This window comes from Syzygium oleosum, unplaced genomic scaffold, assembly GCF_021117445.2.
Source record: "Syzygium oleosum isolate NSW1041296 unplaced genomic scaffold, Sole_v2.1 Sole_v2.01, whole genome shotgun sequence".
Classification (NCBI taxonomy): Eukaryota; Viridiplantae; Streptophyta; class Magnoliopsida; order Myrtales; family Myrtaceae; genus Syzygium; species Syzygium oleosum.
In genome coordinates this window covers 7,252,966-7,359,420 of record NW_026607485.1, presented here as the reverse complement: position 1 = coordinate 7,359,420, position 106,455 = coordinate 7,252,966, and the positions used below count along the sequence as shown (strand labels likewise).

Here is a 106,455-nt window from a genome sequence, read left to right as displayed (position 1 = left end):
TATTCACGTCGTCTCCTTTCACCCCGATAGATTTAACCTCTTGGGTTGATTTCTAGCAAAAACACTCCGTTGTTCAGAAGTCGGCAAACCGAGGAGACAACTGTCGAAACATGCGCTACACAATTTTTAAATGTACCCTTGCCCAAAAAGATAATAATTCATCGTTTGTTCCAAGGGAGGAGACAGCGAGGAAGCGAAGGGAGGTGGCATTTTTCTTGTTTCTCCACCCTTCTCGTCAACATTACTATTCCGTACCTTGTTGTGCTACGAAACTTCAATGCTGGGAAACCTTCTCGAATCTCTAAGCAATAAACAATTGCATTCATCTTGGATGAAATCATGATGTGTGTGTGCGCCTGCGATTGCTTATCATTCTCACCTTTTCCTTGCGGATGCCATTCCAATTGAAGATGATGTACTTACATTTAGAAAGATCCCTGACTGATTAACTTTGTCGAAAATATGCCGTTAGAAAGTTTGATCTAAGCAAAAGTTGGCTCCGACATCGTGATAGTAAAATACTATCCAAAAATTTAAGCCAATAGGCTGAGGGGGAATCACGTGTATTTAAACAGCATACAAATCCTATAACACAAGCGACGTGAGAGATATTTCGATACATATCGCGTCAGATGTGCATATGCATCTTCATACATTACTACACATTACATGCAAAATATTGTCTCCAAAATTATTCGCCATGAAAAATGTAATGCACACGTTCGACGCAATTTTAATCAAATCATGGGTTTGAAAACATTTGTTTCTAAGGCTCCGTTTATTTCGCGTAAAACGAATGATTTTGAAAACATTTTCCTAACAATGACTTTTTGTATCGCTTACAAAAATAAATAAATAGAAAATATTTTCGCTGTTTACGAAAATGTTTCCACGTAAATTGCTGTCGATAATGAAAATATTTTCCATCAACTAATTATTTCAAGCGGCGCGGGCGGTCATTTTCCAAAAAAACATTTTCCGAACCATCCATTCTCCGCAAAACAAACCGACCAAGAAAATATGTAGACATAAATTGTTGTCAATAATGAAAATATTTTCCATCAACTAATTATTTCAAGCGACACGACTGATCATTTTCTACCCAAAACCTAGCTCCTCGTCATCTCGCCAAGAAACTCATCTTCTGTGATCGAGTGGATCGCGATGCATGATCAAGAAGAAGCTGTCATCTTGGGGGAAAACCACTGTATTTCTGTCCATATAAGTCGATTTAAGCGTGTTTTGGAGAGTGCAATTGTCAGGTTATTTTGCGTGTAGGTGCTGCTGACATTGCATGTGCCCGCCATTAATAAAAACTTCGCGTCGACCGAGATCGTAAACATCCATCGATCGCCTTCAAGGACTGCTGAATCGAGGAGTCAGAGATCTAACCCCGATTACAATAAAGGGATCAATGACCCTAAATCTTTGGCAGATCTCCCACTGATGATGACCTGCTCCTGAACAGTTTATCAGGACGATGATGATTGATTACGGTTACTTTTATGCAACGCGAGCGAGCGTTTTTCCAATTCTATCTTGAGCTGCGTAGGTAATCATGAACCTTAAAAATGCTCGGATTTGAGGGATGCAACAGCTGTGGTTCTGGTCCCGGAATCGTGCCCAACATGGGTGAAGATCGAATGGTTTTTTGCATAAAGAAGGTCCGGGCACTGACTAGTCACAGCTCTCGACCCCCCCCCCCCCCCCTTTTTCTAATAGATCCATCACATGTTTTACTAATTAGGGCAACATTGATGTAATTATAGGCGCGGTAATTTCGCGGAGATGCCCGGGAAAATTTCCCCCCGGGCCTCCGCGGAACGAAAATGCATTTTCTCACATCGGCTGTAGCAAGTGTCGAGGGATGCGTTATGCACGTAAGCGCGATCGCAAGTGGATAATAGATGCAGAGACACGAATCGTTTTTTAGATGGAATTGAGCGGGCGTGTAGTGCGAACTAATCACACGGGTGTGTGTTCGGTGATTACTTGGAAAGGAGAGAGCCATTTTGGATAGAGAGAGACAAAATGATGTTTTGGCTCGATAAGATAGAGGAGTATCGATTTCTAATTGACGATCAATTTCTTTCCCTGAAATTTTGTTATTTTCCGTATCACGATCCCTTCATTCTTTTTCGTAATCAACTTTCTTTTCGAGATTCATTATTGCCTGTCTCGCGCAATCACTTTTTTTTTTCCTCGATACACAATCAGCGTCGTGTGCTGGTCTATAGCCCTGAACGCCGCAAAGAGGGGGGTGCTTTAAAAGCGCCGCCAGATTCCAACCCCGGACCACGAGCGATAATGATGGAACGGCGATGGACTCGTGTCGCCGTTCGGGAGCGAGAGGATGGAAGACAAGCACGCCCGAATCGATCCGGACTTACTCGCACCGTTTAGCACGGACCGTAACATGGGATGGCCCGTTTCTCCGTCCGACCGACCCACGATCCCCATCCATCCCCCCACATTTCTCGTCAGAGGCACGTGACTCGCAAGTGCGCAAGATGGAGAGATTCGAGAGCTTTGGATTTCCATGTGACCCCCCTGGAATTTCCCCCCAGTTCCGCCCCCAGCTTAAAGAAAGAACGACGTACGGAGCACGAACCGTCCGTCTTCGCAGTTCCTTGCTTGTCTTTTACTTGCGGAAAGGAACGTCCTTTCGCTCCTTCCGTCCCACCCATTTTTTCTCTCCATTTCCTCCTTTTTCTTTCATCGTCTCTCCAACGTATGGCTAACGGCCAAATCGAATATTTCTGACATAGCAAAATCCCCCGTTTCTATTTTTTCTCTCCCCCCCCCCCCCCCCTTTTTCGGATTTCCAGCTCGTGATGATTATGCGGAACAAATTTCCCTTTTCTTTTCGCTAATTAAATGGAGGTTCGATCTCTCCGCACACCATGTCTGGATTCGAATTCCGCTATACCTTTTGGTTGGCGATGTATAAATCGCACTGTAAGGCTTTCTAGACCGGTGGTGTGCCCCCGGTCCTCCTCAACTTCTATATATCAAATAACAATTAGGAGGCAAAAGCCATCAAAAACCCTGAATTATGCCTAATGAAAATCTCAAATTTGTACTTGTGTAACATATTTACCATCGGTCAAAATTCTATAATTGAGAACCATTTAAAATCTGTCTACATGGACGCACGCTTGAAAACAAACACTGATGCCATAGCACCTACACGGCTTAAATGAAATCAAAACGACGTCGTTCTGGCTAAAGAATCGTCTAAACCTTAACTGAGGGTAAACATGTCATATGGGTACAAGTTTGATGCTTTTATATCACAATAAAAAGCTTATGATAAATGTGCCACAATAGATATAGTTTCGGGTTTTTGAAGTCACGAAAGAAAATTTAGGATAAAAATGTCACAGTGGGTATAATTTGAGGTCTTTTTTTTGTGGCCTTTTCCCTTAAATGAAAGATATATTGAAAAGGAAAAGTCCATCAAATTAAACCGACTATACCCAGGTGCCCTTAGGACAAAAAAGAAATACCCAGGTGCCCTTCTTTATTTTTATTCTCATTAATTCGCAATAAGTTTCTCAATAAAAACGATATTTTCCTACGCCAAATAACTAATGTTTCTTTTAAATGAAACCAATACCTTTGCTGCTTATTAGACTTGAGCAAATTCTAGACATAGAAAGACAAACAAAAATTCCAAAGGCTTTTTTACAAGAGTGGGGCAATTATCGCCAATAGGCATGCAGTCCTGCTAGAAAATGGATTGGGGGATGGGGATGCTGGTATCACAAGTGCGGAGTTCAACTCTCGTAATCTACAATAGGCAGAGCAAAAGTCAGAAAAAGAGGAGAGCTAGACAAACAAAAGAAAAGGGCAATTATCGATGATAAATCCTATACAGCTGTCATTAAAGTCGGAATTTATTCCGCCACGGAAAAACTTTCGAAAGCACTAATAGCTCTTCTAATCAATCTAGCCGTGGCGGAGGATAAGAAATCGTAGGTTCTTAAATAAAATAGCCTTTCCACGTCAAAGTTTGCTCACATTAACCTAAAATAAGAGATAACCAAAATCCCATTTTTTATCACGAAAAACCAAAACATTCTACCATGGAATTATGGATCATGTTAGTTTCTATTTTTTTTTTAAATTACTCATTTCACCCATGATCATAGGAATGGTGTTTTTTTTATGGTAAGTTGTTTTTTGCTTCGACAATTAAAATTAAAAGAAGCTATTCCTGTAAACGTATTCACGGTCTCTCCACATAATGGAAACGCGAATTTATAGTAGCTTGAATTATTCCCCCTTTTTTCCTAGAAAATAATCGGGCGATAGTGAAAAATAGTGAAAATCTCGAATTTTCTAAATCGAGAGCGGATCTCCGTGTGTATGGAGTAGGGGTACGATATAAGCCCAATTCTTCGTACTATGTAGATAATTTAATGATTTGGCTGCTCATTAGAATTTCAACTTGTGTATTATCCAGTCCATTATATATTTGAACTTTTGGCATATATAGACGGGAAAGAAAAACACTATTCCTATGATCATGGGTGAAATGAGTCATTTTAAAAAACCAGAAAATGGCATATATATTTCTATGGTAAGTTGTTTGTTTTTAAACTTCAGCCTTTTTTTTTTTTTCCTTTTTTGAGTTTGCTTTTTATGGAAAGAGAAAAACAAAAAAAGGCAAAAAAAAAAAGAAAAAAAGGAAAATTAATAAAAATAAGTAAAAGACGAAAATTCCCTTGACCCGGTGAGGTTAGGCCCTTTTTTGAGACTGACATAGTTACTTCAGATCCTTATTTGAATAAAGATTCACTTCAAGTCATTATTTGAAAAAATGAGAGCACTTCGGGCCCTTATTTGGAATTTTCCCTATATAGATCGTTCGACTTGCCCATGCTATTAGAGAGTTATTTCATGGATTTTTCTTTGATGGGTTTTCGCTGAAAAGGAAATACGAATACATTATGCAAAGTTTGACTGCCGAATAAATTCAATAAATTAAAGCCCCCCGCGGCGGCCGAAATAGAGCAATTGATTCGAACCAATACCTTTGCTGCTTATTAGACATGAGCAAATTCTAGACATACAAAGACAAACAGAAATTTCAAAGGCTTTCTTATGATCATGGGTGAAATGAGTAATTTAAAATTTAAAAAAAAAACAGAAAACGGCATGTATATTTTTTAGGTAAGTTGTTTTTTTAAACTTTAGCTTATTTTTTTTCTTTTTTGAGTTTGTTTTTTTATGAAAAGAAAAACAAAAAAGGAAAAAAGAAAGAAAAAAACCAAAAAAATTAAAAGACGAAAGTGCCATTGACCTCAACGAGGCTAAGCCCTTTTTTGAGACCGACACTTCATATCCTTATTCAAAACAAAATTCACTTCAAGTGCTCACTTGAAATAAGGTCAATTTCAAATTTTTATTTAAAAAAATGAGAGTATTTCGAGCTCTTACTATGAATTTTTCCCTATATAGACCGATTGACTTGCCCCTTGCCCCGCTATTAGAGACTAATTTCGCGGATTTTTCTTCGATGGTTTCTCGCTGAAAAGGGAAATACGAATAAATTACGCCAAGTTTGACCGCCGGAAAAAAAAAAAAAAAACTCAATGAATTAACACCCCCCCCCCCCCCCCGCCCGCGGCGGAGGAGGAGCGTGCGGACGACGCTCCTGTCCGAGCGCGTGAGGTCAAAACACGACACCCCCCCTCCCCTCCCCTCCCTCGTCTCAGCTCCCACGCAGAAGAATCATAAAACTCGTACCTTTCGTCTCCTCACTCAAATCTCTCCTCTCTCTCTCTCTCTCTCTCTCCTGCGAGAACGCTCTTCGCCTACCATTTCGCTCTGGAAATGTAGGAGGAGGAGGCGAACCCAAAGGCAAGCACCGTCGTCTCCGGCGAAGCACCGTCGTCGCCATGGGGAAGAGGAGGGGCAAGGCCCTGATCCCGCACTCCCACACCCTCCCTTCCTCGCCGTCCCACTCCTTCTCTTCTTCTTCCTCCTCCTCCTCCTCCTCCGACTTCGAGTTCACCATCTCCGTCTCCCCGCTCAACAAGTCCTCCTCCGCCCTCTGCGTCGCCGACGAGCTCTTCTACAAGGGCCAGCTCCTCCCCCTCCAGCTCTCCCCCCGCCTCTCCATGGTCCGCACCCTCCTCGCCTCCTCCTCCTCCGCATCCGCCACGTCCGACTCCGCCACCACCTCCTCCCGCGACTCCTCCGGCAGCTCCACCGACTCCCAGTACTCCTCCTTCTCCTCCTCCTCCGCCGCCGCCGCCGCCGCCGCCTGCGACTGCGACTCCTCCCGCCCCAGCTCCGTCACCGAGGACGACGAGTTCCGCCGCCTCCACTGCGGACCGGGCGGGGGCGGGGGCGGCAATCCGGGGGCGCAGATCAGGAAGGGCAAGTACTTCCTCGCGAGGTTCTCGTCGGTGTTCAGGAAGGAGCACGGCAAGGGCCGCGAGGCTCACTACGGCGTGTCCGCACCGTCGTCGTCTTCATCCTCGTCGGTGAAGAAGCGAGTGAGCGCGACGGCGAAGGAGGTGATACGGAAGTACTTGAAGAAGGTGAAGCCGCTGTACGAGAAGCTCTCGCAGAAGCAGCAGCAGCAAAGCCAGCAGAAATCGGAGATCTCTCCGCCTCCAGCGAAGACGAGCCCGAGAAGCAGCTTTTCTCAGCCGTTGAAGACGGAGAGGACGGTGCGGGAGATCATGCTCTCCTCGGGTAAGAGCGCGAGGAAGGACGGCAACGGCGGCGCGTTCTCGAACTCCTTCTCCGGCAACCTGAGGTACCCGAGGAGGAGGACCTGCGCGTCCAGCTGCCCCTCGTCGATGCGGTCGTCGCCAAGCCACTCCGGCGTGCTCCGCCGGAGCGGAGGCGGAGGCGGCGGCGGCGGCAGCAGCAGCAGCTCGGAGGCCTCGTCAATGGAGGAGCTGCAGAGCGCGATCCAGGGCGCGATCGCTCACTGCAAGAGCTCCATGCTGCAGAACAACTACAAGGTCATGATCAGCAACGAAATCTGAACCCACACCCCCCCAAAGAACCCGAAAGACGAAGAAGAAGACGGGGTCCATCACGAAGCCGCTCCAATGGCGGTTGCTGCTTCATCTTTTTCATGTGGGTGCCGCTCTTTCTTCCCTCTCTTTCTCTCTCTCTCTCTCTCTCTAGGATGCTGACTTGGAAGTTGTTAACGGAAAGTGCTGCAACTTTCTCTCTTTTCTCTTTCGGGTTTTTTCTTCGCTTTGTAGCCGAGAGAGAGAGAGAGAGAGGCTGTGCATGTGACGATGATGAGAAGAATGCTGCGCGATCCAGAAAGGAAAAAAATCATTAACTTTCATTTTCTCGGGAAGGTCTTGCCAGCAGGAGGCGGGGCTCGGAAATGGGAAACCCGAAATCAAATGGAGGCAGGAGGTGACGTGGCCTTCGGGAATCGAGATTTCGCCAGGCCCCTTTTCGATTCCCCCTCCTTTGTTTTTTTTCCTCCTTCTGACCGCCCCTCGTTTCTATCTAATCTGATTCGCCACCTTTAACGGTCCGTTGATTTCATTTCATCCCCCTGTTTGGAATCTTTCGGATAAAGAAGAAAGTCGTTTTCCTTTCCTTTCCATTCAACATGTTAAATTCGTGAAATTCGTCGAATCATCGTCATCATCAGGCAAGGCAAATCTTCGTTGTAATTTGCTAGCTGCACCATCTTGGGGGTTCGCTTCGAAGTTCTTGGCATTCCATCAGGAACATGCACACGATAGATCTCGAGCGCTGACTGTCGAATCGAGCCCGTGTAGCTTTTCCTCTTAAACCCAATTCACATCCATTACGGCGGACTCGAGCGAAATCCGTCTTCCTAGCAAATCGCGCATCCATACGATGGATTTGGACGTTCATTTCGAGCACCAGACCGAAGATTCCCGCCGTCCGGTCCCCGTACAATCGCATGTTTCTCCGAATCTACCGCGGCCCAGAGAAACGGAACGAGGAGATGAAGTGGGGGGCGGGTGGGGGTGGCTTTTGAATATTGAAAACGAAAGGTGGTCAAGATCTGAAAGGAACACAACGAAGATGGGGAGCAGGTACACGCGAATCTGGTCCGGGCCATTTCGAAGCGGCCATGTGCGCGAAATTAATGGAGATCCAGCTTTTCCCCCCCAAGCTTTAAGATAACGACGGTGGGCACGAACGACGCTGCCAAGTTTCATTCAATGTCCCCCCCCACCACCCTCCCCCCCGCCGTATATTCTCTCTTATCGAATTGCTATCTTGAAACATCACGGAAGCATAGCATATGGCCCTGAAGTGGTTAGGTGATGCGTTTCTGTGACGACCCGATTCCCATCCTGTGTCCTGGCCTTGTCGCCTCCTCGGAAGAAGAAGACGTTGGTTTTTTCTTTCTGATTGCCGACCGAATAATGCAACAAAGGAGGAGGGATCGGCTTGCATTAGTTTGGGCATTCTGTGCTAGCTGAAGCAGCATCCGACCCTAAGGGTTCATCGGGGCAAGCCTCGAAGTGCTTCGGGGTCGCGAGATGTCCGGTGGCTCTTCAGGCACTCGGTTGATCTCGTTTGCAAAAGAATGGGTCCGGTCGTTTCGTACGTGTATCGAGCAATTGTCGGGTGTTTCGAGATATCACGCGTAAGCGAGGTGCGTATCGGTACCCGACGTCCCTTTTACCCGCAAGGAGCAATCTTATTCAGGAGAACGGCACCGTTGCATCCAAAAAAATAACCTGTATGTCAACGGCGTCCAGGATGGAGTTTTATCTTGAAAACTTCGAATTCGCGGTCAAAGTAGTGCATTAACGAGCAATTATTCGATTTAGAATGCATTAATTACATACAAATTTACAAATATAACATATAAATCATGTACAAATTGTCAATACATCACAAAATGTTAAATTATTCGTGATTAGTTTGCTCAATAAGTACGTGCAACTTTTTGGCAAGATTTGCATTTGAGCGTACCCTCTTCTTCCCCGGAGGGGGGGAAAAAACACCTTAACTTACGCAAAATCTAATGAAGCGCAATAAAGTGAATCCTCCGCGAGTACATCGATAACTTTCTGGGCGATCGGCCCTGCAATTTGCTGCTAGGTCGACTGTAGACGATGATATAATTCAGACATTATTAAATTAATTTTTTAATGTTTCGGCTCGACAGCGGCACGATCTTATAATTCACGAATTTCTTTTGAAAAAATCCGGTCAGACCATCATAAATTGGGGGGCTCGCAAGTACCCGACATTGTATCATCACTGAGAAAAGTCTGAATCGATATGATCGAGTACGGAATTCGGCCCCCCCCTCCAACTCTTTATGATTGAGCAGAAAGTTTCAAGGAATTTTTTGAATGCGTCCGCCCGCTATTAAAATAAATATATCCTTTTCTTTTTTCTTTTTTTGCTATAACTATTTTTTCCGTCACTTATCGATAGTTGACGGTCCACTTATTTTGGAGCGGATCTTAGTCTCGAATCCGTCCTCGTAATATTTCTATCGTCTCCTAAACATTCGATCGAAAATCGCGATATTAGACCTGTCCCATTTAAGTGCTCGGACATCGGTCATGTTTCATTTAGTTTTAACAACCCTTTATTTCTTTTTTATTTTCCTTCTGCGATTCAATCGAAAGGTTATCTTACGCGAAAAGAAGAAATGACCCGCGATGGATGGTCTCGACATCGACCGATACAAGTCGCGGGAGACTACATGCTCCGAAGGTTACTATCGATTGTCTCGCGATATTCTCAATTTAAACCACATCGAAAAATCCACGACTTAGAAGACAGACCCAGAAAAAAAAAATTGATAGTAACCAAAAAAAAAAAAAGAGAAGGCAGACCCAAAAATGAAAACATTCAAATAGGCCGTGAAAACTCAAGTGCAATTAGGACCGTACACCTGTCACTTGGCAATTGTGGGGCCCGTTTAGCTCCTGTCGGTCCAGAAAATCAGAACGCATCCAAATACAGGAGTTATGCGTGATTTTCCAAATCTAACTGAGCAAAATCACCAGAACGAAGGAAAAAAAAAACAAGAAACAAAAAAAATTTGCAAGATCCAACGGAGCTGGTTCGACCACTCATGCGAGGGGGAGCCTGCGGGAACGAATCTGAGCCGTCCAATGCACGACGCCGCTTGGGTACGGCGAGTACTTGGCCACCAATGCGATCCGAAGGAAATTATTTTTCGAAAGGGGAATTCGGGCCCCACTTTCGCCCGGTGGACCGTCCGATCCAGAAAACGGGTCCCACTTCATTTTGAATTATTAATTTCCCCGAAAGATTTTGCATAATTCGTGCTTATCCTCATTTTCATTTTGGAATATTTTTCCCCATATCTATTTAGGGTAGAGAAAATGACACAAGCAGTCTTTAAACTTTTACCCAATATGTAATATGATTCTTGAACTTTTAATTTGTTCAATATAGTCCCTGAACTTTAACCCAATGTTCAATATGGTTTATGAAGTTTTAATATGTTTATTATGATTCCTGGACTTTTGGTGCATGTTCAATGTAGTCCTCAAATTATATGAAAATGTTCAATGTAATCCCTGAACTTGCATATTTCGTGCTTATCCTCATTTTCCAATGAGGGCGCGTCTGTATAAAAACAACATTTTCCTGATAATAATTATTTGTGGCGCTTTAATAATTCTATCGTCCTCGAATAAGTTAAGATATGATTCGGGTAAGGACCAGGACCGGCACGGTCCTTCACGACCAAAGATAAATATCGATAAGGATTGCAAAGACAAAGATTGCATGATTCGGGTTAGGACCGGCACAATCACGTCACGTCCCACTGATCGTATCCGTGTTTGCCATAATCAAAAAGCTTTCGAATTGACTACGATCATTCCTTATCAACAATGGATCAGGGCGCGTCGTGTCAATTCTAATTTAGCGCGATGGTGGTACCGTTCCGTGTTACGTTGGAACTACCCTCGCATTCACAAGAATTGTCGTCTCCGGTTCCACGAATAACCCCAAGGTTCGTACTCGAATCTACTTTCGTCTGTCGTCCTGTTGCCGCAGGCTGATGGAGACGCGAGAGAGCGCACGGCAAAAGGAGAATTCCGAATGGCCAAATAAGGGAGAGTCCACGTGTCAGAAGCCGGGAGGGTCCACGTGGGCGGGCGAGGCGGGGGCCATGGGACAGGTCACGTGCGAATTCCTCACCCCCGCCCCCATCATCATCGTCATCATCATCCTATCCCCTGCGATGCGATTTGCGTCCCAGTCACGTGATGATGACCGCATGATGAAGACACGTCAGCCTCTCCAACTTCTCTTGTTGACGTGATATGTGATTGGGTGTTCCAAATCCCAGAGGATGATATCGATATTAGCCGTCGGATCAATCTGACTTAATCGGACAGCCGAGAAATTTCTGGCTCGAGAATCGAGGACTACCTATTTAAATATTGCTTCGAATCAGTGTCCGCATAGTTCGATGATCTAGACTTAATCGGTTAACGAGTTTATCTATTGGAATGTCACTAATTGCATATGAGACGCGTAAGTAAAGGAGCAGGGTTTCGAAACTTGCACACAACACGCAGTACACACGGTAACTTATAATTTAGAAATAAAAATATGATAGAACCAGACCCCAAAAAATAAAAATAAAAACCCTCTTTTCTGTTCAATTTAACCTACTCCACGGCGCAATTTTGCTTTAACTCCATCTTTGACTTATTTTTCTTTTAATGTAAAATCGGGAGTTCATGCGATATCTCGATTAAATGTAACTCACAATTACGTTAACCACTCATTTGCTAAGTCGAAGGCTGAATCAAGATAAGACACCACTTGAATATAAGTACCAACATTTATATCGGACATGTCTTAAAACGAGATGTTGCAAATCTAGGTGCTAAAGTTGTGCACGTCTTGAATGGTTCCTAACATTTTGCGCATCACCCGTGCACTGCCCAATATTGTATCCTCTCAAATCGATCTCCCTCTCTTACAGGTGAATTTCCTCTTAAAACGACGTGGTAAAAATGGGGTACTAACAAAGTGTAAGCCATCCAGTGGAGAGGGATTACGAGTATATTAAGATCATGAACGACGGCATCTTGAATTGAGGAGCTGCATGTATACATGAAATAAACTTCAAGGGGGAAAGAAAGATGCGGATCTAGATTATAATATTATGTTTGAAATCGAAAAGTCCAACCAAAAAACGGGTAACCGATTAGATGGATGGAGATTGTATCCGCATCGAAACCCTATAGAATTGTTGCATTTCGATAGTAGATCAAATCTTCGACCAATGATATAAAACATTTACGTAGGGCGCGTTTGTTTCACGGAAAATGTAACGTTTTTGGAAAATATTTTCCGGAAAGTTAGTTTTCCTTTATTTGGTGATATGTGATCGAAAATATTTTCCGATGTTTGGATCTCATTTGGAAAATGTCTGGAAAATGATTTCAATCCCATGATTTTATCTCAGGCAAATTTTTTTTTTGATTTTTTAAATATTTTTATTTTTAAAAATAAAAAGAAAGAAAAAGAAAGAAAGAAAGGAAAGTAAAGAATAAAATATTAAAAAAGTAAAGGAAAGTTATTTTCGGAGAGTGTTTTCACCTTTTTAGATTAGGGAATTCACTTTCTTAATTTTATACACGAATGTTTTCCTTGATCGGAAAGTGTTTTCGGTTGATTAATCATTTTCGGTGACCAAAGCCGTTTGATCAACCTTCTGGTCAACATAATCAAGGCGGGCTTGGACAGTTGCCCAAAATTCCGGAAAACGGATTCCTAAAAAACATAAACAAACGCACCCTTAATTGGATAATTATTCGTCCATCAATATGCAAATCGCCTCGTGATTTAGGCATATCTCATTGCCAAAGTTCAATGTTTGGCCGTCAATCATGTTCCCCATGGGAGCATTTTGGCAACAATTGTGGAAGCCAGGTAATTGAGTTGATTTGGTTCAATCAAGTTACCAAAAAAGTCCAAAATCGATTGTACAATGGTCAATTTAGTTCTAAACATTTTAATTATGTCAATTTAATTTTAAAATTTTTAACAATTTGTCAATGTAGTCTTTCAGGCCAATTTTTGCTAAAACCTACGGACGTGAATGTCAGCTGTTTGTGACACTGTTGATGCTGATATAGACAATTTTGTAACTTTTTGTAATTTTCTTTCTTTTTTTTTCCCAACTCTAAGCTGCGTGAGAGCCAGCGACCCCCGCCTAGATCTAGGCAAGGGCCATGACGCCCTTGTCTAGACCAGGTGAGGGTCTTTGGCCCTCGCCAGCCCAGAGTTGGAAAAAGAAAAAAAAACAATAAAAAAACTTTTGAAAAATTTAAAAATTTGTAAAAATTGTCAACGTCACTGCCAATCGTGCCACCCAGGATGCCCGGCGTCCACTCTAGCAATTTCTGACAAAAATTGGCTGTTACGATTATTAGCAAATCGCCAAAAAAATTTTAGAACTGAATTAGCCGCCACGTAATAGATTTACGACTTTTTTGATAATTTTTTCAATTAGTGCCCTAGAGTTCTATAGGCACCCCTCCTGAATCCAGACTACCCGTCCTAACATCTTTTATCATGCAAGTGTACGTATGACCCTTCTATTTTGTCCCATTTGTCGGCCCAAAAGAAAGAAAGGGAGAACACAAAACGATATTATTGTAAGGACTCCACCATTGTTTGATAAAGTCGATAAGTCAAATCCAAAGTACTGACCAATGGCCAAATTATGTTTGAAGTTCGAATTCTACTAACGAAATCCTTTGAAATCGACGTCGCCGTGGTGCAATCTGAGATCGAGAGAGAGAGAGATCAAATCAATTTCCCCCCTCCTTTCGATTCTCATTTTTACCCTGTGAAAGGAAGTTTTTCCCCTTGCCCTCCCAATTGAGCTCCACTCATTGAAGAAGGCCTGGTCCAATTTGGCTTTGTTTTCTTTGCCCATGTGTGGTCAGCAGACATGGCTTCACCTGATCCATTGGCTTTTTGAGTCCTGCCTTCTGCATTGAGCATATACAGACAAAGCAAAAGACCTGCTGAGGCTTTTAGATCTTTCTGTGTCTCTCAGGAATCTTCATGTTATCTTCTCAGATTTTGGGCCCACATTCAGCCCAATTTTGGGCTTGGGCCCCATTGAAATGGTTGGATCTCAATCAATCCACCTTTTTTTTCTTGGATGATTTTTGTTTTTGGCCGACACATTTGATAAATTTGAGCTATCGATTTGATCAATACCATCCAGAAAAATGTGGTAGCTTTTCCATACACTAATTCTTTAGATAAGGTTAAAAAAAGGGCAAATCCCTAAAAAAATAACAAGCTTTTTTATATATGTTGATACCATTAGCCATTGTTGTGTTTCACATCAGCATGTGTGGACGGAAAACTTAATCGCGGGGGCTTCTTTCTATCGGGTAAAAGTACATTATTCTTTTTGTTCGGTTTGGAAAAGTCACGATATCTTTGTCCATCGGTTCATGGGTTTTTCGGAGATTTGCCCCCGATAGCCAATAAACGCGTAACTATACCGGTAGAGATAGGTTTCGAAGTTCATGAAAATTACCCTAAACTCCATATTTGGTTCATGACTACTCATTACATTACAGGACTACTCCAAGCTTAAACGTATCTAGTTTTTATCATAATCGTGCATGTTAGAAGGCCACGTTCAATTTCCCCTTGTTTCAAGGGCCAGAAGTTGGAAAAGAAATGAGCCAATGAATCGATCTTATCCGCCAGGTGAGTTCAACGTCCTTGGTACGCAATCCGAGGACGAGGACAGTGACCTTCCCTACACCTCCCAACCTTCATTCAAAGCTCCAATCAATCTCTCTCCTGTCACAGTCAAAGTCAACACTCTCTCTCTCTTCTCTCTGGTGCAGTGACTGTCTGTACATGGAAGCAGGACCATTTAAAAAACGACCTGAAGGGCCTCACGTTTAACAGCTACCTAACGGGCATGGAAGCAGACCGAGGTTTTTATTCTATGGAACGGGGGCGATGGTCCCCCTCCACGAACAGTTTGCTGTCTTGGCATCGGGAGTCTTTCGCGGGTCAATAGGCGAGCATCTCTCCTTTGACATGGGCGCAGGTTCTTGCAGACACAGCCTCGTTGTCCATTGCTGCAGCTGCTGATTGAAGTGGGTCTGATGCAGAATCCACCACGTTACAGAATTTATGTTGGTCCTATGTGCTGTGCTTTCTTTTTCTCTGAGCTTTCGCACGAATTCTCGCTGTACAGTATGGCTGGCTTAACTTTGTTTAAGAATAAGACTTGGTTCTGTACAGTATGGTTGGCTTAACTTTGTTTAATTGAGACTTGGTTTCCAATTGTCGGAATTCGCCGTTTGTACGTTGCAGTTCACTTCTACGCGAGTCTAGACAGCACTTATCTATTTGGCGGATCTATAATCTACTAAGGTCCGACTCCATTTGTTTTGCGAAAAATGAATGTTTTGGAAGTTTTTCAAAGATTTTCGTTTATATCGCTTTAAAAAAATGAATAGACGAAAAATATTTTCATCGTCCGTGAAAATGTTTAGACATGAATTGATGTCGATGATCAAAGCATTTTCCATTAGCTAATCATTTCAACAATATGAGCGATCGATTTTAGGAAAATATTTTCCAAACCTTTCACTTTCCGCAAAATAAACGGAACCTAAATGTTAAACTAATGTACCATTTTATAATCGATCTTAGGTGTCACTAAAATTATAGTGATTCTATCGATCATAGTATATGATATTTTTGTTGGAAAAATATTAGATGATAAGAAAAATAAGAAATTGATGAAATATGTTGAAAAAGATGAAAAAATAATTTCAAAATATCTAAGGCGTGCAAACACTGTCTTTAAGCAAAATTCCGCCCCTCAAGGTACAAAACTCGGTGCGATAAGCTCTAGCGGTTCTCCTCTCGAAATACAGCAGACCTTCTTTATTCCGCACAAAATAATAGAAGGAACAACAACAACTTTATGTGTAAACCTAGCAAAGAAAGGAAATATAGGAATATTCTTGTTGTGATATATCTATATCACTTTTCAACTATGTTCAGAGTAACAATTTGTAAGTAAAAAGAAAAAAGAGAGTCGTTTTCCATCATAAATTCTTGCATTTACTTGAAAAACGCTATAAGAAGTAAATTAATAGCATTCAAGTTTGTTACAAAACCATTATAAAACGTTACAAAACCGTTATACATTAATGGTAGACAAACACTGTTATAAATTGATAACGGTAAAAAACGGTTACCTAAGCAATAGCTTTCAATATTTTAAAACTTATTGAAATATACAACAATTTTTACCTATCAAATGACTTAGTTTTGTTACGCTTGCTTGCGTAATTCTGCAACTCAGTTATAACTAAAGTGGCACATCAAGATTTGGAAATGTAGTTCTTGTGTTGGTAAGTAACGTGTCGCGGTATCTTCTTCTTGTGTTGGAGTCAAGATATTTTGTCATATAGGTCACGACTCACACTCAAAATCTTAACAACTCAAACTATTATTGGGCACTTTTTAGTTTTCATAAAAAAAAAATTTAAACTTTCGCTCTAGTCACGGATCCGCCTAAGAGTCCAAAAATTGCCATCGATTTCTTCAAAATTATCAACATCGAGAGGCTGTTACTATTCTTTACGAAGGTAAAGATGTTAATAAAGACGCATATTCTAATGATGAATCTCTAACTGGGTTTAGTGTTGATGATTCTAAAAAAAGTAGTATTGGATGTGTGGGCGGATTTGTGACTAGAACGAAAGTTGTGATTTTTTTTGACAAAAATAAGCTTTGGGGAGTAGATTTGAAATTAAACCTAAAGTTAAGGTATTTTTAGGAAATTAGGCTCTCTTACGAACAAGCCAAGACCCTAGTAGGGTTAACAGAGTCCACACGCAATGTTTCTATCCATTTTCATAAAATAGAAACTGCGCATGAATTGGATATTATAGTGCAATGTATCTGCACCTCTCGACTCGATTGAGTTTCTGATTTATACGCAAACCACCTCGCTCCATCCTCAAGTAAGGCGGTGCGCGTGGCTCTGAGATTACTTTAAGAAAGTCGTGCCGTGAATTGAACACGAGATCTGTCACATCCAAATCAAACAGTTTGTCTTTCTTAGCTTTTGCTTTTACAAAGCTCATATGTCGCCTCCTTTGATTCGAGATTTTGGCGTCTGCGTAGCCTTCGAGACTTCTACTGTTCGGGGTCTATCATCTTCCATCGTTCCATTATTGTTTTTGCCAAAAGGCAACATCAAGAACACTATATCCATGGCGCCCACCAGACCCCAACATCAAATGGCGGGTTTTGACAGAATCGGAAAAAGGTCCCATGTTGTTGTCTCTTGATTCATTACGCTCGTCTCCAAGATTTATAGTCACTGGCCCTCGCGTTCAATGTTGAATGCCACAAATAATCTTCCAACATGCATGCAAGTTGCTGGAATATAAGGACCTATTTAGTAACGTTTCTGTTCCTAAAAACAATTTTTGTTCAGAAATAATTTTTTCTATTTCTATTCCTTAGATGAGTTTCTGAAAAAAAAAACGTGTTTAGTAACTGCACAAAATTTCTATTCCCGGAGTAGAAAAATAACAGAAATGCGTTTGATAGGACACTAAAAATTTCTACTCCAAATTTTTTCATTTAGTTATAAAATTATCGATGGAGACTTAATAATTCATGTTTGGATAAAGTTGGATTAGAAATAGAATAAGAATATATTATGATATAGAATTGGATGACCTTAATACAATTATAAAGAAAATTACTCCTTATAGACAAAGCAAATACCTGGTGGTGGTCGAGAAAATTGCAGTTTAGGGGACTTAACAATTCATGTTTGGATAAAATTGGACTAGAAATAGAATAATAATATATTATGATATATAATTGGATGACCTTAATACAATCATAAAGAAAATTACTCCTTATCGACAAAGTAAATACCAGGTGGTGGTCGAGGAAATTGCAGTTCAGAATGTAGGGTTTTAGGATTTGGGGTTAGGGGTTAAGGATTTCGGTTTTGAGGTTTAGGGTTTGGGTTTTTAGGTTTTGGATTTTAGGGTTAAGGGTTTGGGGTTTAGGTTTTCGAGTTTCGGGTTTGGGGTTTTGGGTTTAGTGTTTCGGGTTTGGGTTTTGGGTATTAGGGTTTGGAATTTAGGGTATAGGGTTTACAGTTTAGGGTTTATGATTTATGGTTTAGAATTCGGGGTTTTCCATTTAGCGTTTTAGGATTTAGGGTTTGGAATTACGATTTTAGGGTTTCCGATTTAGGGTTTAGTGTTTCGGGTTTGGGATTTTAGGGTTTGGGTTTAGAATTTGGGGTTTAGAATATTTAGGGTTTTGGGGTTTTAGGGTTTATGGTTTTTTATTTTAGTGCTATGGGTTTTAGGGTTTGGGTATTGAGATTTAAGGTTTTGGGGTTTGAGGTTAAGGTTTAGGGTTTTAGGGTTTAAGGTTTAGTATAAGAATATCTTGTGAAAGAAAGAGAGCTAATCTTGTTTCTCCTTTTGTTCCAGAAACAGAAAAATAGATTTTTTTTACTTCTTATTTCTGTTACAAATCTATTCTCTGACCACTTTTTTGTTCCGGCGAACAAAAAAACTAACTGATGTTACTAAACGGATTTAAGTTCTTTTTCTGTTCCGAAGAACAAAAGAACAGAAAAACAGAGAAATAGAAGCGTTACTAAACAAATCCAAAGTTCAATGTATTGCTTTGGATAAGAAAGTTCATGCACGGATTTCTCGCGTGCTCGGAGAATTTGTGTTAGGAGTGATTGACCTCATGGGAGATCCAGCAGTCGAGACTCGTCGTTTGTATTAGAATTTTTTTTATTTTGCAGCATAGTTTGTAATTATTGAACCTATGCTGTGTATCACATGTTCTTTACTTGTACAACATCAAACTGGAGCAACAGACATAGAGAGATTGGCACGAGAGGGATCTAAGATTAATTTCATCGGGCGTCGAAATCGAGAGAGAGGGAGATCTTCTTTAAGAAGATGCAAGTCGGTCCAAGTTGGTTCCGGCTGACTTGTAATTGATACATCAATCGGGGACTCAAACCGGTGGTGGTCGGTTCTCAAATTTCTTACCTATGGGTGTGAATCAATCTTGAATCGGTTGAGATCCCTAATTAAGCCGGGACCAATTCTAGCCCTAACTGCATACCACAAAGTAAAAGAAGCCTCTTGCGCATGGCCTCGGGAAGTGCCTTCGATATATAACTAGACCCAGGCTGAACTTTTTGGAGGTTGCGACCTTTCGTGGGGTTGACGCCCATGTAGACTGAGCACTTGCTGACCATGTTAGTGGTGTTCAAGACCGTGTTTGGAAATGAAAATTTTCGACTACAAGAGTACATGGATCGGTGACGTTTTATAAGCGAGATATCGCACGCGCTTCCGATACTCTCACACAAGTTTTTTTCTTCCCTCGAAGAAATTGAAATCGAATGACAAATGTTTTAAGCTGTTGGAAGGAAAATTTCTTGTTCTCTCTCTCTCATTTCTTGCAACCTTCTCTCAGACATAGCATGACCTACAATTTAATGTATCTTTATCTTGAGTCTTGATGTGCTGGAAAGTACATGGAGCTATGGATCCTATCCTCAAGTGGAATTCCGCATATTCAAGGTACAGGGCATGTTATTTTTCATGAATATTTGTTTTCATATAAGTGGAGAGCGATATGTGTGACAATAACCGATCGGACGAGATGTATTGACTTATGTGAGTGACAACAACATGAACCCAATCTTCCAACCAAAATCACGTCGCGAGAACTTAAAGACAAACACTTCTTTGTTTGCTATCGTTATGGTTTGGGGATAATTGTACAAAAAGTCCTAAATCTATTGTATGATGGTCAATTCAGTCATAAACTTTTCGACTTTTTCAATTTAATCCGAAACATTTTGATAATTTTTCAATATAATCATTCCGAGCAATTTTGGCCTGAAATCGCTGACATGACGGTCCACGTCAACGCCGGCCGGTCATACCACATAGAACGGTTAGTGTCCACGTTTATGACTATATTGGCAAATCGTCAAAAAGTTTATGACTAAATTGGTAAAATTGAAAAGTTTAGTACTGAATTGATCACCGTATAATAGGTTTATGATTTTTTGAACCGTTTTCACTCATGATTTGAGTCCGGCATGTGATGTCAATTGTGGATCATCCCTGTCTATAAAATTAGAGGGGCAGATGTGAAGCGTGCATGTGAGTAGAGTACAACCAATTCAAACCACAACAAAAACTTCTAGATAGTGTAGGGAGATCATGGTCCATCAGACCCTCCGTTTGTGTCACATGTTAAGCTCACTAGTTTAATCAGTGTCTCAAAGTTAATCTCAACTTTATTGTCCCCTCAATCATAGACCAGAGGGCCAGACAGAGAGCCCAAGAAAGGTTCCATGTTTAACTGCAACATGATCAAATCACAGTCCCACTTCGAAATGATCATGAGAAAAGCTTTTATTAATTTTCCATTTGTTTATTGGCTGTCTGGATCTACATAGAGCCGGCCAAATCCCTCTTCAAGCCATCCTAGGAGCAGAACATGATGATATCCAGCCCACTTTGCAAACAAAGAGGACTTCAAGAAAAATATCAAAGAGGGTCATGTCCCAGATGGGGCAAAAGGACCAGATTGGCCAGGGTTTAATGCAATCCTGACAAAGGGCAACTTGGTAATGTGGGTGTGTGTGTGTATGAAAAAGCTGTTCTTGCAAGTTTTGGACAGGCCTTCACATGGCAAGTGAAGTACCCTCATGTGGGCACATGCATGGGGACTCCTATCATTCATGTTGTACTCACTCCAAGCAAAAGAGACTCATAAAACTTCAAAGAGGAAATCTCCTTTGACTGATTCTGTGCTTAATTGACAATTTGTTTGTCTAGTTTGAAGTGCACCCCACATATTTCTCCTCCTTACATATGACTCCTCTCCTAATCAAAACATGTCCCCCCCCCCCCCCCGCCCTCCCCCCCCTTTTTTTTTTTTTAAATCGGTAAAATCCGATTCCATCATTAATTTCTTGACCCACGGAATCTCGATCCTTAATGAAAATCTAAATTTTCTATAAATGATACATGTCTGTGAGGACATTTAAATGAGTTTGTGTTTTCAAGAATGGAATGAATCGGATGCTAATGAACCGTTTCGCCTGCGTGTACATGCTCATTAATGAGTAAGAGGAAAATGGGGATAAAAATTTCTTTCATTTGGAGATTTATTTCTGGATCAATCGAAACACCTATGTTTATTTCAATGACTTGATATGGCGATGGAACTTCTTGGGAGTCCTATTGTTTAGGCACTCATGATGTCCATGTGCTGTTCCAGCATTCTAACACAATCATAGCTCCCTCGTCTAATGAGAAAAAGTAAAAAAGGGTTAGCCCCTCGGTTCCTCACCTTCCAAAACATGCATCTGCCAAACAAAAACAAGACAAAAGGTTAAACAGTGAGAACACAAGAGAAAGCATCATCTCCTCCCCCTTATATATCACCTGGACTCTCTCGTGCACTTACTTCCTAGAACATCATCATCGCTTGCCAGCTCTCTCTCTCTCTCTCTCTCTCTCTCTCCGTCTCTCTCTCTTTCTCCAACAGCTATGGTGTCCGTAGAATCTGGTCATCCACCTCCCCGGGCCAGCGATGCACCCTCGAGTCCCAGGATCTCATTCTCTGCTGAATTCCTGGATGACAAGAACTTCATCTCCATCAGCCCGAAAGCACACCACGAGAAAGAGCGCGAGATGGACATCGACAAAGCCGAGTTCGAGTTCCTGTCGACCAACGTGAGCCTCGACTCGATGCTGTCCGCCGACGAGCTCTTCTGCGAGGGAAAGCTGCTGCCCTTCTGGCAAATGCAGCAGTCCGAGAGGCTGAACAAGATCAGCCTCGGTCCCAAGGACGACGGCGACGAGGAAGGCCGCGAGGAGGCCAAGGATAACAAGGAACAGAGCAAGCCGAATTGGTTCTTGGACGACGACCCGTCCCCGAGGCCGCCCAAGTGCACCGTCCTGTGGAAGGAGCTGCTGAGGTTGAAGAAGCAGCGCCCCAACTCGTCGCTGTCGCCGTCGTCCTCCTCTTCGTCGACGTCGTCCTCTTCCAACTCGATGGCCGACGTGGCCGCGAAGGACGAGAAGAAAGGGTCGGCGGCCGCCCGGAGCGGAGAGAAGCAGGTGAAGAGGATAAAGAAAGGGCTGGAGAGGACGAGGTCCGCGAGCATCCGGATCAGGCCGATGGTCAACGTGCCGATCTGCACGCCGGCGGCGAAGAGCAGCGCATTGCCGCCTTTGTTCCCCGTAAAGAAGAAAGGGAGATTAGATAGGTGAAGAGGAGACTGATGAGGGATGACGACGAGGAACTCGGTATTGTCAAATGTAGAGAAAAGCTTAATGTCAATAAGTTTTATTATTCAACTTTCTTCTCTTTTTTCTAGTCCTATCCTTTCTGAAGCCGTTTGTTTTTTCAAGTCTTTTTCTATGTTGTTATCCTCGGATCCGATGATTTTGAGTTTAGATGCTGACTTTCTGCTCAACGAACCGGTTGCATCCTTTTCCTTCTCATCTCGTGACAAGATTCAATGGAAAATGATGGAAATCCGGGTGAAAAAAATTACATGGAAATACTGAAAATACAACATTCACAGATTGCATTGCAGCATGTGGCTTCAGAGTCGTCAGATATAAAGTCTTTCATGATGCAGATGCAAAAATGATTTTGTGCAAATCATGTAATTAAGTCCACACAGTTGCCCGGTGCAGTAGAAAGGGATTGCAAGCCTTGACCCGTACACCACGTGGACCAAGCAAGGCACGTATAATTGAATCAGGTGAACCATCCACGTTCCATGGGTCCGCTCGATCCGAACGTTACTATTCAGTGAGCCCACCCCGCCAGGGAAGACTCTACCGGGAAGAATTTGCGACTCGAAAATCTGCGGAATGCTATTTGGAACGACACAAAAAAACGCTTGATTAGTCACCGGATTCTACTAAGAACAAGGGCATGCTGTCGTACCTGGACCGATCGATAAACTCGAGTTAGTTCCTCTTTACCAAAACAGGAATGTAGAAGGTGAGATCGTACGATATGAGCAATCCAAGAAGTCTGTTACCATGTTCTGGGTTAGAAAAGAGAGAACTCATTAGCTTGTAGAGAGGTAAACGAACCTGAAGATGAATTTGATGGGTGGGAACCTAAAGTGATGAGGAATATGCAGTAGTTCTTTGAAGGAAGAAGTCTCGCGACTTCAGATAAGTACCGCGACAGAAGAAAGTTAGCCACATCGCCTTACTCAAACAAGTTTTCTTTTTCGTGAGTAACAAGATTAGATGGGAACATTCAACGAACCGGAAGTTAGGCAAAAGAAGATTTCAATCTGCATCATAACGCCACATATACCAAGAGAGACTGAGATCGAATCTGGTTAGAAATTCTTGCGTGCTAGCTATGACTCCTTTATCTTTTCTCAGATCGGATGGTAGCTACAGAATTGGCCCTTTCACTTGTTGATTAAAAAGGGATGCGACGGCTACGCAGCACAACGGAATGAGCAATGGCACAACCCAATTAGTAAGCAAAACCTGAATTAAGGGCAAATGTTGATAGTGTATTCAATCCAGAAACAAGCAAGAAGTTCCCTCCCAGGATGCCAAGTTCATACCAAAGACCGAATTACAATTGACCTGAGAAATGGCACTGAACTGCTAAAGCATCATTTAGTGAAAAACATTTAGACACGGGTGTTGCTGCCTTGTAAAAGTAGAATTTCATCCAACAAACTTAGCTGAATTGCAATTGTGTTATCCGGCAAGATCAAGACTGTTGTAGGAAGGTTGGTATTACACGTTAATGCTCATAATACAGACACATGGATGAAAAACAAAAAGACGTATCATTTTCAGAATATTTGCCTTTACATAACATACAGTATGAGAGCCTTACACAACAAGACCAAGTTAATAAAAGAATACAGTGAGTATGAACCAACTATGTTCAGTTTACAAAGAGAGTGGCGCTTCAAATGCTAGAAGAGTGCATACAGCTCTAGACCCAAATGATGCAACTTTTCCATTCTGCGACTCGTGGCTGAGCTGGCAAAACTTCAAGTAAAGATCCCATGAATAACGTGACCGACTTATCCAATAACACTGACCATCTTGCTTCCACTTTTGGGTATTCAGCTACAGTCTTGTCATTATCGTGGGGGTGGTGCAGACAGCAAACTGTTGCCATAAAACCTAAAAAGCAACAGAACATTAGACCTAATAGGACATTGAATTATAGCACAACAAACATTCACAGAGAACGCCCACTTACTTGAGATTCAATCCAGGCTTATTAAGGAGGCTGCTTGGAACTTGACCAGTCAAATTATTGTTTTGCAAGAAACTGAAAGACAGCAAGCACAAGACATAAGAATCATACCCTGCTAGTTACATCAATAGCTTGATAGAATAGGATACAGATGTGATTGATTAAACCAATTCCATTATGTCTCCAAGTGTTTTTTCATTTAATGGCTTCGCCTAGGTACTCAGAAAAGTCTTGAAAATTCATTGAAAACAGTACTCCAAGCAAATTACTATCGGGAAACAGTCCAAAGCCCTCATGTTTTGCATGTTGAAGCACTCATCACAAGCAAACTCATAACATGGAAGTAGGCAATTGCAAATTCCACTAGATTACCAAAAATGGGATAGAAAATCCAAGAATCAAGCAAGAATAGGTTAGACAAATATCTGCTACGTGTCCAGAAACTGTTGTTCTGATGTTAAGGGAACATCTATCTGGCACCACGTGCTTGTGAGAAGAAAGAGAGGGATCATCCAGATGAATCACTATTGCTCCTTCAGCAACAATCAAATACCATTCTTGTAATAAAGAATTGTCTAAGTACTAATAAAAACAGTGTAGTGTTATTGGACTATATTGGTCTTCCATATGTATGCCATTCGAGAGACTTATTGAATAGCCCCGGGTGGCATGATATTGGCTTTGAAGGATATTCTTTTAACCAATAATTTGATCTAACCATAAAGGTAATTGCCCAAATTTTCAATGGGGATTGCTGAGCACGAAAAGTACAATAACCTCCAATGAAGTAGGGATTGGGTAATTAGTTGTTCTAAAATAGTCACAGGATGCTAAGAATTATGATAGTGAAAGGAACAAAAGAAAACAGAGCAAAATTTCAAAAAGAAAGTGGAGGGGATTGACTGCAGAAACGCATGCATTTACTTGATAGTTGATAGGAGACAGAACTTACAGTTCTTTCAAGCCACTTATGGCTCCAAGTGATGAGGGAATTGGCCCATTCAACTCATTGTCATTTAAATGCCTACAAGTAAAAATTATTAGATTAGATAGAGGTAAAAAGACCATCAAAATCACATATAACATGTAGGTCATTGTGCCATCAAAGAGTTGCAACTAACAGGAAAACTCCGTAACTTACAATATTTCAAGGTTCCTTAGTGCACTGAGATTAGGGATAGGTCCATATAAGTGATTGTTTCCGAGCCAGCTGTTATCAGGGCAAGGTTGTCAGTCAAGGAACTCTTTATTAGCTGACTGAAAGTCTAAATAAAAAGGTTGATCACATCACACTGCATTACATACATGCCAGTCAATGCAGTCATATTAGCAAGATAAGGTGACAGGGATCCATAGAGACCAATACCAGTCAGGTTTCTGCAACCAAAGTATAATCAGACATAAGTACTACGTAATAAAGGCAGTTTTGGAAAACATAAACGAACCATGACTTCGCAATAGAATTAGACTCACAAAGCGACCACACGGATCCGGCGGCCGCCCTGAGAGCACGTAACTCCAGTCCAGGAGTACTGCTGAGGTAAACAAGGATCACCACTCCAATCAATAGGATGATTGTGCAAGCTGAGTTTCAATTTTTCCAAAGCAATCACTGAAACAAGAAAGACGCTTTTCAGATGGTGTCAAGAGAAAAAATAAAGTAGGAAGAATTGTATCACTTTATAATATGACATTTCTATCTATGAAAGGCCAAATAACAAAGTAGAAATGCTTGCTTATGCAAAAATACTGCCATAAACCAGTCAGGGACTTGGTGAAAAAGGTTCTGATCATTATGTGGCAGCATCCTTTGAGAGAAGCACAGAACCTGACCCAGTTGTTAAAGTAAACTGGACATTTTTCCCACTGCATGTCACCTAACCATTAGTTGTTCTGGATCTTTTACTTTAACAGAAAAAGGTGGCTTTGACATAAGAATAATCATGGAGGCAGTGAAGGATTTGCCTACGCTGGCCAAACAGGTGAGCAAAGAATTAATATGAAAGTTACACCCAACAAATGGGAAAGAATCTAAAAACTATACCATCTCTTGTGTGAGTTACTCTTCCAAGAGGCAGCACCTGAAAAGCTTCCCCAGCATTGATTAAAGGACCTAAAGTTGAACCGCTAGTAGGCACCAGATTTATCTTTGTAAGGCCAACGAGAGGCCAATTCGAAGTAAAAACGGCAACGCCATCTGAAGTAACATTCAAGTTGCTGTAAAATGGAAAACCATTTACTGTTATGTCCTGGATTCTTGAGCCTCCAGCTACCGAATCATGATCATTTGCAAAATATAGAGCAATATAGTACGATCCATTTTGTAGAGAACCCAGAGGCCATTGCAACTCCAGTGGCTGTGATGCGGTCGCAGTCAGCTCTGTTTCAAATACTTTCAAGGGAGGAAGATTCCAAAATCCAGAAACAGTTAAATTGTTGCTTGTTTTGGAAGAACCATTTCCTCCAAATGGCACCCAGAGACGGTCAAATTGATCATCGGGAAATCTGGCAGTTGAAAAATCGGTACGTTAGGCAAAAGTCAAGGAAAAGCCAAAGTATATATACTAGAGCATCGACTTCGTGTCTCGAATCAAGGACAAAACAGATGCTGTTGCATTTATTCAGGAATCCCTCGACGATCTTTTAGTCTCCAAAAAGTTATTTTCATGCAGGGAATGCAAATGCAGAGTAAAGTAAGCCGCAAAAACCATGTCCAACCATACCGTGGCATTACAAAGCATAAGTGAAGATATGATCGGAGTAAATATATTAATCTTAGCTCTGTAGACATGTGCAGAATGAATTAACACATTACATGTATGATTAATTCGGCCAACAAACATGCAAATTAAGAGACTGAGACCCCATTTGTACTCATAAACACTCCATCTAAGCCCGCCGCTTTTCGAGACTGTATCAGCAATTTTTACCCCACACGCCACGGACTCGATGAAAACCATCAACGGGAAGCCATCGATAGCCAGGCATTTCACACATTTGAATAGACTCTACATCTATAAGGATTTAAAGAGCCAAGTGCTGATCATACCTAATGGGATCTCCGCTGTCCCCGAAGCTGTTCCTGGCGACCAAACTGAGCGCTGAACTCCCGAAATCCGTCGAATTGTACACCGAATCGCCCAATGGAACAAACTCCAGAGCCGAAATGAACGGGTCCGATTCCGTATAAACATTAGCCCCGACGCAGAAGCTCATGGTCTTGCCCTGAGCCATGAACACCCCTTCGTAATAAGTCGAATCGTCATTGCGATAATCTCCCGTGGTGTTGACCACGGCCCAGAGGGTCCCGTCCACGATCTGGTCGAACACCGGCGGGTCGGGGACGCCGTTGACCCCTCCGTAGAAGTAGGTGCTCCGCACCATGTACCTGGCGCCGCGGACGACGTCGACCACGTAGCAGAACTTGCGGCCGGGGAGGTTGGGGAACGACCGGACGGTGGCGAGCGTGGGGTCCGCGGTGTCCACCGCGAGGTTCCTCGGGGCGCCGGAGGAGACGAACGGCGCGTCCGCCTGCCACGGGAGGCCGTACGCGGCGGTCGGCGCGGCGGCGCCGCAGTCGATCAGGATGGAGGACGGCGGCGGCGGCGGCTGGGGCTGGGGGAGGGAGGGAGGGAGGAGCGACAGGGCGAGGAGGAGGGAGAGGCGGAGGAGCGATCGTGGCGGCGGAGACATCGGGGAGGCCGGCGAGAGGTCGACGCGCAGAGATTGGAGAGAGAGGAAGGACTTGCTTCTTCTTCTTCTTCTTCTTCTTCTTGTGGTGGTTCTTCTTCTTCAATGGAGGAGGATGATGATGATGATGAGGATGGTGGTGGTGGTGTTGATCGAGTAGTAGTGGAGCTGAACTGGTCATTGCTGTTGGTGAGACGCGCACGAAAGGAATGCGACCAGTAGAGAGAGAAAGTTAGAGAGAGAGAGAGAGAGAGAGAGAGGGGACGGAGTTGGGGAAGAGGAAGGAATAAGAAATTAAATTAATCGATTAATTAATTTATTTTTTATTATTTTTTTTAAAAAAGAAAGGAGATTTCGTTTGACGCGGGAAAACACGAGGCCAGGTCAGCGGGCGGCAGTTGGGTGTTTGTTGGGGATGCACTACTCCTCACCGATGTTGATGATGACTCGAGGGTTAACGCCTAAAATCACGTTTCGACTCTTCTCCAACTTCTACACAACCATTGACTATGTCGCCAAGCAGGAAGGCGACTCAACTATACATACATATATATATATATTAGACCCATTATATAGGATGGATTGGATCGAGTTTGGGACGGGTGGAACATGATCCGACCCATGTTAACCCATTTTTATATATTATAATTACAATGAATCATACCCAATTCAATTCATGCACGATCCACGTATTTTCCTTCTTCTATTTCTATTTTCCGATTCATCTTCTTCTCGCCTACTCTCTCCACATGTAACCATAACGCACACTCTCTCTGCACCAAAAGGCCGGAATTTGAGGAGCAGCTGCCCGTACAAAGATTTGTCCCTCGGAATTTGCCAATCTTTCGAGATTGGTGAGCTCCCGGTAGCTGCGGAGCTTGAGCGGCGTGAGGCTTCGACACTTGAGGGAGATTAGGATCAGCGCGCCGTCGGCCGGGCTTATCGACTTCCGGTTGCATCGGAGTGCGAGCTTCGTGACGGCGTCGGAGCGCGAGAAGATGGACGGGAGGGATGATAGCAGCTCGGCCTGGGCATTGAGTGACAATCGATGCTGATTCTCCTCGTTGACGCGAAGCCACCGCCAGCACACGGCAGAGTATCGCATCCTCCATGCCGAGTAAGTGGAAAACGTGGGCCAAGCACTCGTTGGGCAGGTTGCCGGTGTAGTCGTAGCCGCCGCTGCCGCCGCCGCTTTCGCCGCCGTCCTCTTCTTCCTCAAATGAGGAAACAAACTCTAGTGACGGGAGGGAGTCGAGGCGCTAGTTCGATGATATATGTAGCTAGGGAGTCTACAAATTTCATTATAAACCCATTTCAACCTCGTATTAAAGCTTCAACTAACCTATTTTCTACCAGATCGATTAAATGTGAGTTAAAATATGGGTCATTGACCCATTTTGCTACCCCTAAATGGACGATGAAAATTATATTTCATTATTTCTCATTTTCTGGCATGCGGCGATAAACGTCAAATTTCAGCTTTGCTGGCGAGCGAATTTAAAGAAATTACAAAATCTTAGTCTAGATAGGACTAGATAAAGAAATTTGACTTACGAGTTTTTTGACGAGTGTCCAGTTTTTTACATAAAAGTAGCTGGCGATGAGGCAATCGAAGATGGTCGTTATATTCCAGGTATTGCCCGTGTTGAGAGCTATGCCCGAGCACAATCGCGAATTTTTTGCAACTTTTTGTTTAAAGTGGAAGAAGGAAAAAAATCTATGAATCACTTGAGTCCATGGGGATTAATTTATCAACGTTTTTCAATGCCTCGATGAAATTATGATAGCAATGGCATGAGACGGACCGCGAGCTGATGGGTGAAATTAGTCATAACACGGTGGGACTGGCGACGGAACTTGTACGATGGCGTTGTCCATGGTAAGGCAGTGCGATAATGGCGGTGGCGATAGTGAAGTCCGCGCGGTGACGCTGTAAATGAGGCGGTGGTGGCGAAAGAGGGGTGGTAGAGCAACGTCGACAAGGCGGTAATGGGCCAAAGATAGATCGTGTGGAGTCTTGAACAAGATTAGTGATGGGAGGTGAAGGCGGTCGATCACGTCGGCATTGCAACCGTGATGGAAGGACAAGAGAACGAGCATTCATTGTCGTGTGTACTCGTGAATTGACATAAACATGGCAGTTTTGCAATCCTACATTGATTTCCTATGTGATGAATTGATGAGCATTCTATCTTCAAGTAAGTTATTTCTTGTTTCGCACATTTCAGCTATGTCTTGAGAGTTTTGACTTACTGCTATCATCCGCGTTATGGTTAACACCGGTTCGTCACATTGCTCTGATGAAAATCCGTAGACACACTCCATGCGGGCTGATTGACTTTTGTATCAACCCAAATAAAAAAACCGTGATTTTCCCCACTTTTGTATATGGGGCAGCCATAATACCTTTTTCCCCGATCCTCCTTGTAGAGGAGATTTCAAGCCATAATAGTAAAACATAGACGTATCATTGTCGATTGAGGGATCGATGTTGTCGATTTAGGGACCGATGTCATCGATTGTAATCAATTCGCTGATCTTTTTGTGATTTAGCCGATATCTTCTCGCGATCACACTTACGTACCATAATAGCAAAAAACGAGATACACGTGAAAATGAAAAGGATGACACCTACATATCGTTGTTGGCATTGTTGGCCACGACACGACATAAGGACGAAAGAACGAGCGTTCATTGCTGTGTTTACTTATGAATTAATGCAAACATGGCAATTTCGCAATACTACATTGATTACTTACGTGATAGAAATTTAGATGATCTAAAGACAGATCGAGATCGCTCCGTGATTTCACATTCGAGCACGGATGTCTTTTTTTTTAGTTACTTTGTACTACAGAACTTGTTCTGTGATGGTATTGTTTTAGTTTCTTTTTTTTTTTCAGTTACATTGTACTACAAAACTTGTTCTGTGATGGTACTCACGCAGTGAGAGTGGGAAGAAAAGAGACTCTGGCGTAGTATTGGAAATCGTCTCTATTATCATTTTTCCGTCTTGTGCATATGAAAAGAAAAAACAAGAGAACAGAACCAACCTAACCTGGTTAGTTTTGTATTTGCGGCGGGTTCACAATTCCAATCTATCTGCGCAAAAAAAAAAAAGAAGAAAAAAAATTGGCCCGACCCGACCCGGCCCTTGAGGTGTACGGTGAACAGGGTCTCGGGTTTGTCTGGACGGGTTAAGCATGATTCTGTAGGTTTCGAGTCCGGTTAGATATTAAGAAAGCCCGATCCAACTCATCGACACCCCTACTTTGGATGGCCCAGAACCAGAACCAAGTCATTGGGTTAGCCCAGTTCCCTCCTATCGGACTCCCCCAACTTGGGGAATCATCCTCGGATTCCCCTGTCCTCTCTCGTGATGCTTTGACCATCTACGCTAGTTGACCACGCAATCCCATGTCTATAGTCCAAACCTATCGCGGTGATTGGTTTGAATTGTGTTAAAGAAATGGGGAAAGAAAAAAAAGGGATAATGAAACACGTGGTCCTAAAATTTAACTCAATATATAACGATGCGGTCTATGAACTTTTAATTTGTTTTGAATTTTAACTCAATGTGTAGTGGATTTTCGAATTTTAACTACATCGAACAAATTAAAAGTTCATGGATCACATTATATATTAGGCCAAAGCTTATGAACCATTTGCGTTATTTTCTCAAAAAAGAACAATTGGGTTTGATAATAATAATGATAATCGCGACTTTCGCAAAAATTAATATTGGATAGTTGACGGACGGAGAAGTTTTTGCTCTCGAAACGTCAAAATTGAAACGTCACGTTATCAAATGGGAGGAGATCTCATGCATATAATTTTCGGCACATTCGCTTTGCTTTCCGAAAAAAAAGTATTACTTTTTTTCGTCCTTATAATCCTACTCGTTTCAAACCAAGTTCCTATACTTTTGATTCGTCTAAATCGAGTCTTTCTACTTTCACGGTTTCTCTAATCGAATTCGCTCCGACATCAAATCCGGCAAGAATCCAACCGACGCGGCCATCGGATAATGCCGCGGCGCAGCGCGGATAGAATTCCTCTGGTCGGACATCCGCGGTAGAGAAACCTTCATCCACGTCGTGCTCCGACGCCGTCCGCACGCATCGATCAAACTTTCGGCGTCGTCTGACGACCACGTCGGCCGAATACAATCGGATCAGATGCTAGGGGAGGGGCTCGATTAGAGAATTTGTAAAAGTACAGGGACTTAGATTAGACAGACTGAAGGTATATAAAAAGGCTTAATTAAGGGAAGAAAGCACGAAAGCCGAATGAATCAAAAGTGGGGGTCGTGGAATCAGAAGAGCACGCATGTAAAGCAAAAGCCCTCCGAATTCATTTTGCTTCACTGTTACTCCACCCGATCACCCCTTCCTTTTCCTCGCTCGGCAAGTGAAAATCCTCGCACGTTAAATCGTGTTGACATGACGTCCGTGTGGCTTAAGTAAAACAAGAAAAAGAGAAAATCACGTGACCGATCTTTGATGGAGGGTAAATGCGTTACGCCGTTATAAGTTTGGGGTTTTCGATGTTACAAGAAAAAGTTTGGAGTAAATATGTCACGATAGATTTAGTTCGAGGTTTTTTTTTACGTCGCAAAAGAAGGTTTGGATAAACGTGCCGTGGTGAACATTGTTCGGAGTTTTTGATGGTTTTTTCCCCTTATTTTTTTTTTCTTTTTCATTCCACGGTATTCTCTGGAGGAAGAACTATTTCGTTCGAACCAAATTAGAAAACACGGTCGAGTTCGCGGCGAAGCGCGTGGTTCTTTCGAGCGAGACGTCTCGCCTCGACGCACTCTCGTCGCGACACGCGAGATCACCGGCGGCGAGGGTTTACACTCCGTTTTCTCGTCAATTGAACTCGGACATGTCGGATCGGATCGTCACACGCTCCCTGCTCATTAGACCTGTCAAAATAGGTCATAAACCCATTTTTAACCCATATATTAGTAAGTGGGTCATAAATGGATTAGTTATATTTAGTAAATGGGTCATAAATGGTTAGAAGTCTTCTTATATTAGTGTTAAATGGGTCGTAAATGGATCATAAATGGGTTTACAACTGATTTAAATTCAACGCATCTCTCTCGCCCTCACTCATTTTTGCACTCACTCACTCCGCACTCTCATTTCAGCTTGGGTATGAATTTTTCTATATTTAATTAAATATGAAAGTGTTTTAGCAATATGGGTCTGATCGGGTATGAGTCGGGTATGGGTCAAGAAAATTGCATTGCGCATAAAATGTGTCATAAATGGGTTAATGGGTCAATTTGGGTTGGACCATTTATGACCCGACCCAAACCCCATCCGATCCACCCATTTGACAGGTCTACTGCTCATTGGGAAGAAATTATTTCCCGCCTACTTACTCGATCGGATCTCCCATTCGTCCCGTCGCACTAACGTGCGGGAACTTTCATTAAAACCCAACCAATCACAGCAACAAGACCCGACCGGAGAAAGCTACGGTCCGATCAAAGGCGGGAACGTTGGCGCTGCGTTCAGCACGAATCGCGCCCGACGTTTTGGTACAGGGCTTCTTCAGCCCCGCGCGGGAAGTGATTGGAGGTGCTCCTCGCGAAACGACGTCACTCCATGGCCACGTGGCGCCCGTGGGTTGGGGGGGGGGCCCCCGCCGCACTCCATTTTCGCTCCCCCCTTTCCTTCTTTTTCACCCGGGGTTTTCCTTCTCCTTCTCTCCCGCTTTATTTAATTTACTTTCCCGCCTAATACATTTTCCAAACCCCCGGGAATTACAGGAAATAATCAGGAAATTAAAATAAAATCCACCGTAATTATTTTCCGGAGCGCTATCAATTTAATTCCATAAGTTCATAATCCTCTCTCTCAATGCCGAAAACAGCAAAAAAAAAATTCAAATGATAAATAGTTAGCATTTTCGTCGCCGCTGCGGGAAAACGACGTCGCGCGAGTGCGGAATTTGACGTCGGTGCTCGCCGTTAAATACCGACGCGTCGCCCCGAATCGCCCCCCTTCCCCACACCGTGCGTCCCCGGAGGCAACACGGAAAGCGGAAAGCGAGCGACGCCTTCCCCCCCCCCGGAGGGGAAATCCCCAAACTGCCCCCCCCCCCCCACCGTCCGTCGCCACCGTCGCGTTTCAAAAATCCGATTCCCCCATTTCTCAACCCCCCTCCCCCACCCCTCCGTCTCTCTCTCTCTCTCTCTATCTCTCTGAACTTCCCTGAATTTTTTCCTTTCCCCGCATCGATGGACTTCAACCGGAGCCAGGATCCGCAGCAGGACATCCAGGAGAAGAAGGGCCAGAAGAGGAAGCTGGAGGACGAGGCGGCCGCGGCGGCGGCCGCCTCCGGCGACGGCGAGATCTCCGCCTCCGCCGGGGACGGCGGCCGGCAGTCGCTGCTCCGGGAGGTGGCCGCGCAGGTGAAGGTCCTCGAGTCCGCCTTCTCCTGGGCCGAGGCCGATCGAGCCGCCGCCAAGCGCGCCACGCACGTCCTCGCCGAGCTCGCCAAAAACGGTGCGGCTCCCCGGGGTTGGGGGTAGGGGGGGAGGGGGGGGGGGGGGAGATGATTAGGATTCCGCGATCTCGGCTTTAGTGACTCGTCCGGGGTTGATTTTTCGCTGCTGATTGTGTGCGTGCGTGCGTGTTGACGCGTGTTTGTGGGTGGATGCAGAGGAGCTGGGGAGCTTGCTTGTTGACGGCGGCGTGGTTCCGGCCCTGGTGAAGCATCTACAGGCGCCGCCGTCGGCGGAAGGCGACCGGAGCGCGAGGCCGTACGAGCATGAAGTTGAGAAGGGATGTGCTTTTGCGCTGGGTCATCTGGCTGTTAAGGTAGAGTTGATTGTGACTCTGATCGCTCTATTAGCCTTGGTGTATTGGCTATAGCTAGCGATTGGCGTTGTGAAGTCGATTATCTTTGAAGAGATGATCGAAGTCCTGATTATCCTAGTTCAAGTATGCATATCTGTGAGGCACACTGTAGTCTGGTCATTAATAGGTTAGACTGTGTGGTATGAATGCTCAAGAGTGGTTTGTTATGGCAAGTAGAACAATCGCAAAGGGATTTGGAGGAGGAGCTTGAAGATATCTTACGATGTAAATTACTTTCTCGTTGCGCAAAGAAGAGTGAAAAGAAAGTGTTGCGATTTTATTCATCGAATTGTCTTGTTTAGCTTTCTCAGCAGGCTTTGCATTTACACCTCAAATTAGTTTTCACCGTTATATCGTTAGGTTATATACGTAGCTCGGTGTTTAACGTATTGACTCTGCTTGATTTAATGAAATGCAGATTCAACTTGAGTGAAAAAGAAAGTGTCATGATTTCATTCATTGAATTGTCTTGTGTAGCTTTCTCAGCAGGCTTTGCATTTACACCTCAAATTAGTTTTCACCGTTATATCGTTAGGTTATATACGTAGCTCGGTGTTTGACAGATTGACTCTACTTGATTTACTGAAATGCAGATTCTTCTCGAGGGTGTCAATGTTATACTTCCATTTGCGTCGTGTCACCTCTTTTAATATGGTATCCTCCGTTGATAAGGGAATAAATTTATTTGGACGAGTCGTTGAAGCTCATCATGTTGAAAGATGACGTTTCGAGTATTAAATGCGGCAAATTACACGTGCTTTACAAAAGAAAGCGGAATAGGAAAAAATCGGCAGTGAAATTGATCTTTAGAGCCTTTTTCATGCTTGCCAGACATTTTGGCATTTGACATGTTGATGAGATATCTATGTGGATGTCATCAAGTGTCATTGTGATTCTTAGAAGAATGTTGCTAAGGCATTGTACTTTGGGTTTTTGTTATACCTGTCATTATCTGTCGACGGCACTCGTCAATACTATCCGTTTCAGTACTGTTTTCTTTTAAGCCGAGGCGGTACTGGTACTACAGAAAATGTCTCACCTTTCCCCTTGTTATCTCCTCTTGGAACAGCCAGAGCTTCAACAACTTATAGTCGACTGTGGTGCCTTACCACATCTAATAGATCTGTTGAAGAGGCATGAAGATGGTTCAACCACACGAGCTGTCAACAGTTTAATTAGGAGAGCGGCCGATGCTATCACTAACCTCGCTCACGAGAATAGCAGCATCAAGATTCGTGTCAGGTGTGCTCCCGTATAGTTTAGAATCAAACAATGCCTTAGCTCCATTTTCCTTAATAGTATTGGGACTGAGGTGCAGGATGGAAGGTGGGATTCAACCTCTAGTAGAATTGCTAGATTTTAGGGATACCAAAGTGCAAAGAGCTGCTGCTGGTGCATTGCGTACCCTGGCTTTCAAAAATGATGAAAACAAGAATCAGGTGATTATTTTTCTTAGAAAGATGTTTTCTTGTTTGTTATATCAAGAGTAGGAATTATGTGAACTCATTGCCTTTTCAGATTGTGGAGTGCAATGCTCTTCCAACGCTCATTTTGATGCTCCGTTCTGAGGACGCTGCAATACATTATGAGGCGGTAAGGCCATAGGGAAAGTATAATTGATCAGAACGAGAGTTGCTGCTTTGTGCGATTCTTTGAATTTACTTTGTTTATTGCATTCTGTTTGTGGCTTTCAGGTTGGTGTCATTGGCAATCTGGTACACTCATCTCCGAACATTAAAAAAGAAGTTCTTACTGCCGGGGCTTTACAGCCTGTTATAGGACTGCTAAGGTATGTTGGGAATCTAGGACTGATGTGGAGCTCGTGCCACTTACAGTCTGGCAAACGGTCTGACGAACTTCTTGCTCTTTCATGATTGTTTGTACCGATCAAGTTTCAATTGAACATTTTCTTCTTCAAACATGTTGATTTACAGTTCTTGCTGTCCTGAGAGCCAAAGGGAGGCAGCCTTGCTCCTAGGGCAGTTTGCTGCTGCTGATTCAGACTGTAAGGTGAATGATGGCAGTTTTTTTTGTCTTGCCTCTTTTTTTGTCTGTATCCTGTTCTGCCAAGATTTGTATGATTTCTTCTCTCTTATGATTCAAAATTCATGAAACAAACTAACTTTAATTTTTGCTTTTTTGGGTCAGTCAATGTTATTAAGTGGTCTCAGTTTTTTCCTATCCTTCTAGTAGATAAGTGGTGCATTCTTGTTGTCTTCTCTATCAATTGAGCCTGGTCATCTTCTCAACCTTACCTTTCGCCTTTTTATCTTGGAAAGTGTACTTTTGACTTTCTCGATCTACGTTCTCATTTACATTGCAACGAGGATGCAAAAATGCAGGTTCACATTGTCCAGAGGGGAGCTGTTCGTCCTTTAATCGATATGCTTCAGTCCGACGACTTTCAGCTGAGGGAAATGTCAGCATTTGCATTAGGGAGATTGGCTCAGGTCTCTCTCTCTCTCCCCGCGCCAACTTGATTTCCAAAATGCTGGCTGACGGACAGTATTCAGATAGAGAGCCTATTCCCTTTTTTCCTTAAACCTTGGCACTTGTCTACGGTGCGGCCCTTTAGAAAGGTCCACTGAAAATGAAGGACAAAAGAGTGATTTTTGCTTTTCTAACGATACGGAAATCAAGCACCCACGCACCAACACTCAAACATAGCTTAACAAGTACTCTATTGGCATTTATTGAAATTTCCTTATTTAAGAGATATGCTTCATACAATGAATTTTTGCCAGATGCAATTATATGGTGAACCATATGATCTTTTCGGCATGTTATGTGTATTTTATGAGCTATTGTGTCCAGTGAAGTTCAGAAATTAAAGACGCCCTGAACATTTCTTTTTATCAATTCAGGACTCTCATAATCAAGCTGGTATAGCTTATAATGGTGGCTTGATTCCATTATTGAAGCTTCTTGATTCAAAAAATGGGTCCTTGCAGCATAATGCTGCCTTTGCGCTTTATGGACTTGCAGACAATGAGGTAATACCTTGGAATTTTAATCAAGCCAAAATTTAAGAATGCTTCCCACCCAAACTATCCAAAAAAAATGGCAATGTTGAAGTTTTCTTGTTCAGTAGGATTTCATTCAAGCTAGTTGTTGTAACCGCTATGCATCTTCTCTATAGGACAATGTCTCCGATTTTATTAGGGTAGGAGGTGTTCAAAAGCTGCAAGATGGAGAATTTATTGTCCAGGTGAGTAGGGAAAGTTTTAAGTCGCATAGTGTTTAGAATTATTTTTAAACACAAAGCATAATATGAGTGAAATTGACAACATCTTTGCAGGCTACGAAAGATTGTGTTGCCAAAACTTTGAAAAGAATTGAGGAGAAGATTCATGGCCGAGTGAGTAGCTTAATTTTTTAGTCTCATACTTTGAACTGAACTCCGTATTGTTCTCAATGATTTTATGTTTCTCTTTTTGTTGGGTACATAAATGAAAGGAGTTCTTTCTTTTCCTTTCTTGACCTGCCGGGCTTTAATATGTTGGTTTCTTTGTGCAGGTTTTGAATCATTTACTATATTTGATGCGTGTAGCAGAGAAGACTGTTCAAAGACGTGTTGCTTTGGCTCTTGCTCATCTCTGTTCTCCAGATGACCAGCAAACAATTTTTGTTGATAACAATGGTATGTGATGCTCTCTCTGTCTCTCTGTCTCTCTCTCAATACTTCTATACTTAAGAGTACTTTGTTCTCTTTTTACTTTGAAGTTGTCAGAGTATCTGATTAGTCTGTATTCTCTGAAGGGTTGGAGCTGCTTGTTAGCCTGCTTATTTGTTCAAGCCCTCGGCAGCAACTTGATGGTGCTGTGGCATTGTTCAAGTTAGCTAACAAAGCAATGTCTCTTTCTCCTGTTGATGCAGCTCCTCCCTCTCCAACGCCACAGGTCACTGGCCATCCAATTGGTGCTTGATTTTCTTTTAATTATTTGAACTGTCAATTCTGGTCAGATAATGTGATCCAGAAGAATGTAAGGTTTTGTGTGTGCAAAAGATCTTTGTCAGCAGCATTGTTTGATTATTAGCTTGCCAGTTTCTCATAAATTGCCTTTTGTTTCATTACGTGGTCCAGGAGGATTCACCCGTTCTATTTATTTTTCTCTTTTAAAGTTTCAAAAATATATTTGTTATTATTTGCTTAGGAAGGAGTCTTTTGTGCATATGAGTATTTCTAGATCTGATCTGGGAAATAAAATTTGATCTGGTACTCAAAAACTTTCTTATTGCAGGTTTATCTAGGGGAGCAGTATGTGAACAACTCTACCCTGTCTGATGTAACATTTCTAGTTGAAGGTTCCTGAAAATTTTCATGCTCTGTTTCGTTGGTGACTCTCATACATGGATCATTCATATACAAGTTGTGCATGATGATCAATTTGAAAGAATTCTTGCCTTGTATATGTTTTGCAGGAAGACGGTTCTATGCACACAGAATTTGCTTGCTTGCTTCTTCTGACGCATTTCGTGCAATGTTTGACGGTGGATATCGGGTGAGTGTCCTTTAATTCTGGGTTTCAGGTTTTTTTTTTTGAGTTTTCATTTTTGTGTCAACATGAAATTGGACTATGCTGAGCTTTGTGATGTTGTTATGTTTAAAAGCTGAGTGCAGCACCTTATGCTTTGTGATCTCTTGATTTTAGGAAGCAAAATCTTTGCTCAGACTTATGGAATAAAGTTTTTGTGACATTTATTACAGGAGAAAGACGCTAGGGACATAGAAATTCCAAATATCAGATGGGAGGTTTTTGAGTTGATGATGAGGTTAGTTGAAACTTTTAAGTCTAAATTCACATAATATAGTTTGTGTGATATTCTTCAAATGACTTTTTTCAATGACACTACAGATTTATATACACTGGTTCAATTGATGTTACGCTGGAAATTGCTCAAGATCTCCTCAGAGCTTCTGATCAGTATCTCTTGGAGGGACTCAAGCGACTTTGTGAATATTCCATTGCACAGGTTAGCTGATGAGTGATTGAATGAGTTTACCTATTGATGTTTGGTATATTCCTTGACAATGAGTGTACCTTAATTATTGCAGGATATTTCGTTGGAAAATGTCTCCAGCATGTATGAACTTTCAGAAGCCTTCAATGCTATTTCCTTGAGGCACTCATGCATATTGTTCATTCTGGAGCATTTTGACAAATTGAGACCTGGGTAAACACTTCCAGCTAAGCTCCTCTTGTTTGGCGAAACTCTGTTTGAATTCTATTTATCAATCCCTTCTTCTAAGTATACTTCAGTAATATATCAGATTACATCATGGAAATTATTTCCTTCGACCCACAAGTTGCATGCTCCCCAGGTTTAGGGAGAATGTGGGGGAATTTGATTATACAACCAAGTTGCCTTCTGAAAGTTGAAATGCATCTCTGTCATTTTCTCTCATGTAGAATCATTTTCATCCCCTCCATTTCCTTAATCCAAATATCTGAAAATAATTAAATTATCTTGTCCATGATTTCCATATTACTGCCTTTCAATTCCATAGTTTTCATCTCCCTTCTATATTTTTTTGCCCACTCAAGAAAAAGATAAAACACCTAACTTTAAACAGACTTTTCAGCCTTTTTAATTTGTAATAAATACCATAAACATTATTCATCAGACAAATGAAATGATACTTGTAACGTTTCAAAGTGAATATCTTCAGTTTTCGCTCCCTTTATCTAGTAAAAATACCAAAAGTATACTTCACCAGAATACCTTTTTTATACTTTCTGTTTTTGCAAAATATCAGTTTGCTACCTCTAGACAAAACTCATTCTCTGAAAACACCAAATTCCCCCCTCTGCAGATCCCCAAGCCTCCAAACTCTCCACAACTCTGGCCAACATCAGCCACAAGCCACAAATCCCATGTCCCCTCCACCACTGACCACTGTCCGTTGTCACTGTCAACCCCGCGGCCATCGCTGCCGTCAACTCTTCCCCACCGGCATTGTCGTCCCTTTCCCTTGCCAATCAATCTACATCTGGTAGCAATGGGCGCGAGCTCAAACTTTGAGCTCTAGCAGCCATGGGCGCGAGCCCATAGCTCGAGGCGGTGAGCTTGAGAGATAGAGAGATGGGTGTCATGTAGGTGATAGGAGGGTGTGGGTGTTTTTGGAAAGAGAAATACATACGTAAATAGGTGGACAAGGACAGCTTTGTTTAAGTGAGGGTGTGAACATGTATTTTCAAAAATAAAGTTGTTCGAGTAGTAACTAGGTAAAAAGCATAGTACTTTTTGGTATTGTTCTTAAGCTACTAGGTCCTTTGGTTTTGATTTGTTGAACTTCTCCTGATCTCTTGGCAACTGTTCTGCTCTTGAACTTTTGCAGGATTTTCCATCTCATCCACCGGATACTACCAGAGGTCCAACAGTACTTTGTGAAAGCACTTACTAAGTCTAACCAGCGCAGTACCTTGCGGCTTTAAGACCCCGTGGTTTCGCTCTCCCTACTCTAACCGATTGTTGTACAGGAAGTGGTAGATTTATGAGCAGTTGGTAGCAGGTGGATGGCTCTAACTGTTTGATAATTGGAAGACTCGCATTCTTTTCCGGACGCAAGATGTGGACTCCCTGTAAGTCTCCACACATTTTTGTTGTAAGGTGTAACTGGGATGATGCTCTTCCCATTGTTTCCGAAATCCAAGCATGTAGCCATGGATTATAAAAACTCCAATCCTTAAACGGCAGTGTTAGCGTTTTGAGTTAGCTTTTGCCGACGTGCGTTCCATGAATTGAAATGGGATGCTTAAGTGAACGTAAGAAAAGGGATGGACTCTGTTGACTGTTTTCTCGAAACGAATGAAGACGATATATATCATGTCATCTTCAGAGGCTCTTATTAAGGGAACAGATCTGCTTGGTTCCAATATTCATTTTGACATATTTGCCTGTGGTTCAAAGTTTTCGGGACTTCTGGATTGTTGGGTGTGGTTGTGAAAGAGTGTCGTTTTCTTCTGGGGAAACGGCTGTAATTCATGGAACGAAAGGATCGCTTTGCTTGTGTGGCATCTTCTTCAATGAAGAGTGATTTTTCAACGCAGCTAGCTCTACTATTCCTTGGAGGCTCGCGGCTGAATATTATTCTCTGGCCTAGTCGGTGACAGTGAGATCTCACTTTGCACGAATCGGGAATGCTTTGTATCCGTAGCACCACCCGTGCATTTCTGTGAATCCAAGGCTGGTCGATCCTTTTGACCGAAGCACGACTCAGCATGGGAAGGAGGGTCCTAGAAGAACGATTTGAACAAGGGTCAGCAAATTTGTCTTACCATATCTCAGGTTTTGGCAAATTTTGAATGCCTTCTGAAGATAGAAATCCTAGGTATAGGATGGTTTCGGATGGGCACAATTCGGAAGAATTTTAAAAAAAGTAAAATTTTTTTTATCTATATTAGCATCGGTTACGTCATGTTGGATGGCCAACGGCTAACTAAATTGCCATGTTAGTGAATTCAGGTCAAAATTAGCTTGGAAGGAATACATTAGTAATTCGTTAAAAGGTTTAGGGTTAAATTTGGACAAATGAAAGATTTAGGACTGAATTGATCGCTATACAATAAGTTTAGGATATTTTGGACAATTTTCTCCTTTGATTAGTGTCCAATGTTGCTCGACCTTAAGCCTAGAAGAGATTGGTCCAAAAGATCTCAAGCTCGAACATTAACAATTTTGGGAAAGGATATTAGGAATGTCAAAAGTTGTGTACGGCGATCATTTTAGTGCCAAAAGTTTTCGCCGGCTTACTTAGGGTCTGTTTAGTAACGTTTCTGTTTCTTTATTTTTTTGTTCTTTTGTTTCCCGGAACAGAAAAAGAACAGAAATTCGTTTAGTAAAAAAAATCTACTTTTTTATTTCTGGAACAAAAAAGTGATCATCGAATAGATTTAGAACAGAAACAAAAAGTAAAAAAAATTTACTTCTTTGTTTCTGGAACAAAAACAAGAAATGATTTTTTCTAGATACCTCCAAAAACAAGAAACAATCCGCCGGCCGCAACCTGCCCACCATCGCCTCTTGCCGTCCTTTGCCGCCACCTACCGGCCGCCTTTTGCCACCGCCCGCCGGCCGTCTCCCGCCCGCTGGCCGTCGTCCACTGCCAGTCGCCTCTTGCGGTTGACCTCTGTCCTCCGCCGCCCGACACCTGCCGCCACCCGCCACCGGCCGCCGTCCTCTGCTGCCGGCGGCTGTGCTCCACCGCCCGACGCTCGGCCGCCACCACCGGGGCCGACCGCCTCCCGCCGCCGGCCACCCGATGCCGGCAGTTACCCACCATCGGCCGCCGTCCTCCGCCACCGGCGGCCACCCACCACCGGCCGCCGTCCTCTGCTACCGGTCGTCGTGCTCCACTGTCGGACGCCGGCCGTGTCCTCTGCTATCGGCCGTCGTGCTTCAGCGTCGGACGCCGGCCGCCACCCGGCGCGGCCGGCCGCCACCGCCCCGGCCGCCCTTGGCCGCCGGCCGCCACGGGATGTTGGCGGTCACCCATCACGGGCCGCCGTCCTTTGCTGCCGACCGCCGTGCTCCACCGATTGACGCTGGCCACCCTTCATCGCCAGCCACCTCCCGCTGCCGGTCACCGCCGCCCAATGTCGCAGCGATCCGCCGCCGTGCTCCGCCACCGCTCGACGCCAATCGCCTCCCTCCGCCAACTGCCATCCTTCGCCGCCGCCGGCCGGCCACCTCCCACCGCCGACCACCGTCCTCCGCCCCCCACCCCCACTTGCCGTCCTCCGCTGGCAGCCCAGAAGGGAGAAACTCGTTTATGGAATAGAAATAGATCATTCGCGCCCTAAACGCGTTTCTATTTTTTTTCTATTTCAGGAATAGAAATTTTGTGCAGTTACTAAATGCTATTTTTTGCTCAGAAACTGTTTCAAGAAATAAAAATAGAAAAAACTATTTCTGATTAGAAATTGTTTCTGAGAACAGAAACGTTGCTATGCAGATCCTTTAAGTGCCAAATCGGAGAAAAAACGATGACTTAAGTACCAATGGCAAGAAATTCCGACCAAATTGATTACGTGGCTTTTATAATTAAAATTTTAATCTAAGTTGCTTTTTTAAAGAAAAATCAATCCACGTGGCATTTCCACGTGTATATTTCTCCCTCCACATCATTTTTTTCATTTTTTTTCCCTTTTTTTCTTCTCTTTTCTCCCTTATGCGTCCTGTTGCTCCACACTTCATGAGACGGGCTATTCTCACTGGCACTCACCATCACCACCCAGACCCACGAGTTCCGCCACAACCTCCGACAACCCCTCCACGACCTCAGCTCATCGTCATCGTGAGGGTGTCGCGAGGCTCGGGCGACCCAGGATCTAGGGTCATCTGAAAACAAGGTTAGATTTGGGCTCAAGGATGTTGAATTTGGTGTCCCGAGCAACTCAGTCTTCTTCGTCGGCTCTCTTCGCATCGACTCGATCCTATGCCGGCTCTCTCCGCACTACTCCCAGGCGAAAAACGCTGACGTTCGATTCTTAACGTCACCGTCGCTCCCTCGCCACCGAAAGACACCGCCATCCGCCGTTCGCTACCCGCCATCCATCACCCCCTCCACAGAAAAAAAACTCTCAACCACAGCCAACCTACACATAGCAATTGTCGTCCCATGCATGGCCACCATCAATCATCACACCACCTCAGCCATTTTCTCCAAGGCATCACCCAACCGAGCACCAGCAGAGACATGGGCGGCCACTGGCCATAGATCGAAGCCGCATGCCATTCACAGCCCTCGCTCGTCGCCGGCGAAGCCGCAGTCAGTTTGTCCCTTTTCTGCTCTGTTTTTTGGCAAAAAAGGCTTGAAGAGTTTGGGGATCGCTCGAAGCTCGTTCACTGTGTCAACCACCAGTGACAACTTAAAAGAGATTTTATTTGAAATCTATAACGAGAAGATTTCCGATATTTGAGGAGGCAAAATTGTGAAAGAGATCATGGCTAGCCAAGAGGAGAAATCAACGGGATATTTTTACTCGAAAATATGGTAGGCAAGAGGCAAGATCTTCAAGTGATTGAGCGGGGTTGGAAAGAGAGAAATTAAGGGAAAGAATCAAGAATTTAATGCTCATGGAATGAGCTGGCTATGAAATCGTGGAGGTGATGAGTGAACTTGAGATGTATCTTATAATTATGGCAGCACAATAAATATCTTGTTCTTCCTTATTATGGAGACCTTAGCGGTTGCTCCATCCAAGGAAGAGAATATATCAATCCACTGCATGGATCGGATTTCCTTTTCCGACTAATTATCGAGAACCACTCTGAATGCTGTTGAGTGTCCCTGATACCAAATTGATTTCTTGGTTTCAACCGAATTCTGACGGTCAATGCTCCAACAGGAGCAAAGAATATAGCCACAAAGCCACCGACAGATTTATATGTACGCAAAAACACTTGTGTTAGAGCTACGGAGCATAAAAAAAACCAGTATCTGAATGCTACCATCATGGCATCCGCAATGCAATTTTCCTTGCACAAGAGACAAGCACTTAATGTAATTGTTTTGATTCAATAATTTTGAACTCCCGTTCCATGAATGAACCTGATAGAGAAAAAATGAAAAGACACAATTACAAGCTAGGGTGACGGATCAAGAGTGAGGAGACATTATGTGATATTTGAACTGATCTTCTTTCAATCCTCTTCTGCCAGCTCTCTGTGTTGACTCTGTCGCTTGCACCAGCACAAGTGCCGGTGCGCGCTTGGCACTGAAATGAACACTTTTTAATAACGACCGGCACTGGAGTGATTCCTTTTAACAACAACTAGCACTGAAGTGATTGCTTTAAAAAAAAATTTGGCACTCAAATGATCACTATATACAACTTTTAGATGACGTCGTTTAGGGGTTATATGTTGACTAGGATGCTGGCGAACCACGTAAGACTGAGAAATTAATAAAATATGGTCGCGTCAGATTTCCGACGACCCAAATCGGAGTTGGCACTTAAGTGATCCGAAAAAAATATTTGGCACTAAAATGAGCGCCGTACACAACTTTTAGCACTTCTAGTGTCCTTCTTCCACAATTTTGGCAAATGAGGGAACTCTTTGGGCCAAGACAGGTAGAACCAATTAGGATTCTTGATGGTGAGGGCAAATACTAGATTTTATCATGCCTGCACCATTGCTAGGAGTTCCAGAACTGGCATTAAGGCTCTGAAAGATACCATGGGAAATGGGGTGCATGATGAGAGGGCTATAGCTGGCATGGTTACTTTACTATTCATTTCAGAAAATTTGTTCTGTACTGGAGAGAACTCGTTGTCTTAATGAACCCGGGCTTCCCGTGGCGCGGAGTAATGTTTTATCTGAAGAAGATGCACAGCGTCTCGATGTTCCGGTGGCGGAAGAGGAAGTTAAGAACGCGCTTTGAAATCCGAAACCTCGCAAAGCACTCGGACTGGACCGGACCGGACGGGCGCCATGCTGTTTTCTATCGGAAGTTGACGGAGTTTGGTGAGGGACTCTCTTTCGGAAATCGTTAAGAGCGATTTTTCGAAGCGGTGTCATCCCTAATTACATCAACGGACGGTTTGCTTACTCTTATTCCTAAGAAATAAGGGTCCCGTTTGGTTCAGCATTTGAAATGAGCATTTGGGCTCTAAAGTCTCTTGGCCAAATGCAAATGCGTTTGGCAATTTTTTTGGAGCACTTTGGGGAAATGCAATTGCATTTCCAAATGACTCTAAAGGCCTTTAGCCCAAGGCAGGTTCAGAGGTATTTTGGCAAGTTGCACTTTCGGAATGCAAGTTCAAGCACTACTGTTCATCTTCTCCAATCAGCAGGTCCGGCGGCCGGCGATCGCCGCTTGAGGGGTAGTGTGACCCCCAGGCGACCGCCGCCTGAGGTCGCTGGACCTCAGGCGTCGCTTGGGTTGCGCGTCCCAAGCGAAGCTTGAGGTCGCACGACTTCAGGCAGTCACGCCTGAGGTCGCGCGATCTCAAGCCGCCTCGCCTGAGGTCAGGCGGCGGTGCCCAGCGATTAGATCTGGCTGGCGGCGGTGGCCGGTGGTTGAGCTCAACTGGAAACTTTTTTTTAAAAAAAAAAAAATTAGCAAAAGTTCTTTATAAAATATAATTTTTACCAAATGATATTTAGGCCGAAGTTGCTTTCAAATTTAATTTTAAAAAACGCTTACCAAACACTACTTGCATTTTGGAAAACCCCTTTAGCCCAAAGGTCTTTGCATTTTGCCAAAGACATTCCCCCAAAGTCGAACCAAACGGGCTCAAGATCCCGAAGATCTCAATCACTCCGGACCTTTCTTCTTATGCTACGCATCTTACATAATGGTGGAAAGATCCTTGTTCGAAGACGCAGACCTATTCCGGACGGAAAAAGTCCTTATAGGGCAGAATTGAATGGTAGGAAGACTTAAGAGTAAAAAAGAGTCTTAATGGCAATGAAGATTCGATATAACAAAAGCTTATAATAGAACGGAAATGGGACATCGCTACGAGGGCCGCAGCAGGTTCGGACGGCACACTGTGTTCTGGGAAGCCAACAGGATCGCGGATGCTATGGCAAAGCGAGGCCGACATCGATAGAGATGAACCGCAGTTTTCTAATGATTCCTCGCGTAGAAGCGGATAGGATAGGAGCCGGGGACATTGGCTAAGCCGTGGTCGTGAAGTTTTTCCTTATGTTCTGCCTAAAGAAACGGAGAAAATTCAAAGAAGCCCGCGCTTGCAAATGTTATATACTTGGAAAAAGGCCCCACTTTTATGAAGCGTATCTCTTTTTGGTCGTCCTCTGTTTTTCTTGTAAAAGCATCTCTCTTCGGCGTTTTCGGGCAAAGAGAGGCTGATGCACCGGAGCCCGCCTGAATGGAAACTATCCCCCTTTACCCCTTGAAATTTCGTCGGTCGCGCATCGTTTTCGTCTCGTTGCGAAGGACGAAGACGTGGGAAAATGACGCTGCATCTTCCCAGAGACCTGGACTTTGGTTGGCCTCCTAGGACCTCTACGTAGTTTCCAGCGCAAACAGCTTCTCCCCTCTGTCCTTTAGCTTCATTTCTTATCCGCCAACCTATGTCTCGACACTTTCCGCGTGCTTTCTAAGGATTTTGTCCACAATAAACTTCAGCTTTCTTTCTCGAATCCGATCCGGGCCAACTGCTACATTGTTCTTTCGCCTTTTCGGCTAATCCTCCGTCCAGTTTTGTTGAAAATCGCAGTTGGAATGTCCGAGTTAAAAAGTTTTGAGCCATTAGGAAACACGTGAATGATCCGTTTATAAGGACATCCAATTGAACGTAAGACAGATGATTATTGGTCTGAGTCGGACCTTGCACAATGAACCAAATGTGAACCACATCGATGCCAAATTTGACGGAATCGCTGAAGAGACGGATAGGGGAGACCGAAAAGTCAATATGTTTCTCTTCCTCAAGCAATGAGTTTGAGAGGGGAGTGCCGGCATCTGAAATTTTGAACCGTGCCTCGATACCGTATTGGAATGTCCAGCTTAATAGCTTAAACTTTTAGGAAGGAGACCGGCAATACATTTATAGCAGATTACTTTACAATCACATAATAATCAGCAATAGAAATCCTTTCATTTGTTTCAAATTTATAAGGGTTTGTCACGCTATCTACCAAACTTTCAATGGAAATCGTCCCGGCTTTTCTTGCCACATGGGAGGATCAAACGAAAGGTCGGTAGCATCGACTAAAATTCAAAAGCCAACAGAGACAAGACCGGAAGGGAAAGTCTTTCTATAAGTATTCCTCATCTGATCTCCTCGCATTATGCCTCTGTAACCACTCCAACTCTCTCTCCTCTTGTCCATTCAATAATATCACACGCACACAGAAGAACAAAGAAAATTATGGGCAGCATCTGCACTTCCAAAGAGGTTGAAAGAGAGCTCCCTACACTTCTGAGGGTTTACAAGGACGGCACGGTCGAGCGCCTCTCTGGTAATGTCTGGTTCTGCTCCGTCTTAGCACTGAAGTCTAGTGTTTGGACGGTGGATGAACCCTTTTCTGGAAAGAATAAGGTTTCATTGTAACACTCTGTCGAGAAAAGAACTCCAATTTTCCCCCTAATACGGCGATATGCGCGAATTGAGTCTTTTTATTAGCTTGTTACTCGTAATTTCGGTAGATTTTGTCTACATGACATGATTCAAGTCGCGTGAATCGTCGAACTTTGCTCCATTTTCAGGCACTCCATATGTCCCGCCTTGCTTGGAGGACCCCAAGACCGGCGTCGCGTCGAAAGACATCACCATTCGCGAGGACCCTCTCATCCGAGCAAGACTCCATCTCCCAAAACTCGAACCTGTTGATGAACAGCCTCAGAAGCTCCCTGTCTTGGTCTACTACCACGGCGGCGGCTTCTGCTTCGAATCCGCCTTCTCTCTGGTCGAGCATCAGTATCTCACCACCCTTGTCGCGGAAGCCAAGATACTCGCCGTCTCCATTGAGTACAGGTTTCTTCTAATTTATACACACAGAAACTTCAAGAAAAGGACTTTTTTCTTCTAAGAAGACGACATGTATGCGTATATATAAAGTTTAGTTTTTGATAATCTCATTTTAAATTAAGCCTTTATCAAACTTGACTAGTTTTTGGGGAAACTCACGTTCTCGTATACACATCTCACGTTCTCACAGGTTAGCTCCCGAATGCCCTATACCCTCCATTTACGATGACTGCTGGGAAGCCCTCCAGTGGGTGGCTTCACACTCGGTCGAAGGTGGAGCCGCCGTGAAAGAGCCGTGGCTGGCTGACCACGGCGACTTCCGCCGTGTCTTCATTGCCGGCGACAGCGCTGGAGCCAACATCGCCCACAACGTCCTCATGAGGGCCGGCCGCGACACTATAGTTGGTGGCATAAAGATATCCGGCGCTTACCTGACCCACCCCTACTTCTGGGGCTCTGAACCTATCGGGTCGGAGCCTAAGACAGATCACGACAAGGATCTTCCGCACTTGGTCTGGACTTTCTTGTACCCGACGGTGAAGGACGGGATCGATAGCCCGATGATCAACCCGCTTGCGACCGGGGCCCCTAGCCTGGCGGGCCTCGGGTGCGGGAGGTTGTTGGTGAGCGTGGCGGAGAAGGACCTGCTGAGAGATAGAGGGTTGAAGTACTGCGAGGCAGTGAAGGAGAGTGGGTTCAAGGGAGAATTGGAGGTGGTGGAGGTCGAAGGAGAAGATCACGCTTTCCATATCGTGACTTATGAGAAGGAGAGCGCCCTGGTCCTGATCAAACGGCTGGCTGCTTTTCTCAACAAAAGTTGCTAGCTTGTTTGCTCCATTTTCGTTTGACCTTTTACAAGGTTGTTCATGTGTGCCTTGTCAACATCAGTTCCTGGAAAAATGGAAACGTAAGCGTTGATTTCGCTGTTCTATGTATCGTATGGACTGTTGCGATGTTTGTTACAGTTTCAAAGACCAAGTTGCATCCCGAGATAACTTTTAGGGATCGGAATCATCTCAGCACGTAAGGCAGTGAATCTGTGTTCTTAATACGTCCATGGTAAAATTGTCACATCTGTCTTTCGAAGAATTCGAATAGATCAGGGTCATTGGAAGTTACTCTATGGGCCTATTTATTCTCGGTCGGGTCTCCACCACTCCCCCCTCCACCTCAATTCCCTCGCCACCCGGTCGAACCGTTTCTCAGAATTCTTCTTATCGAACCAACATTTCACTGTAGTTATTATTGGATGTGATAAGTACGTACGAACTAGATGCACACGAGGGCAGCCTTCACGGTTGCTTTTGTCCCTTCTCCATGTAGGAGGAAATTACAAAAAAGAGTTATAAAGTTACTGTACTTGTGTCAATTCAGTCCTAAACTTTTTAGTTGTGTCTATTGAGTTCTAAACATTTTCATATTTTGTTGATTGAATCTATCCGACCATCTTAACTAGAAATCGTTGACGTGGACGTTGGAATGCCACGTAGGATGACCGGCGCTGATGTATACAATTTTTTTTATAATTTATTTATTTATTTTTTCTACCAAGTTTGTGAGGGTTTCGCTTCGGATACCAGAGTCTCACTTCGCACCAGCTTCCTCTTATTTACATCCTTACGCGAACTGTGAGAAGATAATTGAATCTCTTCATCGCTTAGAGAAGAAACTGTTGAGTCAAGTGAACAGGCAACTCCGTTGTTCATTGCCCTTCTTTTGCAGACCAGTTGGTGAAGCCAGAACGACAGTTCAACAATGTAGGGGTCAGTTTTCTCCTTATCAGCGTGATATAGAGTATTGATTCTGATGAAGTCACCCTTGCCAGTGGGTCTCTGGTTAACTCTGGACCTATAAAGAAATATTATTTAGTAATCTTGATGATGTTGAAAGGCAAGAAAACATCGAAGGTGGGCACATGAAGGTCTAAGCTTAAGTACCTCATATTTGCCCATTCTCCCAGTCTCGCAAAGCCATAGTGTGTTCTAGTTCAAACAAATTAAAAACGGAGTTACGCAATATGTGTTAATCATGCATCGAAACTTCGGAAAGCAAACAGTATGAGAGGCAGAATTATTCGCATCAGAAGTACAACCCAAGCGCTAAAATTGTTCGATGGAGGAAGACTACATGCATACAAACCCATGACAAACCTTATAAACAAGCTCTGCGAGAAGACAATCTAAAATTCAAACATAACCAATGGTAAAGACATGTCATTGCTCAAGTTTATATCCCAATTTGTCATAAACCTGCAGATGCTTTTGCAACTTCCTTGATTGTGCTAGCAGCAATCGGAGCAAGCCACGACAATGTCTTCTCCATTTTAGCTTTAATAATTGGAATTGTAGGATGCACAGACACCACACATGATGGATACCCCAGATGAGGAAATCATATTCTGTTGAGAACTGGTCCCCGGCAATATATGCATAAATATATCTAGGTACATTCTGTAAAAAACGATTACATAAGATACATCAACTACCTCTTCCTGAATCTGAACTTGCCGGAGCCAAAAGCGCAGAGCTGACTTTATACCTGGGGGCAGACTTTGGTACAATGCATTTGTCATTGTTGGAGTTACAGAGCCCGAATGAGCCGTCTAATTGGAATCGAAGTTATATGGGTCAAAAAGGATGATACGGAGTCCATCTTTAGCTCTGACCAAAAACGAAAAAAGTCCATCTTTAGCACCAAAGGAAATCAGTAATGGATTCCTCAAGCACTTATCTTGCTATTTCAGCCTGGCCGAACGTGAAAATGTTTAGAATTTAATTGGCACAATTGAAAAGTTTATGACTTAATTGGCATAAGTGCAATGGGTTTAGGACTTTTTTGGTAATTTTACCCTCCACGTAGCCTCTAAAGTGAAGTATATGTCACATATTGATTTTGATAATGAGGCCTCGCCCCTTACAATATCTTGTACAGAACAATTCGTTAATCATGTCCACGACTAGAGGCTACACAGATTGGGATGGTGTCCCCACTTTGGTCTTTGAAAGTTTGGTAGCGTCTAGCTTTAGAAGAGATTGAAATGAGAATCGTCGTTACTAATTCTCTATTATAACCGAACCCTAGGAGAAGGGGAAACGTGGGTGGCTCCGTAGATATCTAGTACTTATAAAATGAATTTCTATATGACTCCTTCTAGATATCTAGTACTTACAAAATGAATCAGACTCATGGTTGTTGAGCAACGAAAAGAGGTAGTTGTCATTGTCCTCGTTTTCTCGAAGCCGGTCAAAACGGGTAAGTAAAGTTGCAGGGTCGTACGTAGGAGTTCGACTCTTGGGTGACATTGTGGTTACAACTGGAGTAAAGAAATGCTTGACGTACAAAGATGTATCGCCAGGAGCTTGAAAGGCGAACAGGCTAAGGAAGACAAAAATGTCATCTCGGGCTCGACTAACGATCAACTTGAAAAGGGGCAGCCACCCTGAAAATCAGTTCACAGACTGACAGCCGATAAAGGTAATGCGCAAATCCCATTAATCGCGTGACGCGTCCAATTAAGACGGGTTCGAACGAACCGTCAAGGGAACCACGAAGCATGACCGGCATTTCGTATGAGATTTTACAGAGAAACAATTGATATTCTTACGTAATTAAAACAATAAAAATATTTTAATTTTTTAAAAATGGGGCATATGTTGACACCCAAATATAACCCAAACTGTGATGGATCGATAGAAGTTCATATTGAGTCGTTGATAGGGCAATCGGTAAGTATGATCACAAATTCATGACTAATGCAGATCAGTGTTACGTGGTCGATAATGTTAACAATGAAAACTAGTCGAGTAAGGTTAGTTATGGACATAAGATGACGTCATGAGGTCGACATTGTTATCAATGAAAGTCGATCAGCGAAGACTAGTTATCGACATACGGTGACTAATATGGCCGATTATGTTATCGATGAAAGGTGATTGAGTAGAGCAGTTATCGGTATACAGTGGCAAAGGGCCGATCGCAGCAACATAAAGGAACACTACAAAGTGAAAACTGAATGGGAAGATGTTCTGTGAACTGTAACCATTTATGGATAAGAACGTGTGGTTGGGGGAAGTCAAGTTGAGGCCTAGAATCTCGGGAGTACTTCGAATTAAAAATTTGAAAAATAACTGCTCTGTGACAGTTATATTTTGTACAAGTCTATACAAGGCCAAGCCAAATCAGATGTAGAGGATCTGAAATCAACAACATATATTCAAATTTCTGCAATTCAGTTCAGTTTTCCAATTTATCATTCTTATTCGCAATTCTTTGTTCTTTCAATTTTGTTAGCATTAGTAATTGTTCCACATGCATTATTTCCTATCCGAATCACCTCAGAACCCAATTCACTCAAAAAACCGAAGATCCAACCTTTGGTCAAAGGTCTTTCGTCGATAATTATTTTCGGCAAAACAGGAGCCTTACTAGCAGTCTACTGTATCTCACTGCTACATGGCTATACCGAAGATCCGCTCGATCCCGCCTGACTGGAAACTATTCTTTTCCCCTTGAATTTTCATCGGTCGTGTGCCATTTTCGCCTCTTTTTGCCAAAAGAAGACGTAGACTTTCGATGGCCTTGGACCTTTACGTGGTTTCCAGCGCAAACAGCTCCCCCTATCTGTCCTTTAGCTTAATTTCTTTTACACCAAGCCATCTCTTGACATTTTCCGTGTGTTTTCTAAGGATTTTGTCCACGATAAAAATCAATTTTCTTTCTCGAAGAAGTTATTAGCCAGCGAGCTAATGCGCGGGCCAACTGTTATAATATTCTTTCGCCTTTTCAGCTAATCGTCCCTCTAGTATGGTTGAAAATCGCAGTTCGAATGTCCAACTTAAGAGTTTTAAGCCGTAATGAAACATGCCAATGATCAATTCATAAGGACATCTAATCGAATGTAAGATGATAATTATCGTGTGGGTCGGATCTTACACGACAAATTGAATGTAAACCACATCAATGCCGAATTTGACATAAGTGTTTAAGAGACAGATCAAGCCGAAAAGTCGATACATTTCTCTTCCTCGAACAATGAGATTGAGAGGGGAGTGCTGGCATTTGAACTCTTGATCCGTGCTTTAGTATCATGTTATAATGTCCAACTTAACACAGCTTTAGTCCGTTGAGGAATGGGCCACCGATATATTTACATTACTTCAAAATCACAAAATAATCAGCCTAAAAGTCTATTCATTCTTTTTTAGTTCATTAGGGTTTGTCACGCTTTCTTACAAACTTTAAATGTAAACCGTCCCGGCTTTTGTTGCCATATGGGAGGACCAAAATTCAAAGGGAAAATACCACAAAAAACTTTAAACTATGCCACTTTTGATAAATTTACCTTGAACTTTTTTTTGTGACATAAAAAACCCCAAATTATGCCACATGTGATAAATTTATCTTAAACCTTTTTTTGTGACACGAAAAACCCTAAATTATGCCACTTGTGACACATTTACCCCACAATACTTTGGCCCATGGGCATTTTCGTCTTTTTCCTTTTTCTTTTTTTTTTTCCTTTTTTTTTTCTTCTCTCTCTTCCCTCCGCCGGCCATGGCGGAGGAAAGTCGATGAGGGCTGCCTTCACCGGATCTAGCGTCGAGCGACTCTCGCCCAACGTCGGCGAGGGTTGCCCTCGCCTGACGTCGGCAAGGCCGACAGAGGGAAGAGAGAGAAAAAAAGAAAACAAGATAAAGGAAAAAAATAGAAAAAGGAAAAAGACGAAAATGACCATGGGCCAAAGTATTGTGGGGTAAATGTATTACAAGTGGCATAGTTTGGAGTTTTTCGTGTCACAAAAAAGTTCAGGGTAAATTTGTCACAAGTGGCATAGTTTGGGGTATTTCGTGTCATAAAAAAAAGTTTAGGGTAAATTTGTTACAAGTGGCATAGTTTGGGGTTTTTGATGGTATTTTCCCAAATTCAAATGCCAACAAGGACAAGACCGGAAGAGAAGACTTTCTGTAAGTACTACTCATCTACTCTCCTCACATTAAGCCTCTATAACCACTCACTCCAACTATTTCTCCTCTTGTCCATTCAATACGCCTTCTTTTCCTTCTGAAAAAGCAAAACTCACACACTGTATCACACACAAAAAGAAAATTATGGGCAGCACCTGCACTTCCAAAGAGGTTGAAAGAGAGCTCCCCACATTTGTTAGGGTTTACAAGGACGGCACGGTCGAGCGCCTCTCCGGTAATGTCTGTTTCTGCTTCATCTTACGACTGAAGTATCGTGTTTCGACGATGGACGAACCCTTTTCCGGAAACAACAAGGTTTCATCGTAATACTCTGTGGTGAAAAGGGAGTCCAATTTTCCCCTTAATACGGAATGCGCGAATTAGGTCTTTTTATTAGCTTGTTACTCGTAATTACTGGAGATTTTGTCTACATGACATGATTCAAGTTGCGTAAAATCGTCAAACTTTGCTTCATTTTCAGGCACTCCATATGTCCGGCCTTGCTTGGAGGACCCCAAGACCGGCGGCGCATCCAAAGACATTACCATTCGCGAGGACCCTCTCATCCGAGCAAGACTCTTTCTCCCGAAACTCGAACCTGTGAATGAACAGCCTGAGAAGCTGCCCATCTTGGTCTACTACCATGGTGGCTTCTGCGTCGACTCCGCCTTCTCTCTGGTCGAGCATCAGTATCTCACCACCCTTGTCGCGGAAGCCAAGATACTCGCCGTCTCCATTGAGCACAGGTTTGTTCTTAATTTATACACAGAGAAACTTCAAGAAACAGACCTTTTTCCTCATTTGCAGAAAAACGAGCAACTTTATTTACACAATTATTTAATAGAGTTGAAGGGATTATGTAGTTATAGTATCACTTTCAATGCTAAAAAGACGACATGTATGCGTATATATAAAGTTTAGTTATTGATAATCTCTTTTTAAACTAAGCCTTTATCATTAGAACCCTTTCAAGATAATAATATTATCTTGTGTCCATTGTCATGTCGTACCGAGGATGGTTGAACATGAGATGTGGACATGAGAACAAGCTAAAAAGTTCTCAACTATTCAACATTGTTCATGTAAATTTCTTTGTGTTCCTACACCTCAACAATAAGTCCGATTGATAAGTTTCCCCAAAAACTAGTTAAGTTTGATAGAATGATAATGGTGTTTATCCAAGTGTGATAAAGAATAGTAATCATGCTTACTCATTTTCTCACAGGTTAGCTCCCGAATGCCCTATACCCACCATTTACGACGATTGCTGGGAAGCCCTCCAGTGGGTGGCTTCACACTCGGTTGATGGTGGAGCCGCCGCGAAAGAGCCATGGCTGGCTGACCATGGTGACTTCCACCGTTTCTTCGTCGGCGGTGACAGCTCTGGAGCCAACATCGCTCACAACGTCCTCATGAGGGCCGGCCGCAACCCTATAGTTGGCGGCATAAAGATATCTAGCGCTTACCTGACCCACCCCTACTTCTGGGGTTCTGAACCTATCGGGTCAGAGCCTAAGACGGATCGCGACAAGGGGATTCCGCACTTATTCTGGACTTTCTTGTACCCGACGGCGAAGGACGGGATCGATAGCCCGATGGTCAACCCGCTCGCGACTGGGGCCCCGAGCCTGGCAGGCCTCGGGTGCGAGAGGTTGTTGGTGAGCGTGGCGGAGAAGGACCCGATGAGAGATAGAGGGTTGAAGTACTTCGAGGCAGTGAAGGGGAGTGGGTTTAAAGGAGAAGTGGAGCTGGTGGAGGTTGAAGGAGAAGATCACGCTTTCCATATCTTGACTTACGAGAAGGAGAGTGCGCTGGTCCTGATCAAACGTTTGGCTGCTTTTCTTAACAAAAGTTGCTAGTTTGTTTGCTTCAATTTCGTTTGATTTGTGAAAAGGTTGTTCTTGTGTACTTTGTGATCATCATTTCTTGAAAATGGAAACGCAGGCGTTGATTTCGCTTTTCTATGTATTATATAGATTGCTCTCCTAGTTTGGATTATCTGCCTAGACTGTTGTTACATTTGTTAAATTTTCAAAGACCAAATTGCATCCCGAGATACTTAGGCATCAGAATCATCTTACCTCGTAATGTAGTGAATATTTATTCTTAATACATCCATGGGAAAACTGTCACGTCATCTTTCGAAGAATTCAAATAGGTCCCGGTCATCGGAAGTCACTCTGTGGGCCTCGTCGGATGATGCGGTTGTTGGGGTGGGCGAGTGCTGTTTTGAGTGATGTCGATGGGTATATGCAAATGAATGATAGATTACGATCGAAACCAAGGCGTACAAGATGCACCATCAATCAAGGGTCAAGATCAGGATTGACGAAGTTCGCTACTAAGGCCTACAGAAATCACCATCCGATGATACAGGATTTCGGGATAGAAGAAACTCACCACCAAAGCTTACAAAATTTCATCAGCCAAGGATACAATGTTTCTTTGGCTCACCACCAAGGAAGAATCCACCTTCTAAGGATATAGATGTCAAGATAGATATTTGCTCACATAGAGACAAATCTCAAATATTCTCAATATTCAAAATCAACTTGCTTATATTTGAGAATTCGCCTATTTATATAGAGGGACTAATGCATAGAAAATAGACAAACATTAAAGACATCAGAACTACTCAACATTAATGACATAGAAACTAGAAAGCAATTAAAAACCTAGGAACTAGAAAATGCATTAAATCATCTAGAGACTTGAACTTTGACTCTTGAAACCTACAACACACTTAAGACTCACTAATGACACTTGACTATATGCAAAGTAATTAAAATTACACTCTAAATTTGATCGACAGCTTTGGAAGCCCAAAAGACATCTTGAAAGTTGAACAAACGGCGAAGGAAATTGATGTGAATAGCCTCTAATTGCTAAGAGCGCGAATGATAACTATTATGTTTCAAAAATAGATTTATGGCCTCTTTCTGTTTCTATTCCCTAGCTTCTAAATAGAGATATGCGTTTGATAATGACAAAAAATTTCTCTTCCTAGAACAAAAATTCGTTTGAGAACAACACAAAATTTCTCCCTTTTACGCTCTTTTCCATTCATCGACGGGTAACGACGGGAGGCGGTGGCCAGTTGGGGACGGGTGGGGGGGGGGGGGGGGCAGCGGGAGGTGAGGGTGATTGATGAGAGGAATTTTTATTTCTATTTTTGTTCAAGAAATAGAAAAGTAAAAATTTTTTACTTCTCATTTCTGTTCCAAACTTATTCCTGGACTAAAACTTTGTTCCAGAAATAGAAAAATCATATTGCATTACCAAATGAATTTCTGTCTCAAACCTGTTCCTGGGAACAGAAAATAAGAAAAATAAAGAAATAGAATGGTTATCATGCGCACCCTAAGTAGTCGATTGGGAGTCTTGAAGTCGATAATACACTTGTATATCGATATCTTGATAGTCGATTGGCAATCATGAAATCAACAACTTGTCCACCGAATCGATAATTTTTCTGCATAATCGACATCTTCAACTTGAATCAATCGACAAAGCCCAATGCTCCCGCATTAGTGAACGATGCCATGCTGGGATCTGATCTGAGTCGCGTCTCCCCCAGTCCCTCCTCCATCTCAATTCCCTCGCCACTAGGTAGCACCGTTTCTCAGGGTTCTTCTGATTGTTCCAACTTTTCATGATAGTCATTGTTGGACATGATAAGTACGCATGAAATCGACGCATGCACATGAAGGCAGCCTTCGCGATGGCTTACAGTCCCTTCTCCATGTCGCCTCCAAAGTACATGTCACATATTGATTTGGACAATGAGGACTCGCCTCTTACGAGATCTTGTAGAGAACAATTCATCAATTATGTCCATGACTAGAGGTTACACAGATTGGGATCGTGTCCCCACTTTGGTCTTTGAAAGTTTCGTGGCGGCTGGCTGTAGAGAGATTGAAATGAGAATGGTTGTTACTAATTCTCTATTAGAACCGAAATCCTTGGAGAAGAGGAAACATGTGTGGCTCCGATCATCTCCTCGAAGTGTAAAAGAAACTTCATGCTATGACTATTCAATAGAGGCCCCAAATGAAAAGAGGACTACCCCTACTTTGAACGTGTGAAATAGACCTGGTCAAAGGACAGGCTTCCCAACGGTTTTATCACTAAAACTGAAAATCATTATCGATGGCGAACGATGATTTAAAAGTATCTTTTGCACTTATTGATCAAGTATGAATTAATCGATATGGACTGATGGGACTCGAAAAAAAAAAGTTGTTTTCTTACCATGATCACATATACCACGAAGGTGACAACAATGGTACCTTCGTAATCGCTGAAAGGACCTCTCCAACATTAGTGGTTTTAGAATAGGAACTTTCCATCTGCAGTGGATACTGCACACTAAATAAACTTTGTTTCCATTATCGATAGGTACATTAGTCGAAAATATTAGTTAAGAAAGATAGTTGCGACCATGCCCAATTCGACTTGATATTGTTTGTATATACACAAGCGGATATAAGCTAATTCATCGATATGCGAAGAGATAATTTATTTCTAATATAGCGATTTCCTCCTAATAACATTTTCGGTCATTGTGCAATTTCTTTTCTTTTAAATTGGCTTGGCAAGTCACAAAAAAAGAAAATAGAAAAAGAGAGTTACCATACCATCCCAAGTTGCAAATCCAAATGCCAAAATGTCAAAAATCCAACTTTTGGGGTTCTTTAAATATTTTCTTTCACCGGAGGAAAGGGGCCAAGCGACTCCCCATCTTCCTTCGCGCTCCCCGTCTCGGGCCGCACAACCCTGATGGCCATTTTTAGTGCACACAGATTTTGGTATAGTGTTTTCCATGGACAAGCTCGTTGACTTGTGGCGAGGCTTGAGTTCACCCGACTAGCCTGTGGCCTTGCCCAGCTTGCCAGATCTGGCAAGCTCGACCTCACCACAAGCCCAACTAGCTCATTGACTTGTGGTGAAGCTTGAGCTCGCCTGCGGTTGAAGAAGAAGTAAAAGGAGAAAAAAGAAAAAAAGAAAAAGAGAAAATAAAATAATTAAAAATTTGTTTAAATAAATAAAAAAAGAAAAATAAAATTATTGAAAGGAGTGCACGGAGGAAAGTCAAATCCGATTTTCATACCGAACAGCGAAAAATATTTTCCAGTTCATTTTCAGGTTTCAATTGAATATTGGAAAATATTATTATTTTCCTAAAAAATAAATTAATGAAAAACATTTCCAGAAACATCATATTTTTCGCGTAACGAATAAAGCCTAAAACTCTCTCTATCTTCACGCCATTTCTCCTTTCTTCCCTCCATACAATTTTCCCTCTTAGTCTCACTCGCCTTTTATTCTACATTCGACACTCTCTTTCACTGAACATTTGAAGAAGCGCCACGTTTTCAAGGTACCATTGCGTGTTTCTCACTCCTTTAAAGTTTCGGCCTTTTTGGGTTTTGTCCATTTTCAGGAAATTCAAGTACCATGTCCGAAAATCAAAGCGGTTTCTGCATCAAGGTTCTAAAGAGCAATAGAGGCACTGAATTAACTCTAACGAGTTCAACAAGTTCTTTCAAGACAAAGGCATTCATCATCAACTAACCCTGGAGCGAAACCATGGAGATGGTGAGATCTATGCTAGAGGACAAATGACTTCTTAACACATTTTGGGCCGAAGCAGTTTACACGACAGTATACCTGTTAAATAGGTGCTTGATTAAAGCAATCTAAAATAAAACTCTGGTCAAAACATGGAGCGGATGAAAGCCTTTGACAAAGCATTTGAAGGTGTTAAGGTGTATTAGCTACATCTACATTCTCGCTAAAAAAAAGAGCAAGCTCGATGAGAAGATAGAAAAGGAAATATTTATCGGCAACAACAACCAATCGAAAGGCTATCGAGTCTATAATATAATAAATTGGAAACTGATAATTTGTCAAGACATCGAGTTGCTGCTTGGATTTGGGAGAAAGAGAAGATCGAGAAGAATTATGTTACCTCGCCAGACATATCACTAGCGTGTGAGGAGTCAACAATACAAGGAGAAGGTGGACTACTAGATTCCTCCATTCCATATGTAACGCTACCATCCTCTCCAAGCGCAACACAAGAAGAGTCTACCTCAGAGTCTTGTATACTAAGGGGTTATTTGGTAACCGGCCAAACAGTATTCGTGTCTATTCTTTTGTTCTCGGGAACAAAAAAGAACAACAATTCGTTTGGTAAATTTTTTGTTCCCGGACACAAATTTGTTCCCAGAATCAGTTTTGGAACAAAATGAAGAATAAAAAAAAAAGTTAATTCTTGATTCTAGGAACAAGAATTAGAAATGGAAAGGAAAATTTTCTTTTCCTTTTCTTCTTTGTCGACGGATTGGGCGAGGGCTGGACCCTCACGGCTTGGGCGAGGGCGGCGGCGGCGGCGGCGAGGGTCTGTTGACACATGATTTTTTGCCAATCCGATAAATCGGTGCTTAAAATGTGAATGGGTTAAATTAGTGCAAAAGAGAGATAATAAGATAATATCATTAGAGGATATTAAAAATAAAATAAAAGACAAAATTGGGCCGGTGGGATCCGGCCCGGCGGAGCTAGGCCCTCCTATTCTTCCTACTTGTGCTTGAGCCCAAATTTTGCCCTTTTCGGCCCAGTCCCCTTTGCTCCTATTCCTCTCAGCCCAGCCCCTCTTCTTTCTCTCCCTCTCCCTCACGTTCGCTTACGTTGCAGAAGCGACGAAGATGAACAAGCGACCAGGAAAGAAGCGACAAATCACGGAAGGTACAGAGGACGGAACGACCAGCGACAGGGGAATGCACCGCAACATCGAGCGGATATGCCAGGCCGGTACAGTGCTTTGGACGAGGACAAAAGAGGAGCTCGGTCTTAAAACGATGGGGAACCGAGAGAGACAGGGGCTGGATCCAAAAGAGAGAGAAGGGGAAGGGGTCTAGGGAGAAGAGAGCGCTCCGGTTCCTCCACCTGCGAGGATCACCGGAAAATCTCTTCCCCCTCCCAGTGAGCCGGTCATCGTTGCCGGACGTCCATCGCTTCCGGCCACCGTGCCGCGCCCCGGTCAGCCGTGAACCCGGGGGTCATTTCGTGGAACCGAGGGAGAGAGACCGAGAGATAGTTTGGGAGGGAATCGGAAAAGGGAGAGCTTTCCGCGTTCGCCAGTCGTCCGTCTGAGTTGCCATCGGCCCCCGTCGAGCCTCCAGCCACCGTGCTTCGTCCCAGTCAGCCCCGAACCAGGTGGGTCTTCTTCGTCTTCCCCTGTTTTGCTCCCCCTCCCCTGCCTCTCGGGTGCCGGGCACACCGAGCCTATTCGGTGGTCGTCCTGCTCCACCAAAGGAGGATAACGCTTGTTTTACATTCAAAGAAGTATTTTTGAACGTTTTATGTCGAAGAAAACCCATGAATCTTGTCAAAATCAGCCCAGAAGCTCCATCTCTCAGTCGCCTCCCACGTATTTGTTAAAATGCTTCAATGAAGCCCTTTAAGCTTAAAACGCTGAATCTATGTGTGTTGTTCTTTAACGTTTTATTGCAAACCGACACCATTTTATTGCAAAAAATGACTGTTTAAAGCTTCACACATCACGTTCGAGCCATAAACCGCTTTGAATCTTAGCCTAAAGCTCACGTTAAATCATGCCTATCACATGTTTGATGAAATGTCTAAATGGAAGTCTGAATGATTTTTTGTGGGATCGATGCCTAGAACTCGGTTTTTGTGCTTGTTTAGTTCTCATAGTTGTCGAATAGTGTCTGAATTTGTGTTTTCTTCGTGATTTATTTGGGTTTTGTGGCATATCTCTCTTCGTTCGAGTCGGCCGAGACCTTCGCCGGAGATCTATTCCCCACGCCGGCGTTGCCTGCGGTCTGATGCTGCTACCGTAGGCTCACTATCTCCGTTTCTTATGTGTGTATGGCTGTTTTTTTGCGTTTTAGCACGTATTGTTGCCGCAGGTAATCGGTTAATCGAAAAATGAAAAACGGTCATCAAAGTTGGCGTTTTGGTGGCTGCTGGTGCTGGATTAAGGATGGTGGTTCGGTGATGGTGGTGTCGTGATTCTGGTCGGAGCAGATTCGGCGTCGGCGCCAGTCGAGGAGGCCAGTGTTGGTTCGGTGTGGTGGTCGCCGGTGAACCACTGAGAAGAAGACGTTCTCAGTGGGAGCTCTCGGGAAGAAGACGTCAATGACGCCTGGGAAGGAGAGGACCAGGAAAGGAAAAGAAAAATTAGAAAAAAACAAAAACAAAAAGAAAGAAAAAAAAGAAAAGAGGGAAAATAGAAAAAATCAAAAAAAATCAAAAAATAAATAGAAAATGGGGTCCCGGGCGGGTCGGAGGATGAGTCAGGTAGCCGGGCGGATCGGGTCAGGGGACCCGGTCCGGAATTCTTATTTTATTAATACAAATATTAACAATTAAAAATTTAAAAAAATTCCAAAAAAATTTCGAAAATGTTTAAAAATCCAAAAAATATTAAAAAGTTAGAAAAACATCAAAAAACATTAAAAAATTCAGAAAATTAATAAAAAAAATTAATTTTTTTTAAAAATCATCAGAAAAATTCAAAAAAATCCAGAAAATTGAGAAATGTCCGGAAATCAGTTTGTGGCTTAATTTCACTAGATCTTAGTGTTTAATTTCATTCTAGATTTAGTTTAAAACTTGTAAATTGAGAAAATCCTTTGAAAAAAATTTCCCAAAAATCGGATAAGCCTAAGGGCTTTACTTTAGGGCTTTTGATTACCTTTTCTTTTTTAGAGACGATGCTAGGTCGTTAGTTGTTTATTTTCTTTATGATTATCTGGTTGCACACCTTTAATACATTGGTTGTTTTTCCATTTCTAGCATGGTTAGGTGGAATTTTAAGCTTTTTCGATAGGCTGCCCCGTACGTTGGTTTGCAAACGTTAAAGTTTAGGTATCGAAATGGCACTAGTTAGATCGCTAGTGTAATCAAGTCCTTGATTTTTAGAATCTCTGATTTTCGCCCATTTTGAGACGATACTCTCACGTCTTGATTAAGGTTTCTAGCCAACCCTTGATTATGATTAGTGGCAACTCTAATCAAATGCTTAGTTTAGACAATTCTCGTCGCATGAGGTATGAGGCTTGGGAGCCCCTCGGTCCTTGGATTAATGAATCATTTGGTCTGTCTTTCAAACGAATCAATCAATGTTCATATCCATTGACAAATACCTCTTGATCTATTTAATCAGTTTGGATCCCTGATATCGAGACGGGGGATAGATTGCGACAGGGTCTAGCCCTTGCCAGATCCGATGAGGGCAGCCCTCGTCTAGGCCACGAGCCGCCCTCGCTGGCCCTGGCCTGTGGTCGGTCGCCAGTGCCAGCGACCTGGCCATGGGCCAAGGAAGGAGAAGAAGAAAAAAAGAAAAGAAAAAAAAGGAAAAAAAAGAGAAAGAAATATTAAAAAATTCAAAATATTATTAATAAAAAGAAATTTTGTATAGTTACCAAACGCATTTCTGTTCTTTTTTTATTCCAGGAATAGAAATTTTGAGCAGTTATCAAGCGTCTTCAAATGTTTAGAAATTGTTTTCGGGAATGGAATAAAAAAAATCATTTTTGAGCATAAATTGTTTCCAGGAATAGAATGATTACCAAATGCACTCTAAAAGTAAAATCTCTTAGAAAAGTTTATGAAACATGCAATTTCATTGCCGTGGAACCGGAAAGCTATGAATATCTTTCCAAATAAGAAGTTTGGATAAAAGTTATGAGAAAGAAATCAAGATGTTTGAGGAAAATAAAACTTGGGAGCTCGTCGATCGACTCGAAAACAAAGACATCATTGGCGTCAAGCAGGTCTACAAGACGAAACTCAATGTAGATGGAACAATTTAGAAGCGTAAGGCAAAACTTGTGGTGAAAGGATACTTGCAACAACTAGGTAATGGCTCTACTAAGACTTTTGCTACCGTCGCTCATCTCGATACAATTTGTGCTATCATAACCTTAGCAGCACAAAAGAAACGGAAAATCTATCAACTAGATGTAAAACTTGCATTCCTAAATGGATATCTTCAAAAAAAATCTACGTATAACAACCACTAGGCTTTATGCCTATGCACAAGAAGGAAAAGGTTTTCAAGCTCAAGAAGGTGCTATACGGGCTAAAACAAGCACCACAAGCGTGGTATATTAGAATTGACGAATTCTTCTTCACAAATGGATTCATAAGGAGCATGAACGAGCCAACGCTCTATATCAAGATCATAGATAAGTTTGACACTCTTATTGTCTCTTTGTATGTAGATGATTTCATACATACAGGGAACAATGAGAAAATGATTCAAGAATTCTAGTAAGATGATGACAGACTTGGGCTTGATGCACTACTTTCTTGGTATCGAGATCGACCAAAACACAAGAGTTTTCATTTCACAAAAGAAAGATGCAGAGAACCTCCCGAAGAAATTCAACATGAATTATTGCAAAACAACTGCCACAATGCTCGTGACAAATCAGAAGCTACTAAAAGAAGATGACGTAGAAAAAGTAGACGCTTCCATCTATAGAAGCCTTACTGGTAGTAAACTATATCTCATTGCGACATGGGTAGACATCATGTATGCAACAAGTCTACTATCATGTCTCGTGCATAGCCCAAGCCAAATTCATTTTGGAGATGTCAAAAGTATTCTCAAATATCTATGATGAATAACAAACTATGGCATTTGGTATTGGCCAAGTGCAAGCGCCAAGCTCCTTGGTTGCACACAGTGACTAGGGAGACTCAGCTGACGATAGGAGGAGCACTACCAACCGTATATTCACATTGGATTCTGGAATGTTCACTTGGCATCCAAAAAACAAGACTCATAGCACAATCTACTGCAGAAGCCAAGTACGTCGCAACCGCTACCACCACTAGTCAAGCATTATGGCTTCGACGAGTATTAGAGGACATCGGAGAAGTGCAGACAAAACCTACTCCAATATTTAGCGACAACATGTCCATGATCTTATCTAAAAAAATCCAGCCTTTCACGGAAGAACCAAACATATCGCCATTAATTATCACTTCACACAAGGAATGTAAAATAATGGAGAGATTGAGCTCAAATATTGCCAAACAGATCGCCTACATATTTACTAAAACTCTACCGTTAGATTAGTTCGAGACGCTACGAAGCATGCTCGGAGTATTACGAAAACGAATCTAGAATGAGTGTTGATCTATTAAACCTATTTTCTAGAATTTCCTAGATTTTTGTAAACTAGAATCTAGAAACTCCCAGCATGCATGAAGCAAATATCTCTAAACAAGTCAAGAGATATTTGGTTGAGGATGGCGGTGGACATTGTTAAAGCAAACGTAAAGTATCTCTGACAGAAGTAGAGATTTTTCCCAAATATAGGTTCTCATGTGCTGTGTTGCGCATGGAAAATAACTGAAGCCTCTTCCCATGTCCTATATCAGTTTCGATTATCCTACTCCCTCAACTCCTTCCCAACTGTTCCACCGAAATGTCCTTTTACAAAACCAGTCTTATTCATCCAAACTCCACACATAAATGATAAAAACCTAACAAGATCCGAAGAGTTAAGCCGAGTACGTTCAAGCTCAAACTCCAGCTCGTTGTACTCGTGCGTCATTAGTGGCGGTCATCTGTGTAGACCTGAGCAAAAGGCCATGCGCAATGAGAGGCATACGACCGTGGAAGAGCGTGGTGAAGGTCCCGCTAATGAGTTGCCAGGCGGATAGAATGAGACCGTGGCCACAAGTGGCTCGCCTCACCTCAAGACGGGCCAATGACAACAAACATGTTTCAGTCGGCTTCTCGGCGAGACGAGCAAGGTGTCCAAGAAAGTGGATGAAACGGGAAGGAAACCCTAGACTTCTACGACTCACGATGGTGGAGGCTCGAGCAAAGCTCCTGGCAAGAGTTCTGCGCCGGCGGCGCCACGTAGGTTGGCCGGCCTCCACATCACCAAAATCCGGCCAAAATTAGCTGGAAGGACTGAATTAACACAAAAACAAAAGGTTTACGACTAAATTGGCACTAATTCAAAATGTTTATGACTTTTTTGATACTTTTCCCCTTGGAATTTTGATGTTTCAGTCCATTGGTGCGGATCAAAAAATAGAAACTTCAACTTATCGGGATATTATTGTTGAATCCTTAATCCAACATTGGGCTTATATGTAAAATAATTATGTGTTGCAGACTGTCATGTGAACTTAAGCCAATTAAAAGTGATCTAATAAGGTAATTGGGTTTTAATGTATCTGATAGGGTGTGGGCCTTTAATGTGTAGAGACTCTAGGGTAATTTCTATTTTTATGATGGGCTAAAATAGAAATAACAAAAAGAAGGGATAACAGAGAAGTTATCTATAAAAAGCAGTTATGGTCCCCAGATCACAATATCACATAATACATAACGTATTCTTTCTCTGGCGTCCATCACCAGAGAAAGAGAGATCCTAGAGAAATAATAAAGGACTCTCTAGGAGAATGCATAGATCTGGAAGGCCGTCCGCACGACTCTACAGATCAATCCCGCTATGGATTCAGGTACGCTTCCGCTAATAAATCTTACAATTCTTAATGGTTCAGCATGTACGATCTATTTAGGTTGTGATGATGTACAACATAATTAGGTTTTCTATTCTTTACAATTGGTATCAAAGCATTTCCCATGTTGGATCATTAGGAATTAAGTTAATTGTAAATTAGGCAAATCTGACTATGAGAAAAATCGTCGATTCTAGCCAAATTCCGATGACCCATAATCCAATTTTGGACTGAGACGGTCACACCGCCATAGGTAACAATAGCCCTAAGGTAATTCGGCATTTGGGTGTTCGCCGGAGGCTAATTGGGCGGTGGAAGTTTCGGTGGTTAGGGTTTGCGCCGGGAAAGAAATCTCCAAAATTAAGGCCAATTTGTGGGTCGTTTTTTGCCGATTTTAGGACCTATATGGTCGTGCCGGCGAGGAGAATAGGACCCATGGGTTAATTTGTCTAGAAAATGGCCGCATGGAGGAGAATAGGCGGCGGTTCATGGTGGAACGGCGGTTCTCGGGCGTAGGTTTTATTTTTTGCCCAAAAGGCGCGTGGGATCCAAGCGCCAATGCTACAGTCCGGCGCGTGCTCCGCACGCGTTGTGCGTGGGTGTCACTCGCCCGGCACTAAGCGCCCACGTGCGCTACACGTGTGCATAGGGAACCTTGCAGTTAAATAAATAAATAAATAAATAAAATAAGGGGTCAAAATTTTAAGTCCAATCAAATTCAAATTTGGGTATGTTTATGTATATATATATTTTGAGATGAATTAATTAAAGCAAGATGTCACCAAAGTGACCTCTTTTGTGGAAATTAATTTGTCTTCGAATATAAACAGTTGCGTATTATGTGGATATTGATCGGCCCAAAGGAAGGTTGATATTCAACAAAATTTTACATACACCTGTTGTAATAAATGCGTGATGATTATTCGGTTTTCGCATGTGAACAATAAATCGACCCAAAGGAAGGTTTGTTGTTTGACATGTCCTTATCCTCAATGTTTGATTACTACACCAAGATATCACTTACAAGTTAATATTGTTGTCCAAAGATAAGATATTAATGGAGTGCCCAGTATCTTGAGATGGGATTTACCTTAATTTGAATTCAATTTTCTCATGAAACTTATGTGAGTTTGTTTTGTTTGTTTGTTGTTTTCTGATATAGCTATCACTCCTGCTAATATTATTGCCAACACCAATTCTATTCCTATGCTGAATGGCACTAACTTCAAATCATGGCAAGAGAACCTTTCAATAGTTCTCGGAGTCATGGATCTCGACCTTGCGTTAAGGACCGATTCTCCTCCACCCCTCACTGACAAGAGTACCTGTAATGAAATAAGGGATGTGGAAAGGTGGGAGAGATCGAATTGCATGTGTATGATGATCATGAAGAAGGCCATTCCAAAAGCATTCAGGGGCACAATGTCTGAAAAGATCACCACAGCTAAGGAGTTCCTCGCTGACATTGAAAAGAGATTTGTCAAGAACGAAAAGGCTGAAATTGGTACGATTTTGACAAATCTAATTTCAATGCGCTATAAGGGGAAAGGCAACATCAAGGAGTACATCATGGAATTGTCTCACCTTGCTTCTAAATTAAAAGCACTTAAGTTAGACCTCTCTGAGGATTTGCTGGTGCATCTAGTTTTAATATCTCTTCCAACACAGTTCAATCAGTTTAAGGTGAGCTACAACTGTCAGAAAGAGACTTGGTCTCTGAATGAGCTCATCTCACACTGTGTTCAGGAGGAGGAAAGGCTGAAGCAAGATAAGGCAGAATATGCTTACCTGGCCTCACCCTCTAAGGACAAGGGACACAAAAGGAAAAGGGATAAGGAAGCTGCGAATAAAGCACCTAATAAGAAACAACAAAAGAAAACGGATAATCCGGAAGGTACTGGTTGTTTCTTCTGCGGAGGTGAAGGACATAGGAAGAAGCAATGCACAAATTATCACGCATGGCATGCTAAGAAAGGTGTGTTTTTTAATTTGGTTTGTTCTGAGGTTAATTTAACTTCGGTACCTAGACACACATGGTGGATAGATTCTGGTGCAACAACTCACATCAGTGTGTCTATGCAGGGTTGCCTGAGTTGTCGAAAGCCAAGTGATGATGAAAGATACATCTATGTAGGCGACGGCAAGACAGTTGAAGTTAAAGCAATAGGGAAATTTAGATTATTATTAAGGACTGGATCATATTTGGATCTTAATGAGACTTTTATTGTACCGTCTTTTAGACGAAATTTGATTTCTATTTCTGTTTTGGACAAATCTGATTATTCTTGTTCATTTGGGAATGGAAAATTCAGTTTGTTTCATGATTCAAATTTAGTTGGTTCTGGTTCTTTATCGAATTACAATAATCTTTAATTACTTGATACAATTGCTTCATTTAATGAAACCTTGCATTTAAGTACTCAAGGTGTAAAAAGGAAATTAACCAATGAGAATTCAGCTACGTTATGGCACAAGAGATTAGGTCATATCTCCAAACGGAGAATAGAGAGACTTGTGTCAGACAAAATTCTAGATTCCTTAGATTTCACAGACTTTAATAACTGTGTTAATTGTATAAAACGCAAACAAACCAATAAAAGGAGATTTGAAGCCAACAGGTCTTTAAACGTCTTAGAAGTTATATATACGGACATTTGTGGGCCTTTTCCTACAACTGCTTGGAATGGTCAACAATATTTCATAACGTTCATAGACGACTTTTCAAGATATGGCTACATATATCTCATCAAAGAAAAAGCACAATCACTGGATGTGTTCAAATCTTATAAGGCTGAAGTTGAAAACCAACTCAGCAAAAGGATCAAAAGCGTCAGATCTGATTGTGGTGGTGAGTACTATGGCAAATATGACGGTTCAGGTGAACAACGTCCAGGACTATTTGCCAAATTCCTAGAGGAATGTGGTATCGTCCCACAGTACACCATGCCGGGTTCACCCACTATGAATGGTGTTGCTGAAAGACGAAATAGAACGCTTAAAGATATGGTAAGGAGTATGATTTGTCATTCTTCCTTACCAGAATCACTCTGGGGAGAGGCTATTAAGACTGCAGCATATATCCTTAACAGGGTTCCAACTAAAGCGACTACCAAAACCCCTTATGAACTTTGGACAAGCAAAAAACCCAGTCTAAAGCACCTACACATTTGGGGATGTCCAGCTGAGGCAAGGCCTTATAAGCCTAATGAAAGGAAACTGGACTCAAGGACGGTAAGTAGTTATTTTATTGGATACTCTGAAAGATCAAGGGGGTCCAAGTTTTACGATCCCACAACTAAGTCGATTTTTGAGTCGGGAAACGCTCGGTTCTTTGAAGATGTTGAGTTTGCGGGGGGAGATACAGTTAGGGACTTTGGTTTTGAAGAGGAATATGTTAATATTCCCATAGTTACTATCAACATTGATCCCACAAGTGCCATTGGCATTGATTAGGATCCCATTCCTGATCTTGCTCAAGACACAATAGTTCAGGACAATGCGAGAGAACCTTCCCTTCAAGAAACTACTCCAGAAGAACAAACTCTACCACCTCAAGAACCCATGCCATTAAGGAAGTCCACAAGAGAAAGGAGAAGTGCGGTGCCAGACGATTACATCGTACTTCTTCAAGAACATGAGGTCGACATTGGAATCATGGAAGATGATCCAATCAACTTCCATCAAGCCATGGAAAGTTCTAACTCTCAAAAGTGGATCGATGCCATGAATGAGGAGATTAAGTCCATAAAGGACAATGACGTGTGGGACCTCGTCTCATTGCCAAAGGAGTGAAACCCGTTGGTTGCAAATGGATATTTAAGACCAAAAGGGATTCAAAAGGCGATGTGGAAAGGTACAAAGCTCGTCTTGTCGCAAAGGGCTTTACACAGAAAGAAGGCATCGACTATAAAGAGACTTTCTCTCCGGTTTCTTCGAAAGACTCTTTCAGGACTATAATGGCACTAGTGGCACATTTCGACCTTGAGTTGCATCAGATGGATGTAAAGACAGCGTTTCTCAATGGTAACATTGATGAGACAATCTATTTGGTGCAGCCAGAAAACTTTGTGTCGAGAGACTCAAAGAATATGGTTTGCAAACTTAAGAAATCCATCTATGGGCTCAAGCAAGCATCTCGACAATGGTATTACAAATTTCATCAAGTTATCATCTCGTTTGGTTTTGAGGTGAATTTGGCCGATGCTTCTATATACCATAAGTTCTGTGGGAGCAAGTATATTTTTTTGGTATTGTATGTCGATGACATCTTGCTTGCCAGCAACGATATAGGCATATTGCACGAAACCAAGAGATTTCTATTTAAGAATTTTGAGATGAAGGATCTTGGTGACGCCTCTTTTGTATTAGGCATACAAATACACCAGGATCGTTCTCGGGGTATTCTTGGATTATCACAAAAGAGCTATATCGAAAAGGTTCTTAAAAGGTATGGCATGCAAGATTGCAAACCAGGTGACACCCCTATATCTAAGGGAGGCAAGTTTAGTGTCAGCCAGTGCCCTAAGATTGACTTTGAGAAAAGAGAAATGTAGAAGATTCCTTATGCATCAGCAGTAGGGAGTCTAATGTATGCTCAGGTTTGTACGCGACTAGATATTGTGTACATTACCGGAATATTGGGCAGATATTTGAGCAATCCAGGAGTAGACCATTGGAAAGCAGCTAAACGAGTCTTGCGGTACTTACAAAAAACAAAAGGCTACATGCTCACATATCGGAGGTCAGATCAGCTTGAGATCGTTGGGTATACTGACTCTGATTTTGCTGGATGCCAAGATAGTATGAAATCTACATCGGACTATATCTACCTGCTAGCTAGGGGTGCCATCTCATGGAAGAGTGCTAAACAGTCACTTATAGCCTCTTCAACCATGGCAGCAGAATTTATAGCATGTTATGAGGCATCCAATCATGGAATATGGCTGCGGAATTTTGTCACGGGGCTACGCATAGTGGATGGTATTGAAAGACCACTCAAGTTACTATGTGACAATAAATCAGCAGTTCTATATTCCAACAACAATAGGAGCTCGTCCAAGTCAAAGCATACAGATATCAAGTTCTTAGTTGTTAAAGAAAGAGTTCAAAGTGGACAGCTATCTATAGAGCACATCGGTACAAACTCCTTGGTTGCGGATCCACTTACTAAGGGATTACCACCCAAGGTATTTCATGAGCACACTACTCGCATGGGTGTCATGTCGATTGAGGATGCTCAGTTTTAGTGGGAGTTTGTACATTTAGATGCTTTTGATATAGATAATTTTTCTTATTTCAGTTTATGGATATTGGAAAGTTATTTTCTGCAGAAATAAAGTTTTGATCAATTCACACTCTGTTCTTGTTATAGTTTGATCTCATTAAGGTTTAAGGAGGACCAGTTGGAAATAGGCATGTTAAGATCACATTACATGAAATTACCATGCTACACATCCATATCATAATCTGTGCCATTTATTTGTATCAACATATGTGACCATTGAAGGGTCGAGTTACGATAGTTGTAACAAAGGCCGCTTTGATCCTATGTTGATATGATTATTGGACCGGATTGGTTATAGATACACAACAGTCATGACAGAAAGTTGAGCTCATACAGTTATTTTGGAAAAGCATAATTATAAGGTATTACACATAGCCCAAGTGGGAGATTGTTGGATCCTTAATCCAACATTGGGCTTATATGTAAAATAATTATGTGTTGCAGACTGTGATGTGAACTAAGCCAATTAAAAGTGATCTAATAAGGTAATTGGGTTTTAATGTATCTGATAGGGTGTGGGCCTTTAATGTGTAGAGACTCTAGGGTAATTTCTATTTTTATGATGGGCTAAAATAGAAATACCAAAAAGAAGGGATAATAGAGAAGTTATCTATAAAAAACGGTTATGGTCCCCAGATCACAATATCACAGAATACATAACGTATTCTTTCTCTGGCGTCCATCACCAGAGAAAGAGAGATCCCAGAGAAACAATAAAGGACTCTCTAGGAGAATGCGTAGATCTGGAAGGCCGTCCGCACGACTCTACAGATCAATCCCGCTATGGATTTAGGTATGCTTCCGCTAATAAATCTTACAATTCTTAATGGTTCAGCATGTACGATCTATTTAGGTTGTGATGATGTACAACATAATTAGGTTTTCTGTTCTTTACAATTACTCCTCATCTGCCTTGGACAAGAAGATGAAGGAGAAATGACCATTGAATGCACGTGACCAACGACCCTGATTTTTCTGTTCATTTTAATTTCTGGGAATCTTCATCTTACAAAGCGTAGAGAACGATCCTTTTTCTACATTACCCATTTTGCAGAACTCATGATAGAAGTATAGCAACTTCAGACAATGTAACCGCAGAAATCTGAAGTTTCGAGTTGCTATCTTTTAAAATTGGGAAATACCACAAAAAACCCCAAATTATGTCACTTGTGATAAATTGACCCTTAATTTTTTTTTGTGACACGAAAAACCCCAAACTATGCCACTTGTGACAAATTGACCATAAACTTTTTTTGTGACACGAAAAACCCCAAACTATGTCACTTGTGTCACATTTACCCCACAATACTTTTGCCCATGGGAATTTTTTTTTTTTTTCTGTTTTTTGTCATTTCTTCTCTTTTCCCTCTGTCGTGTTGAGGTTGATGTCTTGTATTCTGTTATCCAAGAGATTATGAGGCGGTTCCGAAAGGCCCCCTGACGACTGGACAGCACGAGGGTCCCGCTCCCCGGTGAGCGGGCGGGGGTCCGGGGGGGCCGCCCCTGCGAGGATCGCAGGGGCAGCGCCCCCGGGCCGCCATAGGCGTTTTATGTTCAGTCATAGAAGGATTTATATGGGAAAGTTAAATATTTTAGGCTATGTGGGCAACTTTGTAATTTGTACCATGTAGGGTTTCGTTATATATATTTAGGGCGAAACAGGTCTCTAAAAATAGAGAGTAGGGTGTGAGAAAGAGTGGCTGTACACTTTTTTACGTTATTAGTGAAATGGATCTCATCTCCCCGTGGACGTAGGTAGGCGGAACATCTCCCCTGCTGAACCACGTAAATTCTTATGTTGTGTGAATTTCCATTACTTTCTTGCATCGTTGATAGGATCGAATTTAGATATTTGACATGCCGCCCATGGCGGAGGGAAGCCGGCAAGGGCGGCCCTCGCCGGCGCTGGGTTGGGCTAGGGCGATCCTTGCCGGCGTCGGGCGAGGTTGCCCTTGCCCGCCCAGGCGAGGGCGACCCTCACCGGCGCTGGGTTGGGCTAGGGCAACCCTTGCCGGCATTGGGCGAGGCTGCCCTCGCTCGTCCAGGTGAGGGCGACCCTCGCCGGCGTTTGACGAGAGTCGCCCTCGCCTGGGCAGGCAAGGGCAGCCTCACCCGACGCCGGCAAGGGTCGCTCTTGCCAGATCTGGCAAGGGCAGCCCTCACCTGCGTCGGGCGAGGGTCGCCCTCGCCCAACCCAGCGCCGGCAAGGGCCGCCCTCGTCGACTTTCCTCCGCCATGGGCGGCGGAGGGAAAAGAGAAGAAAAGAAAAAAAACAGAAAAAGGAAAAAGACGAAAATTCCCATGGGCAAAAGTATTGTGGGGTAAATATGTCATAAGTGGCATAATTTGGGGTTTTTCGTGTTACACAAAAAAGTTTAGGATAAATTTATCACAAGTGGCATAGTTTGAGATTTTTCATATCACAAAAAAAAGTTCTGAGTAAATTTATCACAAATGGCATAGTTTGGGATTTTTCGTATCACAAAAAAAAGTTCAGGGTAAATTTGTCATAAGTGACATAGTTTGAGATTTTTTGTGGTATTTTCCCTTTAAAATTTTGTGTGTAGAACCCAAGTTTATGGCTTATTAGCTATGAATGTCACTGCAGATTCTAAACTTTCGCCTTTATTTTCTACTTTGACAAGATATTCATTGGCATATCACCCGTTCTAAGATGGCGAATCCCAATTGTGGGAATCCTGCAATTACTTAATTATCTCTTTGTACTTGGGAAACCTATTATGTGGGTAAAAATACCGACATCTATCTTCTTTCTTGTTTTTGCCTGTTCTGGTTTTCTCTTGCCCTTACCGTTATTCAGAGAGGAGGAAGACACGCATGAACTGAGCGTGGTAGCCCAGTGGTGCGAGGTTACAAGTTTGAGTCACTTTGGAAAGCAAATCTCTAATCAACTTGTGCTTGGGCATTTGCCACCTCATGAGGAGAGACTTCCCATCTCGTGACACACCAGTGGAGCTATAATGACATACTCTACGGATGGACTGAACATTTATGGCTCAAGAAAGCATTCTCTGGTGCGTATTGAACCCTTATGATAACTCCCATAAGATAGTTGCGTTGGTTGCCCTTCTCCACGTGAAGTGAACGCCATGAATATTAGTTGAACAAATCGGAAGAAGATATCATGGAATAATCAAATTGACGCTGAACACTTCCCGAAAATTATCTTTATCATAGTTATTTCTCCATTACAGTGCAAAAGTTTCAGCCAAATCACTACCTTTAATATACATGCATCCTAAACAAAACATCAAACACAAAATTATTTGATGGATCACATTTGTCTTGTCCTTTTCAATCAAAGTTCCAACTAATGTAGGTTCTTAATTAAATTCTTTTTTTTCTTGCTAGGATTTGGTGGGTAAAGAAAATGAATAGAAAACAATAAGGATTTTTATTAGGTACACAAATTCTTTTTTGGGCCAGTTTGGAAACTAGAAATACGACGTTGCTTAAGCCGTTTGCAATGAAATGAGTCAATACGAATTGAACGTGTCAATTTAGATCAAACCCATATTTGATTAATTTACATCCGATTCGATCAGTCGGTCGTTCATAGTACATGGACTTGGTAAAGTATCTATAACACCGTCCATATCAATTCGATATAGGAAATTAGCTATTCAGAAAAACGAAAAGTTAATTTTCTTAATCGACAAGTAAACCCGAGGAGTTGCAACTTATCAGATGTCCATATCAGTTGTAAGAAAATCGCTCTTTATCTTTGAATAAGGTTCTGCCTTGTAGAATGCAAGCAGACCACTCTCTCTCTCTCTCTCTCTCTATATAAACAGGTGCACAATTTCAAAATCAATCTCTCTCTAAAGCCCTCTCTCTCTCTCTCTCTCTCTCTGTCTCTGTTCAAAGCCATTTCTCCTTTTTGCCTTCCAATCGCCTTTGCCCCTCGCAGTCTCTCACCCACTCGCCTTCTCGTTCGACGTCCGTTGCTCTGTTTCCCTGAACATTTGAAGGAAAAAGCGACGGTTTTTCAGGTACCTTTTCGTTCCTCGCTCCTTAAAGTTTCGGCCTTTCTGGGTTTCGTTTCCTGCTGCGCGTCCCTGAGCTTTCCCTCTTCGTTCTGCGCTTTTGGGTATGTCGCATCGAAGGTCATTGGGTCCTGGCGGTGGATTAGGTTTCGGGTTTTGTTTTCCTCTTTTGTCCTTCTTTGGGTACTTTGCTGTAACTTGCCCTAGTGTCCAGATCTGCAACTGGGTATGGTCGAATGTTTTGTGCCTTTTTTAGGGCGCGGAAACCTTAATCTGTGCCGAACGATTTGACATTACGTAATGGGTGTTTGAATTCGACATTTCTCTGTGTTGCTGCTCTTGGGTTTGTTCATTTGCTGCCCATTGTTGTGAGAAATGCTGACCATACGCGTAGCTAGAGACTGCTGCTGTGTCGTCTCGTTTTCAGGAGAGTTTGTGATGGATGTGTTTTGGTAGTTCGTGCATCGTGGACTGTACAGGCTTCCATGATGCTTTCGCTTCGTGCGCGAGGGAGTGAACAAAAAGTTGCGGTTTGGGAAAAGGTGCTGCTTTTTGGGTGGATGGCTTGTGTAGCGTGGTGTATTGTGGACGTAAATTTCGGCAACTAAGAGGTGCCATGTTAATAAAACAGTCTAACTTCAGTCAGAAGAGCCAGCATTTGTCACAAAGGAAGAGATTTGATGGATGGATTGGCTTAGTCTTGGTTAAGGGATATTAATTATTAGGAAATGGAAATAGTGAAGGTATATGATGGATCTACATTTGCGAAGTAACTTGGAATAAGAAGAGCCAATCTGTGTGGAAAGATTTTGTGGAGCCAACCTCAGACTATGAAGGCTTGCCGAGTTGAGTTTATTTTAGCGATAAAAACGTTAGTCCTTTGGCCAAAAAGAGAGATAAACTAGTACTCTATGCGATAGTTTTATAAGATTACATAAATCACAGTAAAATGCGACAGTCGAAACCTTTTCCAATAGTTTTGCACTCGATGAGTTAAATGGGAGGTAAAATAGTTCTGGTTAAGCTTTTGTAAGGTTCTTGTGTTTGAAGGTAGGAAAGAATGTTGCACAAAGGAATGTAAGTTGAATATGTCGATCATGTGTTTCAAGACATAAGGGGCGGAGATTTTGCATTTGCTGCACTTTTATAATGTACTCCTAGCTGCATCCAACATTGTCAAAGGACCATTTCTTCTCGTTAGGTGCTTGAGTGGTTTTTCGGTGAGGATCTGTGGCTGAAGGGCACGGTGGAAGTAAGTGCAAGTACTCAAGTGCCTTTTTTGCCTACTTGTTAGGCATTTGGTGCCAAGTAATGAGCCCCAATCACCTTTATTACATTTGTTTGAAAAATAAATGAGGTCTGAATAATTATGTATTCCCTTTAAATGTTATACCCAATATGGTTACCTCTCTGTACTTGATTGTGCATCTTTCTTAGACTTTTTGTAAAGTTAGTACTTCGATAGCAATGGTTGTATCATGAGGACTTATACTGAATTTGCAAGTTGATATTTTACCTTTATTCTGGAAATTGCATCTCGATAGGATAAGCTTTATTCCATTCTCCCATACAAAATTCCAATTTGCTGGGGCATCTTGTAAAGTAGGTCCAACTTGCTAGTGGTCTAACTCCATTTTGTTGCTTGTTATTCCACTCCTGGTCTGTGGAAGGAATTATTGCAGGAAAATATGTTATACAAGAACTGTGTCATACATTTCTGCGTTCTTTCTTTCAATTTAAATAGGCATAATACATTTCTGTCATGGTTACTTTATTTTGCCAATCTATTTCTCTTCAAGATCTATTGACTTTCCCTTTTTTATTTTTTGGTATAAAAGGAAATTTGGAGATATCGACCTCTGAGATTACAAGTGTCGGTAGCCTTTCTTTGCTTACATAAAAATATGAGTACTTGAAATATTTGATTTTGATGAAATGCGACCAACTCGTAGTATTTGCTAGTTTGATTTGTTGTTTTTTTCCCCTTGTCCCTCTCTTCAATATTAAGCTATTTACCATGAAAACCTTCCTTTGATTGTATGACTCTTTAATCTGTTTCTGTGTCATCTCATATGGTTTTTATCCAATAAGAAATGTTTTTGTGAGATACTAAAATGCATAAATTGTTGAAGGCTGTGGACTTGTGCTTGGTCATGTTTATTTCTTGTTAGTCTCTTATGGGTATCCTCCTGCTGGATATATCAAGAGGTCAAGTAGGTTTTGCCCCATAGAAACATGTATGATCATGGTTTAAGGCCATAAATTCTCTTGTCATGTTTACATGCGTTTCTAATAGCTTGTTATTAGCTTCTCTCCTGACTCGATGTGAGAGAAAAGGGAGTTGGCCGCGAAGTCAGTCTAAATTGGCAATGCCTACTTAAAGGCCCACATTGTAATACTGAGAATTTTGAAGAAAAAATTCTTCTAACCAGTCAACGTTAATGTTGCAGTTGTTTCCGTGTTTTCATACTGGTTTAATTTTTTAAATCTTCCTGAAGTTGTTTGCAATCGGATTTTACATCAGCTTGTCTACAGGGCATCTGTTTGCAGTCAACATCAGCTGGATCACTTAAGACTCATGTGAATTTCTTATATGCAGGTTCTGTTGTGATGGATGCCCCACCATTGACTTCTCAGCGCCGACCATTTTCAGTGAAACTATGGCCCCCGAGCAAAAATACTCGTGAAACACTTGTGGAACGGATGATGAGGAATCTCACTAGTGAATCCATTTTCACTAGGAAGTATGGAAGTTTGAGCCCGGAAGAAGCTGAGGAAAATGCAAAAAGAATTGAAGATGAAGCTTTTATGACTGCTAATCAACATTATGAAAAAGAGCCTGATGGTGATGGAGGGTCTGCAGTGCAGCTTTATGCTAAGGAATGCAGTAAACTTATACTGGAAGTCCTCAAAAAAGGCCCAAAAGGCAAGGATGAAAAGCTGCCAACTTCAGACAGTGCTAAGGCCTCTAGAGGGACATTCTTTGATATTTCCAAGGGCCAACGGGCCTTCATTGAAGCAGAGGAGGCAGAAGAACTTCTAAGACCATTGAAGGATCCTGAAAATTCTTTCACCAAAATATGCTTTAGCAATAGAAGCTTTGGATTAGGAGCTGCTCGTGTTGCTGAACCCATTCTGATTTCCCTGAAGCACCAATTGAAGGACGTAGATTTATCTGATTTCATTGCAGGAAGGCCAGAAACAGAAGCTCTTGAAGTCATGAGCATCTTTTCAGCTGCCTTGGAGGGTAGTGTTTTGAATTCTCTAAATCTTTCCGATAACGCTTTGGGTGAAAAAGGCGTCAGAGCATTTGGCGCACTCCTGAAAACACAGAGTCAATTGGAGGAGCTCTATTTAATGAATGATGGAATTTCTGAAGAAGCTGCTTGTGCAGTTTGTGAGTTGATTCCTTCCACAGAAAAACTTAGAGTTCTTCATTTTCACAATAACATGACAGGAGATGAAGGAGCAATTGCTATCGCTGAGGTTGTGAAATGCTCTTCGTTGTTGGAGGACTTCCGCTGCTCCTCCACAAGGATTGGCTCTGATGGAGGTGTTGCCTTATCGGAAGCACTTGAAAATTGCATTCACCTTACGAAACTTGATTTGAGGGACAATATGTTTGGTGTAGAAGCTGGAGTTTCTTTGAGTAAAGCTCTTTCCAAGCACGCTAATTTGACTGAGGTTTACCTGAGTTACCTGAATTTGGAAGATGAGGGGGCAATCGCAATAGCCAATATTCTTAAAGAGACAGCCCTGTCTCTTACAGTTCTAGAGATGGCTGGCAACGACATAACAGCGGAAGCAGCTCCAGCTTTATCTGCTTGTATAGCTGCAAAGAGCCTTCTCACCAAATTGAACTTGGCTGAGAATGAGCTCAAGGATGAAGGTGCTATTCAGATTGGCAAAGCATTGCAAAAAGGCCATGAGCAGTTGACAGAAGTTGATTTGAGCACCAACTCGATCAGAAGGGCTGGAGCTCGATTCTTGGCCCAGGTTGTGGTGCAGAAGCCTGGGTTCAAGTTACTCAACATCGATGGAAATTTCATTTCGGAAGACGGGATTGATGAGGTGAAGAGTGTATTCAAGAAATCCCCTGAAATGCTGGCTTCCCTCGATGAGAACGACCCTGAAGGAGGTGATGAAGATGAAGAGGACGAGGAAGGCGAAGGGGAAGGTGAAGCTGATGAAGGTGAGCTGGAGTCGAAGTTGAAGAAACTTGAAGTAGGTGAAGAGTAGGATATGTTCTTTCTAGATTAAGGTAATTTGAATTGGCTCTCCGCGGTAGTTCAGGAATGGCTTCAATAGCCAGGAACATTTACTGGATTTTTAGCTCAGTACATCGTCGAGGCTCATGAACCATGAGCAGGATAATCGTAGCTCCTACAGATGAGCCTTTTTTTTTTATTGAGGACGGCCTTGTAGGAGCTGTTTTTCATGTATTTGACCTACTTATTCCGTAGGATGATCTATCGTAGAAAGAGCTTACCAGAATTTATGTTCTAGTTACCAGCTACTAGCTAGCGAATTGTTTTAATGCGCTTTCTTCTCTCCTGCCTGGTTTTATTCTCTAATCCTTGATTATGTTACTTTTCTTCTCCATACTGGGGACGAGGGGGAAGCGAGACCAACTCGACTACCTTATGAAGGAGAAGAATATGTAGATATTTATTTGCAAGCCTGGGATGCGTGTGTAATCAATGTCCGTGAACGCCTGACTCGAGTGAATCGGAACACTTGATGCAAACTGTTTGGGTGGGCGCGCGTAACTTTGCCAGTGCAACCTGCCATTACTGAGTGAGCAGAAAATGCTAGCAAGTGCAATAATCAGCAGCATGGCTTCCGTCAGTTTCCTAGTTATGGTAGATTGAATGGACGAGGATGACTAATATAAAATCTGATAAAGCTCAACATTTTTCTCTTCAACAAGGATAGTCTAGATGTGATATTCAGCCAATAGACAAGACTGTTAAACCCTGTTTGCATTATTGCTAATTGTATTAACATGTTCATCTGAACTGCAACTAGTTGCATTTTCTTAAGCAGGTAAAGATATCCAGCTTACATGTTAAGGAGTTCACAAAGCATGGTTAAAATGACCAACCTCGGAAGATAAAGCCATAGTCAGACACTTAAAAGGGCCTACCCAGAAGCATCACTGGCTAACTGAATAGATAGAAGTTTCAAGGGTCCTATATCCCAAGAATGCAAAATAACAAGAGAATATGATTACAAAAGTGAATCAACCAGTACTGGATTTGCCAAAATTCTCTAATCGTCACCAACAGGCTTCCAACTAATTTGATTGTCCAACTTCTAGCGCTCTGCTTATCGGTTCTTGAAAGTATTGAAGAGATATTAGGATTGCTTCCTGTTCACGAGATGCACCTTGATCAACGATTTGTGCTGTCAAAGATAAGCAGATTAATATAGTGAATGAAAGTACCTCAGTGCGTATTGTTCGGCTTCCTTGATGAGGACAAGTGTTTAGATATCTATCAAAAAGATGCTGCACACTTTTTCCCTGAGAAAAAAAGGAAAAATAAGGTGAAAACAGACCAGTCAACAATCTAAGTGCTCGCTCAATATTAACGTCCTGTCTCCGGCTTTAGCTAGCAACTATTAGTTCCATCAGTGATAAAATGCATATTACTCCTGCATTCAGGCTAGCAGCAAGATTTGATAGCCAGAACATGCTTTATTTGAAGTTCCAGCACACTCTAGATGTTAAAAAGCAAAAATTAATATCACAGAACTTGAGGAAAGCACTTAAGCATTTAAATTTATTGAAATGGGTAGAAGAATTCAGTGGGACGAGGACTAATATTGCGTTCTCATCCTCAACATTCACTCTCCACAAAACACCGCCAAGCTACTCTGTTCCCTAGGAAAATATAAGCTGAGAACATCATGAAGTTATGCCTTTTAAAAAGCCTAACTCAATGCTCCTCTCAGAGTAGGGGGCACATAACGATACCTTGAGGCTATTGTCCTCCTCCACACTTTCTTCTAATCCAGCAAGTCCACCGAAGGCAATCAATAAATGCCTGCATAAGATGCAACAGCTAGTCAGCGAATGAAAATGGTGAAAACTTCCACCTTTTTTTTCCTTCGATAGGTAAGAGAGGGTAAGGGGAAGACTGGAATTGAAACAAGATCTCTTAGACCTTGGTAAGGGTAACCACCATGCTAAGCCCTTGTTCTTGCAACACATGCTTTCACCAAAACGGGAAAAGCAACCAAACTCAAATGAAAACGAAAACGCTGAAAACTAATTGTATGGCAAAGGAACATACCTAGCCCCCATTTTAATGGTATTGCAAATAGAGCAGAAAGAGAAACATATCAATAAAGATAATGATCCAATGTCAAGATTCCCGAAAAACCAGAGAGCACTTCTCTTGGCATCATGATCCATAATAACATTTATTCTCTGTTCAGTCCTCACAATCTTGTCATTAAAGCTATCACAAATGGACTCACACAACATTGTCAAGTATAAGCAACGGGCTGAGGGCTCAACCATTGAACTAATCAATTTTGAAAAACTTTTATCTTCTACTGTGCCGCATTCAAATGTATGGTTCCACACCATCAGACAGTCAAGAGATTGGGAATAGCAAGTACTACCACATCTTATACACTAAACAATACAGAATAGACAGTAATGACTCTAAGACTAGGGTAGAAACAGGGATAATTCTGGACATTAAAAAGCAGATGTCAGCAGTAAGTCAGAATAACAATCCAACATAAGCCATTCTATTTCCAAGTCAATGATGATGAATACTAACCTGGATGTAGGTATGATAAGCTCCGATGACCTAACAATCTCACCATGCTCTGAGGTTCCTATTGCATAATCATACCCACCCTGTAATGGGATAAGAAAGGAAGAAGCTGAAAAAACAGATGCACTGCAAGTAACAAGGTAAGGATAAATAGAGATATCAGTAAATATTAGCCTGCCATGAAGAAGAATGTACCTTGTAGGGGCATTCTTTGATCACAGAACTAAGATTAGAAGCATATCGCACTTTATATCCCCAATAGGTCCCCACATCTTCCCTTGGCTTGGAGGATGAGACAACCTGGCGTGGCAAGTCTAGATAATTATAGTATCAGATGAGTTTTTAATCAACAAGAAACTCTTCATAAGGTTTTGTGAAGCATCTACGACCATCATGTTTCATACAAATCTGTTTGCTTTAACAACCCATCAAAGATGTCTCAGCTATACATAACACCAAATAAAAAGATTTTTTATACATTAAACTTCAAAATGAAAGGACTAGCTCACTATGCACATGCATCATATCTTTACAAAAATAAGTTTAATTTTTTATCTACATGATGACATACAAAGACAAATCTTGTAGTAGATTATCACCACCCACATGATTGATAATAGAAAAGAACTATGTTTATTGCAAAGTGATCAAACACAAAATATACAGCCTATCACTGGGCTGCATTAACAAGATGGAGTTAGGTAGCAACGATGAAAGTTATCGTTATCATTCTGACATAACCCAGTCATTTATTTTCATTGTCACATTTGCAAAAACACCAACACCATAAGTGATGCAACTTGTGCAGGCAACTTCAATTATTTACCTGCATCCAAATCACGTTCCGCCCCCATAGCTACAGTGACTCTAATACCGGGTTTGAGTGCTTGATTGATGACAACATCCTGCATCGGTGTAGTTTAATTTTAATCACTGCAAAAATCTCAGAGCATTCATTTCGAGTTATTTGGTCCAATTAATCTCCATATCAAAATTGTAAAGGAAAAGATTTCCATGGTCACAAGAAACAAAATAGATGACTGTATGCAAGTGCATATAATCACACAGAAAGGAAACTTGTGCGAGCTAACCAATTTTCTTTCTGTCATATGAGCTCGCTTAGGGTTGGTGTTGGACCTTGAGTCAGACTCAGAGAGAAAGAGAGAGATGACTCCAGCTTTAATAATTAATGAATATAAAGAACATTCTTTTCAGTAACTTTGGCTGTGAACGACCATCTGAACAAGTAGGGTCAGTAATAAGGCAGTAGGGAGGCCCTAATGCTGATATAATTAAATCTAGTAAGCCTTTATCCAGCTCACCAGACCTGGCTACATGAATTCTCAGGTCCTTTGGCTCATGGTCAGCCTGTATAGGTTGCAACATTAATCCACTGGAATACATGATTCACATGGCCTCTATAGTTGGTATTGTTAAGTAAATTAATGATTGAGAACATTGTATTCTTATCACCAAGTAGATAGACAGGCGTCCTAGGGGAAAAGGGTAGATAAACACATAAATATGATGCTAAAATGGGCAGGTATTCATGGGTTAAAATCTTATTTAAGTGAACTCCCACAAAACTCTACCTTATTTAGGCCCACGTCAACAAGCGTTTGAGAAGAATTTGGAGCTCTTGCCTTTAGTGTGACACCTAGAAAGTCACAATAATATGTGAATCAATTAGATGGTGTATAAGTGGATGAGAAAGCATTATTGAAGATACTCCTTAGAATAGCTACAAGAAACTTCTCAAGCAAACACCAAGTGGTAGCTGTCTCTGAGCAAGAATTTTCTACCCTGCATCCGTCTGTGTTGCCTAGAGAGTAAACAACATTTATGCAAACATCTTCAGTACAATTGCGCCAAAATAACAAGTACATCCAGTTGCACAATATTCTCTCCTATGTTTCAGAAGCTAACATATGGAGGTACCCCTTTTTCCCTCTCATGACATATACCGATTCCACGTATTATAATTGATATCTCAGTTTCTAACTACATTTTTTCAAACTTCATCGCCGTGCAGAATTGAGTGAAGATGATAATGAAAAACTTTTCTCTTGTGACACTTCTAGACTCCACTCGCGAAAACTGCTGCAGCTTCATTTAACTGGAAGGAAAACCTTTAGAAAAGCCATAAATTTCATGCACAAATTCATATCAACAACATAAGAGTATGTTTCATGATGGTAAAAGCATTGGTAAAAGGGGCACCTTCTCGATATGGAGCCCATTCATGCCTGCGCAAATGGTGTGGAGCATCAAGTGGAGGCAACAAGCCCTGTTGAAATTTGAGGCAACAACCATGATTGCTTAGACCACCCCAACTTACCATCAAATAACAACCACAATATATGCAGAGACCGGTAAGATAAATAGCTAATTTAAGTACAACTCTCACCACAAAACGCAAGCTGTTATGCTTAGGAAACAAAGTTTTCCTCAAATACTGCGGTGTCTCCAAGTACCGCAGTATCCTAATAAGAAAAGCCGCCCCGCTCTCGTCCTCATCGGTACAATCCACTGTTCTCTCTGTTGGGTCCTCTCCCGGGGTATTCTTGTTATCAAACACCACCACCTGATGAACAAGCAGAAGCAAAAAAGAACCGACGACTGAAGCAAGTGGCAACAAATGCTCATGATAGCAGCTAAAAGTAGCACCTTTGCAAGCAATACAACATACCCAACCCACCCTCAGGCCTTACTAACATAACAGAGGACATCATACACAATCTCTAGAGAGAGAGAGAGAGAGAGAGAGAGAGAGAGAGACCTCGTCGATCCTGAAAATCGTCGCCGCACGAGCAATCTGACCAGCCAACTGTGAAGGTGGGAAAACGGAAAGAGAACAAAACAGAGGACGATAAGAAAATCATCATAACAACTCAACCGCGACAGAAGCGACAATGCAAGCGAGGCGAAGCACCAGTTCGAGCTATTCTGGAGTTCAAGCAGCAATCCACGCGAAAACTCAGAGCAGAGAGAGAGAGATAGAGAGAGAGTGTGTACGCGGGTGGCGAGCTCGTAAGACTGAGCGTTGTCGATGATGGAACCGGCCACGGCGACGCTGACGGTGGGGATCTCCCTGGGCTCGCCGCCGCCGCCGCCGCCCCCTCTCCTCTTCTGCTTGCCGCTCGTTTCTGTCGGCTCGCCGCGAGGACCGCCGCCGTTGAGGAGATCGTTCCGAGGCGGCTCGACGTCGCTCGCCGTCACCGCTCCGGCTTCGGCTTCGAGTCTCCTCTTCTTCTTCGCCATTCCCGTCCTCTCGATAGAGGTCAACTGGTCAAGGGTATAGGCGTCGTCGATCTCTGCGTGGGGTTTTAGCAGGCAGGAGTACTTATGATATGACGGAGCTCCGGAACTCCACGGTGCCCACTGTCCAAACACAGGTTGTTTTTTTTTTTTTTTTTTTGGGATAATGAAATAAATGATTTATGAACTATTACCCAATATGCAACGTGATCCCTGAATTTTTAATTTTTTCAACGTGGTTCATGAACTTCAATTCAATGTACAGTGTGGTCTCCAAACTTTTCAGTTTGTTCAATTTGGTCCTTGGATTTTTTGCGCATGTTCAATATAATCTCTAAACTATATGGAATTATTCAATATTTTCATTTCATTAATCCAAGTTCAGAGACAGTATTATATATTTTCATATGATTCAAAGACTAAATTGAACATGTATCGAAAGTCCAAGGACAATATTGAACAATTTACAAGTTCTTGAACCACATTATACATTTGGTTAAAGTTGAGAGACCATATGTGTCATTTTCCTCTAAAGAAACACATGTACAAAATTAAAAATTAGTTGTTGACAATTTTTTACCATTTTATACATAGTCAATCTACTAATATATTACAAAGAAATAAGAGTTCATAGAAATGCTCTATCTTTCCCATGTTTGATGGGGTTTTAAATCAAATAAAGATGCTTTTAATCCTAACGAATAATCCATTTGAACGTTGAAGTTTAAAATCGAATGCAAGACATTTGGTGATCACGTCATCTCGCGAATCGACATAACTTCGACATGAACAGCATTGATGTAACGACGTTGCACTCGCTTGTTCTCGTTGTCGACAATGCCACGTCGAAACTAGCCATTCCTACGTAGGTATGAAGTGCACGTTCTTTTCAGAACACGAACATAATATACGTAGATTGTAATTTGACTTGCGCATCCAAGGCATGTTTCCGCATTGCCCTTTTGTCATACTATCCACCGCCCAGTACATCTCGCAGAAGTTTCGGTGCTTAGATGCTATCTAATTTTTCCACCCCTTTTCCCACCTCACAAAAGTCGGTAACTTTAGCCTCCATCGGATTTCATTGGAGTATAGAGATCTCGGTGAAATGAGATGTACCGGCATGGCTGACCAAGCCGATACAAAACCATGCGGAATACGAAACCGGAACTATTGGAATTATATACAAAAAGGGGCGGATATATATTCTCTTACATAACCCAAAACTCAACTCATGGTGCAGAGTTTCCGAAAATCTAATGGTCAGTTTGTTCCATGTTAGTGTGTGGGTCTGTGTATATGTGCCTGAGCTAACCTGATAAATCATGTACCGAACCGCAATGCAGAAGGTGCAGTTTCTCCGCATTATCGACCTAAAAATCTTTGGCATGGAGGTCGAAAACGACTTGCTCTACATTGGAATGGCTTTTGCTTCTTTTTCTCGCTTTCTACGAAATCCGATGATTCACTAACTGGCAAAGCTAGATGCACTCAAAGTCCATGGATGCAATTATCTTCGGCAGCAAACAGTTCATGATCCTCACTAGTCCCCGGAAGAACAAGTGCTCGGTCGTTACTCTCTTTGTCCATGCCACTCAAGGGCAGAATCTTGGAACTTGTAGAAAGCCAAAGTATAACTGAAACTGCACCATCATCAAATCAAGAAGCAACTCTGCAGGAAGAAGCTCCAGATGAGTTGCTGAAGTCCAAAAGTATTATTGATGTGTTGTCCTTTGTTCGGAGATTTCTAGCTTCGGTCAGCAAAGAATTGGCTATCTTGTCTGCCACATTCTCCCTCTCTGCAGAGTATCTCTCCATGGTCTATGAAATGCAATATTCCACGACATTTAGAATAGATCTGCAAAGCATATTGCCCATGCACAAGGCAAGCAAAAGAGTAGAGCATAGATGAAAGGGGAAACCTGGAGGACTAGCTGAACTGACTTCTTCATACTAATAACGTCCCATAAGCCATCACTGCAGATATTGAAAAATCCGGGCTCATCGGAGAAGTTATAGGAACAATTGAGAAATAAAAGGAAAGATCACTAAGGCTGTGTTCGTTTCCGGAAAAATATTCTCCCGGAAAATTTTTTCCGGTGTTCGGGGGGCCGAAAACGTTTTCCGTGGGAAAACATTTTCCTTCCCCCCTCACAAAATAGCCTAAGTCTATGGAAAATGACTTCCGCTTCTTCAAAAGCGGAAATCATTTTCCGTAGCTGCTGCTTCTTCTTCTTCTTCTTCACTATTTTTTTTTTTCATTTTTTTCGTTCTTCTCTTTCCTCAGCGCTGTGGCCGGCGACCGGCCAGTGGCGAGGCCCGAGCTCGCCGGCCTCAGGCGACCTCGGCCTCGCCGCCGTCTGGCGACGTCGGGCGAGTCTCAAGCCTCGCCCAGGTCGGCAGATCCGGCGAGGCCGAGCTCGCCCGAGGTCGGCGAGCTCCAACCTCACCAGATCCGGCGACCTCGGGCGAGGCTCGAGGTCGCCGGATCTGCTGATGCTTTGATTGTTTTGTTTTCTGGTGTTGCTGTTTGTGGGTTCTTCTTCTTCTTGTTCGTGGGCGAGGCTCCTCGGGCTGCTTGATCGCCAGCGGCGACTTGGGCCTCGCTAGATCCGGCGACCTCGAGCCTCGCCCGAGGTTGCCAGACATCGGCGAGGCTCCGGCGACCTCGGGTGAGGCTCGAGCCTCGCCCAGGTTGCCGGATCTGGCGAGGTCGGGTTCGCCGGCCTCGCCGGATCAAGCAAGGCGGAGCCTCGCCGGAATCTGGCGAGCTCGAGCCTCACCGGCCTGGGGCGATGCTCGAGCTCGCCTCCGGCCAGTCGCCGGCCGCCGGCCGCAGCCGTTGCCGGCGACCTACAGGAGAAGAAGCAAAAGAAAAAGAAAAAAAAAAGAAAATATTAAAAATATTAAAAGTATTGCAAGAAGGAAAATCATTTCTATACCGAACAACGGAAAATATTTTCCGAGACTTTTTCAGATTTTAGCCGAACACCAGAAAATTGTGTTCCAGGAAAACATTTTTCAGGAAAATGACTTCCGGGAAGATATTTTTCAAAAGGAGAATATTTTCCGCCAAACGAACGGAGCCTAAGTTGATCTATTTTCCAATGGACAGCCAAGAGGTGTTTTCCAAGATCTCAATGATGAAGCTATGTACTAAACGATATTTAATAATATATCAACTGAATTAAAATGCATGAATCTCTGACAAAACTGTTGTATTCAGGGATGTATTTGTCAAGCAATTCGAGGGAGATCCAATAAACTAAAAGATAACAAACTAAAGCAGCTTTTCAGTTAGAAGCAAAACCTTGCCATTAGCGCAAAGGCCCTGTTTGCTTTGTCAATAAGTACAACTTGACTTATGTGAGGCTCTGAGCTGAATCGTCCATCCTGTTGTTTAAGAAATTTGTCCCCAAGCATTCTAGCAAGGTTTAATCCTGGCAAGTCAAGCAGAAAGGCAGGGAGTAATGTCATGAGCACCTATCCAGAAATACACAATCATGCACAACTCAGATGCAGTGACTAATTACCACAGAGACGCGTTTCCCCATCCTTCAGTGCTTCTCCTATCTCTTTAATACGAAGTCTTTCAGAATAACTAGTGACTCTATGATCTTCTGTCATCTTAATCAGATTCCCATCAATACTGTAAAGATAAAAACAATTATCATATGAATGAGGAACCTATATGAAGAAACTACTTGCATACCCATGCTATGCACGGATTTAAATTCATGCACCCATGTTCTCTTTTTCCTATTTGTTAAAACAATTATGAGAGAATCTAAAAGAATTATTATAAGGACTATACAAATTACTCTTTTCTAAATTCTATGAATTGCAAGAGCTCAGTAAGAACTAAGAACACAAAGGTTTTCTCCAAAATAGCCCTTTTACACCTTTTAAATACTTCTCTCATTAAGGAGATGAATAATCATTCTTTTAACTAATAAAAAAATTAAAGGACTTATTAAAGAAAAAGGTCTACGAATTTTCTTCAATATCATTTATAAATTACTTTAGAAGGCTACACTTAATAAGAAATCTCATTACATGGACACGCATTATCCATAGATCTCTCCCGTAAGGAGCATCGCCCAAAAGTCATGGCAACACAAGTGCACGTTGAAATGATAATATCACTTCACCATCTCATGATCATTACGTAATTATCAACAATGCTCAAAGATCCCAGATAGCTTCCACCATCACAGGCTAAACTCTTGATCACAACATAAGAAGCTTTAAATTACATGGCAAGAAAATGGAAGGGAAACTCGTGATAGGCAAATTGCCAAATAATTGTTATTCAGTGTGCTTCACAAGATGAGAGGCCGGTGTGCCATCCCTCTTCCATTAGAGGACAAGGCCAAGACTATGTCCATGCAAAGTTGCATAAAAATGGAAGCAAAGGACCTTATGAAATGAACTACAAGATCTAATATGCCCCAGAACCACTATAGGAGAGTGAGGACATACTCTATGAGACAAGCTGAGTCTCCAACATTTGCACACTGAGCATAAAAACTTCCTTCACCATCAGCCCAAATGAGAAGCAAAGTTGCTGTACAACCCTGTAAGATATAAATAATAAATAACACTATGAGGCTAGCAGAAACAGGTACCCAAGTAAGAGATAAGTGACAACTATCGTCGGAAAAAATCCTTCTCTTTCTACTATTCAGAGGGGTGGTTCTAGTCAGGAGTACCACGCTTTATCATGAAAAGTGCGAGACACAACCAATAAGTAAAATCAGATACAAATTGATAATTTATATGCAACAGAAGAAAACAAAATATAAACAGTACAATGAAACAGAAGGCAATAAACTATGAAAAGAAAGGGGGAGGAAACCTCATAGGAGTGATTCATGCATGCCTCAGTTTGATAAAATGCATTACGAAGAACATGTGATGCATCATTGAGTGATAACACCCTTTCTCTGTTCAGTGAATCCGATAATAGAGTAGCAACCATCTCCGGCAACAATCTGCAGGTTGTAACTAATATGATTACAGTAACATTTGATGGTGCATGCAATGCTAAATCAAAACTGAAAATAATTGCGAGTAGCTTCACTGTTAGAAAGTCCAAAATGCTCAGCAAAGCAATAAATATGCACTATGAGCAGATTCTGAGTGGCATTACACATAAGCAATGGATTCTATAAAGACCTCTTTTTTAATTGATTCATCCTGTAACACAGTTGCTAACTGCTTTTGTCAGGAACAAGTCAAGTGCTATCTTCTAGACAAGTCACAGCAGAAAAAAGAGACGGATACTAACTAATCTAAGAAAGGATGAGAACATAGAACATCAAAGGGCAAAGGTGAGAAGGCATCCCATCGATGTAGTTACTTCAGTCATTTTAATTGGTTCAGTGCGAAAACGTATTAAGGTGTTGAAGTGATAAATTATAGAGATTCGGCAGATGAATTGCCTAATAAATTGAAACCGCCGCTCAATGTGGTATTTAATTCATTTTGTCCCAAAAGTTTAACTTTCAATGTCATTCTACCTACTTTTAACATATCCAGGTCAACGGCATCAAATGTTTCCATTTGATTCAGTTAAAATATCAAGAAAACCTACATTCAAGACTCAAATTTTGATTCAACAACAAAAAATTGTTTCTGGGTGAAAATAACTATCATCCAACATGGGCACACTGTCTAACATCAACAAGGAAACAATATTCATCTGTGTATTGACACAGCATTTCCTTTTGAGTGTTTCATAAGCATGTTTTAGAAATATCATGCCAGTTCAAGAAACAAAGCAAAGTAACAAAATGGAGTTGACAGAGAATAACTACTGACTTGCTAGCAGATTCTGCAGCCCCAGCTCCACCATGTCCATCGCAGATACCAAAAAGTCCAAACTGCAAGTTGACCAATATAACAATGACCAGGCTTCAGATAACGTTCAGTCAGGCTTTTCCATGCTAAACTGTACCATCTGCAAACCTGATCAAGTCCAGGAAGAGGCCACTGGTAATAACAGACATCCTCCATGGGAAGCTTCTTTGCTCCACGACGCAAAGACATTGGATCAGATGCCATACCAACTCCAAAAGGGACACGAGACTCAGCTTGGGATGTTATTCGGACCTGTCAATGAAACAGGTAGTAAGTAAAAAAGAAGCTGCGGATGTAACACCAGTCAAGTTCTTAACAACAAAGATACAAATTTAAACCCTCCAATGGTTCCCAGAATAATCTTGTCATCATCAGAGCTTAACAAAAATCAACAGAATCACATGATCAAGCTTGTAGCTGATTAACGACGTCAAATTAGTTTCTTTGAGAGAGAGGCTGACTTTATTCTTCATAAGAGGTACCTCAAGTTTAGAATCTTATTTAGCTAATGCAAGTATCCAGGCAGAGATATTTAACAGAAACCATAAATTGCTAATAAGGAAAAAAGAGTAAAACAAAGTGACGAACATATTAAGTAGTAGTTAACTGATAATGCGAATGAATATGCTAAGACATCTCATGTAAATAATTCTTCCTCCAAGAAGACTGAGTTCTTAGGATGATGATTAGGCAGGTGCAATCAATATAACTCGGGCAAAAGAAGAATATAGACTTACATATACATTGGACGTTGTACCCAAGGTAATTATGTCGCCACTAGCTAGTTCAGTAGGATCACCTCTGAGTCTACTTCCAGTATCAGGATGGTTGATAGGCTGAGAATTCAACAGTGTGCCATTTAAGCTACCCAAGTCTATCAACTCCCATTTCAGATTCTGAAACCACAATTTGGAGCCATAAATGCATTGTGCACATGAGCAACTGGATACTTGACTAACAAGAAAAAAAGGGCAGCGATTAGGTTTCTTACATTCAAATTCCAGTTTATCATTGCATGTCTTCCTGACACCTCGGAATCTTTCAGCAGTAAATCACATGGGGTAACCCTCCCTAGGGTTAAAGGGAGCTTAGAAGTATCAGTTGATCGTATAGAGAAGCACGTCCCTTGAGAAGGGCCCGAGATAACCTCCAAGGTAAGGCAGCTTCCTGCACTTCTAAAAGAGAAATATGATGATTTGTTTTACACTTTCAGCCACATGGATCAGAAAATAGCAACAAGCCTTCTTGAAGAGAAGAAGATTTATTACTTTGTTGGCTGCAATCCTTGCTCGCATGCTCAAAAGCCCCATCTCCACCCAAAGTGATTTTTGAGACGGAGCTTAACTCTTCCTTTCTACCGCGCTTTTGCTCTTCAAAAGACAGGTTAGATCCCAATGAACGCTTAAGTGTCTGACCAAGATAAGCATCTTCCAGTGGCTCAGTAACAACATCTAAAACCACAGTAGACCCTACCAAAAATGGAAGTGAAAATTTCACTGAGCAAACAGAACCACTTCTCTGTAGAATTCAAAGGGGAAAAAAGCACGGCAAGCAAAGATGACAGAATGAGATATGGAACCTTGATCAAAGCCGGGAGATGAGGAGGGAAGCCTCTGTTTGTGAACAAGTCCTTCATTTCGAGGCGAAGACATATATCCTTCCCATTGAAGACGTGATCCTTCGAGGTCAGTTCTTGTTGGTTCATAGCTCTGACCTTGACCTATATTGGCATCTTCTGATACAAGGGGCGTCTCTAGATCATCAACCTACAAAATCACTTTTCAGTACATAAAAAGCATAAAAATGAAATTCCACATCAATCAGCCATTCAGTGTGCACAACTTCAAGCTCGCGTTGGAAGTTATATTCCGCCTACCCACAAGAAAGTCCATATGAAGATAAGTAAAAAACTACCAATCAATGGTAGATAAGGAAATTAATAACTAGACAGACCTCATAAAATAACAATTTTGTTTTCCATATGACGACATTATCCAATGCATGCCCTAAAAAGGGAAGTTCTGGAATTTATTTGTCGACACGATACGGAATACCTCCAGGAATGTGGGCATTAATAGAAAGAACAACCCTAATTAGGCATGACGATCTTTTGAGCAGACGCTTCCATCAAAACGGAATGGCTTTTTCCGGTAAGTTGATTCATAAGTTGGATTCATAAACCTACGTCCGCATCATGGTTTAAGCTATTTCACATCAAGATACTTCCGAGCTCCTTAAAAGAGAAGCTAAAGCTGGAGCTTTTAGCAATAAAATCCATACAAGCAGAATACTTGGAGCCCGGGGGCGATACACTGAATAGAACAGTAGATGCAAAGCGAGAGGATCCGCCAACGTAACAACCGAAAACACGCCGATCAATCAAAAAGCCAAACATTTCGCCATCATAACTTCACCAGCAGCTCGAAAACTCCACCAAGACCAAAACTTTAGAACACCCAAAATGCTAAAACTAATCTTCACACACACAACAACAACAAGCTGCATAATCCCAAGATACGACACGAAAAACCACAAACCCAAAACCCTAGCCACCAATGCAAACGAAGATCTAAGCACAATGCCACGAGCGAACAGCACGATCGAACAAAACAGAACAAAACAAAAAAAAGGAAAAACCCGACATCGAATCGTCGATCGCCGCGTCGCATTCCGAATTCGGGCAGCGACCTCGCGCAAGCTCATATGCCAGAACCGAAGGGGAAAGGAAATCGAAACCGATCGAGAGAGATGGGGGCGGGGACCTTGAGGGCGGAGCGGGGGCGGAGGCGGCGGAGGAAACGCCACGGCTTGCAGGCGAGGACGACGGCGAGGAGGATGAGGAGGAGCATGAGGATGAGGAGGAGACCCACGCACAAACCCGCCACGTCCGCGCTCAGAATGCTCATCGCCATCATCGTCATCGGCCCTCTCTCCATCTCTTCTCCTGCGAGAACTGACTGCTCGACGACGCGGATTTGCGAGAACTTCGCTTTGAAATGGTCGCATTCATTTTCACGTCTTTCGAATTTTTTCCCCTTTCCCCTCTTTTTCTTATTTTCCCCCATACTATTACACAATATATATTTATATACACACGCGAACGTTCCGAAACTTATCACAATAACGCAATTAGATCCTAAAACTTAAACGGGTAACTTGCTATTAATCATACCGTACAAACAAAGAGAAGATACATGATGCTATATAACACTAGACTGAGAGAAAGAGAGAAACCTGATCGGGAGCAACATCGAGAGGTTGAAACCCGCCGCGGGGCGTGGGCTGGGGGGACACATTCGAGGGGGAGGCGGCGGCGGCCCGTCGGCTAGCCCTCATGTCGTGCCTGCTGAAGTAACCGGTGCCTCCGAAAAAGATGATCTTGCCCTTACTGTCGCGACCGTCGCCCCGCGTTCGTCACATATCTCTCTCTCTCTGGGTCGATGATTGAACAGGACAAACGTGCACATACCACTCTCCTGTGCTCCTCTTATGCTGTTGCTTATATTATACATAAGATGGGATGCCGGAATCGCCGGTCTTCTAGCCATTTGACACTGCCACTGCATGTGTCCGCCCCGGAGGAATATAGTAACACGACTTCCCTCGTGCTCGATGCGATGGACTTTCACATCGAGCGGTGCGAGAGGAACATTCGCCCCGTCGCGTTGCCACTCCCAAACGAGCTTTTGCATAGGAGAAGCCTTCTCCTTCGGGGTCGGCCCGATCCGTAAGGGCCGAACATCTGAACACCACCTAACCCGCGATGGCGTGGGCGACGGGCGGCACTGGTTCGCAATTTTTTCTTTTTCAAATTTAACTTGTTTTTTTTAGTCCAATTTAAATAAAACTTGTATAGAAAAAAATGGATTAATACCACGAAAAAAATCCTAAATTAGTACATCTGTGACAAATTTACCCCGAATTAATTTTTTGACCATCAAAAACCCCAAACTGGTACACTTGTAATAAATTTACCCTCCGTTAAATTGGATTAATATCACGAAAAATCATAAATTGGAAAACCTGTAATGAACAGAGGGGTAAAACCCCAAGCTGGTACACCCGTCAATCAATCTGATGACAGAATGTAACGGAAACTAACGGAGGGTAAATTTATCATAAGTTTACTAGTTTGGGATTTTTAATGGTCAAAAAATTAATTTATGGTAAATTTGTTATAAGTGTACCAATTTAAGGTTTTTCATGATATTAACAAAAAAAATAGATTTGGACCAAAACGACGACGTTTTAGTTCTCACGTGAGATGGAGAGGATATTTAAGAAAGCCACCTCAGCTATTTTCCGTCAGTCAAATTGAATGGAGTTAACGAAATGGCTGGATCGTATCAATTTGACGAATTTTAGAACTCGATTACATTTTTTGCAAGTTTGAGGATTCAATTGATATCATCTGTATTTATTTATTTATTTTGGTGTTGGGAGGATGGAGAGTGACATATGACAAGTGTGGTGTAGATCTGAGTATAGTTAAAGGTGGAGGATTGCATGCACGAACATTTTTTTTGGTGTGTACAATATATGGTAGGCGGGTGGAGAAAATGATGTCAAAAGAGTTGGGTACGTGGCATGAATCAAGGGGGATATTCTAGACTATACTTTCGGTGATTTTTTTGTCCACGAGTCAACTTGGGGAAACATTGATGGTGATGGTTTACTTGATTCATTTTTAGGGCTTGCGTAAGTGATTTTGATGAGAGGATTAATTATGGGTTTAGGTTATGACCACGAGATTAGATGATTATCGAATTCTTTAATTTTCGGTGATTTTATTATATACTCGTAAGGACCATACAAGTTATATGAATTAATTATATGGGTTTGTGCGCGCGCGCCCTCATAGATTTGTCATTCGAAAAAGAGAAGCATTTTTGTTTTGTCGTGTTTGTAGTTTTGCATCGTCGCTATATATTGTGACTATGTGATGTATTATGTTATGGAGGATCCTACGATCAACGGAGCAAGGACGGAAGTGGAGGCATCGCCATGGCTTGCTGGCAAAGACGACGGCGAGGAGGATGATGAGAAGCCTGAGGAGACCCATGCATATACCCACGTCTGCACTCGGAATGCTCGTCGCCATCATCGTCATCGACCCTCTCTCCCACTCTTCTGCGAAAATTGACTGCTCGACGCGGATTTGCGAAAACCTCGCTTTGAAATGGTCGGATTTGCGAAAACCTCGCTTTGAAATGGTCGGATTCATTTTCACGTCTTGATTTTTCCTCTCTTTTCCAATTTTCCCCTAAGTTACGACGAAAAAAGTCCTTAAACTTGTTATGAAAGTCCAATCAAATTCAAAAACATGCAAAAAAGCGCAATCAAGTCCTAAGACTTGATAGGAGGCGTGAATCTTGAAAAACAGGTAACTTACTATTAACCACGTATAGAGAGAATACAAGTGATGAGAGAGACTCGGACAAGAGCGGCATCGAGAGATTGAAATTCGTCGCGAAGCGCGTGGATTGGAGGGAGGCATTGGAGGGGCGGCCGGGCCCGGCCGATCGAAGACGGCGAAGGCAGGGTGGTCGAACGGCGCGCTAGCCATCGCCGCATGTCTGCCGGAGTAACCGGTACCTCCGAAAAACGATGATCTTGCTCCTGTTATTGCAACTTTGCTCATCTCTCTCTCTCTCTCGGTTGATGCTTGAATAGGACCAACATGTATGTGCCACTCTTCTTTGCTTCTCTTATGCTGGCTTATACACATAGGATGTGCTCCAATCTCGGTTGTTCGACCTTGGACAGCACCGCATGTCTTCGCCCGGAGAATATAGAATTACGACAGCCCTCGCGCTCGATGCGATTGACTCGCGGCGGGGGAAGAATATTCCCTATCGCGCTTATCACCCCAATCGAGAATAAACAATTGCAAACTCCACAATAATTTCTTCAAATAAACAGAAGCTCGTTTTGATAATCGAAAGGAGCCCGAGATAGCAGAGCTTGCATAGGGAAGAAGCCTTTGGGGTTGGCCGATCCACAAGAGTCGAACATCTGAACCCACCTTCCCGGCGACGGCGGGGGCAACGCGGACGTTGGTTTGTAATTTTTTTTTTACATTTAACTTATTTTTTGTTTTAATTTAAATAAAATTATATGAAAAAATTAGATTTGGACCAAAACGATATCGTTTTAGCCCCACGTAGGATAGAGAGGATAATTTAGAAAGCCATGTCAGCATTTTCTGTCAGCCAAGTTGGATGGAGTTATCAAAACGACTCGATTGCACCAATTTGACAAGTTTTAGGAAAGTTTTAAGATTTGATTGCACTTTCGTGATAAGTTTTAAGACTTTTATTGCACACCCTAATCAATTTTTGTGCAATTTATTATTCGGCTTCAATTTCTTTTTTGGGTTTCTACTTTCTTAGAAGCTCGTGTTAGGGCTACTATTTTTAACATGAAACGACACGATTAATCGAATTTATTGAAGCATACAATGTTTAAATTGAGCTCAATGTGAATATAAAAGATATAAATCTTGATATACTCAATGAAAACGTGATAATTTTCAATCTTCTGGATTATTTATATATGGGTTTCTACTTTCTTAGAAGCTCAAAGTTAGGGTGATGATTCTTAACATGAAATGACACAATTAAACATATTTATTGAAGCATATAATGTCAAAATGGAGCGCCCCGCGAATTTCAAATAATCATTCTTGTTGTACTCAACGAAAGTGTAATATTTTACACTAATACGATTGTATGAATTCCAGGTCATACATGAATGAGGATAGTTAGAACTGGGTTGTTATCATTTTTTTTTTTGCTTTTTCTTTTTTGACATATGACAAGTATGGTGTAAATTTACGTATATTTAAAGGTAGAGGATTGCATGCATGTACGTCTTTCTAATGGTGTATGATATAGGGTAGGTGGGTGGAGAAAATGATGTCAAAAGAGTTGGGTACATGCCATGAATCATGGGAGATATTCTAGACTATGCTTTCGGTGATTTTTTGTCCACAATTGATGATGATGGTTTACTTGATTTATCGTTAGGGCTTGCATAAGTGATTTCGATGAGAAGATTAATTCTGAGTTTATTTATGACCACGATATTAGATGATTATCGAATTCTTTAATTTTTGGTGATTTTATTGTATACTTGCATGTACCATACAAGTTGTAGATACTACTCGCGCAAGTTTGTGCATGCGCACACACCCTTATGGATCTACAATTCCAGAAAGAGATGCGTTTTGTTTTGTCTTGTTTGTAGTTTTGCATCGTTGCTATATTTTGCGACTGTGTAATCATTGTCATCTATATAAAGATGTATTTCGTTATGGAGGATACGTGTGTTACGTTGAGCATGGTAACGTCCTATATAATTCCGGCAATTTATTTTTTCTTGGTGAACAAATTTGCAAAATAAATATAGGCTAGTGTTAGAGTATCCTGATGGATGGCTTACCGGATGGCTTTTAGGTCAAGATTGTGAGTGGGAGGAACGAATATTCATTAACTTAAACGTATCGAATCGTGTTAATCAGTAACTTCCATACAAAGTGTCCTAACATGATAATGGATTTTGTAAGTGTTCATGTATCACGATATTTTACTTGGAAGTTATCATAAAACTAAGGATTAATACCATGAAAAATCTTAAATTAGTACATATGTGACAAATTTACCAAAAACTAATTTTTTGATCACCAAAAACTCCAAACTAGTACATTTGTGACAAATTTATCCTTCGTTAGTTTTCGTTAAATTTTACTGTCAAATTGCTGAGTTAGATGACACGCACCAGTTGACGGGTGTACCGGTTTAAGGTTTTACCTTCCGTTTGTTATAAGTGTACTAGTTTGTGGTATTTCGCAGTATTAAATCAATTTAACGAAAATTAATGGAGGGTAAATTTGTTACAAATGTACCAATTTAAAGTTTTTGATGGAAATTGTCATAGGGTGTACCAAGTTAGGGTTTTTTGTGGTAAAAAGATTAGTTTTTGGTAAATTTGTCATTAGTGCACCACGAATCCACCCCGATGGGCCCGGCCGAGGGATCCTAGTCAGGCCCAGTTGACAAAAAGCCCATTACAAGCTGGGCCAAGAGTACACGTTTGGAGAGCACAAAGGCCCAGTAAACGGCCCAACATGAACTAGGCCCAGTCTCATCCCCAGATATGCATCCACGCAATGTCCGTGAGGTTTCTTCGTGAAAAAAAAAAACGATTGCGATTACTAGGAAGACCCGTACGGCCAAGGACGTAAGACACTCGATTTTGAGCAAAACCTTAGTTGCTATGATTAGAGAAGTCAAGAACGATCTAGCGTTAGTAGCTTCGGATTTCGTCTTGCCTAAAGCAACGGGATTAGCCGTTTTTAATCCCCCGCAATCTAGGGTTAGTCGTTACTTTCCTTCTCGTCTAAAGCGACCATCGGCTTTGACATTCGTTGAGGTCGACCATCCCGCGCTCTAGTGGTGGTTGTGAATGATTTGGCTATGACTAAGGATATTTTATGATGATAAGCAGTTAGATAGGTATCATACATTCTACTGATTTTTCGACTATTTTAAACTGTAAATATGTATATATATATATATATATATATATATCTCAAATTTCCTTAAAAGAAGACGAAAAACCCAAGCGTATTTCGTGAAATTTTCTAAGTGATGCTTTAAATATTTAACACTAATAAAATGCAGGATTTTGTCAATTCCGCGCATCTACACACACTATATCTAGATATAGGGTTCTCGTTCATGTGGGGGGGATTTTGCAAGGCAGTTTTGGGCCTGTTGCTTAGTTTGAACTTGCATCTACACGCCCATTTTATCTAACTTTGCTTTTAGCACAGTGCAAGTTTCGATTAATCTGTGGAATCGATTTGCCAAAGCCATCGGATCGGAGGCAAGAGGCGGCACTCAGTGCCCCTATCGAAATTAAAATTCTAGGCCCGCCATGTCGCAAATGATCGTGTATTTTGCAAACGTCCATCCACGGGGTTTCGCAAGTTAAATTAAAAGGGAAATCCCACAAAAGAATTCATAAACTTTCCCCCATGGGACTCCGATATCCAAAACTTTTTTCGTCCAGCAAGTACCTCCAAACTTGGACCAATAATCTTAAAATACCTTCTATCACAATTCTGTCCATAACAGATGTAAAAAATCCGATGTGGCAGTATGCACGGACAACGCCATGTAGGATCTTAAATGGTCATTATGAACGAAACTGTGACGAAATGTATTTTTAGGTCACCGGTCTAAGTTCGAGAGTATTGGGGAGCCGAAAATCGGTGACCCACGAGTTAAAATTTATATTATTTTTTTTGTGCTATTAAAGTACAGTGTAGTAAAAGTTTCAATAGAATGTCAATGGAGGAGGTCCCTCAACACGCTTTGTCTCTGCCAAACGCAAAACCAGAGGACATCAGAGGAGGAAATCAAAAAGCCCGGATATGCACAATCTATGTGTACTCCACTGGATCTGTATTAGAATCAGCAACGTTTGTCTTTCATGTAGGGCTAAAGATAGAATGACCTAATCTATCCCACTTCCACACACACACACATATGAGCCAATTACATCACATCCATGTCACCAACTTAGAGGAAACAATCCCAGATGTTGGGGGAAGACGAGTGCCCCCCAAGGATTTTGACAATCATTGCTGCTTGAAATGAATTCTTGACGGTATATGCCATGTCCTTTAAAATTTTTTACAATTGATTCAACTATCCATCATGGGACAACTTGTCCAAGTGAAACTTTGGGGCACTTGATAGTGGATTTCTTTTTTTTTTAAAGATTTCTTTAGCTATTTGTTTGATAAATACCGTGGATTTATCTCTTGAGAGTATTGACTTTCGAAAATATAATTTTCTAGCATGACACGTCAAGTTAAGAATGTTTGAGTGGTCGTACACTGTCGAATAGTGAATATTCAAATAATTATACATACTCCGAATTTTCATGCGTGCGTTTCGAAAGGAATCCACGGCAATTCATTTCAATTACACGATGTATGCGCAACTCTTTCGATCCGACCAAACTTCACGCGTATAAACGGCTGCCATATCAATTACGGAAGTGATAGTCCGTTGTATATCGGTAATATAAGTGTATGGTTAGTATTCCTCTTGTCAAGATATCACAACATATCTGTAATTCGTCCCTTCACTCCAACAAAGCTCAAATAAATTATGTGCAAGGTTGACCTGCAAGTACAATGAAAGTGGAGGGAAAACCCCAACTTTTCTCCTTCCCCTCCCACATTTCTTCTTAGTAAACAACCTTTTCATTTTACAAAATTTTCAGCAGGATCGCCACATCACAGATGCTTCAAAACTCTATCTAGGGCAAAACTGTCTCGAGCTTTGAAAAAGGAAGCAATGTCTACGATGCGTGATCACGGTCATTCCCCACCCACTTTGCGCTTTGCCTTCTCCTTCATCATCCATGAACTGCCCTCGAGAAAACTTTCTACGTAATCACCTTTTCATTAATATAATCAAGTTTTGCAGTTATCCCTCATTAGTGGCACATAAAATACGATTAAGTAAATCATTTTCCGAATTTAAAATAGCTTGATGATGGGCGAACTTTCAGCAGGATCCCTCAAAGCCAAAGAACAACCGTGCGTCAGCTCAGTTGATCCATTGCATGAAAGTGATTGTTAACTCCTCTTTATTATACTTATTCTGTGACAAGCTTTTGTTTAGTGCTAATCATGGATTCCAGTTGAGATTAAGACACTGAGTTGTCTAGTCAGTGTCTGTAAAGCTAACCTTGGACCTCAACATGGTTACAGGTGATGCCGCCCTTGTCAAACGAGGTCCTTTTCGCGTGCTCGTTAAGAATTGTATATTTAGTTTCACTTCTCTTTGTACCATAAGTGAATCCTGCTTAGCTACATCCAGCTAAAAAAGTTGGGACATTGTCTGCTAGCTCACTTTTTACTTAAATGACGAGGATAGTATATATTTAGTTGCATAAAGAAATCAACGTACGTTTCTTGTTAACGAGATCTTTTTTCATGCATGAAATAGAAAATTCATATCGTTTAAGTATCATAAGTATTCGCTTAATCCACTAATCTTTTACATATTTTTTAATCGAGTCACCCGATTTACATGTCAATCACGAGCAACCGAATAATTATGGTTACTGAAATTTGATTTGGTTTTTACCGTACTTCACTTGATCTATATTAGAGCGTTAGACCATATCATCTCCCTTGCAAGCTATTGGCTTAGAAATTGCTTTCGACCATGACATAGTTGAAGATATCGACTGGTTGATTCTTTGCATTGACATTGGCTAGTCATTAAGTTGTGCTTATATTTGTCGTTAAGCATAACTCGAAGCTTGATTTCAATTTTCAAACAAACAAGGCAACTATTAAGGTCATTTTCCACATAAAATTGCTGAAGTAAGCATTAGCTAGTGCATAGTTTTCTTTACAGCCACTTGTATGTGTTTGAATTCCTTGGAGCACGAGTCTAGTTATAATCTGAAGACCATGTAGCGGGAAAAACAAACGGATAAAAGCAGTAAAGGCATCCAAACTATGGCAAATTATTTAATCTGATCCCTCAATTTTTTGTTTTATGTAATTGGGTCCTCAAACTATACATTTTAAAAAAAAAAAGTAGTTCTTTCATAAAAATTATGGATAAAAATGCTCACGCAGCTGCTAAATTGTCACTAAGTGTTGACATGACATTCACAAAAAAATAAAGAATTAGACGAACATTAAAAAACAAAACAAACTTTAAAAAGTTAAGGAATAATGAAATTAGAAAGAAAAAGGGAGGACCCTGAAAAGGGAGGCAAAGAGCCATTGGGTTGTGCCACCCCTTGGCTATCGGCTGGGGTCAAGCTACCTCGACAAGGCGCAACATCGGCTAGGCGATGCTTCGGCTCACGCAACCTCCGTGCCTGCTGGTTTGGGGTTGCTCGATCTTTGTCGTCAAGGCGACGACTTGAGTTGTGCAATGTGAATCACCGTTTTCCTCTCTCCGAGCCTCGGCAACGCGACCACTGCCACCCACCCCAGTCAACCGGCTCTCCCTTCTCCTGTGCGTGACTGTTGATTAGGTATTCTTTTTTTATTTCCTTCAATTTTCCCGTTTTTTCTTATCCATGTCGGCATGAAGTAACAAAAATATTCCATGTCACCCTAATCAGTCTATTCACTATCGATGCGACATTCCATGCCAGCATTCTGCATGCATATTTAACAAGATGACCAACTCGAACAAAACAAATATACGATTTAAGGACTCAATTGCACAATAAAAATTCATGAACTTAATTGAATATTTCGTGCAAGTTCATGGACGGCAGTGCATTTATCAAAATTAATCTTTATTTTTATATATTCCGAGGGAATCATTGACAAGCAAAGGAGAAAGATGGGGCTAGGCAAAGCAGGAGGGGGGGTCAAAAAAGGCGAAGGGGGCGGGGTGTTGTTGCTTTTGTTTCCGCGATTGTGTGTAAAAGCCATGATGGATTCTCTGTCTTTCTTAAGAAAGAAAGTCTCCCTATAAATTATTGATTTCTTAGCCAAAATATCGAAGGGGGCTAACTTTCTAGGCCTTCGCTAATGGCCAAAGGGGACATGACGTACTCTCAGCTAAAAGATTCTCCATTATTTTAGCAAGATCAAACATCCTTTGATGGATTCTGATGCAGTCTTTCACATTCTCTCTCTCAAAGTATACCAAAAGGAGATTAATAAGGAAAAGTAGTATAACATGAGCGGGCGATGTGATAGACAAAATCAAATCACTTCGAAAGAAGTATCGGGAGATGGGTTTGATAGAGCATGGTCCATTTGATTTTTCTTTATTTATTGACGTATTGATCCATTCGATCTCTCGAAATGAGTTTGGAAGTATAGCTCGGTAATTAATAAAATCTGAAAGATCGCAAATCTCTGTTGTTGGCTAGGGTATGTCATGATTATAAGCAGTTGGCGGATTAAAAGGGGTTGCAAAGCATCTCGGATTACAATTATAAAGCGTTTACTGATGGAGTTTCTTTTTCGGCTTTCTTGGGTTGATGCTTTAGGAATTTAGGACCACTTAAGTTAGAAAACCAAAAAGGCCTTAAGGACCACATAGACACTTACATGGACTTCAAATGTATATCATACCTTGATCAACCAGAGCGAAAAGAGGGTTTTCGTGCCTTTGCTTGCATCATATGCATGTGCATACTCATTTAATCTTCTCTCCGTTTCTTTATTTTTAATAATGTAGAGGCACACTTATAGAGACTCGACTATATGGAGATTTACGAAATACTTTGCAGACCTTCAGTTCTCGAGATGAAAATCCCCAATGCCCCAATTAATTACGCTAACCCTAGAGGCTAAACCTAACCTGTGAGACAAGATAACAGAAGCTTACTTGAGTCATTCTTGAGATTCACT

General features: G+C 42.0%; 10 protein-coding genes across 16 annotated transcripts; 6 read left to right on the top strand and 4 right to left on the bottom strand.

The window, feature by feature from the left end:
* Nucleotides 1–5,853: 5,853 nt before the first annotated feature.
* Nucleotides 5,854–7,205, top strand: LOC115685035 (probable membrane-associated kinase regulator 1). The gene has a single exon (XM_030610022.2). The coding sequence runs from the start codon at nucleotides 5,907–5,909 to the stop codon at nucleotides 7,008–7,010; it is 1,104 nt and encodes a 367-aa protein (XP_030465882.1). The 5' UTR covers nucleotides 5,854–5,906; the 3' UTR covers nucleotides 7,011–7,205.
* Nucleotides 7,206–21,411: 14,206 nt separating this feature from the next.
* Nucleotides 21,412–22,436, top strand: LOC115685036 (uncharacterized). Its single transcript, XM_030610023.2, has one exon. It carries the CDS (start codon nucleotides 21,624–21,626, stop codon nucleotides 22,347–22,349), a length of 726 nt encoding a protein of 241 aa, XP_030465883.1. The 5' UTR covers nucleotides 21,412–21,623; the 3' UTR covers nucleotides 22,350–22,436.
* A 165-nt stretch (nucleotides 22,437–22,601) lies between these two features.
* LOC115685034 (putative leucine-rich repeat receptor-like serine/threonine-protein kinase At2g14440) lies at nucleotides 22,602–28,281 on the bottom strand. Of its 2 annotated transcripts, XM_030610020.2 has the most exons (8): nucleotides 27,386–28,279; nucleotides 26,381–26,841; nucleotides 25,810–25,948; nucleotides 25,642–25,713; nucleotides 25,478–25,546; nucleotides 25,289–25,360; nucleotides 24,340–24,411; nucleotides 22,602–24,260 (listed from the first exon to the last, which is right to left on the bottom strand). In XM_030610020.2, exons 1-8 carry the CDS (start codon nucleotides 28,027–28,029, stop codon nucleotides 24,218–24,220), a joined length of 1,572 nt encoding a protein of 523 aa, XP_030465880.1. In that variant the 5' UTR covers nucleotides 28,030–28,279; the 3' UTR covers nucleotides 22,602–24,217. The 2 variants fall into 2 exon arrangements, with proteins under 2 accessions (XP_030465880.1, XP_030465881.1); XM_030610021.2 differs by lacking the exon at nucleotides 22,602–24,260 and having other exon boundaries at nucleotides 24,336–24,411; nucleotides 27,386–28,281.
* Nucleotides 28,282–34,203: 5,922 nt separating this feature from the next.
* Nucleotides 34,204–41,735, top strand: LOC115685056 (ARM REPEAT PROTEIN INTERACTING WITH ABF2). The gene is made up of 19 exons (XM_030610053.2): nucleotides 34,204–34,547; nucleotides 34,705–34,862; nucleotides 35,971–36,143; nucleotides 36,220–36,340; nucleotides 36,420–36,494; nucleotides 36,596–36,690; nucleotides 36,836–36,911; nucleotides 37,244–37,351; nucleotides 37,766–37,894; nucleotides 38,041–38,109; nucleotides 38,200–38,259; nucleotides 38,418–38,541; nucleotides 38,661–38,800; nucleotides 39,143–39,206; nucleotides 39,324–39,403; nucleotides 39,610–39,674; nucleotides 39,758–39,875; nucleotides 39,958–40,076; nucleotides 41,242–41,735. The coding sequence occupies exons 1-19, from the start codon at nucleotides 34,280–34,282 to the stop codon at nucleotides 41,336–41,338; spliced, it is 2,139 nt and encodes a 712-aa protein (XP_030465913.1). The 5' UTR covers nucleotides 34,204–34,279; the 3' UTR covers nucleotides 41,339–41,735.
* Nucleotides 41,736–48,616: 6,881 nt separating this feature from the next.
* Nucleotides 48,617–50,283, top strand: LOC115663980 (2-hydroxyisoflavanone dehydratase-like). The gene is made up of 3 exons (XM_030585938.2): nucleotides 48,617–48,839; nucleotides 49,087–49,354; nucleotides 49,539–50,283. Exons 1-3 carry the CDS (start codon nucleotides 48,749–48,751, stop codon nucleotides 50,170–50,172), a joined length of 993 nt encoding a protein of 330 aa, XP_030441798.1. The 5' UTR covers nucleotides 48,617–48,748; the 3' UTR covers nucleotides 50,173–50,283.
* A 609-nt stretch (nucleotides 50,284–50,892) lies between these two features.
* Nucleotides 50,893–51,927, bottom strand: LOC115663979 (protein PSK SIMULATOR 1-like). The gene is made up of 4 exons (XM_056313804.1): nucleotides 51,834–51,927; nucleotides 51,619–51,697; nucleotides 51,286–51,328; nucleotides 50,893–51,196 (listed from the first exon to the last, which is right to left on the bottom strand). The coding sequence occupies exons 1-4, from the start codon at nucleotides 51,918–51,920 to the stop codon at nucleotides 50,893–50,895; spliced, it is 513 nt and encodes a 170-aa protein (XP_056169779.1). The 5' UTR covers nucleotides 51,921–51,927.
* A 3,515-nt stretch (nucleotides 51,928–55,442) lies between these two features.
* LOC115663981 (2-hydroxyisoflavanone dehydratase-like) lies at nucleotides 55,443–57,257 on the top strand. The gene is made up of 3 exons (XM_030585939.2): nucleotides 55,443–55,546; nucleotides 55,793–56,057; nucleotides 56,537–57,257. Exons 1-3 carry the CDS (start codon nucleotides 55,456–55,458, stop codon nucleotides 57,168–57,170), a joined length of 990 nt encoding a protein of 329 aa, XP_030441799.1. The 5' UTR covers nucleotides 55,443–55,455; the 3' UTR covers nucleotides 57,171–57,257.
* A 19,713-nt stretch (nucleotides 57,258–76,970) lies between these two features.
* On the top strand, nucleotides 76,971–81,677 carry LOC115685033 (RAN GTPase-activating protein 2). Of its 4 annotated transcripts, XM_030610019.2 has the most exons (3): nucleotides 77,034–77,130; nucleotides 78,326–78,376; nucleotides 79,724–81,677. In XM_030610019.2, exon 3 carries the CDS (start codon nucleotides 79,735–79,737, stop codon nucleotides 81,361–81,363), a length of 1,629 nt encoding a protein of 542 aa, XP_030465879.1. In that variant the 5' UTR covers nucleotides 77,034–77,130; nucleotides 78,326–78,376; nucleotides 79,724–79,734; the 3' UTR covers nucleotides 81,364–81,677. The 4 variants fall into 4 exon arrangements, with proteins under 4 accessions (XP_030465878.1, XP_030465879.1, XP_056166361.1 ...); XM_030610018.2 differs by lacking the exon at nucleotides 78,326–78,376 and having other exon boundaries at nucleotides 76,971–77,130; XM_056310386.1 differs by lacking the exon at nucleotides 78,326–78,376 and having other exon boundaries at nucleotides 77,065–77,228.
* A 579-nt stretch (nucleotides 81,678–82,256) lies between these two features.
* On the bottom strand, nucleotides 82,257–87,271 carry LOC115685080 (uncharacterized). Its single transcript, XM_030610085.2, has 11 exons — nucleotides 86,931–87,271; nucleotides 86,695–86,742; nucleotides 86,323–86,499; nucleotides 86,136–86,202; nucleotides 85,508–85,572; nucleotides 84,742–84,820; nucleotides 84,111–84,229; nucleotides 83,919–83,998; nucleotides 83,102–83,171; nucleotides 82,571–82,648; nucleotides 82,257–82,495 (listed from the first exon to the last, which is right to left on the bottom strand). Exons 1-11 carry the CDS (start codon nucleotides 87,174–87,176, stop codon nucleotides 82,421–82,423), a joined length of 1,104 nt encoding a protein of 367 aa, XP_030465945.1. The 5' UTR covers nucleotides 87,177–87,271; the 3' UTR covers nucleotides 82,257–82,420.
* Nucleotides 87,272–88,333: 1,062 nt separating this feature from the next.
* Nucleotides 88,334–96,416, bottom strand: LOC115685057 (protein phosphatase 2C 70). Of its 3 annotated transcripts, none has more exons than XM_056319146.1 (13): nucleotides 96,270–96,416; nucleotides 94,615–94,801; nucleotides 94,304–94,504; nucleotides 94,027–94,202; nucleotides 93,773–93,931; nucleotides 93,144–93,287; nucleotides 92,997–93,058; nucleotides 92,032–92,167; nucleotides 91,656–91,750; nucleotides 90,707–90,822; nucleotides 90,484–90,613; nucleotides 89,096–89,150; nucleotides 88,334–88,994 (listed from the first exon to the last, which is right to left on the bottom strand). In XM_056319146.1, exons 1-13 carry the CDS (start codon nucleotides 96,369–96,371, stop codon nucleotides 88,833–88,835), a joined length of 1,725 nt encoding a protein of 574 aa, XP_056175121.1. In that variant the 5' UTR covers nucleotides 96,372–96,416; the 3' UTR covers nucleotides 88,334–88,832. The 3 variants fall into 3 exon arrangements, with proteins under 3 accessions (XP_056175121.1, XP_030465914.1, XP_030465915.1); XM_030610054.2 differs by lacking the exon at nucleotides 96,270–96,416 and adding an exon at nucleotides 95,798–96,078; XM_030610055.2 differs by lacking the exon at nucleotides 96,270–96,416 and adding an exon at nucleotides 95,798–96,078 and having other exon boundaries at nucleotides 94,304–94,486.
* Nucleotides 96,417–106,455: the final 10,039 nt, after the last annotated feature.

Excerpts from the sequence above, each read along its gene's own strand:
- LOC115685035 (XM_030610022.2), top strand. The coding sequence starts at position 5,907 with ATGGGGAAGAGGAGGGGCAAGGCCCTGATCCCGCACTCCCACACCCTC.
- LOC115685036 (XM_030610023.2), top strand. The coding sequence starts at position 21,624 with ATGGTGTCCGTAGAATCTGGTCATCCACCTCCCCGGGCCAGCGATGCA.
- LOC115685034 (XM_030610020.2), bottom strand. The coding sequence starts at position 28,029 with ATGTCTCCGCCGCCACGATCGCTCCTCCGCCTCTCCCTCCTCCTCGCC. Across the intron at positions 26,842-27,385 it reads GACAGCGGAGATCCCATTAG|ATTTCCCGATGATCAATTTG; the intron begins GTATGATCAGCA and ends TTCAACTGCCAG. Across the intron at positions 25,949-26,380 it reads AGTAACTCACACAAGAGATG|TGATTGCTTTGGAAAAATTG; the intron begins GTATAGTTTTTA and ends TTCTTGTTTCAG.
- LOC115685056 (XM_030610053.2), top strand. The coding sequence starts at position 34,280 with ATGGACTTCAACCGGAGCCAGGATCCGCAGCAGGACATCCAGGAGAAG. Across the intron at positions 36,495-36,595 it reads CTGCAATACATTATGAGGCG|GTTGGTGTCATTGGCAATCT; the intron begins GTAAGGCCATAG and ends TGTGGCTTTCAG. Across the intron at positions 39,207-39,323 it reads TGTAACATTTCTAGTTGAAG|GAAGACGGTTCTATGCACAC; the intron begins GTTCCTGAAAAT and ends TATGTTTTGCAG.
- LOC115663980 (XM_030585938.2), top strand. The coding sequence starts at position 48,749 with ATGGGCAGCATCTGCACTTCCAAAGAGGTTGAAAGAGAGCTCCCTACA. Across the intron at positions 48,840-49,086 it reads CACGGTCGAGCGCCTCTCTG|GCACTCCATATGTCCCGCCT; the intron begins GTAATGTCTGGT and ends CTCCATTTTCAG. Across the intron at positions 49,355-49,538 it reads GCCGTCTCCATTGAGTACAG|GTTAGCTCCCGAATGCCCTA; the intron begins GTTTCTTCTAAT and ends ACGTTCTCACAG.
- LOC115663979 (XM_056313804.1), bottom strand. The coding sequence starts at position 51,920 with ATGACAAATGCATTGTACCAAAGTCTGCCCCCAGGTATAAAGTCAGCT. Across the intron at positions 51,698-51,833 it reads AAGTTCAGATTCAGGAAGAG|CCTACAATTCCAATTATTAA; the intron begins GTAGTTGATGTA and ends GTGTCTGTGCAT. Across the intron at positions 51,197-51,285 it reads GGAGAATGGGCAAATATGAG|GTCCAGAGTTAACCAGAGAC; the intron begins GTACTTAAGCTT and ends ATTTCTTTATAG.
- LOC115663981 (XM_030585939.2), top strand. The coding sequence starts at position 55,456 with ATGGGCAGCACCTGCACTTCCAAAGAGGTTGAAAGAGAGCTCCCCACA. Across the intron at positions 55,547-55,792 it reads CACGGTCGAGCGCCTCTCCG|GCACTCCATATGTCCGGCCT; the intron begins GTAATGTCTGTT and ends CTTCATTTTCAG. Across the intron at positions 56,058-56,536 it reads GCCGTCTCCATTGAGCACAG|GTTAGCTCCCGAATGCCCTA; the intron begins GTTTGTTCTTAA and ends ATTTTCTCACAG.
- LOC115685033 (XM_030610018.2), top strand. The coding sequence starts at position 79,735 with ATGGATGCCCCACCATTGACTTCTCAGCGCCGACCATTTTCAGTGAAA.
- LOC115685080 (XM_030610085.2), bottom strand. The coding sequence starts at position 87,176 with ATGGCGAAGAAGAAGAGGAGACTCGAAGCCGAAGCCGGAGCGGTGACG. Across the intron at positions 86,743-86,930 it reads CTTACGAGCTCGCCACCCGC|TTGGCTGGTCAGATTGCTCG; the intron begins GTACACACTCTC and ends CCACCTTCACAG. Across the intron at positions 82,649-83,101 it reads AGGAGGACAATAGCCTCAAG|GGAAAAAGTGTGCAGCATCT; the intron begins GTATCGTTATGT and ends TTTTTTTCTCAG.
- LOC115685057 (XM_030610054.2), bottom strand. The coding sequence starts at position 95,971 with ATGGAGAGAGGGCCGATGACGATGATGGCGATGAGCATTCTGAGCGCG. Across the intron at positions 93,932-94,026 it reads TGATAAACTGGAATTTGAAT|AATCTGAAATGGGAGTTGAT; the intron begins GTAAGAAACCTA and ends TTGTGGTTTCAG. Across the intron at positions 89,151-90,483 it reads GCCTTTGCGCTAATGGCAAG|TGATGGCTTATGGGACGTTA; the intron begins GTTTTGCTTCTA and ends CAATATCTGCAG.